The 144,179-nt window shown below is 39.4% G+C and overlaps 3 protein-coding genes and 1 long non-coding RNA gene across 10 annotated transcripts; 2 read left to right on the top strand and 2 right to left on the bottom strand.

Annotated features, from left to right (window-relative positions):
• The first annotated feature begins 26,653 nt into the window (after nt 1–26,653).
• Nucleotides 26,654–36,417, top strand: LOC117420847 (short coiled-coil protein B-like). Of its 4 annotated transcripts, none has more exons than XM_059033573.1 (5): nt 26,654–26,946; nt 27,964–28,035; nt 28,961–29,041; nt 30,549–30,687; nt 35,813–36,417. In XM_059033573.1, exons 2-5 carry the CDS (start codon nt 28,017–28,019, stop codon nt 35,847–35,849), a joined length of 276 nt encoding a protein of 91 aa, XP_058889556.1. In that variant the 5' UTR covers nt 26,654–26,946; nt 27,964–28,016; the 3' UTR covers nt 35,850–36,417. The 4 variants fall into 4 exon arrangements, with proteins under 4 accessions (XP_058889556.1, XP_058889536.1, XP_058889542.1 ...); XM_059033553.1 differs by lacking the exon at nt 26,654–26,946 and adding an exon at nt 27,249–27,495; XM_059033559.1 differs by lacking the exon at nt 26,654–26,946 and adding an exon at nt 27,263–27,495 and having other exon boundaries at nt 34,861–36,417.
• Nucleotides 36,418–37,661: 1,244 nt separating this feature from the next.
• Nucleotides 37,662–78,337, bottom strand: LOC117421171 (calnexin-like). 4 transcript variants are annotated; one of them, XM_059033546.1, is made up of 15 exons: nt 78,200–78,337; nt 62,576–62,764; nt 57,582–57,655; nt 56,517–56,575; nt 55,753–55,894; nt 54,724–54,805; nt 54,204–54,396; nt 52,584–52,773; nt 51,067–51,180; nt 49,789–49,945; nt 49,482–49,697; nt 47,869–47,985; nt 47,141–47,303; nt 46,384–46,532; nt 37,662–38,643 (listed from the first exon to the last, which is right to left on the bottom strand). In XM_059033546.1, the coding sequence occupies exons 2-15, from the start codon at nt 62,753–62,755 to the stop codon at nt 38,569–38,571; spliced, it is 1,911 nt and encodes a 636-aa protein (XP_058889529.1). In that variant the 5' UTR covers nt 62,756–62,764; nt 78,200–78,337; the 3' UTR covers nt 37,662–38,568. The 4 variants fall into 4 exon arrangements, with proteins under 4 accessions (XP_058889529.1, XP_058889520.1, XP_058889509.1 ...); XM_059033537.1 differs by having other exon boundaries at nt 46,384–46,535; nt 62,576–62,762; nt 78,200–78,330; XM_059033526.1 differs by lacking the exon at nt 78,200–78,337 and adding an exon at nt 77,125–77,331 and having other exon boundaries at nt 46,384–46,535.
• Nucleotides 78,338–78,348: 11 nt separating this feature from the next.
• Nucleotides 78,349–80,332, top strand: LOC131739464 (uncharacterized). Its single transcript, XR_009330555.1, has 3 exons — nt 78,349–78,468; nt 79,204–79,305; nt 79,922–80,332. It is a non-coding gene; the product is annotated as an uncharacterized LOC131739464 (long non-coding RNA).
• A 1,444-nt stretch (nt 80,333–81,776) lies between these two features.
• LOC117420857 (alpha-1,3-mannosyl-glycoprotein 4-beta-N-acetylglucosaminyltransferase B-like) lies at nt 81,777–141,207 on the bottom strand. Its single transcript, XM_059033522.1, has 15 exons — nt 140,913–141,207; nt 118,351–118,512; nt 109,763–109,900; nt 107,223–107,356; nt 105,782–105,828; nt 104,469–104,582; nt 103,147–103,222; nt 96,469–96,583; nt 95,828–95,958; nt 94,466–94,573; nt 88,511–88,704; nt 88,205–88,283; nt 87,320–87,395; nt 85,879–85,988; nt 81,777–83,037 (listed from the first exon to the last, which is right to left on the bottom strand). The coding sequence occupies exons 1-15, from the start codon at nt 141,007–141,009 to the stop codon at nt 83,020–83,022; spliced, it is 1,599 nt and encodes a 532-aa protein (XP_058889505.1). The 5' UTR covers nt 141,010–141,207; the 3' UTR covers nt 81,777–83,019.
• Between the last annotated feature and the right edge of the window lie 2,972 nt (nt 141,208–144,179).

Here is a 144,179-nt window from a genome sequence, read left to right as displayed (position 1 = left end):
AAAGGTGGAGCCTCCATGTACTTAATGGAAGAGTTTACTCTATTCTACTACAGCACAAATGCCTCCCTCTGCTGTAAAACAAACTGTTCTTCGACCACTAACTGTAAACAAAATATACAACAACTGGTATTATAAACCTATTCATAAAACTTTAAGGAATTTTTATAAGGAATGTTTTTTTAATAAACAGTTTTTTGAAGAGTTTATAATCTCTTCATTTAAAAAAAGTGCTTTGAAAAAATAGAATAAACAAATAACCCCTCTCTAAAACTGTTTTGTGAATAGGCCCCATAGATGCACTTTATATAATACCCTGATTTGGCTTAATCTCTTTGAAGAATCACCTCCTACAACACACCCTTAAATATGCATCACAAAGAATGTGATGGTAAATACAGCCATGGTGTGAAAATATTAAAATGTGGTGTTTTGGAAACCATGAAGATTGAGAAGAGTTTAGGGATTTATAAAAAATAATATGTCAATGTTTTGTTGCTGGAACACAGAGTTCTTTACTCCAGACATAGAGCAAACCTCACTGTGCAGGGCAGCGGTAAATGGCCAGTCGGAGTGTGCTTGAATGTTTTTATTGCTTTGCTTAACACATTGCAAATGTTTACAACAGGAAAGTGGGAGGCCAACCGCAACTGGGAGCAACAAGACTGAAAAGGCCTTCTGTAGCTATTTAAAAAGAAGCTTGCCACATTGTTCTGTTTTTTTTTCAGTGGTATTTTCCTTGTAAAAAAAAAGCAAACTAGCAAAGGAGGGAACCAGAACAGCCTCGGATACACCACGAGTCACTTCAAGCTCAAGACTGCCTTGAGCCATCGGGTTAAGCTGCGGGTTTCTCTGTGACGTGCTCGGGTGAATAAAGCTCAATATCCTCGACCAGCCTGTACAGGATCAGGTGATGCAGCTGCAGCCAAAGCAATCCATCTGTGCAATGTTGTACTAAATGCCTCTTCTTCCCTCATTGGTTGAAAAAATAGGAGCTCCATCCTTCTGTCGTAAAGTCTCTTTCCTCTGTCTCCTTTGCAGCTACATCTCCCTTTTTGGGGTCGATAGGTCCCATCGTCCAGTCTGTTAGAGGTCTCAGTAAATGCACTAACACTTCAGAATGATGACACCTTGCTTATTTAACGTTTCCCTGCAACGACATTGCTCCATTATATGTGGTTCTATCTAATAAGATAACTATGTCAGTATGATAACAAAGTTGATAACCATTACATTTATCAATAGAACTACAGCATACGAAATGGCAATGAAATGTGTATCACAATTTGATAAGTAGTACTCCCGATATAGGCAGAAATGTGAGTGTGACATACAGATGGATGGCTGTATGGACAGACAGAGACCCCCTATTTCCCCAGAATCTGATACACTCAATCACTTTTGCAAAATAATGTTTAATACCAAGTTTCATGGCAATTGGATAAGTGGATCTCCAACTATATGGGAAAAATCTAAAGGGTGACATACGTCTGTAGGACCACCTCCACGACATCCCCAGTGGGGGATAATGATGGAGAGTGGAGAGTAAAACACGCTTTCAAAGCCTTCTTTCATGTCATTAACCCCATGATATGCTACAAGGAAAGTTTGGTAATAGCTGTTTGATGGAGGTGAGGGCCCATTAACGCAAAAGAAACTCTGTTAGACAATATTACCATTTTAAAGTGCTTGAAGAATTATCCCAGACCTGAGCAGACTCGTTGACCACTGAACAGAAACAATGGTTGCTTTTATTTCTGGCAGCCAAGTTTAAAACCGTCCGATAAACACACATACATTATTTTCTCTGATTGCGATACCTAACTGTAAACCATTTAGGCTAAAGACTTACAGAGGACCGTGCACACATTTAACCAGGTTCACGCTCACACACATTGTATGGAGAGAACCTCACGGTCCGTTTGATCTCTTTGCATCACTAATGAGCCTCGATTTTCTTTTATCTACAGTATTTAATTTGTACATTTTCGTCTGAGCTGTTTAGACATACAAATACAAATATGTTGATCTACATTCAAACAAGTATTTCTAAATATAATTTCCCATGACTGGGCATTAAAAACCTACCTGACTTCTACTGCCTGATAAAATGTAATCAGTCATTTTTAGTATGCTTTCATTGGTCAAGGATTGTCATGTTACTATTGACTGTTTTCAGCTGGAGCAAATCTTTGTAATAATGGAATACACCTCAGTGTATTTTGTTATATGTGACAAATGAAATAATTCCAAGTCAAATAACTTGTAATTTGAGAGAGGACTAATTGGTTTGGTAAAGTTTCTAATAAATCATAACTATTAAACACTAAATAGTGCTGAATTAAGTGCTGAATTAATTAAAAAACAAAATAAACTAAAATTTAATGACAAACGTTTTGACTAGAATTTATTTTTCTTTTCTTTTAGTAGTTCTTAAAGTTTCTAATAATGTTGAGCCAAGTGCTTAATACGGCACAATGATTTGCTGAAGAATATCAATATTTAGCGAGGAGTATTGTTCTATTCTTTTTCAATGCATGCTGCTAATTACAGGTTGGAGTGAATGCTTTGAAGATGTGCCACAGTGTGTCATCCCTGTGGATTGTACAGCTTGCATTCTATTGTGTGTGTCGTTTTCATAAATTAGCTGGTCAATTGATAGCGTATAACCACAGCTTTTGCTTTTACATTTTGCATGTTTACTTAGCATCTATTTCTTCCAATATCACCCACGGACCCACAGCAATTCTGTATAATTACTGGTATTATCTCTCTTAGCTATGGAAATAATAAACATGTTTTTTTCACCCACGTTCAATTGATTGGCGTTGCAGAAAAATATACAGGATGTAGGCAAGCTTTTCTACATCCTCCACAAAGATGACAAATCTGAGAAGTTGAATCTCATTTTTGTCCCCTTTTCACCATTAACCCTTTCCCCTACAAAAGTCGCCTAGGTCCTAGACCCATTGTATTACTGTCAAAGTTACAATATTTTCAGAAAGGAGGAACACACCTAATAAAGTTACCAAAACATCAAAGTAAACAACTGCGACTTTGCATTTGGGTTTCAGTAGGTTTTTTTCTTATTCATATAAGAACTGTAGTTTTGTTTTTTCCTGTCATAAAAACTGTTCTAATGTTGTTTTGGGGTAAACAGCTTTGGGAATCTAACCCAATCTCATCTATGTTCTAACTGTGGACTAAGCCTGGACTATTATGAGCCCATCCACATACACACGCAATCACACATACACACACACACACACACACACACACACACACACACACACACACTGACACACACACACACACACACACGCACACACACACACACATTTTCTTATTTTCATCGGCTCTTAGCAAGCCTTATAAACACTATTTAAATAAAACTGTTATAGAATGGGGTAGCCAACACCATAATTTCTATGGAACAAATTGCACAAGTGGAGTAAGTTAAAGAGCAACTAGGTGGAGCTAAGAAATATCACAGTTTTCATAACAAATGTATTTTTCTTTCTGTTTAGAATCATTTCATATATCATTTTCTGTTCCATTCACTGCATCGTGGTAACTTTTTAAAGGTCAGAAGTTTAAAACACTCATGGCCTCAATAAAGCTCTCAAACAGAATGTACCCATAAACAGTCCGGGGGAGAGGACTGGGGAGGTTACTGATTATACTCTGGTGTACCAGCTTGTCACCAGGATGGCTTGGTGGTGACGTCAGATTAGGAAGATGTGCGTATTGCAAAATAAATGGTTTTAAACAAAACACTGATATAAAACAAAAGGCACGATGGCCAAAACAAATAGTCTGACTGCGAGGTTCCTGCCTCTTTTATGCAGCTGTGCCTGAGCTCAATTGCTTGTTAATCATTCTGTCAGGCTCAGGCACATTCTACACGTGAAGTGATTTGGCAGGGGAGGAAATTAACCCTTCCCTGCCGACCTAAAACAACAGTGCAAAATAAACCTATATTTAAATAATAACAATAATACAACACAAATACAAAAATAAACAAAATATGCACATGGGCAGGATGTACCCTGCCACACAGCTACAGACATGTTTCGGGTAGCTTTATTGAGGCTTTTAAGAAGTCAACAGGTGAATCTAACAATAATGAAAAAGCATGAGTTAAGATGAATATTATACCCATTCCAAGTTGCTCTCTAACCAGTAGATTTCCACCATGGAAACCTGAGTTGAAGCCTGATGTAACAGGACGGAGGCTGGGTGCGAACCAGCGACCTCGCACACCACAAGCGCTAACTGCATTGGACACAGATCTCCAGCAGCACTGTGTTAATGCGGCTAACGAAAACTCTCTCCTGAGTTAACACACAAGCAACAGCAGTAATCTATAATGAAGAGAAGTGGAGTAAACATAGTGAGTGATCAGTGCTTTGCTTCTTGTCTCGAATAGACTTCTTCACAATCGTCCTTAAGAAGTCCTATTAAGCTTGATCAAGTCATTTATTAAAGGCTGATTGATTTTGTGCCATACATAGCCGGAGCAGATACAAGCACTGCAACTGAAGAGAGAGAGAGAGAGAGAGAGAGAGAGAGAGAGAGAGAGAGAGAGAGAGAGAGAGAGAGAGAGAGAGAGAAGCTATTTGATAATTGTGTAACAGAATGAACTATCCAAGGCACGCAATCACTGGCACAACAACAACAATAATAATAATAATAATAATAATAATAATAATCTACCTAGCCAAATTAAATTCACTCCATCTTTTAAGCAATAAAAATAAACAATTTGACAGTACCAGTGGATGGAGGAGGCCTGAAGCCGCACAATGCAGGTTAACAAAACAATCGCATCACAAAGAGCACTGTGTGTCTCCGAAGCTGAAAGGCTTGCCAGCAGAGTGGAATGCACTGAAGCATTTTGGAGCAGGCAGGTAGCCCGTTGATGACTCTTGCTTCAGAAATTGAGCTTTAACCCTTGCAGTGCTGATATTTTCAGCATTAATGTCACTGACTGACAATGGGTCAAATTATATCAAATTATTACTTTATTTCCTTGTTCTATTGCAACACTCTGTCTACCATTTTGCTAACAGTGGCATGTTCAGGACATGTCCTCCTCAGTTTAGAGGTTTGATTGAATAGCACCATAAAACAAAGAAATAACATGTCACAAAGTGCAGCTGTAGTTTTTCATTGAATTCATCCCTAATTATGGTCATTTTGCTAATGCGGAAACTTTGTCACTGCGGGTATCTGCACTTATTAACTGTAGGGAATATGATGTCATATTCCTGGAGTTTCTTTTGTTCTAGAAGTTGTAGAATGATGACAACCAAGATAATGCCGAGTAACCTTCACAGATTAGGTGCATTTATCTGAAAGCTAGTTGAAGAACCTTAGAGCAGTTTAGAAGGATTCCACAAAGGAGCATGTGACAGGGTGCTCCCCGCCCATGCAGATTTTATGTTTTGTGTTCATATCAATTATTTTGTTGCATTATTTAAAATGTACAGTTTTATGTATTTAAAACACGCTGTTTTATTGGCCCTGTCCACACTACATAACCGATCTCGAGAACCGCTCTAATTAATCCAGCTCAAAGCGTCCACACTGAAGTACCGTTTCATGTTTAGTCAGGCTTAATGCGTCCACACACCATTAGAATAGTTCAGTTACAATTCCCAGCAGTGCAATGAACCGTGGAAATGAATACGATAGTATCCCACCATGCACTGTATTTTATTTTAAAATATTGTGTTATGCCCCATATTAACAGAGGTGCATATTGCTAAAAAGAAATATAACAAGTATTGTGGAAAAAGTAAATCCGAACACACACACACACACACACACACACACACACAAACACACACACAAGTAGGGCTTGAAGTTTTCAGGTTTTATTTTTAATCAGGTGAAGTCCCTTTAAACAAACTGAGCTGATTCTGTTTTATAATTAAACCCGGAAAAAGCTGTTAATTACAAAACAATCTTTGTTTTTACCTTCATATCTTGCCTGAGCCTAATTCTGGTCCTCTTAATTTTACTTCAAACAGAGCTGACAAATTAAGTAATTTGTTCATCCCCGATCCTACTTTTAACTCGCATTTCATTTTTGCAGTCGCCTAATTTAACGTTGTGTTTTTGTTATTTTCCCTACTAGTTTAACAGAGAGGTCCTGACAGATTTTTTGAAGCATAAAAATGAATACCTAGTGCGGAGTGTACACTGATAGCAAGTCCTTCAGGCGCCAAACATACCACAAAGCATTTTGGGATATTGGAGGATACACCAAAAAATGTAGTTTGGTATTACAGTGTCCACACTTCTGATAAACCGCACTACCTGATGCGATCTAATTAGAACCGGACTCGAGACTGTGAACCGGACGCAAACCGTATTTAGCACTTTTAAGCCGGCTTAAATGCAACTAATACGGTTTAAAGGCATAGTGTGGACAGGGCCATTGTTAGTATTATTTACAGCCTGGATGGGGTTAAAATGCCCCATCCAGATAAAATCGTGAGAATGCATGGTCAACAGTGACAAACTGGCTGTTGACCACGCATGTGAGAAACTCGAATGTGGTCGGGGATAAACTAGGTAACTGATATCCAATTAATCTCTTGGCTGAACGGGGTTGAGTGGAGAAACGGGAGAGAGAAGGAGGTACAGAGAAAAACAAAACTAATAACAATGGCTACTTGTGCTGGAAGGACCAGCACGAGCATGTAGTTTTATCCATTTAGTTTTATGCATTTTCAGCATGTAGTGTCATAAAACTAATTCTGCAGGCTTCTGGCATATAAAACATCCTGAGTGGATTACAGATAGAGACTATAAAGAGGGCTCTTGTGTACTACAGGATTCACACAGGCTGTTTCTGAAACACAGTCTGGCTGCAATTAACATGTATTCTTTGATACGTGGTTAAGAAATGAAGTGGTCCATCACTATTGTGAGGAGAAGGAAGAATTAATTTTATGGAGAAATAAGAGCGACCCAGTCCAGTGGAACGGTGTATTCAGAACACAGCTTCAGAACACCATCCTTGCTAATCCTCTCACATCCCTCTGAAAATGTAAGAATGTTAGAGTTGAAGGCTTTTAAAAAAACAAAGCAGGGGATATCTTATGCTTCTACTCTTCTTAATGTTTACAGCAGTATCCTGTTAGTAAATGTTCTGTACTTAAAGAGCAATTTCTTGGGGTATGAAACATCGCTGTCACTGTATTGCACTTGATGATTTCTCCTCTTTTTTTAGATTCACTTTATAAACCATTTTCTGTTTCATCACATTGCTTGGTGACTTAAAAAGAACCCTGAAGTTTAGAGTACCTCTTTGACCTCACTAGAGCTCTGGAACATTCTTTCTAAGTGCAGCTGGTACTCCAACTAGACACACACTTACTTTTCACAAACCAAGAAGTTCCATCAAAGAAGAAGACATATTCTCTGTGTTTTACTGTTACTGACTTAACCTGTGTTTAATGTTGGAATTGCCTTTCAGGCCAGATTCAATTCAACTGGCAGACTGTCCACTTACTTACCAGACCTCCAAGGAACACCAGGCGATGCTGAAAACGAGGGATTTTAGTGACTCAGTAGGGAACCCTCTCTACTTCAAATACATATGCTACAATATCATAACACTGCAGTGTTCACTCTGGTGTTCTGGTTAAAATACAGCACAAGGCAATCACGAGCTACATCTCTATGTACTGTCTAGTATCACTGACATTAATCAAACAAGGAATATTACATATCATCAGACCAACTGTATCTTTAAATATTAGGATTAAGCAGCTTTAAATGTAATTGCCTACTGTTCCCCTACCAAATAAGTGATTCTTATTTCAATTACACAAATGTGTTCTTGTTTGTTGTTTTTTGAGAGGTCTGTGTTAAGGTGCTTTGACTCTGAGTTCAGGAGCTGCTCCTACGTTCTAGTTGCCCGCCACAGATATTTGTAATGTAGGCTAGATCAGTTAAAGAGCTGTTCTATAAGTAAGCAGCATCATCATCTAGTACATAGCTGTGTGCTGCATGCACAAAAAGAAAAGCATCTAACGTGACAGGTGCCTAGAACTGAGGAGCAAATTCTGAACAATACTTACCAACAACAGCAGCAGTGTGGAGTAGTGGTTAGGGCTCTGGACTCTTGACCGGAGGGTCGTGGGTTCAATCCCTGGTAGGGGACACTGCTGCTGTACCCTTGAGCAAGGTACTTTACCTAGATTGCGCCAGTAAAAACCCAACTGTATAAATGGGTAATTGTATGTAAAAATAATGTGATATCTTGTAACAATTGTAAGTCGCCCTGGATAAGGGCGTCTGCTAAGAAATAAATAATAATAATAATAAGAACATATAGTCATATACAGGGTAAGGGGACAGTATCGAAATAAGAATATTACATCTGAAGCCATTACTTCATTGTGATGGCAATTTCAGGATTCACTTCAGCTACAGAATCATTAAACTTATCATTCTTACAATTTTCCGGTCAAGGCGCTCCAGATCAGATTAGAGTTAGCTTGTTATTTCCCTTCAGTGTGACAGCCATGCTGTCTGTACAGGTACAATAGATCAGGAGGCAGCTGTTTGAAATGGATATATAATTTAATGCAAGTCACCTGACACTTGCTGAAACACAAGGGGAAAAGCCAGACCACCATTTTCTGTAGAAGGCAAAGCAATATTGGATTACATTTATTTACAGAAAAAAATGGAAGGAGTCCTGGAGGAGGAAGACAGCACTTTCACTAACATCCCTTTGGCTGATGACACAGGTAATAACCACTGCTAGTTATAGTCAACAAGTCAAAGTCCATTTGTAAAATGGGAGTTGTAAGTGATTCAACAGGAGGGTAGTTCATAGGTCATTTACTTTACATAAGCACACACCTTAGTACAATGGCTTTGGTGTATACACTGAATCCTGTTGATGAAGTCACAGAAACCACTTGTTTTTTAGTTGCAGTGTATTAAATCAACTGTTTGATGCATTCTTTAAGGAAGGTAAGTTTCGATAAGGAACTTTTTTTTTTCTCTTTTTTGCAGTAGATGATAATGATGAATTAAATTCATTCAAGCACATAAATTATGTTAAATGTGTACTTTATCAGACACCTACCTTCAGAATGTTTAATTACAATTTCATCAGTTACTATACATTATTTCATGATTACCTATAAAAAGAAAATTAATGAAATCTAGATTTCCTGGTACTGTAAAATGCTCCAAAAGAAATCCAAGTTGTGGCTTATACCTGGAGAATATAAATTGATCAAATCTAATGCTATTCAGCTGGATTAAGTCTGTTTTAAGGAATGTTTTGCTAAAGACTGCTTTTTAAAAAAAACTATTTTGATTATTTTAAATCAAGTCTGCAGACGTGAAACGGTTTTTAGAGGGTTAGAAGGTATTTTCTTTTTTAAAGCACTGTTTGATGTAAGCTTAAAGCTTGAATGGGCCCACACGTAATTAATTAACCATGTGGTATGGACTCAACAGCTGCCACTGTGGACATTATTGTCGTGTCGGGTCGTGTTCTGCATGTGTGCATATACCACAAGTGACTTTATGTAAGTCCTGGATTTACCTTAGCAAAAATACAGGTCTATTAGGAAAGGTGTTTGGGCTTTTAGCAAAACAACTTAGAGCCTTGCAAGATATACTTACCTGTATAGGAAAATGACAATCCGACTGGATGTAGACTAAGCAGTAGTTCTGGGGTATTTTCCATGAATACATGACACAGCGATCCTTGGTTTCCTGGTTAACTTACAAATAACCAGATCAATAAATAAATACATTTTCAAAATTCCAGAAACAGACAGCATAAAATGTCTGCTTAAAACCTTTTATTTCTATCTATTTGTAAATGGAAATTACATCATTTAGAGATACTCTAACTATGTATGGTGTACTTTGTCTCCCCCTGTCTTCAAATTAAGGAACAGGGATGGATGGAAAATGGAATGGAAAATGATTAGGAAAATATCAATTGTTTGGTACATATAAAGCTTTGTCATGCGTTATTTAAGCAAGGGGTCGAGTGACTTGTTTATGGTTATCCTCATGGGTGAAATAAATACAGCACTGCATATACAGGACATTCTTGGAGGACTCTGTTTATGTAACAAGTACACTATAGAGAAGAAAAAGGGCACTTTTCAAGTACTTTCTTTTCAAGCATTTTCTTATGTTAAACATTCTTGTTATGTTATAAATGAGAATAAACTGATAAATCGCCTTTCTAAAATGGTTGATAAGCGTATAATTAACTGTAAACTTGATTTGATCAACATTTGCTTTAAAAAAAACAGTCCTTAACAAAAACGTTGTTCAAGAGAGTCTTTAAAGTTTCCCTTCTAAAATGAACCACTGTATGTTTGCAGATTCACCATGTTTTTCCCATGGTTATACTATGCATTTACTGTATGTTTACAGATTCATCATGTTTTTCCCATGGTTATACTATGCATTTACTGTATGTTTGCAGATTCACCATGTTTTTCCCATGGTTATACTATGCATTTACTGTATGTTTGCAGATTCACCATGTCTTTCCCATGGTTATACTATGCATTTACTGTATGTTTACAGATTCACCATGTTTTTCCCATGGTTATACTATGCATTTACTGTATGTTTACAGATTCACCATGTTTTTCCCATGTTTATACTATGCATTTTCTGTATGTTTACAGATTCACCATGTCTTTCCCATGGTTATACTATGCATTTTCTGTATGTTTACAGATTCACCATGTTTTTCCCATGGTTATACTATGCATTTACTGTATGTTTGCAGATTCACCATGTCTTTCCCATGGTTATACTATGCATTTACTGTATGTTTACAGATTCACCATGTTTTCCCCATGGTTATACTATGCATTTACTGTATGTTTACAGATTCACCATGTTTTTCCCATGGTTATACTATGCATTTACTGTATGTTTACAGATTCACCATGTTTTTCCCATGTTTATACTATGCATTTTCTGTATGTTTACAGATTCACCATGTCTTTCCCATGGTTATACTATGCATTTTCTGTATGTTTACAGATTCACCATGTTTTTCCCATGGTTATACTATGCATTTACTGTATGTTTGCAGATTCACCATGTCTTTCCCATGGTTATACTATGCATTTACCTTAGCTTACCCTGGTTTACTAGGTGTATTAAGATGCTTTAGCACACCTCGATGGTCTTTACAATGTTTGCCTACTGTATGTTTTGCCATGCTTTCTCTGTGTTTTATTACACCTGGCGTTTATAAAAGTTGTTAGGACCCAGTATGTTTAAATTAAACTTCAATTAAACAGATTATTTCGGGGAATTCAGCTCATATCAAACTCTATATTCACACTTTTGTTATACGTTGTATGAAAGGTGCTATTATAAATCGACATTGTGCTGTATCTGATTAGTGTAATATAGGGTTCGGATGTGCTGAAGAAATAACTCTAATATCAACAACTCAGTTGGATGCTCACACGATGTCAACAACGCAGTGCTTACAAAGGTACCACGAAATGTTCCTGTCACTGTGTCAGGACAACTGAGGAAGTCAGCACCTCCGGTCACTTTTTTTTTAAAGTAACAAAAACGCTTATTCACTACAAAACATGAACTACTTTAGATGTGTAAATGCTGCAGTAGAGGATACTGACCGTAGGTTTAGGGTTTCGGTGTTGGGAGAGGATTATTCATTGTTTTATTAACAATAATATGATAACCAATCAGAGTGCAGTATCCTGACAGGAACATTTGGTGGTATCTTTGTAAGGACAGCGTCAACAACTGCTCAACAACTGCAACACACTTCCTGGTTTCTCAATAAAGCTTATGAATACAAAACCTTTAAATAACCTTTAAATAACAATTAGAAGGCACTCATACACTATTCAAGCAATACTGCACAGCAAGCTTAATGCTGCCAGGAGAGTTTAACCAACTTACTTACTAGCCTTTTAACAGTAAGTATTTTCATTTATTATTATTATTATTATTATTATTATTATTATTATTATTATTATTATTATTATTATTAATAATAATTGTAATACTGATGATTTATTAATGTTGTGATTTTACATTATTACATTTGTAAATATAAATGTTAACCTAATTTTGAAATACTTATTGATCCTAAACAATAACAAAAATAATCTTATATTAGCATAACATGGAACAGTGAGATTTGCCCAATCATTCTGTCATTACATTTGAATGAGAGCCAGTAAAAAATAAAAAAATAAATCACTCTGTAGCATTTAATACAAAATAGTTATTCAACGCTATAACTGTTAACACTTGGAATATAAAGTTTAATAATCACAAAACTGTTGTTTAGGTCCTAATAAGTCAAACCTTGAAAAACAGCAATACTATTTTTATAATAACTTTGTGGATTCCATTAAAAATGGAGCATCCAGTATACCTGCCAGGTTTCACTGCCCTACAGAACTTACACCCACCCCAACCATTGCAGTATAGCCGATAATTTTTCAAATGTACTGTAAGCGAGTAAAACAAAATATGAAAAAAGACATGTAAATAGCTCTGTAAATTGTACAACACATAAAAGCCAGTAATTATTGCTAATTATTTGTCGTAAACATCAGTCTGCACTAAGTGAAATGTCATTGAATACCTGCTGTCAAAGGGACGTTTTTTGTTTCTCTTGAGAGCTTTGGGCTGTTGTTTCAGCAGTCTGCACTCCACGTTTGTAGCATCTGGGTTTTTCAAAGTAGCAGAATGGCACTGTCATATCTGATCACGGCTTTTTCCACAGTAGTTAATCTACTGCAACCGACCAGTGCTGAAGCATGTGTTTACCAGGGGAATATTCATATGAGAAGCGAACATCTGTCCAGCTCAGCCCTGCTCATGGCTAGTGTACAACAGGTTTGCATTCGGCACCTGCGCTATTCTGTTTCATTAATACTGGTCTGTGTGCCTCTGAAGTTGAAACTGATATGAATCAGTTTCATCAGTCTTGTTTGAGATTGGAATCAGTTGATTGCTACCTGACAAAACTAAATTGACCCAATGAGTGGGCAAGGAACTGCTGAGGTTGTTTGAGGATGGAACCCCAGGCTGTGTCATAAAGACCAACTAACATCAAATGTCATTTTCATAGTTTTTTTTTATTGTAATAACCCCTTTTTATGTTCTTTGGAATCATTCAGAGTGGTTCTTATTTATTTATTTACTTATTTTTGCCAAGTCTGTGTTAACCCATTTATGCATGACTGTTTTGTCTTTGATTCGTTTTTGTATAAAACTTCCATTACATGAGTTAAGAAACAAACAAATAAAACAAAAAGATTTGGTTTGGTTCCCTACATAAAAACCTTTCGATGGAACCCTGTTTCTAATAAATAGCAGTATATTTAAATATATTTTATATCTATATTTAATTTTTTTGAGGACAAGGATTCTGAATGTGGGGTCACTTTTTGTTAAAACTTCTGACAGTCACATGACCAGAAAATGGACCAAAAGTAACAGACTTAATTGTATACAATTACTTAATTAAAATTAATGTAGCTAACACAATCATTCCACAAATCGTATTTACTTTGCGTCTCCATATATGCAGTTCTGGAAAAAAAGTTCCATACATGTATTTTCATTGAAAAAACCCCATCATATATTAGCTGAATGAAAGTTCTAATTTGCCATCTTTCGCTTGGGTTAAGTCTATTACTGGCTGAAGGCATATCAACAGGGGACACAGCTGGTTGGTTATTGACATGATAGAAGCTGTTGAGGGGGTGGGGGCAATTTCACCCCCCATATGAAATGACCAAGAAAGTGCAGCACAATCTGAAAGTATGGTGTGCAAAATGTAACCTATTATTAGTACAGTACCAGATTTTAAAAGAGAAAACACATGTTGAATATCAAAATCATATCTGAGCTACATAACGAGTGGACGTACACAACAGGTTATGAATTTGTTGTTGAGGGGTTTCCAGAAAAATGTAATATGCTTTCAAATATTGTTTCCCAGTATGTATTTTATGTTGCATGTTATAAAACTGTGAGACCTATATAATAAAATAGCAGTGCACTAAAGATGTATGAAATCAATGTGTTTGCTGTGTGAACTATGATCGACTTTGTGAAGCAGCTGCCAGTAAACCCGGCCCCCCTGCCCTGCTTTTCTTCATTAGCCCCATGTGCCTGTCGAGGGTGGCACACCGGCAGCCTGGCTGAACTATTATTGCTCTCAACATCAGCCTGCCAGACTAGCAGTAATTGCAGTTTCAGGACAGATTAGCAATTAACTGACTTCAAGCTGAGAGAGCATGTTAGATCTGCTCTCAGCTTCATTTAGTCCTTGTGGAAAGAGAGGAGCTGTAAAGGCAACTCTATAAACAGATGAGGGGTTCTGTTTCAATTTAAATGACGCCTACATTTTTCTATTGGATATTTTGCCAATACTACTGGGATCATGCCAAGACATTTCTTTACTTTAGCTATTTTATTAAGGATTATTCATTACAATATTTGCAATGCCTGTAAATACCAGTAGTTTGACAGCTAATTTGTGGAAGGGCTGCTTGGGGGGGGGGTGTCAGAAAAAAACATTCAAAGAAAAAATATGAATCAATTATGTACAGGTTTTCAGAAGCATCTTGGCCTTAAATGTTCATGTTCATTCTAATGGCTTTCTCAAGTGATGAGAATAAGAGGAGGTTTGGTGGTATGGTGGTTAAAGAAAAGGGCTACCAGGAGGTCCCCGGTTCTAATCCCCGCTCATTCACTGACTAACTGTCTGTGAACCAGAGCAAGTCACCTAACCTCCTTGTGCTCTGTCTTTTGGATGAGATGTCCTATTGTAAATGGCTCTGCAGCAGCAGTTGTTGATGCACAGTTCACCCCCTACTCTCTGTAAGTTGCTTTGGGTAAAAGTGTCTGCTAAATGACTAATAACACTATGTAACACAATTTTTGTTCCTGCGTAGTAAGTGTTATTTCCTAATTGCTTATGTCTCAAAAGTACACAAAATGGCTATTATTCCCCACAAACTTTGCTTTTGTGACCAGGGCAGTGATATTTTGAAATTTACCTATTTCTAATGAGAAAACGGGCGAATTTGTGTCTTTTCGTTCACATAAAGTCAGAAAAAAACAACATATGAATCCAAATTAACATGTATTTATACTAAAGTAATACAAAAATGACTACAAAAGATTTAGAAGTGAGTAGTCTTTTTGGTTGGGGTAGTATGGGTTTCTCTCCTCAGCTCCACCTCTGAAATTATCATCTGGATCCACAACGTCTTCCTCGCTCTCTGACTTGCTGCTCTCTTCTAAAGACGGCTGCTCTCTCTCCGGAGGAGTGGGTACGGGGAGCTCATGGCAGCGTGGCACCGGGGCGATGGATGAAGGAAGGTCCGGATACGTGATAGCAGGTGCATTCTTGCCAGTCCGACGTTTGGAAGGGTCCACCATGCAGAAGTAGCAGTTGCTTGAGTGGTCAGTGGGTTCCCGCCAAATTCCTGGGATAGCGAACTGCATGGCTCTCTTTTCCCCTCTGTACCATCCTACAAAAATACATTTATTTCACCCATGACTAATGTGTAAGAGATTCTCGCAACATTTTTCATATATGATATATTTTTTCAATAACATTGAAAATTGTAAAACATTTTAAAATTAAAAACTTTTACAATTTTAAAAATTTTAACAAATTTTATAACATAAAATTCCAAGCAACAATTGTCCATCTTACCTTCCAGAGTTTTTTTGCAGTGCTCGCAGGTGAAATGAGGTGCCCAGGGTTTGTCGAAATATGCCTTGTAGGCCTCACACATCTTAGCAGATGCTTCCACTGAGTACTTTTTCGCTCTTGTCTTGATAAATTGGCCGCAGACATAGCAAAATACGTCTCCCGGATGCTTGCAGCCTCTTGATGCCATCTCAGAAAAATGCAGATATGTATCCACTTAGGCAGCTGGAACTAAACTGAAATGGTGGGCTTAAGGCCCCTGTATTTATACTACTATTTATATTACTGGAAAGTTCTAGAAGTTACTCCAAGTTTACTCAGCACTGAATCTATCTGGAATGTTCTGGAAAATAGGTAAATTTCAAAGTATCACTGTCCTGGTCACAAAAGCAAAGTTTGTGGGGAATAATAGCCATTTTCTATACTTTTGAGGCATAAGCAATTAGGAAATAACACTTACTACCCAGGAACAAAAAAAAAAAAAAAAAAAATTGTTACATGGTGTAATTATTAATAATAATAATAATAATAATAATAATAATAATAATAATAATAATAATAATAATAATAATAATAATAATGTAGCATTAGGCTTCTGCTAACGGAGCTGGAGAAATCTCTCTACCCCAGATCATCTTTTAACCACAACTTTTTCTCTGGTTATTCCCAATGGTCTGTATTATAATACCATTGCAGAGTCTTATTGCTGGTTTATGTTTTATATCCATGTTTTTTTTTTTTAAGTTCACCATAAATGCAAAGGAGGCAAAGGAAAAACAGCATTTCTTCAATTTTTTTCAATTCCATTTAGGAAGAAAAACAATTAGTGCAAATAGTACATTGGTGCTGGCTGTCCAGAATGATGAGGAAGCAAGCTGTTAAACTGCGGACTGAGTGACAGTACAGAGCGTTTATAGGAGCACTTTCTCTGTTACCTCTAGTGGTATCAGAGCTGAGGTTTGTGGAACTCCCCACACTGGTAACAAGTTGAATTCAAAATAGGTGTGAAATAGTTGTGGCCTACCATACATAATACTGAACATTAAAAATGTTAAGATGCAAACTTACTAACAACTTTTAGCATATTAGGTGTAGTATAAATTGTTGTTTACCAATATTTAATTGATGCACATGGCAACCAGTGCTAATAGAATGTGAACAGTTCTACGGTAAAAACTATTTTATAAGAACTAAGGACATAAGAAATTCTAGAACGAGAAAAGGCTATTCAGCCCACCTATGCTCGCTCGCTTTTAGCACTCAGGAGAGGATAAACAACAACAACAAAAAAACTCTAACCAAGTTAGTAGGGGAAATGAACCCTCTGGGAATCTGTGGCTAAGCGGACCGCCCTTCCTCCAGGCAGCTAGCTAAAGGTCTTATTATGGTCACAGAGTGGGTTATACAGTATTGTTCATGACAGCATCCAGTGTATTCTTGAAGGATCCGATAGTCTCTGTTTCAACAGCTGTGTCTGGCAGCCTGTTCCAGTGGTTCACCACCCTTTCTGTGAAAAAGCTCCTTCTCCCCTCGGTTCTGAACATGCCCTTCTTCAGCTTCCACCCGTGGCCCCTGGTTCTGTTCTCTGTGATCTGTGAAAAATAATTCTCAGCAATTACTTTGTTAAACTCTTTGACCATTTTAAATACATCTATTAAGTCACCTCTGGCTCTCCATCTTTCTAAGCTATACAGATTCAGCTCTTTCTGTCTTTTTTCATATGACATTCCCTACAATCCTGGAATTAATCGTGTTGCTCTCCTCTGTACTCTCTCCAATGCCTCAATTTCTTTCTTATGATATGGGGACCAGAACTGGACACAGTATTCTAGGTGTGGTCGTACCAGTGTATTGTATAATTTAAATATAACTTCTCTAGATTTTAATTCAACTGTCTTGGCTATATAACCTTGCTTCCTCTTCACTCTGGACAGCTGACTCTCTCTCCTCTGTCCTAATTCTCCTCGACCTCTCTGCTGCCTTTGACACTGTCGATCACTCTATTCTACTATCCTCTCTCGCTGACCTGGGAATCTCTGGCACTACTCTGGCCTGGTTCTCCTCCTACCTCTGGTTCTCCTCCTACCTCTCCAACCTGGCGTGGAGCAACCTCCACACCTCGCCCTCTTTCAACAGGAGTCCCCCAAGGGTCAGTCTTGGGTCCTCTCCTGTTCTCTCTCTACACCCACTCCATGGGCCCCCTCATCAAATCCTATGGTTTCTCATACCATTTCTATGCTGATGATGCTCAGATTTTCCTCTACTTCCCCCACTCTGACTCCACCATCCCCTCCCTTATCTCTACCTGTCTGTCTTCTATCTCATCCTGGATGCACTTGCATCACCTCAAACTCAGCCTCTCTAAATCTGACTTCCTTTTCTTTCCCTCCTCCTCCTCCCCCTCCTCTGATCTCTCTATCTCCATTCCTCTGGAATCTACCACACTCTCTCCCTCCTCCTCAGCTAAGAACCTCAGAGTCACCCTGGACCCCTGCCTGTGATATTCCCAGCACATCTCCAATCTGGCACGCACTTGCCAATTTTTCTTGAGCAACATACGAAGAATCTGACTTTTCCTCACCAACTACGCCACCCAGCTCCTTGTCCAAGCCCTGGTACTCTCCCGCCTAGACTACTGCAACTCCCTCCTGGCTGGCCTCCCTGCGTCCGCCACCCGTCCGCTCCAGCTCATCCAGAACTCCGCTGCTCGCCTGGTGTTCTCTCTGCTTCACTTCTCCCACGCAACTCCACTTCTCCGCTCACTCCACTGACTCCCAATCACCGCTCGCATCCAGTTCAAGACTCTTGTACTAGCCTACAGATGCCTTGACCAGACTTCACCCAGACCCTCATCTCTCCCTACACACCCACTCGACCTCTCCGCTCCTCCTGCACTAGAAGACTGGCTGTACCTCCTCTACGCTCCTCTGCCTCCAGAGCCCGCTCCTTCTCCACCCTTGCCCTGCAGTAGTGGAATGACCTTCCTACAGATGTCAGGACTGCCCGGTCCCTGACCACCTTCTGGCGCCTCCTCAAGACTCACCTCTTCAGACAGCACCTGTAGAACTCCTCTTTTCCCTCTGGACACTTTATCACTCTTCCTTAATGCGCTTTACTTGCACTTATCTGCTCCCTATTTTACTGCATTTAATCCTGTACTTTACAGAGTACTGTACTGTAATCTGCCACATGTGTTATTCAATCTGCAGTATTTTGCATTTAATCGTATCCTGATGTAACTATCACTGACACTGTTATCTGCTCTGATATTGAATCGTATTTTGTCATATACTTGTACTTACTAGAACTGAAGTCATTGTATTTTATTTTGCTCTCAATTGTATTAATACTTGTACTGTGATTCTTGAAATGTATTTTTGGTTTACGACTGTAGTGTGCAAGACTTTGCATTTATTCACATTAAATTTGATCGGCCATGTGTCAGCCCAAGCTTGAATCTGGTCTAAATCTGTTTGTGGTATTAAAGTTGCTGATTGGGAAATGGCTACCCCTCCCAGTTTTGTGTCGTATGCAAATTTGCATAGTTTACTAATTATGTCTTGGTCCAAGTCATTTATATAGATTAAGAATAGCAATGGTCCCTGTGGCGGAGTGTCCCGCCCCTATATGTATTTGTATTATTATTTGTATTATTGTTTGCGCCGCGTATTTGTTATTGTTTTTATATTTTAAAAACCTTGTGAGGATGCGTGGCTGATTAGCTACTGATTATTTAACTAGCTGACAGTCACGCATCATTACTAAACTCATGCAGACTGTGGCCGAGGGGTAATAAGATAATTAACAGCTAGTTAACCCCTCGGCCAGAATATAAGAACCAGCAGCTGTCCGTGCTCGGAGGAGGGTGTCAGAGGCGAGACAGGTTTTGAGCGAGAGAGAGTAAACAAATGCTAAGTATCGTGCTGGGGTAAAACCAGCACGCTTATTTGTTTATTTATATTTGTTTGGTTAACGTGCCCTTTTGTTTTGTAGTGTTTTGTTATGTGTTTAAATCTTTTGTTTTTGTTTTATTATTTAATAAAAGCAGCTGAATGCCGTAGCGTTTCAGCTCTCACCCGTACTTCCATTGTTTCTGGTACTTCCTGGTCCGTGACGTCACCACACACGCCACTCAACAACAGCGCTCGGTCACAGTCCCACACCTGATCCCTCTAGTACCCCACTTGTTATGTTACTCCAGTTTGATGCCTGGCCTCTAATTCTAACTCTCTGCTTTCTATCTTGTAACCAGTTATGAATCCATGCTGCTACTTCAACATTTATTCCTACAGATTTAATCTCTGGATATATCCTTTTGTGCAGTACTTTGTCAAATGCTTTTTGAAAATCTAAGTAGATTATGTCTAGGGCTTCTGACTTTCGGTTTTAACCAATAAAACCCGATAAAGCACCCCCGATACAAAAAAAATGAAATCGGTGGATAGCCAATAAACACTGGAAAACACTGGAAAAACTGTGGAATCAATTCACATTGATTCACATTGAACTGTGGAATCAATTCACATTGATTCACATTGAACTGTGGAATCAATTCACATTGATTTGTTCTGAATACTTTAAACCCGCCCCAACTCCTGAGTGACAGCACATTCCTACATTTCTATTGGAGACTCCGCTTATGAGATTTAAAACAAGATTACAATCAGGAATGGAGGCTTGTTAGCGGGATTTAAAGCTGTATTACAGTATTTAAAACAGAATTGTGGTGAAATGTACAAAAATGCCTCCACAGAAAAACCCCAGAAGAATGTGCCCATGGCCATAGGGATTTCGTTGTGGAAGACAGCAAAGGAAAGAAGGTACAACTTAAGTATGCAAGACTGTCGAGTTACTACTCTACATATTTTGACAGAAAAAAAAAACGCTCAAGCATTTTGGAAAGTAACTGAAAACACTATTTTTAATACAGTATATCAGAAACGAAAGCCCCGAACAAAACTGATTTACATAAAACTCGAAGATAGCTAAAAAATAAGCACAGAAAAATAAAATTAATAATAACCGAAAAACAGAAGCCCTAATTATGTCATACGTACTATCCTTGTCCACTCTAGTAGTCACCTCCTGAAAAAGATCTAGTAAATTAGTTAAACAACATCTACCCTTCCTAAAGCATGTTGGCTGTCTCCTATAATGTTATCACTATATAAATGTTCCTCCATTTTGGTCCTTATTATAGTTTCCATGATGTTACATATGATTGATGTTAAACTTATATAGCTCTGTAATTCCCAGGGTCAAATTGATGTCCCTTTTTAAAAAAATATATATATATAGGTAAAACATTGCCAATTTTCCAGTCCAGTGGGGTGGCTCCTTTATTTATAGATTTGTTGAATATGTAACATATTGGTTTAAAAATCTGTTCTATAGTTTCCTTGAGGACTCCTGGACAGACTCCATCGGGCCCTGAGGATTTGTTTATTTTAAGTGCTGCTAACTCCTTAGTACTTCATTCTCTTTTATAACAAACTCTGGTAATGATGTTTGTGTACATTCTAAACTTTGGTATATTGTATAAATCCTCCTTTGTAAATACTTGTACAAAGTATTGATTAAGTACATCTGTGATTTGGTTGTCTTTAGTCAATATATTACCACTGCTTTTAGCATTAACATATTGAAAAACCCTTTTGGACTAAGTTTACTATCTGCCGCTACTTGTCTCTCTAATTCCCTTTTCACTCTCCTGGTCTGCTTTTTAAGGTCTCTACAGGCCTCTCTGTACTCTATTTGTTAGGCTGCTCCCTTTGATTTAATAGAAAGATATACTTTTATTTTTAATACCCAGCTTAATTGATCGATTTACCTATAGTGGTTTCTTTTTCTTAAGTTTACCTTTTCACATTTTTTAGATATATTTATCCTACAATTGTAACATAATATTCCTAAATTTAATCCAATTGTTTTCAACTTCATTATCTACTAGTATTCTATCCCAGCCTATGTTTAGAAGCTCCTGTTGCATTCCTTTGTAATCTGCTCTCCTGAAATTGTAAACCATTGTCTTTGATTTATGTACTGCCCTCTATTTATTTGCCACAAACTTTATCATATTATGGTCACTTATTCCTAGTGGTTCTATTACTTGTAAATTGTGTATCCTTGCTTCATTGTTTGTTAATACCAAATCTAGACATGAATTGTATCTAGTCGGAGCATTCACCATTTGTGATAAGACGCAATCTTGCACTAACTCTATCATTCCCATGTCTTAACTGTTGTCTGAGGTCATGTGGGCCCAGTTTATGTTTGGGAAGTTAAAGTCTCATAATTAGGGTGTCCCCTTCCTTACTTATTTTTTTGTTGCTTGTAAGTGTGCCATTGGGGAGAGTACAGAGGAACGCAACATGATTGATTCCATATTGATTCATTGTCGCTTTAAGTACTTTACAGTATACCACATTCTAAGTCGTTTCTAATGTATATTGCGACCCCTCCCCCTTTTTTTATCCTATCTAACCTGTTTGCTTCCATGTTAAACTCGTCTCCATCGTTTGGAGTTGCCATTTGTCTGGGCAGACACATGGCAAATGACATTTAATAGAGAAAAGTGTAAAGCACTGCACGCAGGCAATACAAATGTGCATTATACAGTGCCTTGCATAAGTATTCACCCCCTTGCACTTTTCACATTTTGAATTAAAATGGAACCTGGAATTAACCTGGAATTAAAATGGATTTAATTAGGATTTTTTTGTCACTGATCTACACAAAATAGTCCATAATGTCGAAGTGGGGAAAAAAATCTACATATTTTTCAAAATTATTTACAAATAAAAAACTGAAAAGTCTTGATTGCATAAGTATTCACCCCCTTTGCTGTGACACCCCTAAATAAGCTCTGATGCAACCAATTGCCTTCAGAAGTCACATAATTAGTTGAATGGAGTCCACCTGTGTGCAATTAAAGTGTCACATGATCTCAGATCAAATACACCTGTTTCTGGAAGGCCCCAGAGTTTGTTAGAGAGCATATCTAAACAAACATCAAAACAAGTCCGGGATAAAGTTCTGGAGAAGCACCAATCAGGGTTGGGTTATAAAAAAATATCCCAAACTTTGAACATCTCCCAACAGTTGCTGCCGACATTCCCTGTCTGGTGTGGATTTGCCCATACATTTGAGACTGCACATCTGCATCCACTGAATTGGTTGGAAGTGTAAGGCCTTTTGTTTAATGTGTGACTCTGAAGTTATAGCGATCGATCGTATTTTCTTTAAGTCACATTACAAGAGGTGCAAAACAAATTACCTCCATCTGCATGTACAATTTATATGGGAAATATCTTGACACGATCCTCAGACAAAATATACAGTGCCTATAGAAAGTCTACACACCCTTGAACTTTTTTCACATTTTGTTGTGTCAGTGCCTGAGGGTTTCATGCATTTAATGAGGATTTTTTCCATTTATCTACACACCACACTCCACACTGTTAAGGGGAAAAAAGTTTTTATTGAGAAAAAAATTATATATTAAAAATACAAAACTGAAAGATCATAATTGGATAAGTCCCCACACCCCTGAGTTAATACTTGGTGGAAACACCTTTGGCAGCAATTACAGCTGTGAGTCTGTTGGGATAGGACTTTGCACACCTAGATTTGGCAATATTTGACCATTCTTCTTTACAAAACTGTTCAAGCGCTGTCAAGTTCCTTGGGGAGCGTTGATGGACAGCAACCTTCAAGTCATGCCACAAATTTTTGATTGGATTTAGTTCAGGGCTCTGACTGGGCCACTCAAGGACATTTACCTTTTTGTTCCTTAGCCACGCCAGTGTAACTTTGGCTGTGTGCTTTGGGTCGTTGTCATGCTGAAAAGTGAACTTCCGTCCCAGTTTCAGCTTTCTTGCAGAGGGCAGCAGGTTTTCCTCAAGGACTTCTCTGTACTTTTCTCCATTCATTTTCCCTTCTATCTTGACAAGTGCCCCAGTCCCTGCCGATGAGAAACATCCCCATAACATGATGCTGCCACCACCATGCTTCACAGTAGGGATGGTGTTCTTTGGGTGATGCGCTGTGTTGGATTTCCGCCAAAGATAACGCTGTGCATTTAGGCCAAAAAGTTCCATTTAAGTTTCGTCAGACCACAAAACTTTTTGCCACATGGCTACAGAATGTTTTTTTGCTTACTTCAAACGGGATTCAAGGTGGGCTTTCTTGAGTAATGGCTTCTTTCTTGCCACCCTACCATGCAGGCCTGATTTGTGGAGTGCTTGGGATATTGTTGTCACATGCACACTTTTACCAGTCTTGGCCATAAAAGCCTGTAGCTCTTGCAAAGCTGACATTGGCCTCTTGGTAGCCTCTCTGATCAGTCTCTTTCTTGCTCGGTCATCCAGTTTGGAGGGACGGCCTGATCTAGGCAGGGTCTTGGTGGGGCCATACACCTTCCACTTCTTAATAATCATATTGACTGTGCTCCAAGGGATATTCAAGGCCTTTGATATTTTTTTATACCCATCCCCTGATCTGTGCCTTTCAACAACTTTGTCCCGAAGTTCTTTTGAAAGCGCCTTGGTGCTCATGGTTGAGTCTTTGCTTTGAAATGCACTACCCAGCATCACTACACTTTAACACAGGTGGAGGCCACTTAACTTGGTGTGTGATTTTGAAGGTGATTTGTTACACCTGAGCTAATTTAGGATTGCTATTACAAGGGGGGTGGACACTTATTCAACCAAGCTATTTCAGTTTTTATTTTTAATTAATTTTCTACAAATTTCTAGAATATTTTTTTCAATCGGAAGTTGTGGGGTAGGATGTGTAGATAAATGAAAAAAAAAAACTATTTTAATGCATTTTAATTCCAGGCTATAAGGTAACAAAAAGTGAAAGGGGGTGTAGACTTTCTATAGGCAATGTACTTTGATTGTTTTGCTTTGTCGTCCATTTTTTGTATTTTACGTCTAATGCTGAAAACTAGATTTTAGCAACCTAAATAAAAACAATGCAGCACTGACTTGTGACTTGCCAGGACAGACGCAGTGATAGGCTGATTAAAACATCACTGTCAACTGAACAATAAACAAGAAAGTTAACCACTTTGGAGTATTTAAAAAAAATTATATTTCTCTAAGTTTTTGTTTTTGCCTAAGTGCAATGCACACAGGAAGGTGAAGGAATAAAAAAAGCCTATCTACAGAAGGAAGATATGTAGTTTTTGTCCCTTGCGTTGTGCAGTAGTTCACAAGGTTTCTTTCCTCCCCTCACCAACTGAAAGTGTCCTGATTTTTCACTCTTGCTATCTGGTCACGCTAACCAGGGGTGAACTTGCCCGCCCCAGTTTCTCAGCGTCCTCTAATGCAGCAAGCCTAGCAGGTTGCTTCAACACACTCGGCGCTGACACCCGGTCGGTCCCAAGAGGAGCGTACTTCCTGCATGAAGTCAGGAAACTGTGGGAAGGGTTGCACCGCGGGAGCCGCTGCCTGTGTCCGGAATACGGACTGGTGGGGCTCTGTCAGTGTTGTCCAGGGGATCTGCAAGAAGCTTGCAGCGCGCCACTTCAGTGCTGAGCACCGTGCGGCACCATGCGTCCGTGCACTAGTGCTGTAGTGCTGGACACTGAACACCGTGTGCACCGTGCATACCGTGAGCACTACGCACACCGTGTCCGTGCACTGGCGCTGTAGTGCTGGACACCATGTGCCGTGTGCAATGAGCACCGTGCGCATCAAGATACCGAGGTACCGAAGCACCGGGGGCAGCTATGCAACGGTGCCTACCTTAACCGCGTGGTCACACACCTGGTCAGCGCGTATCGTACACCAGGGAGACACAAGGGCCGAAGCCATGGCGGGTGAGTTGAATGCAGACAGCAAAAACACGGTAGAAACAGATGGGGGAGAACACACTGTTGTTTGTTTACAAGACCCGACTCACTGAGGTGGGCGGGCCTACGTAGCCGACGAGGTCTACTCTACAGCGGGATGAAGTAACAGAGCTCGGTGGAGGAATACATGGCTGGATGGCTGTTGTAACAACCGCGCTGCAGCTAATCCACAGCACAACCTTTAAAAACAGGGCCGTGCTGTCTAATACAGAGACGGGGGACTCGCAGCTGCAGCCAAACAACAAGTCCCACTTCAGCTGCCAGACGGCTTTTGGGTGAATCACTCGACAGCAGGGATGCAGCAAGGCCTAGCCCTGTGGAGGAAGTGTATTCTCCCAAGAAAGAAATCGACAATCAATCATGGGGTGACTGCACAGGCAGTCGCTTACACATGACAGACAGTAAAAGACAGAGCAGCCTACAATCCCTATAAATGGGCAGGGATATCCCATATATGTTGGTGGTTGTCTTCGAATTGAAAGGGAACTCCCATAGGCTATAATGTAAGAACACCCATTATTTTCACCCAGCCGCTGGTTGGCTAAGCGGAAGTGACACGGCACCGACCATGCGAACGGGGCGACAAATGTTAAAAAAAAACAAAAAACAAAAAAACGCTAACATTTTATGTGTTTTTTTTTCTTCCGGATTTAATGTAAATCGCATATTTTTCCCTAGGTTTAACCAATATTGCAGATTTAGCTAAATACATAAACGTTACAAAGATACTGTTAAACGTTTTGAAATGTGTATTTTTTTTTTGGCATTGTATGAAGAGGAGGCGGGGATGCGGAGGGATTGGCTCTCGCAGTGTAAGGGCAGCTCTGCAGCATGCAATGCCAAATTAAACGCGTTAATGGGCGGGTCTTATTTGCATGTTAGCTTCAGATATATATATATATATATATATATATATATATATATATATATATATATATATATATATATATATATATATATAATTTGTGAAAACCTGTATTTATTTTTTCAAATGTAATTGTTGAACGATAAAGTTTGTCCACTGAATGTATGCTAAGAAAAGGGAGCGGCATATAAAAAGTGTGTGCACCACTGGTCTCGAGTACCAGATCGATTACTGTAGTTTTTTTATATGCTCAGCTGTACAGTACTATGTCGTCATTGTCCTGGCTCCGCAGTATCATGTTGCTCTCTATCCCATTCAGTAATTTTGCGTTGCTCGTTGGCTCTCTCTGCTGTACAGTTCTGCAGTTGCGCCGCAGCACGTCTAACTGTGTTTGTTGATCGTTCAAAAGGAGACCCGCAGTGTTAGCCTTGGGGAAACTTGCATTTCAAAACGGGAGTTTTAACCCATCGTCAGTTCTAAAGGGTAAGTGATTTAATTTGCAAGTATGGGAAATATCGTAAAAATGGTTGAGTGAGATCACGGGGATTTGATTGTGTCACCTAGATCTTTGACTACCGTCATAATAAGCTGTACAGAGTCAATACAACCACGTCGGATAGGCCTCAGTCGCTTTTGTAGTTTAAACCCTCAATTAAATAACATTTTAATTTTAGTCAGGTCGTTTCGGGAATGCCTGCTATAATTTGTAGACACTATACAATTAGGAAATGTGTTTGAACAGTGTACATATTAAAAATACAGCATGAATCTAATGATAAATACCAGTTTCAGTTCAGTGCTAAATTAGCATCTCACATTTAGAGGTTACGTCTGGGTGACGCCAGTGTCTTTTCCAATTTTTAAAACAGTAAATCAAAAATGCAACTCAAATATATCTTGGCGATATGCATACGACTAGTGACCATTTCTTGACCTGCAACTCTTCCATTGTTGTGTGGTCAGTTCTGTGAAATTCCGATGATTGTATGCAGGGCTGGGTCAACTCAAATCTCCGGGCAACATCCGTCTGTGGTTTGTTAATTCTATGTACAATATTTGAAAATGGCGAACCTTATCACTGCAATTTAATTTTGATATAAAACGTAAATTGACTTTTTCTTGGTTTGTCAGTTGGATTAATTTTCTTCTCCGTTATAGAATTATCTATAGCGAGCCATACATTTATTGTCCATACAGTACTATACTTATCTTTATCTTTGAAGTCGCATCTTAGAAAGGTAATAATATTTTGTACAATAATTTTGAAGATAAAGATTATTTAGTTATATTGGTTATTCCCAACTGAAAGACACCTGCTAATAGTATTATTAGAATGTACATCAGTACTAGCTTTCCAGGTTATCTTCTTTTATTTTCAGTTCTTTCAGTGAAATGAGTAAAACATTTATTTTTTTTTTGTCTTTGAAAGCAGTTTGTGACCCTTATGTTTTGCGTCTTTACAAAACATTTTGTTAATTAAGTCTTCCTTTTTATTTCCAGTGGACAGTGGATCTGCAGCCCTGCATTCGAAACAGGAAAAAGAGTATTTCACCATGAACTCAGACATGGATGGTAAGTACTGTACAAAAAGTTTAAAGACTTAACCAAAATGCATTTTCTCCATTTTGTATTTCTTTTGTAGTAGTCACTGTCAACCTGCAAATTCAATAATTTATCCACTTGAAGAGATTTAAAGAACAGTATGAGCAGTGCTTGGATAACATTTCAAGATGTTAAGAAATCACTAATGTGTTGTCTTCCTCCACAAATAGCTAAGTGTGCTAAGTGCTGCTGTGGCTTCCATTAGTTCTTGGTTGTCTTCCATCTTTTACATTCCCTGTGTAGCATTACAATTTTTTTTTTTTTTTTTTTTAAATATACTTATGCCAGTCCTTCATCTAAGCAATCATGCTACTTTAACTATCCATACCCATATATTTTTTAGTTTGGCTTTAATTCAAAAAAGCATTTGTACAATATTGTCATAAGTATAGCCTATCTGATTAGTCAGGGTAAAACATTGTCTACTAATAACATTTCCTACATTGTTTGTTACTGCAGTACTTGTGTACCATTTGAAGTTTTTTTCGTTCATAAAACAAAAGTAGTGCAAACGTTTTAGTATAGCAATCTTGATAAATCCGGCCCAAAGTCTTTCAAAAGGTAAGAAATATTAATGTTTACAGTTAGGCAAAATGCAGTTACTGTACACAGTCTTACAAGTTTGTTTTTGTTTATTTGGAAAATAGTAGTCATGAGTCCATTTACTTTTAACCTCTTAAGGACCAGTACACACTCAACTGGCACTTGGCATTTCTAAAATCAGGCTGTTGGAAGTTCAGAAAAGCTTTTACTCAGTTGTGTACCCTGAAAGTTGGCCCTAAGTGCTTGTCCTTAAAGTTGAATCTGAAGGTCTCAGGTTGACAAGCTTTCCGTTCTTGATGGCTCCTATCTAATGTATGAATGTTTGTGTGTGTGTGTGTGTGTGTGTATGTAGGTGACACTGAAAACCAGGTGGAGCTGGAGGAGAAGACACGGCTCATTAACCAGGTCCTGGAGCTCCAGCACACCCTGGAAGGTCAGACGTCAACACTACTAAATAACACCGACATCATTTCTTTTAAAGCTGTGATTATGATCCCATACTTTTTCTATGTGCTTAATGTCTGGGCTCTATAGATGCCAGGCAGGTTGTGAAATCTGTACTTAGAATTCCATGCATTGTGATAGCTAGTGGAGCCCATTCATACATTTGTAACACTTTTTAGTGTTTTTATATATACAGTCGCCACCGATTAGAACGGGCACGTTTGTGTTAACGTGATTCACCCGCAGTAAGTGATGGGCGGTATAAACACCCACACATGTCCCCCAGTCACCAGTACAGTAATCAAAACAAACAAGCGTGTATGCGGTTAAAAATCTTTATTAAGACACTCATTACACTAATAAAAAATATATATTAAAACCTATGAATGTAATAAAAAGGGCAGCAGTGTGGAGTAGTGGTTAGGGCTGTGGACTTGACCGGAGGGTCGTGGGTTCAATCCCAGGTGGGGGGAAACTGCTGCTGTACCGTTGAACAAGGTACTTTACCTAGATTGCTCCAGTAAAAACCCAACTCTATAAATGGGTAATTGTATGTAAAAATAATGTGATATCTTGTAACAATTGTAAGTCGCCGTGGATAAGGGCATCTGCTAAGAAATAAATAAAAAAAAGTAATGCAAGTACAGAAATGTACAGTACAGGTAGGCTACCTTACTGCACGCTTACGTCATCCGTGTCTGTTTCAAGCAGAGCGTCCTGTTGATGAGGTGACGCACTGTAAAATCCTTCCTCTGACATCCCCTCTGGTGTTGTCAGAGTTTCAGTTTCCATTGTATGTTTGTCAGCACTCTCCTCCTCAGCTACAGAAACCCCAACTTTTTTGAAGCAACGTTGCATTGTTTGCTGCTGACTGACAGCATTCCAAGCATGTTATAAGCAAGCGCACAGCTGATTGGTGGATTATTAAGAGCGATTACTACAGTAATAAACAGTGTGTTTGTTATTTAAATCTATGTGAATGGCAAATAATGAGATCCAAAAGGCTGAGTTTGCCCCGAAATATAAGGCGTGCTAAACACGTTATAAACGATGCCTTTGTTATTGAAATCAGTGAGAATGTCTAACGCTATTTGTCTGATATAAACAGCTGAACGAAATAACCCTGTACAGAGTAAGTGGTGGCAGCTTGTCCAATTGTGATTTAAACTTTGTCTTCCTGATCGTCCTTGTTCCCTTGTGCCTGTGTGTCACTTGTCACTTTGTTACATAATCTAGAGCAGGTGTTCCCTGTTTTGTTGTTATTCCATTTTTTTTTGTATTAATTTTTTTTACCTGAGGCCTTTTGTTCCCCATTAGACACGAGGGCACACTATAGCACTAAAAGTAAAAATGACAAGCTTTTTTTTTTTTTAAACATGAAATCCCAGGAGAAAGGTGTATGCTTCAGTTAATGTGTGCATGATATTGGCTTAAAGGTGTACTGTTATAGTTTGCTTTGTTATATGTGCAGATTTAACATTTGTTTTGCTTTTTAGATCTGTCAGCACGTGTGGATGCGGTGAAGGAAGAAAACCTGAAGCTCAAGTCTGAAAACCAGGTTCTCGGACAGTACATCGAAAACCTCATGTCTGCGTCTAGTGTCTTCCAGACAACTGACACAAAAAGCAAACGAAAGTAAGGGACCGATCCCCTCCTTTTCCCTTAACATCATTGACATTGTTTACATTTTTTTCCTGTCATTAAATGCACATTAAGCTTTATTCAGAGGACCTTTTTTTTTATTATTATAATTTTTTTAGATTGTTTCAGTATTTTAGTGTTTTTTTTTTTAATGCCCTTGTTTAGCACGCACCCTTTAATTACAGGTAAGGAAACCTCAAAGATACACAAGTAGCCCTTTTGCACATTGTGAACACGTTTCTCCCCCAATTTGTGTACATGTTTTTTAGGATAACTTTTTATCTGGAAGTGGCACAGTTTTTACACTTGAATGTTTTTGGGGCAGTTAATGGGATTTCCAAACCGTTAAAATGTACTTCTAACCAGTCCCCTGTAACTATAGAAATGTTTTTTTTAATATGATGACTGTTTAGACGGATTTAAAAAAAAGAAAAAAGACATTTTAAAAAATCAGGCTTGGAGTTTACTGTTCTTCATGAGCTCTTTAATTTGGTATATTAAATTGTGTGTGAAAAAAATGTAACGTAATGAATGTGCTACCAGTGCCACCTATTTGTATTTAAAATCCTGAATGAATTTTGGCTGTTTTGGAAGAATGCGTTCGTAAAGCATTCCAGACCCATTATCAACATTAAGAAGTATTAAAACCAGATTTATATTTTAAGGCCAGTCATTTTCCACTTTAGCTGAAAGCAAATGGGGGTTCCCACTAATTAAGGAATGAAGAATACATTTTGACCTTTGAAGGTTCGGAACACATTACCGAAGGAAGGTTCGAACCTTCGATAGTACTAATTTGCATAATTTACTGGTCACCATAGCTACTAGTTTATATTTGATTGAAAATCCTATTTTACAGGTAAGCCATATACATGGAATAAAACATTCGCATATAGTTTAAAAATGTGTTATATAGAAGAGTAAAAATGTTTTTATAATTTAAGTAAAGATACATGTTTATGTACACGTAATTGATGCTGCTTCTGATATATACAGTACGCTTGCATTGCAGCAGCACCAACTACAGCGGACTGAGGCAAAACAAAGCTTTACCGTCACATTTTACTGCTACTAAAAATAAAAATAATAATAATAGGAACTTACGCTTGTCAAGTGACCCTGGAGGTCGATGATACATCAACAGTCTCATGCGCAGTTTACGTTGAACTTTTTTTTTTTTTTTTTTTTTTGGTCGTCTGGGCATTTAACAGAAAATCCCAAACAGCAGAAGGGTTTCGAGACATTTTCTTTCAATACAGCTTCCGCTCTACAACGCTTTGCTGTCGAGATGGTGAAGAATGAAGAAATTAAAAGTTTGCCTCTGGATAACATGAGCTGGAGGGGTGAGGGGCAGATGGTGCTTAGTTTTTGAAATTAAAATGATCATTGTTGGCGTATATTTTGTATGTTTCAAACATATTCTACCATAGCACTTATCTTACACTGTCTTGTACACTAGATATTCAGTACATATTTTACTGAAGCACTACACCGCTATAGGTACCCCCAGTACTTTGGCATACTACACCCTGCTCCATACATGGCAGCGGTGCCATATAGAGTTGCCACATATAACGATTTGGTAGTGGATTTTAATACGACAACTTTTGTTTAAGTAATATGCAATGTACAAATCAAAAGATCAAATTTTGCATGTGAGTGACATTTAATGTGTGATTTATAGTATTCACACATTGTCAAACGGTTTCTATTAACAGAGAGGGGAACACCCCCCCCCCCAAAAAAATAACCAAACATACAGTGCATGAATGCTGCCTGACGAACCTTCGAACAGAGCCCTACCTTTTTTTTTTTTTTTTTAAATCAGTGGGAAATGAAAGGGGAGAGCTTGTAACCCTAATCTGTCATTGTAAACCAGGGGGACTGTCAGAAATTTTTGCTTTCTGATAAAGTTCAGTGCTACTTAAAAAAAACAAAAAAAAAAACAAAAAAAAAAAAAACTGAATGGAGTGTGGCTTTTCATGGAAAGGAAAATGACAAATACTGAAATGGAAAATCACTGGCTTTATTATTTCTTAATTAAAACAGCATCTTGACAAACAGTACAAAGTATGGGCTGCTATTTATTTGATCTATCCACTTCCACAACAATAGAATTTTGTTAGTATGTTGTCAGGTGCTGGGAAAAGCTGGGTCGTTTTACTGCAGCTGGAAACTTTCAGAACGCTAATAGTGAAATGTTTCCGCAGCTTTAGAAGTATTTAAAAGGGTAATATATATTAGTTGCAAAGTTTGTTTTTTATTTAATAAATGTGCTATGAACATGTAACTTATACCTACACATCCCAAGACATTGTTGCCTTGTGTGTAGATTGTATACATTTTATGTGTTGCCTTTTGGAGTATTGATTAATAAAAACTTTTTTTTTTTTGCTTTTTGCGTGAGTCGGCATGCTGGTGTTCTTTATCGTAAAACATACAGAATTGACTTCTACAGAATAGATACTGCCAAGTTTAAAAAGATGTCTGATCACGCAATTTAATATCAAAGCAAGTCAAAAATAAATGAAGGTTATCATTAAGAATAAACATGTAGCTTACTATAATGAGGATTCTTCTAACAATAATGAAGAAAAGAAAAAAAAGATGATTTTGTATTTATTATAAATGTGTGTGTGTATGTATATATATGTGTCAGCTAAATCTGAAGCTAACATGCAAATAAGACCCGCCCATTAACGCGTTTAATTTGGCATTGCATGCTGCAGAGCTGCTCTTACACTCCGAGAGCCAATCCCTCCGCATCCCCGCCTCCTCTTCATACAATGCCAAAAAAAAAAAAAAATACACAATGTCTTTGTTAACATTTATGTATTAACTAAATCTGCACTATTGGTTAAACCTAGGAAAAAATATGCGATTTACATTAAATCCGGAAGAAAAAAAACATAAAATGTTAGCGCTTTTTTTTTTTTTAAATTAAAAACTGAAACAGAAAAGTAGAACAGTTTGCATAGACAACTAAATAAATTCACATAACAAAATGAAAATAGTTTAAGAATTTATTTATTTTTGTATTTAAAGTGGGGAAAGGTCAGTTTCAGCCTTTAACCAGAGGGTCTGTTTTGAGTGTTATATAGTAGCAACAGAGATCTTCATGATTGCAGTTGTATTAAATGTATTATAAATCTCTGAAACACTCCATTAGTAATACAGTCAACCTTAGATTGCTATTATTTAAACAAACTGTTTCTCGTGTGGGTGACATTAACTCTTTCAACACTGCAGACCTGTATAAAGGATAGAAAAGACTACTCCACTCAAAACTCACTGCAAGTAGTAAAGATAATTTCAGTCAAAAGACTACAGTAGTAAACAAATCTAATATGCTGATATGTAATTTATTTCAAACGTACAGTATGAGACACTGAAATAGTTATTTTTAGTTATCCAAAGGCGGTCTTTCTCTGAAGGTGATCTGTGTTGCCTAGTGTGGCAAGTGACTCTTAATGAGTAAATGTGGACAGAGTAGGACCTCTGGGTTAAAGGAGTGATAAACAATTAGCACAAGAACACTACTATTTACCCCCTTTCATTGGGATGAAAGGGTTATCTCCTTGTTTGGGATATACATGTTTTTTTCAAGTTCAAGGTTACAGATCAAAACATAAACTGTTTGCTGATACCATTAACTTTCTGTGCTGTAGCTCACGTGGCCTGATTGCAGCTGGGTAATTAGACATTGTGACAAAGGAAGTAACATCTGCATTTCCCAAGTATAAAAAACAAGCAAAGAACGGAAAGATCATCAACAGGGGACCATCGATTGGTTACCACTTCTTTAACTACTGGGGTGTTGCTATGAGAAAATAAAATGCTTGTCTTGTGGGTAGGCCTGTGCCTTATGTTTTTAATGGTATCCCAAAGATAAAACCCTTTGAGACAAATAAGTAGATCATGTTTACTGGGTTCCCAATGCATTCTTGCCCCATTCTCAGATCTGTCTGCTTGCTAGGTTCCATTGATCTGTGGTGAATGCTTTTGCCACAGCAGCAGGTGAAATAACTATAAGCACCCTGTGATCTCGTTCATTGGCAAAAACTGTGTTTCTCCCTTTTTAATAATGACTTACCTGCAAGCAGACTGGCTACATAGACATTTCTGTTTGAAGCATGTTACTAAGCTGTACATCTTTTACAATTTCAGGACCACTAAGGGCATCAAGAAAGAAAAATAAGAAGCAGCGGTTGTTTAACTTGTTTAAGGACTGACATCCTGCTCATTATGTATAGTGTATATATATATACATTCAATATATACAGCCACTATCCTGTATTGTAGTTTAGTAACATTTTAAAGTAGTCATGGTAGAAGCAATTAGCATTTACAAATAAGATGCAATATCCTTTTAGAAGAAATTGGAATGTTTTTTTTTTGTTTTTTTGCTTGATTGGAAATAAATCTGGATCTATATTTGTAGTAATCAGATTGACAGAATTGTTGAAAAGTGTGTACAGTATGTACATCACAAAGTTTCAATCCACTTGATAAGGTTGGAAAGTGTTGTTAAAACAGGTACAGTATATATTTAAAAGGAATACTGCATACTTAAGGGAATGTACTTATTAGTGTTGTATTTATTTATTTATTTGTTTTTACTTAAAGTATTATTTATTTTGTTAATTATATTATCTTAAAATGCATATTGAAACACATGTTAACTGGACAGTTGAAAATATTGGCTGTTTATAAAGCTTTAGCTACTGAGTTCAACAATACAGACCTGTATACAAGTCTAGTAAATGTAATCCACTCATTAATGCAGACTTCTGTATTAGTCAGCAGACCAGTATACACATCTAATATACTGAGCATCAAAAGAAACGTAACACTTATGTTTGAGCATCAAAAGAAACATATCACATATATTTGAGCATTAAAAAAATCTTATCACTTATATTTGGATAAAATTCACTAGATGTGATTGAAAAATGACAAACTGTTTTAGAGCAGGTGCAGTGACTTGTTCTGATTAACAACTGACATCACGAAAATGCTGCAAAATGATCTGTCGATCTTGGTCAGGTGTTGTGACTCTTGGTCTCCCAGTTCATGGCTTGTCATTGACAGTATGTGTCTGGTTATATCGTCTCGCCAGGTTTGAAATTGCTGGCTTTGAGCACCCAAGACGGTGAGCCACAGTACACTGCCCTAGTCCAGCCTCCAACATGCTGATTGCACGAAGGCGCTGCTCTCTTGACAGACGTGGCATTTTGCTTTTTTTTCTGTGATTTTCTTTATTGCTTTTATTCAAGCTTGCAATTCAACAACTGAAATCACTCCATATCCAGTGTCTAATCAACTGTCTCACTAATTAGGTGATTAAGTGTACATGTTTCAACATTTTGTCAATGTCCATCATTTATATACCTTATTTTTTTTTCAAAAATAAATGTGTTATAATATTGAAGTTTCTTTTGATGCTCGGTATATATTAATATGTATCGTTATGCCTTTTTTTTTAAACTTATTTTTCAGTGCATGACACAGAAACTATTTAATTAGCTAATTAGTGTTGAAAGACACCTGTTGTATTGATGAGTAAATCAAGTTTCATTGCCAGTCTACATTTTACTCAAAACTTGGTGAACACTGATAGGTATGCAAGTTTACTTAACTTTGTTTAGTGCACGTTTCACCTTTTCTCAAATGTAATGTTTAGTTTCTTTCTTGCCGTTTGAACATTAAAAACATCTCTGTGGATCCAAACACTCCAGTTTTCTTTTCTAAACTTTGCAGTAAACTGCAGTTTTTTCATCAGAAGTGATTTCCTGGTGCACTAAAAAAGGTCCCCTAAGAAACGCTTTTTCTTCTCAGAGCAGAGCACGTTCTGTCCAGACCGGAGTGACGCATGGAGCTCTGCAAGAACCCATCTAGTTTGATAAGCACTGGTATATCACTATTGTAGAATAATTTGTTAAACTTTTATTTTAAATAATCATTTCTTCAATATATATTGTGTAACTTTAAGGTCATTATTATGTACTTTATTAGCTAGACGTGGATTTTATTCTTATTTTATTAGTTTGTAGTGTTTTTTGTTCCTGACATACAAGCTAAAGAGTTTCAGGTTATTTGTAAACTACATTTAAACTACACGATTTATCATAATGGTTTATTGTGTGGTTTACTTTTAAAATAAATGACTATGTGTGGCTTACAAATTGCCCTTCCTGTTGGGCATATCTTTATGTATAATAACTGTTCTGAATGTAACAGGCAGATATCACATTTTTAATATTGTATGGTACATTACTGCAAAACCATAGGTACAATAGTAAAAAAAAAATTGAAGAATAAAATGAATGCTTCTTGCACGGATTTCTGGTTGTTTTGAATCCCTAGCAGCAATTGCTAGAGATAACGTTGAAGTTAGGTTACTAGTTTATCTTATTTTTTTAAGTCTATGGTGAGGGTTAATACATCCAAGTTAATTTGTGTTGGCCCTGCTCAGTCCTCCAAGCTTCTGAGGCTCAAATGCATTTAATTTGCAAGAGCAGGGTGATGTACTATTGTTTTAATGTTCAGACTGTATCCAAAGAGCAGTGCAACGTGGAGTTAGGGTTAGAGTTTGTTAAACTATCATACCTATAAATATTCCTTTTAAGCAGATGCGAGACAGGGCAACATGAATTTGTAAGTTTCGGGAATATAGAAATGCACATTCATTTGTATAGTCCATAGGTTAAGCTTGTGTGAATAGTGACCTATTACTGCTAAAATATAGCATTTACAAACAAGTTGGAAGATATACGTTATTCCCATTATAAAATGTGTCTTACTTATTTAATTAATGAAATGGCCATTGCAAATCAGAGAATCTCAGTTTCTATAATCAGTTTTTAAAGTAACTGCTTCATTTAGAACTGTGCTTCATGCAAATACAATAGAGTTCATGGATACAATACAGTATGGTACCCCACAAATAAAGTCAGTACACAATCAAGTTGACACTTTGTATTAAGTATTTATTTCCAAGAGCAATATACAATTTGCAAACATTTGTAAACAGAGATATTGCCCCAACCTGGCGATAAACATTAAAACTATAACACCTGGAAAAAACATATGCCATTTTGTAATTGCAGTATGTGGCTGATAAGTTTTCCGGGTCGCCATTGTCTGTAAACTTTTCCCAAATTAATTCAAATATACAGAAATAATTGATTGCTCCTGCATCTGTTTGAACTTTGGATCACACAAAGCAAAACAGCTGTAACTACTATGCAAAAAATGTGTGAAAAAAAAAAGCATCATTCCTCTTGGAAAAATAAAAACAAACAAACAAAAGGAAACCCTTAGTGGAATCAAGACAGTACATTACAGACTTTCAGTGCATTTTTGCTCTTGTATAGAACAGACATAAATTAAAACCTAAAAATACTGGACCACTAATATATTCACTTTCTTTACATTTAGTTTGCTAACTTTCAATAAACTCACTGGCTTAATAGCTGCAAATAATGTCATTTTTTCCTATGTACATTTCTGTATAAAACTGCACTATTTTAAATTGTACACATCACATGTTAATATTGTTATCATGTAGCTGTAAAATACACCTCATTGGATGTCAGGAGACATTTGTTTTTATTGGTATTATTGTAATAAACATTCCAGTGTTATCTTCAGAGAAATGTGTCTTTAAAGGGAAGACTGAAGGAGTGTGTTTAGAGGCTTGGGTCTGCAGTCAGGGGTGGGGGGCGGTGGTGTGAACATGAGTGGTTTAGGAGAGAATCTAGTTAGTCACCATTGCCTCCAGCTTGACAGCCTGCATGTTGGGCATGCCAGTGTGTGCATGCACTGCTTGTTAAAAGAAACTGAATGACAAACACTAGCTGTGGAAGATGAGGTTTATTCCTTCCTTACTCGTCTTTTACGGACTGGTTGTTTTGGTCCATCTCCTGTACCTTCATCAGCATCTTTCATCTGAGAATACAAAAATAAAAGAAAACTGTATTTGTAATGCGTAATAAGGGGGGTGTGTGTGTTAAACCTCTGCCCAACTATTTTATGTGATGACAAATTTTAGTCCTAGCATGTGAGAATTCTTTTTTCTTCTGCATCACAGAGCTGCAAACTGGTAAAACTTTGTTTACTCCTTTCTACTCCACACCATGTTTCTCTTCAGAAAACTCTCTGAAAAACATCTGACAGTTATGGGCGACTTCAAAACCGAGCATTAATAATGGGTTTCATGTCTGTGTACCCCAGGCTCACAATGCGGAAAACAAAACCAAATTGAGCTCTACAAACCTTGTAAGTGCATGACCCACAGTTTTAATTCATCATTACCTGTCCCATAGAAAGTAAAAAAGGAAATACCGGGCCACGTTTGTTTCATGAAAAGGTATTTTTGTTTTATGCTGAATAGGGGGAAAAAAAAAAACAAAAACTGATGTTATCTATGTGGGAAAATCACTAGAACATGATTATATCTATCCATATCTATCGACTTGTTTTGCCTGGCGGAGCGAGTGCTGTGTGGCGTGGGTAGTGTGCATGAGCACTGCTGGCAAGTTTGTCGGTCTTTTCCTCTTTTTTGTCTTTATACTGTTTTGCATTTATTGTTTAAAGTGTACTGTTGAACAGTTCTACTGTGCTGAGCTGACGCTCTGTCAGCGACAGCAGGCAGGATGGCCAGCACAGGAGGGAGGCCGCCTCCAAACTTCTTTTGAAAGGTTAACCCGCCAACACAGAGTTTCCGCCAAGGGTTTTATCCCTTTGGAGAAAGGGATGTGTGCTCACTATTGGGGAGGTAGTCGGCTGTGACAACATAAAATCAGCTTCTCGCATGAGCGGGTCGATTGTAGTTTTTTTAGGTACAGTTGAGCTGGTATCTATGGTTGTAGAAAAGGGGATTGTTGTGAATAACACTTTTCTCCCAGTAATTCCTTTAGCTGTCCCCACTAGGAAAATCACCCTCTCTAATGTTCCCCCTTTCTTGAAAAATTAGGTGATAGAGAGGGAGCTGGCTAGATTATTATTATTATTATTTATTTCTTAGCAAACGCCCTTATCCAGGGCGACTTACAATTGTTACAAGATATCATATTATACAGATATCACATTATTTTTTTACATACAATTACCCATTTATACAGTTGGGTTTTTACTGGAGCAATCTAGGTAAAGTACCTTGCTCAAGGGTACAGCAGCAGTGTCCCCCACCTGGGATTGAACCCACGACCCTCCAGTCAAGAGTCCAGAGCCCTAACCACTACTCCACACTGCAGCCAGTCATGCCTGTATTTGCCTCTCTGTGTAATCTTGACAACATGAAGAGTTTAGGGTGCTGTACATGAGGGTAAAACTTGTAGGGAATATAATGAAAAAATATGGAAAAATGGTAACAGTAAATGGCAATAAATGGAAAAAATACAGCTCATGTCCGGGCTGAAGAGAATCCCTTTAGGCTGCAAGTCACCACATCTGAAACATGTCATTTCATTCAGAAGGCAGTTTATGATTTTAAAAAACATCGATGAAGATCTTAACATTACGCTTAAGTTTAAGGTGGATGGCAGTGCTTATGCCATTTATGCAACCTCCGACTCAAAGTGTTTCAGATGTGGGACTGAAGGTCACATTGTGAAAAACTGTCCCGAGAAAGAGAGTAGGGAGCGGGATGGGAGTAAGGGAGATGAGACTGCTGATAAGCAGAAGCCAGGATCGGCCAGTGCTGGGCTCGCTGGCAGATCAGTACCTGCGGGCAGCAGGGAGGGAGATCAGGCTAGTGACGGTGGGGCAGCTGAGCTCCAGGAGGCAGGCAGTGACACTGTGTTGGGGGGCGGAAAGCCAAACCAAAATAGCGAAGATACAGCAAAAGCAAAACAAATAATTCTGAGAGTGGTGCAGGCGTGGGGGAAGCAAAGATTGGTATAAACAATAAAACTACTGACAATGAGAGTGCAGACAGTCTCGGAACGGAGGGAGAGGGAGCAAATAGAAAGAGACGATGGCTGTATGGGGAGATGTGCAGATACAGGTAGAAGGGTCACGGAGGACAGTGCGGTTTTTAGATTGCCGGGGGAAAAAAAGGGCTAATAAAACAGAGGACAATGCTGTCACTAAAATACGCAGCGTTTCTTCTGACGGCAGTAGTGTCAATATGGAGCCTGAGAGCTCTGTGGAGCCATGCAGTGCGCAGGCTGTCAATTTTCACACGCGCAGTTAATTTTATACGCGCTGTTTAAAAGTATTTTTTTTCACAGTCAAACGGGTTTAAATGGCCCTGCATATCAACAAAGCACTCACTAGGCATCTCCAGCCCCGCCGCACCCTTTTGTTTGCTGTAGCGTTCACCTATGTAAGAAATAAATAATAATAATAATAATAATAATAATAATAATAATAATAATAATAATAGTCGTACATACCGATCGATCATCTCCGGATCACTCGTTTTATCACCAAACTCCTCAATAATGCGATCCAAGTCATTATTTTATTACTATAACATCTGAAAAAAGCTCTGCAAATGTCCATGATAGTCTGTGTGCTGACGCACTCAGCCAGCTTATTTACTATGACCGCCCCGTTATCTGATACCTGATACCATGTATGACTATTCATGAGATGCGCCTTTTTTTTTTTTTTTTTTTTTTCGACTTGTCTCGGCTCCTGTCGCTCCCACTCGGCAATTGAATGGTTTTCTCGGCTTTTTCCGGAGAAAAAACGATTAAACACCAGTTTATTGCGTTGCTATAATGATGTCGGACCCAGTCCGACAAAGGACCTGTGAGGAATAATTGCAATGTCGGACCCAGTCCGACAATGGACCGCAAAGGGTTAAAGATTTCCTGGAGCAAACGAAAGGGCGAAGATTTCCCCCCCCCCCCCCCCCCGATATTGACTTGTTTCTGAGCTGAGGTTTAAAACAAAACGTTTCTGCTCAGGAAACGTTTAATACTCAGGAACTAGTGCGCCTGAAATACATATCGAGCAATAACTGTGGCAATGTTAAACACAGTCAGTCCTGATGGCCAGTACACTCCTAATTCTCTTTCACTTTACTGTCTGCTTGTTTTTCTTTTCTGAATATCAGTGTGTTTCCTTTTCAAACTCTGCAATTACTAGCTTTAATATCGGGTGCCTTAATATTAATGGCTGTAGAAATGCTATTAAAAGAGCCACATTGTTTGAATTTATCTCGCATAAAAGTCTGAATGTTTCTGCAGGAGACTCACATAGATGGGGGAAATCAGGTTGATTGGGAAAAGGATTGGAAAGGAGATGTTTTTTTCAGTAATGGAACCAATGTGAGTGCTGGGGTTGGCATTTTGTTTTCTGAGGGGTTTAAACCGAGTTCTGTAATTGTCTGTGACATCATACAAGGACGCCTACTCAGAGTCCAGACGGTTATTGAAGGTAGAGTGTCTGTTTTTATTAATGTCTATGTACCTACTGACGGCAGGGAGAGAATAAGCTTCCTCCAGAGGCTTGAAGACATTTTGGCAGAATGTAAAACGGAAAAAGGTGTTAGTTTTAGATGGGGATTTTAATTGCACAGCTAACAGCAGATTAGATCGGAATCACATTGAGCCACATCCCCAGTCTGCCAGAGAACTGGTTAGGATTGAAAACTATATTGAACTAGTTGATGTGTGGAGAAACCTTAATGCAAAGGATAGGCAATATACTTGTGTTTCGATGGCCAGACTGGATTGGTTTTATACTGTTAAACAATTTAAATATTTTTAAATCTTGTTTTAATCAGCCCCACACGCCTGTCAGATCACAGTTTAGTTTCTGTTAGTGTGTTGCTCCCCTCTCTGAGACTACAAAGTGCATACTGGCATTTTAATACTGCTTTAATTAATAATTAGCATTTTAGGAAAGTTTTTATTTTTTTTTGGGAGATGGAGATGTAAAAAAAGAGACTTCTCCTCATTGCGGCAATGGTGGGATGTAGGGAAGGCGCAGACTCAATCTTTTTGTCAGCAATATACTAGAAACATCACAAAGAGCTTAAATAAAACCATGACAGAGTTGAAGGTGGACATCCTACAGCTCCACAGAGCTCTGGAGTCCAGCCCAAACGAAAGGCTGATTGAGGGCCTAAAATGTAATAGCGGATCTGCTGGACGTAAAGGTGCAGGGGGTGCTGGTGAGATCACATTTCCAGACCTTGGTGGAGATGGATGCACCCACTCACTATTTCTTTGGGCTGGAGAGAAATTGTGCACAGAGCGAAGTTATTCATTGCCTGAGGACAGCGGCTGGTCAGGAGCTCAGGGGCCATGCAGAGATCTGGGAGCTGGCTGTGGGTTTTTATAAAGACCTGATTACACAAAGGCGGTGGAGGAAACGGGGGAATCACAGCGTTTCTTGCAGGGCCTCCCTCAGCTGCCTGAAAAGGAAGCCAAGGGGCTGGAAAGCCCTCTGAGACTGACTGAACTCTCTGATGACCTCCAGGGTCTGAACAACGAAAAGACACCTAGACTTGATGGCCTCCCAGTGGAGTTTTATAAAAAGTTCTGGTCTCTGCTGGGAGAAGACCTGTTGGGGTTTTCAGGGAGTGTGCAGGAGAAAGTTCTGCCTCAGAGCTGCAGAAGAGCTGTTATCACTCTCCTCCCTAAAAAAGGAGATTTGTGCAATATTAAAAACTGGAGACCTGTATCGTTGCTCTGTGCGGACTATAAAATCCTTTCCAGAGCCCTCGCAAACTGCCTCAGGACGTGATAGGGCGGGTGGTGCATGGAGACCAAACGTATTGTGTTCCAGACAGATCAATTTTTGATAATATATTTTTAGTGCGAGACATACTGGCAGCCTCCAAGCTTTTTGGTTTCAATGCAGGTGTAGTGTCGTTAGATCAGGAAAAGGCCTTCAACCAGGTAGATCACCTCTACCTGTGGAGGGCACTAAAAGCTTTTGGGTTTGGGACCGCATTCTTAGAAGGTTCAGCTGCTCTATGGTGACGTTTCCGGTCTGTTGAAAATCAATGGTGGCTTAAGTGCCCCTTTCGCCGTTCAGAGAGGTATTAAGCAGGGGTGTTCCATGTCTGGTATGCTCTAAGCTATAGCCACAGAGCCTCTTATAAATGAGCTGAGGAGGGTATTGACTGGACTGTCCATTCCTCAGTGTCCTGGTAAACCAGTGAAGATAACAGCCTATGCAGATGACATTGCTGTATTTATTACTAACCAAACTGATACTGACAGTGTAGGCACTGTTTGAGAAGCTGTCATCTGCTAAAGTAAACTGGGCTAAAAGTAGTGCGGTGCTCCTGGGTGACTGGAAGGGTTGTCGTCCTCCTGTTTTACCTGTTGAACTGCAGTGGAGCAGGGGTGGGCTCCTTTATCTGGGTGATGATAGCACAGTGCAGAGGAATTGGGAGGGGGTGGTGGAGAAAGTGAAAGGTGGAGAAAGTGAAAGGCAGGTTGCAGCGGTGGAAATGGCTACTTCTGCAGATGTCTTATAGAGGTAGAGTACTCATTGTTAATAACTTGGTGGCCTCTAGCCTGTGGCACAGATTTGTCTGCTTGGAGCCCCCAGTCATTAGTGAAACAGGTTCAGGCTGTGATGCTGGATTTTTTCTGGGATGGAGTGCACTGGATCAGACAGTGTACTGTACCTGCTGCTGGCGAGGGGGGCAGGGACTCATAGACCTTTCTAGCATGACGGAGGCTTTTAGGTTACAGGCCCTGCAGAGGCTGCTGTACTGCGCTGAGCACCTCCCGTGGAGGCAGCTTGCCTGTGCCTTCCTGCAGCAGGCAGGGAGGCTGGGTCTGGACAGGGGTCTTTTTTTGATGGAAATGAGTAAACTGGACTGCCCGACTGCCAGACTACATAAGAGCCTGCTGAGGGCATGGCAGTGGGTGCGTATTGAGCAGAGGGACACTGGAAACATTAGCCTTGATTTGGCTTCTAGAAGAGCCGTTAGTATACAATACTTTCTTGACATGTGATATTGTTTAGTTTGGCAATACTAAGGCAGGTGTTGTAAAGCTTAAAGCCCTTTTAGATTTTAACACTTACAGCTGGGTGACTCCTCAGTGGTTAGCGTCTGCTCTAGGGATGCGGTCTGTCCGCACTGCTGATCGTTTCCTTACCCAGGTGCATGCTGCTCTGCCCAGTGAAGGGCTGGAGCTCTTGAGACAGCTTTTCAGGGCCCTGCACACTGATTCCCCCTTTCCATCACTGTCAGTGTCCCCAGCGATCAGTCAGGCTTCTGATGAGCAGGGTCATTTACTGACTGTAGAGGGTCTGAGAGACCTCCCTCTGTGCAGAGTAGAGGGGAAACAGTTGTATAGGGTGTGTGTAAAGGGCCGTTACTAGCAGCAGCTCAGGGCACTACCAGACACATACTGGAGAGAGGCGCTGGGGGCGGCGGAACAGATAGTGTCAGCTTGGAAAACCCTGTAAAAGCCACCACTGCCAAAAAGATCGGGGGATCTGCAGTGGAGGATCTTACACACCATCACTGCCGTTAACTCCTTTGTGAGCATCATAAACCCGGAGCTGAAAGACTCCTGTCCCTTTTGCTCACAGAGGGAGACTGTTTACAATTGTTTTGTGTTCTGCACCAGATTAAAACCTTTGTTTGCTGCTCTGAAGGAATTGCTTGTTGGATTGGGTTTTGTGTTCTCTGAGGTGTTTTTTATTTTTGGTTTTAAGTATTGCAAAAAGAGAAAGTACTCAATCCAGCTGGTGAATTGTATTATTGGACAGGCCAAACTAGCAATTTTAAAAGAGCAGATAAAACAAAATCAATGACGTTTTAAATTCTGATCCTTTTGTCATTATTAGAATGCTTGTTTTAACACGGGTTAGAATGGATTTTAATTTCTATAAAGCAATGCGTAATATAGAAATGTTTGAAGAAACCTGGTGTGTAAACAATGTATTGTGTGCTGTTAAGGATGGTGAACTGGAGGAGTACTACAGTGTCGACAGTATTTTATGTAATTTTTTGTTCACTTTGGGTGGATCTGAATTATGATTTCACGACAATATCTGTTTTTTAAATCCTGATTTTGTGTATTCTATTTAATTGTTAAATAAAGTTTTTCAAAAAGTATATAATACATGGGTGAAGGCTACAGTGATAATACCACAGTAGTGACGTCAAAAAGTGGTAATTCCTCTAGAGAAAAATATACTTGAACTTTGACCCATTTGACTCCGAGACCATCACATTCAATTCAAACACAAAATGTCTTGTTTTCAATCACTCAACACTCACAGTACAGAAACGTTCATTAATGAACAACAAAATGAGAATACGTTAAAAAAAGATGTAAAGCTGGTACATTCGTATCTCAGCACTGAAAAACACTATTTAAAAAATAAAAGTAAAACCCAAACTGTACTGCTGAACCTCGTCTTCTTTAATATTAGCATCACAGGGGTATCCATGTATTATAAAAAATAATAGATGGGCCTCTTCAGTGGGTTACAGGAAAATAAATTCCATCTCAGGTTTCTGTGACAGTTTATACATTACTCGACCTTCGGTCTCGTAATTTATGACGTCGCAGAAACCCTGGATGAAATTATTTTCCTGTAACTCACTGAAGCCCCTCTATTATTCTTATATCTATATATATATATATATATTATACATCTATCTCATCTCCCCTGCAACTCTCAGCACTCCATTCTGAAAGTAAACAGGAGCTGTGCATGGTGGCCTATACGGTATATAAGAGAAACAACACTGACCTCGTCTTCCGACACAGACTCAGTTTTGTTGCCGCCTTCGTCCTCCTCTTCCTCATGGCTGCCTCCTCCCGCAGCCCCGTTTTCCTCATCACTCTTCTTCTCCTCCTCCTCTTCTTCCTCCTCCTCCTCCTCCTCCTCATCTTCTTCTTCTTCTTCAACGATCACAACGGGACGTTTATATCAATTAATTTCTTTCAGGATTGAATACTGACAATATCTAATCCAGTACCAATGCACAGGATAGAATACTGACAATATCTAATCCAGTACCAACGCACAGCATTCATTTTGCCAGATTAAAAAAAGCAATGTGCCAAACTACCTTTACATATGAAAGGGTATTGCAGGCACTATCCTGTTTCAAATTTGCAGACTTGCATTTACAATAAATGATCTGTTACAGAGTACTCTTGGAATTAATGTTATTCTTGATTAGAAGTTGGGGTCATGATGAGCGACTTTTCAAACCTTAGAGAAGAAGCAGCATCTGTACTGCATAATGGCAACACATTCCCATAGCAGGTAATGTTTCCCTCATACGTAACACACCAATGACTTTCTGGCTGGAATGCCAGCTGCTCACATAAAACCAAGTAAAATCTAATACTAGTCTTCTTGTCCAGCCGGGAAATAGGGCGTGGCTATTTTTTCTCTTTCTTCCTAAAGGATTGTTGCATTTTGTTCTTAGATTAAAATTGCAATAACAATAACAACAACAACAATACTAATACTCAGTGTTTTAAATGTGGAGACTCACCTTTAGCTGAAGCTGACTGTTCCTCATTAACTTTTCTCTCCAGTCTTGATTTCCCTTCCTGCTCCTGCTCTTCTTCGCCCTCCTCCTCTTCCTCCTCTGCCTCCTTCACATCTTTCTGCCAGGCATCCGTCTTCTTGTGGGTGGCGGCGAATTCATCTGTCTTCTGCAGACATGCAATTGAAGATGTTGAGAAAGACTGTCAAAATGTTTGTCATTACATTTTTTAGTATTTCTAAATTAAGCATTACTGAGTTTTAATTATTATGGAAGAAGACACATCCCAAAATGTATTATACTTCCCATTCCCAGCTAAACTTACCTGAACACTTGCTATTTTCTTTTGTAAATCATTTAGTATTATTATTTAAGGTTTGTAGATTGTTTTAAGTTTGAGAATAAATCAATTAATACATACATACACACATCAATAAATAAATAGAGACACACACACGGATTGCATTTACTCCTGTATTTCACAATCATGCTTGTAGGACAGTGTAGGAAGCTGACATTGCCACAGTCTGTGCTATCCATGCTCATGAGTACAAACAATTGCCACATGAATAATGAAGGAGGAAGGACTTTTAAAAAATCTGACTGGAAGGTGTGAGAGCGTCTGAGTGCCTTTCAGAAACACTGCAAATATTTAAAATAACAATCAAAAATAAAACATTAAAAAAATAAAATAATAATAATAAAAAAATGGTAGATGAGATTTGTATTCTTACCTTGGGGAAACAGAAAAGCACAACCAGCCCCAGAGGTAACCCGACAGTCAGGATGTAAACGATCCACAGCCAAGGACGTTCCTCTGCAGCTGTTGTCAGCTGACTCAGCACACTTGGCTGCAAAACAGCAACGCATCCAATACAATGAACATGTAATGCAGTGAAAATATAATAGACCCTGATATTGATGTCATGTCATACAGCCATATGCAGGGCGGGCCTCAGTCTGTGTGGGGCCCTAGGCGGTGACCAGCCCCCCCCCCCCCCCCCCAAAGAAATCCCAATTTAAAAAAACACCCCCACACATTATGTCAATAGAACGGTAGGCTACGTTTCACCTTCAGTAATCAAGTAGGCAAGCCACACTGCATGTGTGCTGTCACTTAAGTGAAATAAAAAGTGTTTGCAAATGTTATCCTTTTTATATAAATCTAAAAATTATATTTGACCGATCTACTTTTCAAATCCACGTGTAACATTTCACATTTGGATACTGCACATTCAGCTGCAGTTCTGAGTGCTCTTTAATTGTTGCTGTGTAAATTACACTAAAACAATATGCCCAACAAAACATCATGACGTTTTTTTCTGAATATTCCAGTCAAGAAGCTGCTTTATTTTATACCACGCTGCATTTACGATTGTACTTCCAAACAATTGCCTATCAGACAGCTAATCCTTAGATGTTGCATTTTTAAAAATACATTTCAGAAACACTTTATAATGCATGGCATAAATTAATCTTAAATAGATTTGCAATTGCATATTACATTAATGTTAAATTAATATTTAATAAATATGAAATAGCTGGTTTCTTGCTAAATGTTAACCAAATGTTATTGCATATCACGTCCATTTATATTTTACATTTTGTTACCCTTGAAAATATTTAATAATTTCCCATTGTTTACATGGCCTTATTGAAAATACAGTTAATCTGACTTAAATGTTAATGGAAAGTAATAAGTAATTTAACATAAATTTAATATGCAATTGCATATCTATTTAATATTAATTTATGCCACACAATATAAAGCGTTAACTAAATTTCTTATGATCGAGTACACTCATATGAGGACGTCCGCTTTGTCAGTCACAAAGTGCACATGTGGTAATGTTACACTGGTAAGCAGAAATCAATATTTTGGAGATGATTATTGTGAAGAGTCTGACTCTGATTAATTTGCTTCCTGAAGCAGATTTGTATTTGGCGGTTTGTCTAGATACGGCAGCAGAGCTCCTTGTTGCCGCTTGACTTGAATTTCTTTATATTTTTTATTTTCCTTTTACAATGGCCCGACTCGTACTTGCGAGGGGCCGACATAATACTCACGAGACTGTTTCGACTCTGAAGACGTCATACAATTTGACGCGCACGAGGGCCCCTTAGGTGTGGGACCCTAGGCTGCTGCCTTGCCCTAAGGCCGACCCTGGCCATATGACATTTGTTTGTATCAGATGGATGTCACAACTCATATTTAACTATACAAAAAATATAAAATAGAGTTGTGCAAGATGCAAGCAGATTTTCACCCCACTCACTGATAGATATCAGCTTGTATTGCACAGCTCCCTAACAAATACAGTATTGTTTATATACAGCTAGTCAATACCTCATTGGCGCTGGCCACCAGCTTTTTCAGGCCCCAGCTGTCAGCTGCCCAGCGGTCAGCCACTTCCTTCTCAGAGCAGATGATGAAGTTGTCAAAGTAGATGTCAGAAGTCATGGACCAGAGCTCTAAGCCCACTGCACTAAAGGGAGTCATGCGGAATGGATGCAGGTCTTCAAAATAATCTGGGTTCGGGATTTTCCTTGGGCTCCAAATTCCCTACCAAAGAACAAAAAATACAGTTTTGTTTTCTGCATATACATATATGCAAACACACACCTGAAGCTACTTAATGCTTTTTGGAACAAACCTGGTAGTTGGGGTTGTCGATCATGGAAGGCTTCCACTTGCCCTTGTAGTTGGGGTTGTTGATCATAGGCAGCTTCCACGTTCCACAGCCCGGGGCCGTCTCACAGGCTGGGTTGGGGACCTGAGGGGCTTCCCATTCCCCATCCATCTCCTCATCCCTGCAACAACACAAGGTACTCATTCAGCAGCAGTAAGTGTCAAAAAGGCAAAACCAGTCAGACAGTTAACCTACTATTAGGTTCACAAGAACTCCGACAAGAACTTGAAGTTTACCTACTTCACCTACTTCTGTTCCTTCAAATTATTTCAACAACTATTCTGGGGAAACATTTTCAAACGCATGATCATTCCCCCTCATGGAGTCTGAAAATGGAAGCATTAACCCTTAGCGGTCCATTTATTCAGCGCGTCTCAGGCGCGTCACGGCCAATTTATTTTCAGATGCGCAGTTTATTTTAGACGCGCTGTTTAAAAGTATTTTTTTTTTCACAGTAAAACAGTAAAATGTCTGTAATGTTCTTTGAGCGCTGGATGCGGAAGCAGCTATCTTGTTTGTTTATGTCCGTGTTATCTATGTGGTGTCGAGGCTATCAGTATTCATGAGATACGCCCCATTTTTTTTTTTCAGCTTCTCTCGGCTCCTATCGGTCTAACTCAGCCATTGAATGGTTTTCTCGGCTTTTTCCGTTGAAAAAATGACAAGAGACCTGACACTGGACCGGAAAGGGAAAATTGCGATGTCGGCCCAGGTCCGACATAGGACCGCAAAGGGTTAATCTAAGTGGTGTCAAGTGCGATTGATGTCGTTATGACAATACATTATACAGACATGATTTGTATACATAATGATTTACGCAGCTGGCAAAACCACTTTGGTAACAAGATCAAATGAGTCACTTAAAAGAATCTGTCCTCAATGGCCAAAGAAAAAATATTTCCGGAAACATGTTTTTCAAAAGTAAAAGCCAAGTCAACTGCAGGAAACATGGAAACAACAATGCAGGACAGATTTACGATACAGGGCTTTGAAATAACCCCCTCCTGTCAATATTCAAAATTCTGACACTAGGGAGCAGATACTGTACCCTCCAAACAATGAGCCACAGCACTTCAATGCACAAGGGAGGCCCGACAATCCCAGCCCTTGGTCACCTCAGCAATTCTATCGCTAGTAGAAGCCAAAGCTGCAACAATAACTTTGGACTTCAATCCCTTTTTTGTCCTGGTAGAACGCTGAAATGTAATTGTATGTTATATATATATATATATATATATATACCAGTCTTCAGGTTTCTCTGAATTAGGGTCCGATATGTACTCTGGTTCATCATCGAGCCAGCCTTCAGGTTTCACTGCATCAGGATCTTCTATCTTTGCTGGAGCATCTTCATCCCTGAAAAAATGACACATGTGATTCCCCAAGGCTAAATAAATGCAAAGCCTCAACCGACCAACATTCCCTGCCCTCTTCCATATCCACAAACACTTCAAGAAAGTGATACGAAATCTGCAGCACACAGAAAGGAATGTCACAACAATCACATTCAGTCATCCACAACTTCAAAAGTTTTAATCATAATTACCAAGGTAAATAACTTAAGAAACCATTCAAGTAGACAATTGTTCCGGCTAACACTGATGAAGGCATTAGCAAAACATATAACTGCATTCACTTAGGTTTCTGATCAAGTTTTAGTTTATACAACAAATATACTTTACTGCTTAACTATAAGTACATTAAAATTAGAAGGAATACAGGAGAGGACATGTAATTCGATACAGAACTGGTTAAAAAACAAAAGGACAGAGTAACTGTGAGGAGTACTTAATGGGGTACCACAAGGGCCTGTACATGGACCCTTACTGTTCCTCATTTATATAAATGACTTGGACCAAGATACTTATTGCAAGATTGTTAAATTTGCAGATGATACCAAACTTGGGGTAGTAGTGAACTCTGAATCCTCAGCCCAAGTCAAATGGATTTGGACCTTCTCTGTAACTGGGCAATTTGTGGCAAGAACATTTTAAATGTTAAGAAATGTAAAGTATTGCATATTGGATCTAAAAATCCAAAAAAAAAAAAAAAAATGAACAGGATGGAACTAGGGGACGAGGACTCTGAAAAGGATTTTGGGGTTAAAAGAGGCAACTAAAAAGCAAATAGAATGTTAGGATATGTTGCAAAAAGCATTGAATACATCTATAAAGGTTATGCTATGATTATACAATGCCCTAGTCAGACCCCACCTTGAATAGTGTGTGCAGTTTTGGTCACCCCACTACAAACAAAATACATCATTGCACTGGAGAAGGTACAGAGAAGGGCAACTAGGCTGATTCCAGAACTTAATGACATGAGCTATGAGGACAGGTTAAAAGCATTACATCTCTTCAGCCTAAAAAAAAGAAGGAAAAATGAGGGAACTTGAAGTCTTTAAAATCATAAATGGTATAGATAAAGATAACCCTAGACACTACTTCAAATTTAGCATAGAGAGAAGAACAAGAGGGCATAAGTGGAAGCTGAGTAAAAGTAAGTTTAGAACAGAAGACAGAAAAACTTTTTCACACAGAGTTATAAATACATGGAATAGCCTACCAGGAGAAATAGTAGGATCTGAAACACTGGGAAGATTTAAAAAACAACTAGATTTTTTGCTTTTAAATTATTCCTCTCCCCCCCCCACCCCCCCCAGTAGGGGAAAATGGACAAGCCTTGATGGGCCGAATGGCCCTTTTCCGTTCTCAAACTTTTCTGATGTTCTTAACCATGGTTAATTGTTTTTCACTCACCAGTCGTCAGGTTTGGTTTCCTCTGGGTTGGGGATCTTTGGGTGCTCGTCCCAGTCCTCGGGTTTGCTGTCATTAGGATCATCGATCTCTTTGGCTGGGTTTATAGGTGGGACAAAATCCTCCAAGAGGTTTCCTTTACTCACACTGGTCTGATCAATGAAGATCTCAAAGCTGTTATCTGGACTCAGTACTGAAAGACATACACCGATATATTTTAAAATGCTGTAAGCTCTCTTTCAGTATCACATTGAAATCTGAGACCTCTGTTCAGCACTCTCATTGGTAGTGTTTGCCTACCAACAGCTAATCATATTAAAATTTCAATCACTGTAACAACAAAAGGAATGAGCATACATAGATGGTAGGGGAAGTCATTGAAATAGTTCTGTAATCAATTGCACTGGAAAGTTGACAACAGCAAAACCATGCTTTGCTAATGTTTTCAAATGCATTAGTACACAGCTTAGTTCAGGCTTCTTATTTACTTTTTTTTCATAATCCAGTGCCCAATTATTTTACCCCTGATTGTCCAATTATGTTCCCTCACCACGCATCACCGCAGGAATTCACCACAAAGCTCAGGACTGAAGATTCTTCCGATCCCAATTCCTTTTTTACACCCAGGAACTTGAGAGTGGATATCAGCGAGCTACCAGCCTCTGGAGGACAAAGGCCAGCCCAGCAGGTATCTACTTGAGCTTACCAGGCACCTGGCCAGTAAGGTTATAGCTTGATGAGGAGAAACAGTCCCTGACGGATTTGTCTCCCTAAATCGCAAGAGTGCCAGAGCCAATGTGATGCTCCCTCCGATCCCCAGCGAAGACCGGCGTCTTCGTACAGCCAGGATGCAAACCTGCGCTCCCCTGACCATATGACTCACCTTGTACACGGCCGTGATTTTACCAGGTGAGACACTCAGGGACCCCCCAGGTTTCTTACTACTTTTTAACATTTATCATGTTCTGCCCTCCTTGGCTGCTTTGAGCTCAAACCTCTGTATTCTCTATATAAGTGTGACAGTGATTCTTGGGTTCAAGGGAAGTCGGACAGCCAGAAAGGGGGCGGAACTCTGGTGCATTAACTCATTGACCCGGAAGGGAAAAAATGTTGCAGTCGCGGATTGGAGGGGCGGCTGTACTCGTTTACCAAGGGGTCATGTGTGACGGCATAAAAGGGGATGGAGAGACGCAATCTGTTTCTTCGCTTTGGTTTACGAATAGAACCCGGAAGGACCTGTGAGAGAACCTGTGAGAGAACCTGTGAGAGAACCTGTGATAACGTATCGTGAGTATGTTGTTTATTATTTGGGACCGCAACCCTGTTATTATTTACCCCGTGCACTACACATTGTTGATTATTACTGGGTCACTAGACCTGGTTTAAAAAAATAAACCGTTTTCCAACTGGATTATAAACCTCTCCGTCTGTTGATTACGCACTGCAGCACTCCTGCACCTGTACACAATAAACCACTTTGCCACAATAAGGTTTACTGTTTTTACTTCAACACTAAAATGTATGCCGTCTAAGTTTGAAAATGTAAAAAAGGCAGCTGCTATTAAGGGTTTTATAGTACTGAACTGTGTTTAAAACAATAACAATGTATTATTTTGAGAGTACCAAGTGTATAAAGATGGGTCTTTTTGTCAGAGAAGATTTTTTTCAGATCAACATCAGGGCGCTTGGCCTGCTTCTCCTCGTAGTCTCCATTTTTGGGGTTCTTGTGCCTGAAGATGAAGTGAAGCTTGTAATCTTCACCACACTTGTCTGGACCAAACATAATTGTGTATGGAGTTCGGTCATAGAAGTTTTCCTGAAGGAGGAGAATAATAATAATAATAATAATAATAATAATAATAATAATTACACAACATAGGTGAACTTTTTTCTATCCTGCTACTCAGTCCAATTAATTTGTTAAACAAGACATTTAGTCTGTTACAGCCTTTACAGTTTAAAAAATATATATTTAAAAGCCCAATTACTATAGTGAACTTTAAATTAGTTTTTTAAAAGGTTTGATACCAGGATTTTCTCTGCCATATTATTAAAATAATTAGATCTTAATCAAATTAACACAATTAAAATAAGGCCTTTTTTTTACTTATAAATGAAAAGCGATAAATAATCTCCTGCATACCAAATCCAAATCATCTGTTGCAGAAAGAAGTTTCATATAAGCACCACCACAATCGATTCCGTCCTGGAAATTGACTTCATACCTGAAATAAACACACAGAAGTATGCAGACGATTTGTTCCCTGGGTGCTACTCAACAGAATGGTATTAACAGCGGACTTCTGAAGTTACAGATCTGCATGTATATGTTGCTATTGACAAGATACAGAACTGCATGTATATGTTTCTATTGACAGGATACAGAACTGCATGTATATGTTGCTATTGACAAGATACAGAACTGCATGTATATGTTGCTATTGACAAGATACAGAACTGCATGTATATGTTTCTATTGACAGGATACAGAACTGCATGTATATGTTTCTATTGACAGGATACAGAACTGCATGTATATGTTGCTATTGACAAGATACAGAACTGCATGTATATGTTGCTATTGACAAGATACAGAACTGCATGTATATGTTGCTATTGACAAGATACAGAACTGCATGTATATGTTTCTATTGACAGGATACAGAACTGCATGTATATGTTTCTATTGACAAGATACAGAACTGCATGTATATGTTGCTATTGAGAGGATGCCCTCATCCATGGGACGCTGTATATGAGCATGTATAAAAAGTGTATTAGGTATGCTACGGTAAAGGATTGCTTACAAGCATCATGTTTTTTTTTTTTGTATAATTCCCATTTATAAATACCTAATATTTTCCTGGAAGTGTAATTAATCCAAAATTCAAAAGGAGACTGAAACAACTTTTCAACCTGGTCCCAGTAGCAAAGGGAAGATGATAAAGAGATTTAAGCACAACATTACACCCATAAAACCCACTACAGTCTGGTTTCAGACCCCAGAGACCACTAATCTTGGACTACATTTTCTAAGGTAGCTTCTAATTCTTTCTGTTCAAATTCTCCTGTAAAATATTCAGTTTGGGGTCTGTGAAACCAGCAGTAAATGATTATGCCTAGATATAGTAGCTACATCTCTCGTAAAACACGAAAGTAAGTAGGTACGTACTGCACTACTAAGGGTTGCTCTTCAAAGACGAATGGCTCCTGTAGCATGGCTGCTATGGCATGGTGCTTGGCTCTGGATTTCAGCACCAGTCCCTTGTCTCCAGGTACGGTGTTCTCCTTCAAAGGCTCCACTTCCCACTTCCCTAATGGGACATGAACAGGACAGTATTGCAAATAAGGTCACTTCACCTGCATTATATGAGCAATACATTCATTAAGGAGTAAGTCCCTTGCTAGTTTATTGTGTTTGCTATTTTTCGGAGTGTTCATCCATTACTATAAAACACTCGAGTGCTAAATAATTAAAAGAAACAAATTAAACAACGTATCATTCTGAGTGGTTCTGGGATGGTTTGTTGCAACATTGAGTCGGATCGACTTTCTTCTAAATCTGCCTGTATCTGGCTTTGAGCTTGTCTGGACAATCCCAAGTGCCAGGACTGCTTTTCTCATTCCATTCAAATAATGTGCCAGTGTGACCTGTCAGCACCATCTACTCTCTGTCTATATATGTGTAGGAGTAGATGGAGCTAGCAGAGGGGATAGGTCACATAAATTCAACTTTTATACAACATGTAACATACCTAGCTCATTTGCAGTTCAATAGAAACATAATTTATGAACCAGAATGACTCTCTCTCCAGATCAAAGTTTAGGAATACAAAACATGCTAAATGGGCCCTATTCAAAGCTTGAACTTATAAGAAATTACAGTATTTTTTTGTATTATTAATAAACAACTTTTATTAGGAAACAAATGCTCACCATCATATTTTGCAATTTCATCATCAGTGTCATCCTTCATTGTTTTAGATATCTTCCATCTAACCAGGTAGAAGAAAACACAAGAAAGTAAAACTACTTACAAATGAAGAATCATAAAATGGGGCAACTTTTTCTCTGTATGATCCCCAGTGCTGAATACAAGTAAAATACTTCATGTACTTGGGTACTGCTTGTACTCTCTCATTTTCACAGTATACCTTTTAAAACGGAAATATCAGTGAACAGATACTATTAAATTGTTTAACCAGTAGTAAAGAAGAAGTCTTAAGGCTATGGGGGTCATGTATCAAGCATTTGCGATAGCGTTAAGTCCACTGCGGCGAGTTTACACCGGCCTTAAAATTGCCCCGTATGTATCATGACATTTTTGGCAAGTTAAGGCCATGTTAGCACCACCAAAATGAACTCTGCCGTTCAATGCCACTCATTAGCCATGAATTTTAAGGCGTGTCAAGCCTTAATTATATGCATGGGCAAACTGTAGCTGGAGCTCATTTGTAAATGAAGCCTGCGATATTAAAATGAGATTTATGAAGCTGCAGAACAGCTGCGCCGGCCCTAAAAGGGTCCACAAATAAGTCTGAGGATAGGAAAGAGCATTATGGCAGCAGTCATAACATATTTTTTACGACCCAGGAACAGAGGCAGAGTAGGCCTCCCGTAGAAGAGATTTTCAGACTAGTCAGATAAATAGCACCTCCCCTCCAAATGAGTTACCTAAATCGAACAAACAAGGAACATGTAAATGTGGCAGCTTACGCTGTGCCTCATTAATTTTGGGCCAGTTAATACATTTAGGATGGGGTAAAATTTGTGCTGTGGCAGAGCTCTACTTTACACTCCACCAATTTAGCGCTGCGTCGTCGATCTTGATACATGACCCCCTATATGTTTAAAATTATGGAGACACACATTGTCCAAAAAAGCAAAGTCCAAAGAGCCACCTCACCAATACATCCAGTTTAATAGACTCGTATGAACAAAACTGCACAAGACAAGCAGCAAAATGCTGCTAGCTTTACAGTATTTTACACAGTGTCTTACCCGTCTAGGGATCCGTCATCAAATGTTTCTGCAAAGTTCACCTTGCCAGTAGGCACAGGAGTCTTGTATGTCACCTATAAATTCCACAAGAGACAGGTAACTCTGGTGCCCATTAGGACTTAAGCAGACTTGCAACAGTGATGCAACTAGAACAATATGTAGGCTGAAGAGCAAATAAATTGCATCCTTCAACATTTGTGACCTGCTCCCACAAAATCAGTCGCATGTCGCCAACATTCCTTTTGCTACAGAGGCGAAAACAGAAAGAATGGCATCTAAACTATAACTTGATAACAGCTACAGTGCCTTGCATAAGTATTCACCCCCCTTGGACTTTTCCACATTTTGTAGTGTTACAACCTGGAATTAAAATGGAATTAATTGGGATTTTTTCTATTTGATTTTCACAACATACTTAACACTTTGAAGGTGCAAAATATTTTTTATTGTGTGACAAAAGTTAATTAAACCAAAAAAAAGACATTTGTTGGTTGCATAAGTATTCAATACTTGGTAGAAGCACCTTTGGCAGCAATTACAGCTGTGAGTCTTTTTGGGTAAGTCGCTACCAGCTTTGCACATCTGGATCATGCAATTTTTGCCCATTCTTCTTGGCAAAATTGCTCAAGTTCTGTCAAGTTGGATGGGGACCGTTGGTGAACAGCAATTTTCAAGTCTTGCCACAGATTCTCAATCGGATTGAGGTCTGGGCTTTGACTGGGCCATTCTAAGACATTCAGGTTCTTGTTTTTAAACCACTCCAGTGTAGCTTTGGCTGTGTGTTTAGGGTCATTGTCCTGCTGGAAGGTGAACCTCCGCCCCAGTCCCAGGTCTCTTGCAGACTGAAACAGGTTTTCCTCTAGAATTTCCCTGTATTTGGCTCCATCCATCTTGCCCTCAATCCTGACCAGTTTCCCAGTCCCTGCCGATGAAAAGCATCCCCATAACATGATGCTGCCACCACTATGCTTCACCGTGGGGATGGTGTTCTCAGGGTGATGAGCAGTGTTGGCTTTGCGCCACACATAGCGTTTTGCGCTAAGGCCAAAAAGTTCAATTTTGGTCTCATCAGACCAGAGAACCTTTTTCCACATGTTTGCTGTGTCTCCCACATGCCTTTTGGCAAAATCCAAACGAGATTTGATATGGGTTTTTTTTCAGCAATGGCTTTCTTCTCGACCACTCTTCCATAAAGCACAGCATTGTGGAGCGTCCGGGTTATTGTTGTCCCATGGACGGTTTCTCCCATCTCAGCTGTGGATCTCTCCAGCTCCTTCAGAGTTACCATTGGCCTCTTGGTTGCTTCTCTGACTAATGCCCTCCTTACCTGGGCACTGAGTTTTGGTGGATGGCCTTCTCTAGGCAGAGTCGCGGTTGTGCCATATTCTTTCCATTTTTTAATAATGGATTTAACGGTGCTCCGGGGGATGTTCAAAGTTTGTGATATTTTTTTATAACCCAACCCTGATTGGTGCTTCTCTAGAACTTTACCCCGGACTTGTTTTGATAGCTCCTTGGTCTTCATGATGCGGTTTGTTTAGATATGCTCTCTAACAAACTCTGGGGCCTTCCAGAAACAGGTGTAGTTAATCTGAGATCATGTGACACTTTAATTGCACACAGGTGGACTCCATTCAACTAATTATGTGACTTCTGAAGGCAATTGGTTGCACCAGAGCTTATTTAGGGGTGTCACAGCAAAGGGGATGCAATCAAGACTTTTCAGTTTTTTATTTGTAAATAATTTTGAAAAATATGTAGATTTCTTTCCCCACTTCGACATTATGGACTATTTTGTGTAGATCAGTGACAACAAATCCTAATTAAATCCATTTTAATTCCAGGTTGTAACACTACAACATGTGGAAAAGTCCAAGGGGGTGAATACTTATGCAAGGCACTGTATTTATGTGAAACAGCTTTAAAATATTTATTTTTAAGTGTTTTAAAAACATACGCATTTCGGTCGAGTGCTTTTTGTGTGAGAGCTCTTTTAATTACGCTGTGTACTACCTCAAGTTATGCGTCCCCTGAAAGCTGAAAGTCTGCTCTTTCAACACAACACCATCTGCAGGTCAGATTTCACATTAGCCGCCGACCAGATGAAGTTTTTAATAGCTCGCTGCGAAGGCAACTTGAAGCGTGTTGCTATCATGTGACCGAATGGCGGCCTCTGATTGGTTAAGCACACCCTTCTGACGTTCGCACTTTCATCCTTCTGACAGACTCAGTGAGGCTTGAAGTTGAAAAACATTGAGGAATTCTATTCGCGGTAGTTTTTATAGTTTCTATTTTGATAGTTTTTTTGTATTATTATTAATAATTATTTACAAAGATTAGGCTACGTTAAATGATAATATTCTTGCAATCGCAGTCACTAGTTGTTATACTTTCAATGTATTGGTATTATACCATTAGCTAGCTACATAGCTATAATTATTAGCTGACACCCTTACCCAGGGAGACTTACGCAGTTGTTATTTAATGTGAAGTATTCATTTATAGTTAAAATAATCACGTTACTTCACATTAAATGAGAATGTCAAATCGGGAGAGTGAAGTTGTGCTTAAATCTTGGAAAGTTCAATTTATCTGAAGCTGCAGGAAGTGGAGAGTGGCATTCTCTGAATCTGAGGATTATTTTTGTGTCCAAGATTCATCTGGGGTTAGACGAGTCTGATTCAACAGAGGAAGAAAACGTAATGAAGGGAGTGAAACCGAGGGAGAGGTTGTAAACACAGATGAAGTGAGGGAAGAGCTACGGTCAGTCTTAATTTAGAAAAAAAATAATTTAGAAAAGTAGTCTTCTGGAATACATTATGTAGGCTTACTATATTATTCATTTCGATTTTCTTTTTTTATTGTTTTATTTAAAAAAAAAAAAAAAGAAGTTTTAGTTAACTGTTTAACAACCAAAAAGTAAAAAATAATCTAATCTAGCCCTGCATGTGTTTATTGCCTGATTATTTATCCACCTGACATGGCTTGCTCACTAAAATATTGGATAACTTATATTCTGAAACACAATTGCTTTGTCAATAAGACCCATGTGAGATACTTAATGAACAAGCCACATCACACTTGCACCAACAGCCAAATAGCTGCCCTGACAAAATCCCATAGAATCCAATGGATTCTCAACTTTTTAAGGGCCTGTAGGTTGCAAGGTAATAAAATAAAAATACATAAGTGTCTCACTCTCCAAATTAAAGTATTAGACTAGACCAATCTCTTAAAGCCTGCCAAATTTTAAGTGTCTAGCATAAACCTGAATATGCGTTGCTAAAGGCATAGCAAACGTACATAGTTGAAAATTGTTGCTTCACTTTAATCATGAGTTTCTGAACTTTGTCATTTTTAAAGATATGGTGGCATTTGAAAGAGCTGAATCTGTACTATTTGTGGAATATATAACTCATTTTTTGTCATGGGGTCATATGTGGGAGCAGGTCACATTTGTAATCCATTGCATACAGAGAAAACCAAGCAATACCACTTTCTGACATCAAAACCGTGCATCACGACTTATTTATTATTTAAATGGGCCAACGCACCGCACCCTCTGTCTCTGTTGCGGCGCTGCCTGTGTACTCTGTGAGTTGAGTTGTTTAAAAAAGCAGCTAGCTGTTTTGTGAGAGTTTTATTCTGTGGAATAATTTTGGAGTTGTATTTACAGAAAATTACCTGAAAAAATGATTGTTAACCCCCCGATTAAATTTTTTTTTTAAATGTATTCCTTTATTTAGTTATCATCGCAAATCCGTTACTCCATCACTCGCTCAACACAAGGAAACAGCATGGTGGTTGAGGTGAAACCTTTAGTTTTATAACTTATTATTTCTAATTTATCATTAAGTCCTTAATAATACTGCGTACTCAGAGTGATTTTTAGTTTTTTTACTCGTGTTGCTATAACATGGCTCTCTTTACTATAGCTAGTAACAGAAAATGGTGAAAATTGTAGATTCAACAATGAGTGGACCAATAAATATTTATTTATTTTACCAACTTTACTGAATGCAAAATCAATGTGTTTATTGTGCAACAAACATGTGTCAGTAGTTAAGGAATACAATATGAAACGGAATTTTGAAACCAAACAAGGAGCTTTTGGAAATACGTATCCAGAGGGCACAGCAGTTATAAGATCAAAAGTAGAAGCGCTGTTCTGTTCTTAACAGTTATACTATTAATATGTCACATACATTTTAAAATATTTGTAATGATACTCTGTTAAATTCTCACACTGTTCTATTATTAAAGTACTATTCATATGGTAAAATGTGTAAGTCTTGTTCAATATATGAACATTAAGTTATATAATATTTATTATTTCTTAAAAATGTGCAGAGTAAAATACTCTGGCCCGCCTACTCCTAACTTTTTCCCCTTAAATAAAAAAAAAAAAACTAGTTGAAGAGCCCTGCTCTAACTAAGGCAACTCTATCTGTCCAGGGTATACGAGAAACACATGCAAGCAGCTTTACAGCAAGTACAGCATAAACCAGTCTGCATTGTTGCAGATGAAATTACAGATAGGAGAGATAAGTGTCCTGAACATTGTATTTAATTTGTAATTTTATGAAAATTGTATACTTTTCTAATAATGCCCCTCATTTTCGACTACTGTAATGCCAGCAATAAGCTGTTTTTTCAAAACACCTTTATTTGTTGACAGACTTACAGTACACTGTTACTAGTGGACTGCTTTAAGACTACGGTATCTCAGGGACTTAAATAAAAAAATTTAAATGAATTAAATAGATTTTTAATGTAAAAATGTTATTTATGTTGAAATTACATTGTTAATTCTTAATAAATTGGTAAAAATGACAAAAATGGAATTGGTCATTATGAAAAATGGAAAAAAACTGAATTGATCATTTTGAAAAACTGAATTTGCCCATTCCCAGAACGGAAAATCAGGAGCCCTACAACTAGCAGCTACAGAGAAGACCACACCTCTGCGACAAAACAAAGAGTGGATAACCCACCTGGAAGGATTGGCTGCTGCCTTCTTGGTCACTGGTGTCTGTGGGTTTCTCCTCAAAGTTCTTGACCTGGGCCTCATAGTCAATGCCGTCGTCCTCCTCCTCCTCCTCCTCCTCGTGTGAGCGGACAGCCGCAGCCAGGCACAGCAGCCCCAGACACATCCACAACCACCGCAGCTTCATTCTCACTCTCTGATCAGAAACACACAGGGTCAGTGCAGGGCAAGACAGTCCACCTTCTTATGATAAAGTACTACAGCAGAGCACTGAGCCGGATTTACTACATAGCATTTAACGTTTATATCACTATCTTTTATGAATACTTAATATAAAACAAACAAACAAACAAATATACCAATGTTGTTTGTTTTTTTCTTTATTATTATTCTTGTCGACGTTGGGGTCTATTTTAATAATCTCAAACTGTGTCAAATTTCAATGCTGCTACCCAAAAAACAATGAAATAGTTTTTCACAGACCTGTACTTTTATTGTATGTACTGTAGTAATTTTAATTAGTGAGTCAATAAATCAGCCTTGGGGGCGGGGAACTAAAATGATTAGTTAAAGAGCAGAGATAATATTATTATTGTTGTTTAGCAGACGCCCTTATCCAAGGAGATTTACAATTGTTACAAGATATCACATTATTTTTTACATACAAAGACATTATTTTTTACACATTATTTTTACATACAATTACCCATTTATACAGTTTTTTTTTTTTTTTACTGGAGCAATCTAGGTAAAGTACCTTGCTCAAGGGTACAGCAGCAGAGTCCCCCACCTGGGATTGAACCCACGACCCTCCGGTCAAGAGTCCAGAGCCCTAACCACTACTCCACACTGCTGTATCCGCCCCAGTTTAGATACAATTATCTAAAAATACAGAGCTTAAAACAGCCTATAAAACAAGTTGCATGCAATGTAATTTTGTTTGAATATATCTTAGTTCTGAGAAAAATAACTGAATTAATCAAAAAATTTAATGGACCTTTGGAATTCAAAACACAGTAATAAACACTGTATTTTTATTTATTAAACCACCAGCACAACCAAGTGAAATTAGAAGATATTCCCTGAAAACAGGTGCCACACAACAGAATGCTCTAGCCAGTGTAGGATCCAGCCCTGTGTGTAGAATCAATGCAGCCAGCTAAAGAGCATCCCCTAGACCAGGGTTTTTTCAACTGGGGGTATTTCTAAGGGTCATAGGGGGTATGCAGGACAACTCAGAAATGCACAAATAAAAATGAAAGTAAAAGAAAATAATGATGTTAAATTGATTTTTTATATATTATCTCTAAACCACTGTGCATACATATTTCATTTTTGTTTAGCAGCTCAAAGCGAACAGCAGATGAAGAAGAAAAAAAAAAAAAAACACCCACAGGATTGATCACGTCTGCACTTTCAATTTGGGGCCGGCTGCATAAAAGTGGTTTAGACTAAAAGTGGATTAGTCTAAACTGCTGGACCGGTCTTAGTTTTGTCACTTATAGTCTAATGAAAGTTAGCCAGTTGCATAAAAAGTTAGACTGACTTATTGTTAGCCTAAAATATTAGCCTCCGCCCCAGGTGAACTCTTGAGTCTAGGTCTTTGTTGCCATGATACAGCAACTGAGTAACAAGGAATACTAAATGATGAAGGCTCTGGGAGATACATCAGACAGCTGATTGTGGATAATTATTTCTATCAATTATTCCACAGACAATAATATTATTTGAAATGTATTTAAAAAATCTGTTTAATATGTAAAATATGTACAGTACATATACTTAAACAGTTTACACACAGAAATATTAAAATATTAGAAATACTATTTACAAATTTAATTAATATACACTGCATTAAAAAATGTGAAGTTTTAATTTATTATCAGATGACAAATAAAAGTATTGTTCTAATTAGTTTAATTACAGGTTTTTTTGTGAGACTCTTATTCCATAAACAGTTTATTTTCTAATTAATTCTAGTTTTTCTATCTCCAAATTAAGTTTCTTCTCTTCCAGGTTAAAATGTCTATACTGTTGGTTAAACATCATGGCCATGGCGACATTATTATTATTATTTATTTCTTAGCAGACGCCCTTATCCAGGGCGACTTACAACTGTTACAAGATATCACATTATACATTATTTCACATTATACAGATATCACATTATTTTACATACAATTACCCATTTATACAGTTGGGTTTTTACTGGAGCAATCTAGGTAAAGTACCTTGCTCAAGGGTACAACAGCAGTGTCCCCCACTGGGGATTGAACCCACAACCCTCTGGTCAAGAGTCCAGAGCCCTAATCACTACTCCACACTGCTGCTCACTTCTTTCTCACTATTTCCGTGCTTCTGTCAAAAAACTGCTCCTGTCCCTGTTTAGTTACTACTGCAACTTGCTGTAATAAAATAATAGTCATGGTCACAGGGAGAACATGCAAACTCCACAGAGACAGTACCCTAGGCCGGATTCGAACCTAGGCCCCTGGCGCTGTGAGGCAACAGCGCTAACCTTCAATATGATAATGCAGAACCTAATTCTAGAAAAGTCTAGAAAATGCTAAATTGTAGGTGAACATTCTTAGAGTATAAAAAGGGTTAGGCACAGGATGATTGCTGTCATTACCAATAAGTCAATATGGCAATATAGAGCTATCTGAAGACCTTAGGCAGACAATTTTTATTGTCATAAAGCTGGAGAAGGATACAAGAAGATTTCCAAGCATTTGAGTATCCAAATTTCAACTATTGTTTCTATTATCAAGAAGTACTGTCACAAAGCTCCCTCGGTCTGGCAGAAAGAAGGTTCTTTCACCAAGAACAAGTAGAAGAATTGTGAGGAAAGTTAATAATCCAAGATTGACTGCCAAAGATAGGGCTACTGGTCTTCCACGATTGCAGAATCACGGACAGAATCGTGGAATTAGGCATTGGGAAAGGAACTGGCATTTTGGGAATGGAATTCTGCTTTGCAACTGCTCCTTAAAAAATAAAAATACACATCACTAACGTTAAGTGATGTGACTTCAGTCACACGGCTTCATCTGAAAGTCAGCATGGTGGTTGCACCCAAGAAAATAATATGCAGAGGATGGTGGGATATTATTTTGCAAGTTTTGCAGTCATTCCATCTACGTGTTAATACAATTAAAGGCCACATTGCTTGTCATAAACATGTACATAACAAGCAAACAAAAAAATAAAATAAACAGCTAAAATTGCAAAGCAGGTTACGCTGCAATGTCTTGCACAGGAATCTTCAATGCATTGGAGGCATTTGAAAGATGGATATGAGTTCTGGTCAAAGGTTTTGTGGAGTGGTGAAACAAAAATTTAGCTATTTGGTCACGTTCATAGTCATTACGTTTGGAGAAAGTCTGGTGAGGCATACAAAAAGAACACCATACCTACTGTCAAGCATGGAGGTGGTAATATCCTTCTACGGGGCTGTTTTTCCTCTAATGGCACAGGAAATTTAGTTCCAATACATGGTAAAATGGATTCCATAGCATACCAAAAGATATTGGCTAATCATCTGAAACCCTCCACTATAAAACTTGGTTTAAGGCGCAACTGGAGGATCCAACACAACAACGATCCAAAGCACACATCATAATCTAGTTCAGAATGGTTAAAGAAGAATAAAATCAAGGTTCTGGAATGGCCTAGTCAAAGTTCTGATCTAAATCCTATTGAGAATCTTTGGTATGAGTTGAAGGCGGCGTGCACAAGAGAAGTCCTCGGAATTTTAAAGAACTGGAACAATTTTGCATTGAAGAATGGTCAGAAATCACTAAAGAATTATGCCAAAGGCTCATTGACAAATATAATAATCGTTTAAAAAAGGTTATTATTGCTAAAGGTACCTCAACTAGCTATTACTTAAATTTTCCTTGTCAGGGTATGAATGTTTTTGAATTAGCATTTTTTGAGTTTTGCAAAAAAATTGCTGGAATAAATAATTGTAGACCTCTATTTCTTGCAGGGTTCATACACTTTTTCAACATCAAAAGTTATCCACATAGGCGGGCAGCCGCAGAGCATTATATCTTTTTGATCCAGAGCAGAAGTTGCACCTGGTTTTCTAAAAGTATTTGTCAGAATCTGGAGGTGCATATCTAGACAATGCAGGTATGCAAAAGAGAAGTAAGATACAATCTAAGAAATGCCCAATATTTGAGACCTATGTTGCATTATTTACAAAGAGAATATAAAAAGTTGTATACTGCAAGTATACTTGTGCCAAAATAGGATAGTATAATGATACCAACAGTATACTAAAACAAGACAATTTTGGCACAAGTATACTTGCAGGATACTACTTTTTTGTAAGGCATGATATTGGATTCTGATCCAAACTTCTTTATACCCTCTGTTAAATGTTGAACACTATGGGAGGTGAAAAATAACAAAAATGAAATAACAAATGTGCACGCATTATATATTAAAATGTGCAAGTTTCGTATATTAAACACACAAGTCAAATACTAAATACAGTACGCCCTCGCTATAACAACCCCGTTTGGGTCCAAAGCCTTGTTCGCTATAGTAAAAGGACAACCCAAAACGAAAAAGCTGCTGGAGTAAGTTAAAGAAGGGCAGGAGTGTGGAGTAGTGGTTAGGGCTCTGGACTCTTGACCGGAGGGTCGTGGGTTCAATCCCAGGTGGGGGACACTGATGTTGTACCCTTGAGCAAGGTACTTTACCTAGATTGCTCAAGTAAAAACCCAACTGTATAAATGGGTAATTGTATGTAAAAAAAATAATGTGATATCTTGTAATAATTGTAAGTCGCCCTGGATCAGGGCGTCTGCTAAGAAATAAATAATAATAAAATAAAAAATAATAATAATAATAATAATAATAATAATAATAATTTATTTCTTAGCAGACGCCTTTATCCAGGGTGACTTACAGTCGTAAACAAAAATATATTTCAAGAATCACAGTACAAGTATTAATACAACTAAAGAGCAAGATAAAATACAATTACTTCGGTTCTAGCAAGTACAAGTATATGACAAAATACGATTCAATAATGGAGCAGATAACAGTGTCAGTGATAGTTACATCAGGATATAATTAAATACAAAATACTACAGATTAAATAACACTTGTGACAGATTACAGTACTCCAAAGTACAGGATTAAATGCAGTATAATCAGATAAGAGCAAGTAAAGCGCATTAGCTAAATTATTCATAATATTAGTACTGTTTTTATCCTTTGATTTTCTTTATTTCAGTATGTGTCACTACTACCACTTAATAATAATAATAATAATAATAATAATAATAATAATAATAGCAATGAGATCGTGTGAATAAAAGTAGAATTACAAGTACAGTACCTATTTGTGGCATGCTGCATCCAGTATTCTGGCTATATCCTATTTGTTAAAGAACACAGTACAACACCCCCCTCCCCTCCCCCCAAAAAAACGCATTAACAAAGTTTCAGTTTTGTTTCCTTATTAACAAAAACAAAACATCAATGTTGCTTTGCCGTGGCAGTTGCATAGAGCTGTACGAGCCAACATCAGCAGCAGTTTGATTTTTTTTTTTTAAATCAGTATTTAATTGTATAATGAAGGCTGACGGTTTGGACCCGAGACTGTTAGCAGAGTACAGTAGCTTGTAATTCCAGTTTGTAACTTTGTTTAAAAATCATAGCCTTCAATATAAATTGATATTTTGGCTGTCGTAGTGTCGATTTTGCCCTTCGTTTCACTGGAGCAGACAGGGTCATGTGACATATACCAGTGTGCTGACTGGATAGGATTGCTTGAGTTGTCAATATGTTGTTAGGGGTGATACGGGACAATCCTCGCGCAATTTGGTCGCAAGCAATATAGTTGCTACTACTAGCAAATTGCCTAGACAGTTGTTGCTAGAGCTGCTGACCCGCTTACATGGTTGTGCACTACAGGAATTTACCATTTTTAAAATCATGCTGATATACAGTAGCCTATATTATACTGTATGATCTCTGTTTCTTACAATAGCGATCTTGGTTGGTATTGAACTACAGGTATTTACCACAGTTTAGCAAAGATGTTAACTCTTTAGTTTTTATCTAATTCATGTATTGTTTCTTCCCAGACTTGTAAATGAAATGCATGCACTATGATAACCAGTATCCTGTTCGTTTTCTGTCCTAATTATACAAAGTTCTGTATGTAAAAATAAATGAAAGAACAAATATAAAATAATAATCCTGTATAAGCAACATTTTTCAAGTACATCCTGTGATTTATGTGCACCATGGCCTAGTTAGTAATGTCACAGGATGGAGCTTAATTGATATAAATTATACTTATAACTTTAATTTTAAATGATTTATTGTTCATTAATATATCCGATCTACTTATTTCCTGGCTCGATCTACATATTTCCTAGCCTAGGCTCGTTTACATTAGAAACAATGGAACCTCCCCTTTAAATTCTAGAGCTTGACCAACTTTTTTCCTGGGACACCGGTACGAGGATTGTGCGAGTATGCTTATCAACAAACTATAGGTTGCTGAAAGAGTAGCACTTACCACCGATTGCTGGACAGCACTTAACACTGAAAGCTACATTACAATAACGTGCCATTACATTGATGAAAATTGGGAGCTTCAGTCTGTTGTTCTTGAGAGAAAACTTGCCTGAAAGACTGTGGCAGGGTGATTGCCCTGCACATGTGGGAGTGTTGGTATAATTTGTATGTGGAAATGGGTTTATTGTGTGTCTTTTTGGAGTTGATTTGTGTGATTAAATTACTGTTTACAGACGGGTGCTTGTTTGAGACTTTGCTGCCTGCTGGGTTTGGTTGAAAGGAGGGGCAGTGGATGATTGGCTGTGCCGCTTTGAGCGACTGCAACGCCATGTACAGAGGGGAGCTGAGTATATTCGAGAGGATAGAGTCCGCTCTGCAGGAACGACAACTACGCAACCCTGAAACTGCAGGCGGTCCTTGTGAAGGCAATGCCCAGCCAAGGCCGTATGAAGCAGCAGGAGTCGTTGTATGAATACTGGCTCATAAGTAGGTTAGTTTAGGGGATAGTGATCCCAAGTAATGTATAGCGAGGGTTACGTAGTGTAGCCGGTTCCTGGAGCAGGACGCCTCGTTATAAGGCTAGCGCTCGCCCTCTGTGGCACCTTTTATTTGTAGTTTTTGTACTATATTTTATTTTGCCTTTTGTACAGCTTGTTGTATGTGTCCTCTGTGCGTCACCATCGCTGGTATGTCACATTACCCCTTTATTTACTTCCTTTTTGTATTAATAAATCCTGTGCGCCTGTGCTGGCATTTCAACTCCACCTCCCATGTCTCTCTGTATTGCTTAAGCAGTGGTTACCCCTACGCGTGACATGAGCACCCTGTCACAAAGACACACCTCGGAAAATCTTTCTCAAAGGCTTAATACTGCAGCAGAAAAATTGGGTCTTGAACACCGTGTGGTATCTGCGTTCATGATAATGCAAGCAACATCGTTCTTGCCAACACATGTCGTGGAAGTTTGTTAATTGTTTTGTGCATACACTACAGTTAACAATAAATGATGGCTTTTGTTAGCAGTGTTGATCGAGTGATTGCTACAGCAAGCAGGCTTGTCTCACACTTTCACCACAGCACTGTTGCTGCCTAAGCATTCGAGAAAAAGCTTAAGCTAAAGCAACACCGCCTGATCCAGTCTTGCAAAACTCGGTGGAATTCAGTTCACGATGTGTTTGAACGACTCACAGAACAACGATGGGCAATAACAGCAGTGCTGTCAGATCGCATTCAAACCCTTGAGCTATGTGGTGACCAGTGGCAACTGATAGAAGACATCGTACCTGTTCTCTCCGTTTTAAAATGTGCCACGACAGTTTTATCTTCAGAACAGTCTGTTTAAGTTTCAGTATCATTAAGAAGGATTTCAAAAACTTATGACACTGCTATCAACAACAAACCTGCACTTGTAGCATTGATGTTGGATCCACAGCGCAAACACGTGCGTTTTCTTTCTCACAATGTACAAACGGTTGCAAAAGCAAAACTTTTGCAATTAGTTATCGAGGGCGAGGCGGAGGGACCATCAAGTACAAGGACTGAAACAGCTGAGCCAGCAGCTAAGTTACAGTGCAGAGAGACGGAGAGTGTGCAGTGTGCTATGGCAATGCTCCTAGGAGATGACTACTTCCAAGATGCATCAGAGACTGTTGTAGAAAGTGAAGTAGAAAATTATTTTAAGGAGCCTTGCACTTCATTACAGTGCATTCCGTTAGAATGGTGGAAGTCGAATATGGAGCGCTTTCCCCGGCTGGCAAAACTGGCAAAGGCGTATTTATGTAATCCAGTATCATCTGTGCCCTCAGAGCGAGTGTTTTCTGCTGCTGGCCTTGCAGTCGATCGTTTGCGCAAAAGACTCACCCCGGAGCATGTAAACAGGATAATTTTCTTAAACAAAAACAACTAAGTTGGATACCGAAACAATACAAGATTTTTTTTTTTCTTTTTGACAAACTATAACAATGGAATTTTAAACTAATATCAAAAGTAAATAACTTTTTAGTTTTGAAATAAGCATTTGGCAACTATTGAAAAACTGTTTTAAATCGTCTTTATATTGATTTCTTTTGTGGTGTTTTTTTTTTTTTTTTTTTTTTTACTGCATTACCAGGAAGACGTAATTAAACTACCATTTTCAAATTAGCATTTCTGAATGAAAGTGAACTTTTTTGAAAAACTTTTAAAAAACTGTTTTGAATGGTCCTGGGTTGTGTTCTTCAAAATGATCTGAAGTTTTTGTTCCACTGAAGTGTATTCTTCGTATCTTCAGTTTTGGATTGGTTTCTTGGTAAGTACAACTTAAGCAACGTATTATTGAATTGTGTATGGAATGGGTATGCTGTATGTGCCAGCGTCACTTAGTCTTATAGTTTAAACATTTAAACTATTAAAAGCAAAAGAGTATAAACATGTACAGACGTGCTCAAATTTGTTGGTACCCTTACAGCTCATTGAAATAATGCTTCATTCCTCCTGAAAAGTGATGAACTTAAAAACTATTTTATCATGTATACTTGCATGCCTTTGGTATGTCATAGAATAAAGCAAAGAAGCTGTGAAAAGAGATGAATTATTGCTTATTCTACAAAGATATTCTAAAATGGCCTGGACACATTTGTTGGTACCCCTTAGAAAAGATAATAAATAATTGGATTATAGTGATATTTCAAACTAATTAGTTTCTTTAATTAGTATCACACATGTCTCCAATCTTGTAATCAGTCATTCAGCCTATTTAAATGGAGAAAAGTAGTCACTGTGCTGTTTGGTATCATTGTGTGCACCACACTGAACATGGACCAGAGAAAGCAAAGGAGAGAGTTGTCTGAGGAGATCAGAAAGAAAATAATAGACAAGCATGGTAAAGGTAAAGGCTACAAGACCATCTCCAAGCAGCTTGATGTTCCTGTGACAACAGTTGCAAATATTATTAAGAAGTTTAAGGTCCATGGAACTGTAGCCAACCTCCCTGGGCGCGGCCGCAAGAGGAAAATTGACCCCAGATTGAACAGAAGGATAGTGCGAATGGTAGAAAAACAACCAAGGATAACTGCCAAAGAGATACAAGCTGAACTCCAAGGTGAAGGTACGTCAGTTTCTGATCGCACCATCCGTCGCTTTTTGAGCGAAAGTGGGCTCCAGGAAGAAGACCCAGGAGGACTCCACTTTTGACAGAAAAACATAAAAAAGCCAGACTGGAATTTGCTAAAATGCATATTGACAAGCCACAATCCTTTTGGGAGAACGTCCTTTGGACAGATGAGTCAAAACTGGAGCTTTTTGGCAAGTCACATCAGCTCTATGTTCACAGACGAAAAAATGAAGCTTTCAAAGAAAAGAACACCATACCTACAGTGAAACATGGAGGAGGCTCGGTTATGTTTTGGGGCTGCTTTGCTGCGCCTGGCACAGGGTGCCTTGAATCTGTGCAGGGCACAATGAAATCTCAAGACTATCAAGGCATTCTGGAGCGAAACGTACTGCCCAGTGTCAGAAAGCTCTGTCTCAGTCGCAGGTCATGGGTCCTCCAACAGGATAATGACCCAAAACACACAGCTAAAAGCACCCAAGAATGGATAAGAACAAAACATTGGACTATTCTGAAGTGGCCTTCTATGAGTCCTGATCTGAATCCTATCGAACATCTATGGAAAGAGCTGAAACTTGCAGTCTGGAGAAGGCACCCATCAAACCTGAGACAGCTGGAGCAGTTTGCTCAGGAAGAGTGGGCCAAACTACCTGTTAACAGGTGCAGAAGTCTCATTGAGAGCTACAGAAAACGTTTGATTGCAGTGATTGCCTCTAAAGGTTGTGCAACAAAATATTAGGTTAGCGGTCCCATCATTTTTGTCCATGCCATTTTCATTTGTTTTATTATTTACAATATTATGTTGAATAAAAAATCAAAAGCAAAGTCTGATTTCTATTAAATATGGAATAAACAATGGCGGATGCCAATTACTTTTGTCAGTTTCAAGTTATTTCAGAGAAAATTGTGCATTCTTCGTTTTTTGTGGAGGGGTACCAACAAATTTGAGCACGTCTGTACCTAATTAAACTATATGTACATCCCTATTGCTTATTTCATTGCTGTACAATTAAAAAAAATGTAGGTTTTAAAAAAAAAAAAAATAGGAAAAATATATGAAAATTATTTACTAAATTCTGATGCAACAGCCAGCCAGTGGAGATTAAGTAAAGTAAGATGTGCTGTGTAAACGACGCATACACAGTTAACAGTTTCTGAAATACAGAGACAGGTTAAAACAAATGTGAACACAGATCTGTTCATTTTTATTTCACAGTACCACTACTCTAAAGTTGACCGAGAGAATAATAGAAGTCTACTGTGCAACAGATGTGAAAATACTGACCGGGCCAATTCAACAACTTCAGCGACTTCCAGCTCTCTAAAAAGGCTGAAAATGTTTCATGAACTGCAAACTTGATTTCAAAAATTAGCTTTAAAAAAAGTGGCTTTTAGCAAAAGCAGTGAATTATTATTAATTATTTTAGCCACAGGAAACAAAAAAGCTTATTTGCCAAATATGTGTATCTGCTTTTGTTCAATTGTATACAATGGTTAGAGTCCTCATTCATAAAAATAATGACCACACTGATCATGTCTGTCTGCCTACCTGTCACACTCTACATGGTGAACATGACAACTGCCTTGATTGTGCACCAATGTCACCAATCTTTGCATAGCATTTTGTAGGCATTTTTTATCATGTGATGACAGGAGGACCTGACACATTATTAAGTGTCTATATAAAGACCACTGGAAATAATGTATTACCTTCCTGTTTATTATTAAAATGGTTCATTTTTTGATTGACATGAAAAACACGGGATCTGTGCATGAGCAATCAGCAGTTCCTTTAAAAAAAACAAAAAATTACCGCCAGCACAAGATCAGTACAAATGATTCACTCAGAAAAAGGAAAGCGAAACTATTGAGGAAAATGGAAAAACCATGAATGAACATGTTGTTTTCACTTTGTTTAGCTTCTTCATTTGTCTGCAGGCATTATGGCACAATCAAAGCTTTCATTCTAAACCGGTTGTAAGAGTTAACTGCTACTATTTTATACAGTTTATAAGCCTCTTTGGAAAACGTCTTCACTGGATTGGGATGTAGTGGGTTAAATCCCTGGCTAAGGATCACCCAGAATGCAAATCAGTTATCTGGGGCAGACTGTCTGATGATAGGCAAATCCTGCTTGGTGAGCAAAACTGTAATGGGAATGAGAATTTTCAACTCTATCCAAGAACACCTGCCAAGGATGGGCTCCACAAGCCCACTGAATATCAGCAAGCAAAACTATTCTGGGTCAATGTGTTAAAGCTGCAACAATATTTGATTATTGCAATATTATTAGGGTGGTACTGAAACATTATCACAGATACCTGATTATTGTATTATTGGCTATAAATGTGTTTCTGACAGTAATTGAAAGCTACAAAAACTTCACCAGATTTATCCACAAAGAGATTCTGAGGGGTGTTTAATAAGTTCCACATTATTTAATTAGGCATGAGCAAGCTACATTAATGCATTATTATTATTATTTGTTGTAGTAGTATTAATGTAGTCTAAAAGTAGAGAGCAGTGTTAAAAAATCCAGCATGCTAAAAGCAGACAGAGAATAAAAACTGCCAACTAGGGAGAAAGTCATATTTAATGACAGTGGTAACCGTAACTGAAAATACCATTATTATCCAAAAATACATCATGCTCCATATTGCTTGATTATTATTATTATTATTATTATTTATTTCTTAGCAGACACCCTTATCCAGGGGACTTACAATTGTTACAAGATATCACATTATTTTTACATACAATTACATTATTTTTAACACATTATTTTTACATACAATTTGATGATACTACTGTGAAAATATAGTATAGTAAATAATTATGTGAAATATATCAGTGTCCAGAAATTGAAGGTCAGCTGTCAGGACCATTGTGCATTGTGAATAAGATCACTGACATCGAGTGTCTGAACCCCAGCTCCAACTCTGTTGTGCATGTAAACATACTGATTGGCAGGAAATACAGCAAAGCTTGGCTGTAACCAAATGTCTAGAGATCTCAGTTACAGAATTTCAGTCTATTCCTGGCTGCTGCCTCTTCATTTATAAAAGGCAAGACAGTGTAGCCTGGTTGGCTGCCAGAGGCTCAGTGCCAACATCTAAAGATATGGGGTGACCTTGGGCTTGAATGCTAATTCAGCCACAACTCACTGTGTGTCCTTGGGTAAGTCACCTGACCAACATGACTTGGCATTTTGCTAATGCCCTGATTGGTGCCATGGAGAGGACACCCACCCTGAAATTGCATTCTTCACCTGCAATCGTTATGCGGGTATGACACAAAATCCATGACAGAGAAACACTCACTGGTAGGCTATATAATAGTGCTAATGCTATTTGACTGGAGATTTAAAAAACAAACAAACAAAAAAAAAACACAGATTAAAAATTAACAGCAATAAGTAATCACATATTAATTATGATTACAGAAGTACTAAAAAGAAACTTGAGGAAAAGTGAAAATTACACACAAATATCAAGTCAACAAATAAAGGTGGCGATACAAACATCTCCTGGGTTCCTTCCAACTAAGTTGAGCCTTGACACTGAAGCTCTTCGTCCAGATACTGTATTTCACACGTTATTTTTTGCATCATATTTTGAGAAAGTAAAATAAATTAGTTAATGTACAAAAGTTTTTTTTTTTTTTTTTACTAGTTTAGTAACACTAATTGTCAGCCTTTGTAAACCTTTTTATGTCCTATTGTAAGTGACTCTGCATATAATGCACAGTTCACAGCCTACCTCTGTAAAGCGCTTTGTGATGGTGGTCCACTATGAAAGGCGCTATATAAAAATAAAGATATTATTATTATTATATTATTTTGAAGAGTACTGATGGAAAAAGTTGAATTCGATTTTAATTTTTTTTTGTATTAATTTTGGCAAGATATCTATCATATATATATATATATATATATATATATTATATATATATATATAGTCATAAGGACTACACAAAGTATTTACTGCAGTGCTGAATTTCCACCATCTTTTGTTGAAACAAAAAACAAACTGCTAACAAAACTAGCAAGAAACAACTAAAGGTATATATCTTAAACTAACCATGACTTATTTATTTGAAGATTTTTTTGTTCTCATTTCTGAAAACACAAAAATTGTGTTAATTAAGCACCGTGGTAAATCCTTTGTGAATATGTCCTACAGAACTACCAACATCATGGGAATTTAAGAATAAGAGGCAGTGACAGCTTTAATTAAATCTCCAGACATTTCTCAATAGTTACAGAAGACTGTCTAGATAGCAAATGCACAAAATATCCAATTGAACTGAGAAGTGTGTGCATCAGTTACTGCACAGCCATCTCCTGGCAACTGGGCATAAGCATAGGCCTTGTAAACTCACCAGCTATGGTACACTACAATTAGTCAGCACAAAAGGCACAGGCATGACGTGTTTCCTAAACTGGATCTTGAACAAAGCTTTGATCCATTCCAGACATCGTTACACGCTGCTATAACGTTACACCAGGGACCGCAACTGAGTTCTAGCAGGCCATCTCCAATGCAAAGAACATTCTAGTAATTAGAGTATCTACTGTAGACCTTCCATGCAATTATTGCTATAACCTCATAAAAACGCTCAAAACTACAGGTATAAAGCCTCACCCAATGTCCACGAACATAATTTAAGCAGTTACATTGCGTACTGTAACATGCGTGCATTTGTGAAATGGTTTGACAACACAATATACGATGCAACATTTATAACAGTTTGTTACTACACCTTCCATTCAGCCATTAAACACGAACAATTTGCAGGTAAGAAAAAAAAAATGTTGCAAAGCCAGCTAATATTATAAGCCCCTAATTCCGTGTTGTTGAAAAATGAATTAAAATGCCTGGCGTTTTGTAACAAGGGAAACGAAAAAAAACTAGTTTTCAAACCTGAGCACTTCAAGTGTATCTCCAAATCCACAACTAAATGAAAACAATTTCTTTTTTTACGCTGACCGTTTTTTTTTTCTTTCTTGTGAATGTCCACGATTCTGGGAGAGTACTGAAGAGGTAGAGGACTCTGATCGGGGCTCACGGCTGGTCTAATAATAAAAGTCTCACACGTCAAGCTAGCCTCCAAATGCACGACTGAGCATGCTCGCGGCGGCCCTGTGCACTGCAAGCAATGGCTCGCTTTGCCTCCTCCCTCTCTGAGAGGTTGTCAAAGTGACAGGTACAGAAACAAACAAAGCACGGGTGGCACTTTACACCGAATCTCTGGCTTTTTTTTAAAATTTGTATTCCTGCCTTTCTATAACATTATTCAAGTCTTACATTAAAAAATAAAAGGCAAACTGGAAGACACCCGCGTCTTTACTGTAGTACAGCTCGGCGCGTTTCTGGCATGCGCGTTGGCCACAGTGATCGAGGATGAGTGTGCCGCAGCGAACAAAAGCGTGAACCACACTTTGACAAGTCCGCTTATAATAAGCGGACGTGGGCTTGTTTTATTGAGAGTCGCTACCCCCACTCCCCTCCCTCTGAAACGGGCTGGGAGCCAGTGCCGCTTTTTTTTTTTCTCGTGAGACTTGGCCACATTGCGTCTAACACTAGACTACCTCTGATGTGCTAACTGTCACCATTAACAAATATGGTACACAGTTCAAAATCTACATTTGTACACAACTACACAAGGAACCCCCTTTATGTACCCACTAATATATAAAGACAAAGTTTATTAACACCATGGTCTGCAAATGCATTTTAATAAACATATTCCTCGCCAACTCTTGTTTCTCGCAGTACCAGCTACGATGCTGCCTGGTTTTACTACGCATGACAAGGGGGTATTATGTTAATGCTTTTAAAACAAAAATAATATAATGTTCTGTTCATTTAACTTTAATATGTATTTCTTGAAAAATGCGCGTATCTATTTTCACTCCTGGCGTGTTAGATTATATAAAAAAAAAAAAAAAAAAACTGTTTCTTTAAAATAATTCAAGTTTCAAGGGGTGGTACTTACCTCACACACACACACACACACGAAAAAAATATTCGTTATATAGCCAAGAAGCCAACAACACCCTGTCTTCTCCCCACTCAGATCTTAGAGCCAGCCTCTCTCGTTTTCTGTTCGGGTGAAAAGGCGGCAAGGAGGAGATGGGTATAGCAGCGGACTGCAGGCTCATCCAGCAACGTCACGCATCAAACCCCTGCGTGCGCAGCTTCTAATCACGTCATCGTTGCAGCTCGATCACGTGATGAGGGTAATCTCTTGCTTGCATATTGACGGTAAGTAGTTTACCTGTTTGCATATAATAGTTGTGATTGATACCTTACAGTTTACAAACAAATTTAGGAAATGTTGAAGAGTTTGTGAGATGATTTTCCCTGGCTTTGTTTCTAGTAAGCCTTACTTTTTAAAGTTCTTTCTTAAATCATAATGTATGCTACTTTGTCACTTTTGTGACCTTTCTATTCAGCTGTTGCAATGCATATCCTGTGGATTTCTGTAGGACTTTAAATATTATTTCAATTTGATCTGTTTTCATGTCAGAGCGCATAACGTCAAACTGTAAGAAACTGGTTGCTTTTCAGGACATTTGTAGCAATACAAAATTAGCTTGCTCATAACCAAAGGTTTGCAGATCAAATATCTGTAAAAAACAGTTATTGAGACAACTGTTTCTAGCAATGGCTTATTAAAAACATAGCCAAACGCTTTAGGTGAAAATAAGTTATTTTCTTCACTTTTGATGATTAATTTAAAGATGTTATCATAGTGTTCTGTGACTTTTTCAATGTTCCACCATGTTTTGACAACTTTAAAATCATAAGGAATGAATCTTAGTTTTGTTTTGGACTCTGCACCAGTATGGACCTGTTTTATTTAAATACAGTAATTTGCTGTTAAACATTGCACATGCTATACCAAATGCTGTTTGTGAAAGATAATTGCCAGGTAATATAACTTAATGTATTAAAACCATGAAAATGAACTGCTTTTTGACATCTCTTTAATTAAAGGTAATAGAAAGAACCCATACGTCAGTTCATCCAAGCTTTTACCATTGGGCCCCCTGGATCGGTAGACATACAAGAGACTCGCAGATGAATTGCTGAAAAAAGGTATACTATTTCTCCCATTCATACTCTCAAAAACTCAGTTATCCCATATGTACAATTCTAACAGATAGTAGTCCAGCAGAAACCTTTCAACACGTCATATCTTCCTGACTGATATGTTAAGTAGACTTTGTTGTTAAAGCAGTCTGAAGTTTTGACAATTGTAAATAGTTGTTTCCAGTTTGCTTCAAATGCTTTATCACACTTTATTTATAGTTGTATATTCACTCGGTCTAATTAGAATGGTAATTGTTTGTTTTACATTGACAGTTAAAATGCAATACCCTCTTCAATATTGGATGGAGACTGTCAGAATCCTATGCAAGGAATGTGGTGTTGACTATAAAGGCTCCTTGATGGACCTTGTTCTTCGTTTGAGACAAGAGATGAAAAACAGACAAGCCTATGATATGATTTCATATCTGTGCTAATGCAATTATAGATATAGCTGAGCTAATCCTAAAAATGTATGTGCCTTATGGTGTGGTCGATAAATTAACATTCAGGGGATTGTAAAAGCTGCTAAGTAACTCTGCTGCTTATTAGTGTTTATTGAAGTACCTTGCAATAATTAGAACTATATTAAAGTACTCATTAAGCATTCTTCTATTTTGAACAGGTGTTAAACTAGAATATGTTTACTCAAGAATACATTCAGGAGCACCGGTCTGAGTTTGTTAACTGAGTGCGGACACTGTGGGACCAGCTACAAGGACTTGGCACCAGGATATGCAGCAGTGTGGAGTAGTGGTTAGGGCTCTGGACTCTTGACCGGAGGGTTGTGGGTTCAATCCCAGGTGGGGGACACTGCTGCTGTACCCTTGAGCAAGGTACTTTACCTAGATTGCTCCAGTAAAAACCCAACTGTATAAATGAGTAATTGTATGTAAAAATAATGTGATATCTTGTAACAATTGTAAGTCGCCCTGGATAAGGGCGTCTGCTAAGAAATAAATAATAATATGTGATATATTTTTTTAAAAATATGTATATACTGTGATTTAAATAAAGTTTTCCACTTTTAATTCAATTATTTCCTTTTTTGTTTGTAGCATTTTTTAGACTGCTACAGATTTGTGCTCAACAGGCAGACTTTCTAATCCTTATCAACAAACTCATCAATAGTGTTAAATAATCAAGTAGCTTGCTGTGACAAATTCCTCAAAGCAATAAATGGCAAGATATGCTTGTGGGGAGCCCGTGGTCTGGTACATTGATAGAAAAGTCCTCTTGATCCTATTCTTCAGAGGATCATTGTAAGATAAATGTAGTGTATAATGATTTGATGAGCTTTTTCTACACCGATCTATACCTGGGGTCTACCACTTTCTTTACAGAACTAATTTAACATTGTTCTAAGCCTTCAGGAGTTGAACATATAAAGCTATCTGTAAGGATTGCAGCTGTGGCGCTTGGAGATCAGTGTTGTGCACGTATCCATCCATCTCTGTGTACACCATCTACATAGAAATGTTTATTATTCCTATTCTCCATTTGATAAATAATATTACTGTCAATGATAAAAAATAAACCTGGAAGAATCATGTATGCAGGCAGTTCAATCTAGAAAGACCAACAGTACAGGTCTTGTTCTGTCTGTGTACTTGTAGCTTTAATGATTGCATGTTAAAGCCTAAAAGGCAAGTAGCTTCTTGGTACTATTGTAATAACTTAAAAATAGTATTTACCCTTAACTTTGGAGTACCATTGGCATCCCCCCCTCCACAGAAAAGAATGAAAGAAAAAATGGTTTATATAACATTATGGATGTTGTTTTGAAATTAGCCTACAAATATATATATATATGGGATGAATGAGAATGATATAGTTAAAGGTGTGTGTGTGTGTGTACAATATTCATTGAAATTATCCGTGGAGTTATTTGCTACCATAGAGCTCGGCTTTATTATGACGTAATTAGAAGCTGCACACGCAGTGGTATGATGCCTGAGGTATGCTGAGTGAGCCTGCAGTCCGCAGCGATACCCTGTTGAACGAGGGAGGTGCTGGGTGCACAGATCCCGAGGGGAGGAGACATTGCTGTCATCATGATGACAGGGCAGGAAGTCACAGGGTCGTTGCTGCATCTGTATGTTATTGCAATACAGGGCATACAAAGATTGTACTGACTGTTGTAAAGGTGAAGTTAAGAGGAGAAATACAGCACTAAATCCTGCTTTGACATGGGTTCTCTGGTTAACATCTGTTGCCTTCTATTTCTATATTATAGTTGAAAACATGGCTGTTGTTTACTTTGGAAACAATGCATTCATAATAAAATACCCCCCCCCCCCCAAAAAAAAAAAAAATCTCTCAATTTTGTATTTCAAAAGTTGGCAGATGTGAGAAAGTATAACATTTGCCAAACGTTAGTCAGCAGTCAATGAGGACGTTGAGAAAGTCGATGGAATCTAATGTTATCATTTTTTGTTGTGTTTCTATATTGTAAACCATGCAACCAGGAAACATTTGATTTCTTGATAGATGTATTTATTTTTTTACACACAAAAAATGCGATATATTTTTTTCAAATGTAGCGATAAAAAAAACCAAAACATTATTGTGAATTGTATTTTTGCCCCACAACCACACAAATAAATAAAAATAAGATTGATTTTTGTTTTTAACATTCTGACCCACAATTTACAAATGTTATACTCTTAATAACAATATTGTATACCCCCTAAAAACATATATCACATAGTATGTATCCTTATTGCACATTCTTGTTAGTATTCTGAATTTGAAAACTACTGTGAGCGTCTGGTTTGTACAGATCAACATTAATTACACATTATTTCAATGTAACACACCTGTTTGTTTGTTTTTTTCATTTCAGTAATACTTCCTAATATCTTCATAAGATAAGAAAAAAATTATCTGTATCTTTTTCTTGATTTTTAATATTACATCAGGCTTTGCTTGGAAGTTTCTGACAGGCACATAGCTTTGCCAGGTGCATTACATACTAGAAAAATGCCAGAGGATCTCCTCAGCCCTCTGCTTTCTGACTATAGGTGGGGCTGGTAGAGTTGAAAGGTCTTATTGTTACATGATTTGAACAGAATGAGGATGGCTGTTTAGTGCCAGAGCTTAAAAATCCCCTCAGAATGGTAGTAGACAGAATATAAACACAAATAAAATACATTAAAATGACATCTGAATAATAAGCAAGACAAAATCAGGAAAAGGCAAACTAGTGAGAAGTACGAACTCAAAAGATGATGTAGAAAAGTTGCTGTGTTAAGAATGAGTATAATAAGTTAGAACAGAACAAATATATTGGTATTGTGTAAAAGCAAACGTGTAAAACATTTGGAGATGTATACTGTTTGTGCAATAATTCTTATAGATATCCCACCCCAGCTTCAATTATACAGCATACTTACTGTACTATGGTATATTTTACACAGTGCCCAGAGTTTTCAGTGTAGTTTATACCATTTCTGGATAACAATGCTACATTTCTTGGTTTTCTTCTTTCACAAACTGGATTATACATTGATAGCTTTATTTCCACCTTCAAGGTTTTCATTTGTAATACACTCTTGAGCTTCAGCCACTCGAGTGGTGCTAAACAGTCTCAAAATGCTTCTCTAGTGCTTCACCACTAGATGGCAGCGTTGCTTATAACAGCTATTTATCTTCATTGAATGGTTTTATGCCAAAGGCTGTTCAGAAGCTGTAGTTTTCTTACACTACGTCCTGTTCTCACAATTATGTCTTGATGAATATCTACCGAGAAGGGAAAAAAATATACATTTCCACTTTATTAAAACAATCAGCTTTACATCAATATCAGAAAATAATCCTGTTTAAATGAGCGAAGGAGGACGATGAAGGCAAGAGGTCCAGTCGCGAGAGGGGTATGGCTGCAGAACGCAGACTCACACAGCATAGCTCTCACAGGCAGTCACACAGGGTAGTGCGGCGTGCGCAACTCATAATAGATGTCATTATATGCTACAGTCCGATCACATGATAAGGGTGATGAATTTAGGTACTAAAACTAAGTTTATTTCATAACAATAACCTAACCCTAAACCTAATGTTCGTGGGGTATCAGGCGTGGATCACAGGGTAATAATCACTATGTTCAGTGTTCTCCCCCTCCCACGCCCTGTTTATGGTCACGTGGTAGGGGTGTGGCGGGTGAATGAAGCAATGTGTAAATTACGAGTTGCGCCCGCAGCACTGCCCTATGTGAGCTCCCTGCGAGAGCTACGCTGTGCAAGCCTTCGTTCTGCAGCTGTATACTCTTGCCAATCGCCAGCTCAGCCACTGACTCACTGTGGATCCCTGGGCAATTCATGTAACTGTGAGTAGTTGCCGATCAGAGGAAGCATCCAGGCAACAGTTTCCATGGACGTGGATCATGATGATGAAGAATTCTAACAGATCCTGTTCAGTTTACCTACTAGTAGCCCTGTGTGTAAGCAACTAGAATATCGGCCTACCAAACTCTTTTTCAGTTGCATGTTTTATAACTATAAAACACCCAATGGCAAGACTTTAGACCAGTAAAATTATCTGATGAACATTTTATTGTGTTTTTTCAATTCTAAACTAGTAATACTGTAATAGCACGTTATATATATTAACCGTGGTTCCCTGAAGTAGAAATGTTATCCATTACCGATTGGGATATACCTCTGTGTAGCCTGATTGACCTGAGTATGTTTGTTAAAGCTGCTTGACATATATATATATATATATATATATGTTATCATGTTAAAAACGATTTAAGGATACTTAAATATGTTATTAAAGTTGACTTCATTTTGTAAGGACTTTATTGCACATGAATGGATACAACTATAAATTGGCAATATACTGTTCAGTTTCACAAACTGTAACAGCAATGAAAACAATGAGTTTTATATTGCATATGTGGTTATTTTGATGGCTAAATTCCACCGTTGTTAAAATACATTTTTAACCCAAAAACTACTTACTTTTCTTTGTTTTTATATTAGTAGACCTGTTTTACCTAACTAGCCAAATGAGGGACCTATTGGGTAACATTGCAGAATTAGGAACCAAATTGTCACAAACAAAATAATGACCCGAGTAGGAACCAACAGGGTTCACACTCAACCTGTTCATAGAGGTGCCTCTTTAGAACTGGTAGCTCCTCTCCAGTGGGACACGTGGGGCTGACCGGCGTGTCAAGTAAGGATGGGAGGTCATTTTTACACTGCATTGATTGACACCAGTGCCTCCATTTCAGTTTTCATGATGCCATGTCATCTATCTCAACAGGTATTTGTGACAAGGATGACGTCACTGGCCAGGCTGTTATAACCAGGAAGTGACAGAGGCAGAGAAAGCAAGGTTTAATTGTTCAGACAATAAACCTTTAGTACACGCAAAATTACTACAATACACAGAGGTTAGTAATGGAATAACATTTCATACCTGAAAGGGAACTTACACGCAATACCTCCGTTCACTGATAGAGGGGACTCAGAGCACATTTTGAAAATAAGATAAGTACCAAGATAAGGTCTTGACAATGACATTTGAGTTCCAGGGCTTTAACAGAGCTTGCATATGCTATTTTACTTACCTTACTGCAGCAAGTTGTAGCATGAGCATGTCTGATTAGCTCAAATGTGTTTAAGAGCTCCAACCCCTAATGTTTATAAAACATCACATATGATCTGAACACCGTCAGTTCTGCCTCTACCCAGAGACCTTAACAACGGTCTATATTCATAGTAACGGTTCATATACTTAAATTCTTCCACACCAACGGTACATATTCTCACTCTGACCTAGACTGACATCTCCAAGCACCCAACCACCACATTTACGTAATAAAAAAGTGAGTAGTTGGTCTGGGGAACATTTCTTTGTCACTTGTCTGGGCCATTTCAGAGATATTTCTGTATGGGCTCCAGCCCTGCATTGGAAACCAAAGAATGTCCTTACCACGTTTACAAGTAAAGAGTTACTTAAGCCCCATTTCACACTGGCGCTCCTACCCGGGTTCTGGCTACCCGGGTCACAATCCCGCGTAGCGTGAAACCATGTATCCACAATGTAGGGTTGACAGCGATCTACCTCAGGATGTGCTTGCTTTGACCCGGGTCGAGCGAGACAAAAAGCATGATGGCTGTTCGTAAGCAGACACAGTAACAAACAGCCACGCCTGTGTGAAGGTTTCAGTTCCACAAGGAACATTTCTGTTTATTCTCTTTAGCCATATTTCTATTGATTGAGACACACCATGAGCCAGAGAGGAAGAAACATTTGCCTAATCAACATGTGGGCCGACAATTCAATCCAAGAGAAGCTTGGATGGAAGCACCTGTAACAAGCTGCTTCCACGGCATTGTGTACGCGCGTTGTGTACTTGCTTCTGTCACATAAGTTGACCCTGCTTCTTCAAAAAGCAGTGGCAAATTGCATGGCCGACTCACATAGGTTTGCGACCCAGGTAGAGCATGCCAGTGTGAAAGGGATTTAGATACATATTACTTAAGAAACTACAACATATTTGTGATTACTGCTTAAAGTGGTACAGTCGCAGTAGTAGTATTTTGTTTTATAATAATTGTAACCAGGTGTTACCTCACTCAGAAGCACCCAGACAGGGGAATTGGAGTGGATGAACAAGCGAATGGCTGTGATTTTATGTACAGGGGGGACCTCACCTTCAGCCACTCCATTCACGAAGGCACCTGTTGGCGAAACAAACACCTGGTAAAAGACAGGTTTACACACAGGAGATATACAGTCGTTTCAACGTTCTGATGAAAAGCATCAAAACAAGCTGAGAAAAAACGGGCCAGTGCCAACTGTGACAGAAATAGAATGATTCTTGGTGGTAAATCTCCCTCCCGACCTGTGAGGGCGCTAAGTAACAGGAATAGAGTACCATGGACTGGTTGGCCTGACAATTCATTCCTAGGGTTAAAAGGAAGTCGGTCATCTAGAAAGTGGGCGGAGCTTTGGTGCAATAACTCATGGACCCAGAAGGGAAACGATGTGGCAGCTGCGGACTGGAGGAGCAGCTGCAATCGTTTACCAAGGGGTCATGCGTGACGGTACAAATAGGGGATGGAGCGACGTAATCTGTTCCTTCAGTTATGGTTAAGGAACGACCCAGAAGGACCAGTATTGTGAAAAGTATTGAGAGTGTTTTGTTTGTTTTGTCTAAAAATACTATTTGTTATTGTTTAAATGGCTAACACGATCCAGCACCAACCCGGACAACATCACTGCACTTTGTTTCATGAAGGACAGTATATTCACTACGAGCACTCGAGCACACCCTGTGGACTTGTGTTTGTGTTTGTGTCTGTGTTACGTGTGGGTGAAGAACGGGACTGTTTATTATTTGGGATTCAACTGTGGACTTAAACAGAGCAATACACGCCGCTGTATTGCCTGTTAACATTGTTTATTATTTACTGTTGTTATGCCATCAGGCAGTTGGATTACAAACTATTAAACAACATTGCACCTGGATTATAATCGTCTGTCTGTTAATTGATCACCTGCACCTGCACACTGTTAACCACTTTGCCACACAACAAACAAATTAATGTTCTCTTTGCCTGAAATGAAACTCAGAAAGTAATGTCAATCATCTCCGGTATGATCTCTTTATGTTTCTGTTTTTGTTTGTGTTTATTAATCATTTGGTCTGTTCTCTAAAACATTTGTACAGTGTGCAAAAAAGGTGAATGTGACATACAGGCTGACAGACAGACATGTCCCGATACTCTCTAGAATGTGTACTAAAAATATCCTTACAATATACATGCCACATCACTATTTTGCTGGTGCCAGGGGGTATGCAACAGTAAGGGCCAAATTGGTACTGATGAACTTCAGTGTGCTAAAATTTAGACTGCACGCAGCAATGGTACAGGCCAGTTTTTGCCTACTAATGTCCTATCATTCCTTACTCATAACTGCAGATTAAGCAAAGGAGACACATTTGCTCAAGTTACATAACCTACAGTTTAGAAACAGGGGGAAGCAGAAAAGACAAAAACAGGCATACCTATTCTTATGTAGCCATCTTTGGTTTGTTCATATGTGGACAATAATCCTTCCTTCATCTTCTCCAGCACTAATTTCTGTGATTGATTAAAAAATAGTCATGGCTACAGATATCAGTAAATCCAGGGCACACACATACACAGAGGGTTCTCATAATCACAAACATATGTGATTATGAGAAGCCATGAAAACAGGAAAACTAAAGTTAGTTTACTAAAACTAAAAGCATTTTGACTGTACTGACTGCTTCATACAAGACTGCGGATTGTCACTGTAGTCCTTTCAAACCAGTTAAATGTAATATTGCACCTCAAAAGAACCATACTGTGAAGCTCAAAGAGCTCAAGCAGTCACCTGTTGCACAGCCATGGTTTATTGGATAATACTAGGGCTGTAATGATACACTACCACCACCATACAATACATATCACGATTTTCAGGTATTGATACAATATGTACAGTATCACGATACATGTGATGGTCCTGTAGAGCTACTTGTAAGATCAAATGGTCATTTAATGATAGACCATGTTGTTAAAAGACAAAATATCAATGGGACAGGGAAGCGCATGTATTCATACCAACTGTAAAACACTCATTCTTCATTCAAGAACCATTTGATTTGGTGAACTACAATTAGCAACTGTATGTTCTGCTATTGGCCTTGTATCATGATAAAACCGATACATACTCCTATTGCCATACGATATACCTTGTAAAGAAAGGTATCATGATTCATCGATACACAATGACCTATTACTACACCCTTAGATAATATGCACTCTGGAAGGTCTATAGGAGGCTAAGAACCTATTATAAAGGTCACCATGTGGAGTCTGACACGATCAGTGCGTTAGAGGATCCACACACTTAAAACACCACTCACATTCGCTGGCTGCACTTCCACACTTGTATTGAAAAATTTGTCTCCTGGGTGTTCTATATTTCCACTTCGAAAGAGGTATCTGTCAGGAGAAGAAGGGATGGGTTTGACAACAAATGAGTAGGATTTTGATCTCTTGATTGTATCCAAGAATTATAGAGAAAAACAAGAAACAGACTGTCAAAACCACCAGGGTGCAGTATCACATGTGAATAGCATGAATTGTTTTGTCACAGAGACCTCAATGCTTGACTTTATGTACTGCACACAGAGGATTGGAACCCATGGCCATGCAGTCTGTCGGCTCACCTTTTTACTGTTACAGGCTGGTGGAAGGAGATGGTGATGTGGTCCCCGGAAACAGGTGTGAGAGCCCAGAAGAAGCCCTGCCCATAGTAGGCCTTCTCAATTGAGAAGTGCTGATAGGCTGTCAGACTCATGGTGATGTCAGCAGATGGGTTTTGGTTGGTCCTGTGCAGTATCTGTTTACCAAAATCATTATCCTGGGATTGTAAAAGAGGAAAGAATGTTTAAGGGTGTGCTGAACTTACACTGTACAGATCGCACAAGTCTCTGGCAAATGGTTTAATCCTAACACTATTACAGCTGGTATTCTATGACGTATGATCAGCAGGTAAACAGTGAGTAGTAAAACTGTACTGTACACTGAGATGTATGCTTTTAGGATGTCTATTGAAGATAGAAATGTTTTGCATGGGTGAGATATTTTAATGCAGGCATATATTTAAAATACCATTTTATTGTTTTATTGTCTGCACAGCCAGCCATGACAAATGGGCTGGGGTGTATAGCCTCTGATGGAGATCTAACCTACTTTTTGACCTTTGCTAAAATTAAAGTTGTTTTTTGTTTGAAAGATATTTAGTCAGATTAATAAAGCTTCGGTTTAAATAATGTCACCCAAAGACACAAATACAGGTGCTGAAAGCTGAATGCCTCAGATGCAGTCCAGGCATACTCATAGTGGTGGAGTGATGCATTAACAGCAGACTGAGGCTTTTGAATTCTTCAAGAACACAGAGGTAGAGAATGAGCATGGTTAGCTGAATGTCCTACACAGTGATATGTGATTTTCTGGTTGTAGCTGAATTCTAGGATATAGATATTCAGACTAGCCTGGCATCCCACCCAGACTCCAGTAACCTGAGTCAGTTCTTTATTAACATTTTATCCTGGTTATTTTAGTCATGTTATGTAGTAGCACAGGTGAATTAAGAACTAAAGACTGCCTTTTTTGAAACATATCAGTTATTAAATTCTTGACCTTGTCTGTTTTGATGAATAAATAAACTTTACTATTTATTACACCTCTTTTGCTGTTTTTAAAAATCGTTAATTCTCGTGTTACAAAAAACTCCCAAAAACTTGATACTGTAAATGTTTACAAAAACCTTCTTAAATAAATCATGATATATCAGCGGATATACCTTTTTCAACAGTAACCTAGAAATGAGTTTTATTAACCCAACCGTTAATAAAAGAAACCACCTAGTCTGTACTAATGCACAGCGGGCAACCAGTACTAAGCGTTAGAGCTGTTACATTTTAACACAAGAAATGGACCTGTTTCATGAAGGGTGTACAGTCTAAACAGACAGTTACTTTAATTTAATTTGTCACCAGAGGCTAATAACTAATATTTGTTTGACCAAAAGCATTTGACAAAAGAGTTATGTTTTCAGCCTTCACAACACATGTACTACATGTACCCTTTTGGCTTTTTAAATGCTGTTAGTTTACTGTCATTGGAAGTTAGTACTCAAGTGCTAAACTGAAGGGGTAGATGTACTAAAGTGTTGCGGCTGTCTCAATAGTCACAAACCAGTTGCAAACAAGTCGGAAGTCTAGGGTGAAATGTACTAAACAAGCGCCATGCTGTTAGTGACTTCTTAGGGCATGCTTAGCAGCCGCAGTTTTTCTTTGCGGTTCAGCCTTAGATGAATATGTAATTAGGGGCGCTCCTGCATAAATTCACAAAAATGGGGTCTAGATAGTGCAAATGAAGGTTCTCAAATATTATCAATTTGTTAAGAATTTTTGAAAGCACATTTTAAACAGTCGCAATTGTTGCTAGCATTTCCCAGTCCGCTTTTTCTCATGCGTTGCCAGTTGTGCTCAAGGCATTTTTGAGGCGAACACCCAAATACCTATTTTTCCCAAAAAGCAGTGTGTACTTACAAGCCTTGAAAACAAATTTCTATGACACTTCTGGTTTCCTCTCCAGCTCATTTGGAGCATCTGTATAGGACTGTAACAGGGCGAGGAGCCCTGTAAGTGATTATTTGTTTATTTTTAGAACGGGGTACCGCTACGGCCCTGTGCGATTTATTATTTTGTATTTGCTTTGTTGTATTATTATTATTATTATTATTATTATTATTATTATTATTATTATTTGTACACATGACGACGTAGCCGTGTTGTTTTGTTATTGTTTTATTAAATGTGACGGTGAAGAGCAATATATGTTATATGTTGTTTTGCAGCGTGGATGGGAAGCGTATATGGGATGGATATATTGTAAGACAGCAGGGAGGGGGTTAAATCCTCCCTGCAGAAAACATGTGCGTAGGCACATTTGTTTAGTTTAATTGTTTTATTGTTAATTGTTTAATTTTCATTTGTTAATTGTTCTGGCAGTTGGCCTTGTTATTGTAAATTGAGGCCAGCTACCAGGTAAAAAAGAAAGCAGCCAGTCTGCTCAGGGCTGCTGTGTGACGAACCCGCTTGCGAGTGCGTGCAGGCGAACATGGAAAAGTAGTGTGGAAAAACCTGTGTGTTCTGTTTGTTTATTGTGTTTGGCAGGCAAACAGCTTAGCCGTCCTGCAAGTGTGTTAGGGACCTGCCTGTCTAGTTTGTGCTCCAAAAAGGAGCTAGTTGTTTATTTTCTGTTTTATTTTTGTTGTGTTTATTAAAAATAGTGCTTCCGCGCTTTAAAAAATCAATTTCTGTGTCCTGGGTCTGGTTTTAAAAACGGGCAACGAACGACCGTCAGTGCCGGCCGGTTTACAATATATATATATATATATATACACACACACACATTAACAGCCACAAAGTTTTGTGAGGCTTTTAATTTATTATCAGCTGCTCAGGCTGTATCATTAAATGAGTTAGTTGACACCTATACACTTACATGACTAAAATATTTGATACTATAGCTCCAGTTAAAACACAGAGGGTGTTTTCCAAAAGAAGCACTCCATGGTGTAATGATTTTACTCGGAAAATGAAATGTGATGGTCGTAAATTGGAACGCAGATGGAAGAATTCTGAACTGCATGTTCATTATCTCGCGTGAAAAAGCCACCAAGTTAAATATAAGAAGGCTTTGTCCCAGGCTAGATCTTTATACTATTCTAACCTGATTGAAAAAAATAAAAAATAATCCTAGATTTCTTTTTGCATCTATAGATAAATTAGTAAATCCACCTTCTATTAGTTCTACCTCTAATATTGGTTCCATTTTTAGTTGCACTGAGTTTTTAAAATTCTTTCAAAATAAAATTCTTGACATTAGAGATCAGATCTTACAAACTATTTCTATTATGGACCTTTCCTCCTACTTTGAATTAACCAGACCTGATAAAGTTATGATGGAGGCGTTCTCGTTAATTACTTTGCAAGAGCTGACAGCGTTAGTTAGGCATATGAGACCAACCACTTGTGCCCTTGATCCTATTTCTACTAAACTAATAAAATATGTATTTAGTGTTGCTAAAAATTTTAACAATTATAAATGAATTCCTTTCATCTGGTATAGTTCCCTCTGCACTCAAAGTTGCAGTGGTTAAACCCCTGCTTAAAAAAGTAATTTGGATCCTACAGTTATTAACAACTATAGGCCAATTTCCAATCTTCCGTTTTTAGACAAGGTCTTGGAGAAAGTTGTTGCCAATCAATTACTCAGATTTTTAGCTTGTAATGCTTTATTTGAGAAATTTCAGTCTGGATTTCGATCTGCACATAGCACTGAGACGGCTCTTGTTAGGGTAGTAAATGATCTTTTGATTAGCTCCGACTCTGGCTTTCCTTCAGTTTTAATTCTTCTTGATCTTAACGCTGTCTTTGACACCATGGACCATTCCATTCTATTAAAGCGGCTTGGGAGTTTAGTGGGTTTGGCACGCGGTGCCTATTCTTGGTTTAGGTCTTATCTTTCCGATAGGTTTCAGTACGTTTCTGTCGGGGAGATGAAGTCTGATTTTTCAGAGGTTGTCTGTGGTGTTCCTCAGGGTTCTATTTTAGGTCCCCTGTTGTTTTCATTATATATGTAGCCATTAGGTGATATTATCCCATATTAGGAACATTGCTAAAGCATCGTTACATGATTTGAGAAATATAGCTAAACTTAGATATATTATTTCTATATGTGGTGCTGAGAGGCTAATGCATGCCTTTGTTTCATCGAGAATTGACTATTTTAATGCTCTTTTTTTCTGAGATTCCAAAGTATTTGGTGTCTCGCTTGCAGCTTATTCAGAATGCTGCTGCAAGAATCCTAACTAAAACCAAGAGAGGAACATTACTCCTGTCTTGGCCTCCTTACACTGGCTTCCTGTGCAGTTTCGAATTGATTTTAAGATTTTATTTTTAACTTATAAAGCCCTTAATGGATTAGCACCCAGTTATTTACAAGCGCTGTAGGTCCCATAGATTCCTAAGTGGAATCTTAGATCTCAGGATGCAGGGCTCTTGGTTATTCCAAGGGTAAATACTAATAGTATTTATATAGGGAGACTGTGTGGTCCAGTAGTTAAAGAAAAGAGCTTGTAACCAGGAGGTCCCCGGTTCAAATCCCACCTCAGCCACTGACTCATTGTGTGACCCTGAGCAAGTCACTTAATCTCCTTGTGCTCTGTCTTTTGGGTGAGACGTAATTGTAAGTGACTTTGCAGCTGATGCATAGTTCACACACCCTAGTCTCTGTAAGTCGCCTTGGATAAACGCGTCTGCTAAATAAACAAATAATAATAATAATAATAGTATGGGAGGAAGGGCTTTTCTTATAAGGCTCCTACATTATGGAACACTCTGCCTTTTTTGTCAGAAAAGCTAGGAGTCTTGCTGTTTTTAAGTCAAAATTGAATTTTGGGATACCAGAGAAAAGTGCATTGCAATAGTCAATTCTTGATGAAACAAAGGCATACATTAGCCTCTCAGCATTTGGTACGGAAATAATAAGTCTAAGCTTAGTTATATTTCTCAAATAATAAAAAGATACTTTCGTAATTTTCCTAATGTGATTCTCAAATGATAGATCAGGATCAAAGATGACCCCCACTTTTCTCACATTTCTACTTTTAGTTCCAATGAGAGACTGCTAAGGTCTAGCTTATGTAAATTGATATTCTTTAGTTGATGCTGTGAACCTACAAAAGCATGACAGACAAGCGCTTCAGTCAGCTAGTTAAAAAGCCTTGAACTGAGGATCGCCGTCCAGTATAGTGTTTAACTGTTTGGCTTTATCGCTCAGAATTGGACCAGATATTGGCATCCTTTCGTTTCTCCTTTGTACAAACCTGGTAAAAACGGTTTTGTCCAGTCCATCATCTTGAGCACCTTATTTTTCTCTGTTTGCAAGTTTGTTGATCCCACAAACAATTTTAGATTTGGTTCTGCCTTCTTAATATCTATCACGGTACTTTTGCCTATCCCCAAATCAGCTGCTATCTTTTCCTAGTTTCTCCCTTTTCAAGTCTTGAGAGGATTTCTAATTTTTGTTGGATTGTTAAAACCACATGCTTTCTTTTCGTTGCCATCACGGATGCTGCACGTGCTGCCAACAGCGTTGCCCCTGTACTGTGTGGCCGGTTAATTGGTCAGGGTGGTTATGTGACTGTCGGGTGTGAGACGTTCCACTGTATATCTCATTCGGTAATGGTTACATTTCATACTTGTAAGGGAAATCCCTCTCTACAGCAGTTAGTGCATAGTGTAATACTTCTTAATACTTATTTAAGGTTTAACTTAAGTGTTATATTACAGTACATGACTGAGTGATACATGCAGAGGGAAAAAAAAGCTTTCAGTATTTTCAGCTTCTTTGTTTATGGTGAATTGGTTGTATTTTATCAGTTATTTTTGAAGGCTTATTTTGTATTAAAAAATGTCAAAAGTATTTTTTCATTGTCACTCAAATTGTCTCAAAAAACTGAACCACAGGTGTGTTCCACCTGGCTGCGCATATGAGTACCTGCACTTTTTTGTTGAGAATTATTCTAATTATTCGGCTTTACTCACTTTCAGGTTCTGAATTTTTCCAGGCAGCGAGGAGTGTGTGCCGACATGTTGAAACTGAGACGGTTTGTAGCGAATTCTCAAGCTGCTCTTCTGCCTGTCGCAGTGTTTCTGGAAAAGAATATTCTAGTGTAAGAATTCTTCTTTTTTACTGACACAATCACAATCTCTTTACATTAATTTGTATGCTTTTTAAATCACAGATTTCCATACTGTGTGATTTTCAGAAAACACTGGTAAAATGAATTACTGTGTGCAATGAGCAACTGAAATCTATTTATCTAAAATAAATAATTGTGTTCTTCAACAACCATGATTATAGAAGCACCATTCAATAATAAATGCAACATTGTTCCTTACACACCGGTAATGATACATGTGATGAAAAATGATCCTATTAACTAGCTTTCTTGTTTCAGTTCAGCACATTCCTTATTACAGTTTTAATGGTGCACACTGTCCATAACATCTATTTCTGGACATAGGTTAGATTTATATTTTTTTGAAAATACAATTGTGCAAAATTAGATTAGGAACTGCTAATTGCCTATATAACTTTGGAATCAAAGCTATAAGTTGTTTCTTATCTTGTTTTTAACATTAGCCTACAGCTGTACTGTGACAGAGAGCGAATTAATCCTAGTCAACACTCTCCCTCCCGACCTGTGAGGGCACGGTATAACAGGAACAGTGTGCCCCGGACTGGATGGTTTGACAGTTCATTCCAGGGTCAGTTGGAAGTCAGCCATCCACAAAGGGGGCGGAGTCACAATACCAGAAGTCATCGCCTGTGGTAGGCGATGTGTCAGCCATGGATTGGAGGATACGTGAATCCACTCGCTACCGAAGGGGGCGTAACTGAGGGTATATCAGGGGATTGTTATGGTTATGAAACGACCGGGAGGAATAAAAAGAAACTGTGAGTGTTTAGTGTTGTCTTGTCTGTGTATTTGTCATTGTAGATGGCTAAATATCCAGGAGCTGTCGCTGTTAAGCCAGAATCAAACCCGGACTGCAATGCACCACTTTTATCACTGTTTCATTTTATTCACAACACCACTTGCACCCGGAGCGCTCACTGTTGGACTGGTGACCGTGTAGGTGCTTTAAAGTGTGTGTTATTATTATTTTGGAACCGAACACTGTGGTTTTGATGGGCTTTACACATCACTGTGTATAGCCAGTATTATTATTTAAGCAATTAGTAAAGCTTTGTTTTCACCATTGAACTGTTGTGGGACTGTTGTTTCTAAGCACTGCATCACCTCTACACCTGTCACTACAAAACACTTTGCCACATGTACACATAATGACATTCACTGGAATATTGACACATTTACAATTCACGTGAAAAGGTACACTTACAGCATCTTTTTCTGGATGGCAGACCTTTACCCACAGCATATGGTCCAGCAACCAGTCTATAGGCTTGTCTTTGTAGAACATCAAAATAAACTCCACAAGCACAGGAAGGTCTGAAGCCTTGAACATTTTGCCTGGAAGCAAAGTAAAGTGTACCGTAAGAAAACTCATGGAAAATCAGACAATATCATGCTGTAAAGTAGGGGCATCTTTTTGGGCCTGGTATCACCATTGTGTCTTCACAACAACTACCAAACCTTTAAAATAAGTTTGCCGTAGTTGAAATAAAGTCAGATTTTTAAAGAGATGTCTGATTTTATAAAGCATAAAATAAAAAGAATGTGGGCTATGACTGTCAGTAGGAAAGGCCCATGTCACCTCTTAGCATGATTGCATTAAGATGTATATCCTCACATACTGTGGCTTATCCTGCCAACATAGTGCTGAAATTTGATACCGACACAAAACAAACCATAGGGAACACGATGATGCACTATTGAAGCCCATGTTGCATGGTTAATGGTGTTCACCGTGATGCTATACTAACTGAGGCCTCAAATGCACAGCTTTAGCGATATAATGAAAGTGGAGTTGTTAAAAGTTTAAAAGACAAAAATATGTTTCAATGTCAAAGTAATTCATACCAATAAAGCCAAGTTGTGAAAACTCTATAACCATCCACTCCATCGATGTTTGCTGTAGTGCAACATTCTTCATAGTTTGAAAATAGCCAGTCCTTGCTATAAGATCATCTTCAAGCTGCAAAACAGTGAGAGACTTTGTTAGGGTTGGTAGTTCAAATGTACTGTCAACTTCCTGTTGACAACACAAATCTGCATTCAGCCAGTTACTTTTTAAGGATACCAAAACTGACTACAGAGTAAGTACTGTAGATTCAAATTACATTTTCTTACTTGTTTTACTGTTCCATTGCCATTTTTGTGATGCTTGCAGTCGTTAAGAGTGTTTTTTCATTGCAAGGTAAACCAGATCAATGTTTCTCAAATGTGACCACCATCTACGGAAGGCATCTAGAACTGAAGAGTATCTCCTGAACTCAGGTGAGAGCAACTTAACACTGACATAAAAAACACAGTATTTGAGAAATTGCCATTTGAACCACTCAGAATAATTGCAAACTAAACTAATCTGCATGTAAAGCTACTGGCTTTTATCTAGTGACCGCTGCTGTGGCCTGATTGTTTCATTCTCCCTCAGGGATTACATCATGTGTTCAGAATAAATGTTTAACTAACAGCTATGGTTGTAGGAACTGAGCCTTATGGTGTCGCTGTAGTCTGCAGAGACAGTAAAAGATTTTGGAGAGCACAGAGGCTATAGATATCAGCGGGACTTTTAATGTATGCACACAAAATGAGGGATGAAATGCATTTTACTTTGCAACAAGCAATGTGTAAAAGAGCCTAAATAAATAATTATTAGTATGATTTTAATTGAGGCCCGTGCCTCAGGTGCCTCGAAGCTGGTTACAGCCTTGCAATATGTATAGTAACTCGACAGTACTTGCACACTTAAGTTGTACCTTCTTTCCTTTGCTGTCTTCCACAATGAAATCCTTATTGTCACGGGCACATTCTAGGGTTTTTGTGTGTCAAGGCATTTTTTTACATTTTGCCACAATTCTCTCTATCTAACTGTAATACAGCTTTAAATCCTGCAAACAAGCCTTCTAATTGTAATCTCATTTTAAATTTCGCAAGCAGAGTCTCCAGCAAAATTATAGGAATGTTGCCAGTCAGTCGCTGGGGTGGGTTTCAAGAATTCAGAACGAATCAATGATAGATACAAGTCAGTAAGAAGGGACATTGCCCAGCAGTACTGGGACAGGTAGTTTGTTTTTGTAGCAGGTATTCTAATTTAATTGAAACAAATAAAAATAATGCTGCTATCCTAGTCCTACCCTTAACATTGGCTCCTCTCACAGCTGCAATGACTTCTTACATTTCTTTAAAAATAAAATACTAGACATCAGGAATGAGATTCCACAGACACCTTCTGTTAAGGAGGACTCCAGCACAATTTTACCAACTACACCTATTAAGGCTAATATGGGGGCTTTTTCTTTGATTACCTTACAAGAACTGACAGAGCTAATTCAACATATGAGAGCTACTACATGCTCTCTTGATCCTATTCCTACAAAACTATTAAAATATGTTCTTGGTGTTATTAATACCCACATTTTAAAAATTATAAATGGTTCACTCTCCTCCAGTTTAGTTCCCTCAGCACTTAAGGTAGTTGTGGTAAAGCCTATGCTTAAGAAGCACAATTTGGACCCTAAAGTCTTCAATAACTATAGGCCAATCTCCAACCTACCATTCTTAGATAAGGTTCTAGAGAGAGTTGTTGCAATTTAATTACAAAAATGTCTAACTCTTAATGGTAAATTCGAGAAGTTTCAGTCTGGTTTTCGTGCTGCACATAGCACTGAGATGGCCCTTGTCAGAGTTGAATGATCTGCTGATAAACTCTGACTCGGGCTTTCCATCAGTATTAATTCTTCTTGATCTAAGTGCTGCCTTTGATACTGTAGACCATTCCATCCTATCGAATTGCCTTGAAAGCACAGTAGGACTGTCTGGCCTTGTCCTATCCTGGTTCAAATCTTATCTGTCTGACAGGTTTCAGTTTGTCTCTATTGCGGAGGTCAAATCACCATGATCTGAAGTTGTCTGGGGTTCCACAGGGCTCCATTCTAGGTCCTTGTGGCAGGGAGGAAGCCCTGCACATGGGAAATATGTAGTTTATTGTATACTGTATTTTTGGGTTAATTGTTGTAAATAGATTGATTTAACCTTTTAACTGCTGTGGCGCTCCGCCGGGGACGATTACCTGTCTGCGTGGAGCAGCAGCAGAAAGCAATGAGCTGTTCCAGCAGGCAGGTGGGCGTGTCTCAGCGGAGCGTCAGTATAAAAACATAGAGATCACTATGATCAGGGCTGCTGCAAGACCTGCCGTTTTCACTGCACCTTTGATTTATAGTTTGTTGTATTGTGTTTTATTTTTAGTGTTTTTTCAGTCTTGTACCGTCCTCTGTGCACTACCATTGGTGGTAGCATCAAATGACATTATTGTTTTTTTTTTGTTTGTTTTATGTGTTAATAAATAGTGAGCGCCGTGCTGGCGTGTTTCACTGCACTTATGTGTTTCCGTGCCTCCATTCCGACTCTCACCTGCCTGTCTGCCTGCTTCAGTGCAGGAACAACACGTAAGAATGCCATAGTCCCTTATTGTTTTCATTATATATGCTACCGTTGGGTGACATTATCCACAGACACGGAGAGGACTTCCATTGCTATGCTGATGATACCCAGCTATATTTGTCCCTAAAGCCAGGATTTTCTTCTGCCTGGGTGTTATTAGCTACTTGCCTTACAGACATCTAGCATTGGATGTCACAGAATTTTCTAATGTTAAATTCAGATAAAACAGAGTGTCAATTGTTGTTTAAACTAATTTACACCTTTATGTAAAGTGAGCCTCAGTGTTGACAGGATTGTTTGTTGATATACTGTTTCATGTTGTCTATGCTCATATGGTTTTTATATCCCTTTCACGTTCTAGACTTAATATTAATAAACTTTTTTTGGGTTAAGCATACGCCACAGGTCCCTTTTAAATCCTCTTACACTGTAACTTATTACTTGCTGTTTCCAAAAATGTTGAATGTTTGCTTATGGACTCAGTATACGCTTATGGACTAAGTGTCTAGTAGTAATACTAAGAAAGTTTGTTACAGATCTGGTGCACAGTGGGATCACAGAATCAACTAAAAGGAAGTGCAGGATTACATTAGCTTGACCCTTGCAGTCTCTCATCAAAACTTTAACTAGAAATGAAGAGTTTGGGGGTCATCTTTGATCCTGATCTATCATTTGAGACTCACATTAAGGAAGTTACTTCAGTATCTTCTTACCATTTGAGAAATATAGCCAAACTTAGACCAATTATTTCCATATATGATGCCCAGAGACTAATGCATGCCTTTGTTTCATCTAGAATTGATTATTGTAATGCACTTTTTTCTGGTGTCCCAAAACGTGTGGTAACCCGCTTGCAGCTTGTTCAGAATATCGCCGCTAAAATTCTGACTAAAACCAGGAAAAGTGAACATATTACCCCTGTTTTGGCCTCTTTAGCTGGCTCCCTGTGCAGTATAGAATTTATTTTAAGATTTTGCTGTTAACTTACAAAGCCCTGAATGGATTAGCACCTAGTTATTTGCAGGAGTTACTGACCCCGTACCTTCCAAACCGCACTCTGAGATCACAGGATGCGGGGCTGCTGGTTATTCCTAGGGTCAACAAAGGCAACACAGGAGGTAGGACTTTTCTTATAGAGCTCCTAAATTATGGAATGCTCTGCCTTCGTTTGTCAGGGAAGCTGGGACTGTTACAGTTTTCAAGTCAAGACTAAAAACGCACTTTTATAAAATGGCTTTCTTATCTTAGTGGGTTTTAATGTAACTTTAAAATTGCTGCTTTTGTATTATGTGTATACTGTTTAAATCTGTATTTAAATGGACTGAGTGTGGCAGTTGTATGTGTGACATGCTATACAAATGTACTGTGGTTTGTTCTTTTTTTCTGCTATGTACTGTACAGTGCTTTGCGATACTTTTGTATAAAAAGCGCTATACAAATGCAATAAATAAATAAATAAAATACTTAATCATTCACTTGAATCCCAGCACGTTATCTAATTTGTGCAATCCCAGTGCACATTGTACCTGCACGTGTAGTGATTATGCAATCCCTGTGCCTAAATACAACTATACATTTTAAATAATTTGCGCTACATATCCCCCATTATACTCCGTGCACCAATCCATACACACCACATACAACATAAAACATAAAAATATGCACAGGGGCGCGAACCCCGCCACATGGCTATACACCAATTTCATTTTTTTTTTTTTTTTGTATCAGGGGTGTTTTACTGGTTTTTATCGGTTAAAACCGAAAATCAGAAGCCCTATGTATAAGCTATCTTTCCCTATCTCTTGCTAAGAATTTTCTATGTGCGCTTATATTACAATATGTGGGGTATTCAGCACTTTCTGAGTGCACGTATATATAACAATTATCACACTTTCTCACAGACATGGTTTCTGCTTCCGTGCTCTTTTACCCAGCTGTATGGACCCACACCTATCTCCTTCGAGGCTCTGCGGTTGTGTGAGCACCAATCGCCTTGCACTCCAGGCTTAAATACAGGAACCGTCCCCTTCATGGCAGCTGGATACGCTTGAAATGAATTGCATCAGCGCGTCCAGCATACCACACCTGAACTTTAATTAACAGGCTCCTTGTCACAGGCACATATCTTTTTGTAACTTAAATTCCCTACACACAAAGTTATCGCTTGATTTAAACGTGGACTTTTGACATGCGTGCATATGAAAAACCAGAAGAATGTGAAGAATCAGGTTAATCTTGATCAAATGCTTCTAAACTGATTAAACAGATCTGTACAGTACAGTGCATCGCATAGAAACTGACATGGTTCAGATAACAGAAGAAAAATAAGCTTCTGCGCTGGTAATAATCACACAGGTGTTAAATGATTCCACAATGGGAACTAATTTTGTTAGCCGACTGGATTTCTAACAGCTACACCACAGAGAAACCTCCTCTGTGTTCATTTAAGTCTTCGGCATGAATTCTGAATGAGGATGTTAAAAACTGCTGTCATATGTTGTGTGTCTCTGTCCTGCTCCCCTGTGTTTTCCACAGAAAGCCCTTCCCAGTGGATGTGGTAACCAAGCCTCTCTCTGAGGAGGCTTTCAATCACTTAATTAGCACAGAAATGAAGAGGAGCCGTAATGGACGTGAGCAATAAAGCCACCCCCCATCCCCCCTTTCTATTGTGGGTGGATTGGATTGCCTGCATTATGCCTCCCTCCTGGAAGACTGCTGGAAGCCTCTTCTCTGTGTCTCAGTGGACTGTATAGTGCCCAGCCACTGACAAGCATACAGACATCATGGAGTGTTTTCAATCATTAAAGAAAACAAGAGGCTCCCCCTCACATACAGTTATGAGGAAGGCAATTGAGCTGCAAGGTTAAAACAAAACCCTTAATCCACAAAAAATGTAGATAATCTTAAAAAAAGCTTGTGTGCCAGAAACACATATTTACATTACAAAGATGAAAAGCTAAAACGAAAGATTGTTTAGTTTTAGCATTCCAATATACAGATATTTCAATCATTTCATAGTTATTTTGCTTTGGCATTTCTCTCTATTTTTTTCTAATTTAGAGTCCCCAAATATTTTACCCCTGTTTTTACAATGCCCACTTATGTTTCTTCGCCACAACTCCCCACAACAGCCGATTGAGAACTGAAGTCAGGGGGCATCTTCCAGCTCTAAAGCTAATCACCTCTTTACCAGTATGAGCTCAAAGGCCAGCCTCCAGGGGCCGGTTTTTCAAAACTTTGGTAATCAGATTTCCGCGTTTGATCTGGATTATATTGTGCAATTGTGTTTTTCAAAACATCGAAATGCGATTGGGATTACTGTGATCCGTATTTCGTTTTGGTGATCCGATCTCACTTTTAATCATGATTAAATGTTCAGTTGGGTTTTTCAGAATTTAAAGAGGAGGTCAGGATTACTCTGATCCAGAATACCAGGATTATTGTGATCCTACTGAGGAGGTGGATTTAGCTTTTAACATCGATATTTTGTTTGAATTGTCATAGCAAACACACGTTATATGTCCAAATAGAGTGTTAGAATATAATATTTACATATTTATTTAAGTATCCATGCAAGCAAAAAGGAAAACACGTATTTAGTGTTTAAATGGCCATCTTGTGAATCCCTGAACTGAACACTGATAAATATACCTTGTCACAAAGCTTTAACACATGACTTATTTAAAGGATGTTGTTGCCAAGTGACAGCACTGATCAAACAGGTTTACAAGATGTTTACATTTCTGTAAGATGCCATCAGGGAAGTGCTACTTGAGACTGTTCCTTGTGAAAAATTCTGACATAGTGAGCCTTTAACCAAAGGTATGCTACTATTCTTGTTCTTGTCATAAGTTCACAATTATTAAAAGGTATTAAGATGTATAAGGAATATGTTTAAAAAACCTACGGGAGAACAAGACATCACTGTTCATATAGGCAAAATGTTTCACTGAGAAAGAACCAATTGAGACTTTTCACTTCCTGGGAAAATATATAGGCAATTGAATCCTGCTATTCATGGACAAAATGAAGAACTCCACCCCTGAGTGGGCAGCTTGTTGCATTCTTTTAGCCTGGTCTTGCACATATCCATACCTGAACGTAAAACCTTCCTTTGTCCTGGGCATACAGCATCAGGAAGCTGTAATCCAAGTTCTGTTTGGTTCTCCACCTAGATGAATACAACACTGGCTCATTAGACGCACCATAACTCTGTACTACAAACTATAGTTTGTTAAACAAAACTTGAGCCAAGAGACGCAGATCTTTGGGTCAGCCCATTCAAACTTATATGTGACGATCAAGTGGCAGTTAAAAACATTACACACGTCTGTCTTTCTTGTTACCGCTCTTGAGAACTCCATTTGACATTTGTAATTAGCTTTTAACCGTTAAATCTTATTTAAAATAAAGTTCTACTGTTCCTCTGACTTCTTTTTTAAATAGACTCTCCTCACGCTTTTTGAGCACCTTCCTATGTGGGTCAATTTATTTTGAATAGCCTGTAAAGTTATAAATTATCAAATTTGATGAAAAGAGTAGGGATGACAAAACAACTGCCATTGCACAGCAATTTGAGCCATTCCAGATTGTACTATGATCTTAATTAGGCACACCTGAGGAGGTCACACTGCTAAATGGGACTCTCTCCATTTCTGCGGTGTTATTAGCTTATTAGAATAATTAAGTAGGGAAGTTTCAAGAAGATCCACGTGCTTCTTTTTCCTAGAATCCTACTGGAAAATGATGCTGTAGTGCGTAGAGAGATCACCTATTAATATGTGCATAATGCAAGTCATATATTGTTGTACAATTATAACTGATCTTCAAAAGCCCCTGTGAGATTTCCTCTTTAAAGTCTAAAAAAGTCTCAATATATTATTAATCCATATATATTGTCAGATTGTATTTAAAAAGAAGCAAATATAACAGAGGAAGTTACAATAATTAATTAGCGTATTATATAAACATGATTGTCTGTTATGGGTAATTAGTCATGTAATACATATATTATGGAAGGGGGTTATGTATATATACATTTTTAATTAATACACTATTTTTGGAATTTGGGTCAAACACACATATATAGGGCAGCAGTGTGGAGTAGTGGTTAGGGCTCTGGACTTTTAACCGGAGGGTCGTGGGTTCAATCCCAGGTGGGGGACACTGCTGCTGTACCCTTGAACAAGGTACTTTACCTAGATTGCTCCAGTAAAAACCCAACTGTATAAATGGGTAATTGTATGTAAAAATAATGTGATATCTTGTAACAATTGTAAGTCGCCCTGGATAAGGGTGTCTCCTAATAAATAAATGATAATAATAATAATAATAATAATAATAATAATAATAATAATAATAATAATAATAATAATAATAATAATAATATGCCTTGGCAATCTCTGGTCAATACTCACTTCACTCTTTGTTGTGTGTCCCCAAATGTTTCCTTCAAGTCTGTGAAACTGGGGTAGAAGCCTGGGGAAGGAGAGACTACTTCTAGGAGTCCGGACTGCACTTCACTTGGGAAGCTGTGTGAATAACAATGATTTCCAGTACTGGCAGTTCCTTTGCAACTGATATAATACAAATCTTTGTTGTATTCCCATTGTGTACACATTGTGTCATCTTAACCAAGTGAACCCTGCTATTACCATTGAGCCGTTCAGGAACAAAACCAACACAGTATTTGCACATGCTATGTAACATAGTGATGCTACTCCATAAAAAAAATTTAAAAAAAACTCCATACTGTATGAACTCATCTTTCTCATATTTTTATACATTTTCTTGAAAACATTACAAATGCTAGAGGGTGAAAATGTTGCTGTGGAAATAGAATCACAATATGTGAGTCTGTTCCAGAGTGATTTTGTTATTTTCAAGGGTATCAGCACGTTGGAATTTTGGAGGTTAATTAGTCATACTGGCCAATGAGAAATGTCTCTTTTCCCAGGCATTCTGTATACCTGGGAATGTACTTTTCATTAAAACACCAATAGTGTTCACAGGTACTGACCTATCAATCAAATAACTAACTAAGTGAGTTACAGCCAAGTGGCATCCAGCCTAATGGGTATTTATTCGTAATTTATGTCACATTTCAACCGGACAAAAAGGAATGCAATATACAATACAGTAGATTGGTGTCCTGGTGAAATATTCAGCAAAGCCAAGCACTGTACTTGTCTTTAAATAATTTGTTCCTTGTAAAGGTAATTAATAAGATCTGCTCTGAAATTTCATGCTTTTTAGGTCTGTACATACCAAAACTCTCTGAATTCACAAAATGTATTTATTTTTACATTTCCATGGAATTTATGTAACAGACTGCATGGTTTTTATGAAGATGAAATACAATATGATATCTTCACATAGGCGATGGACCCCTGAAACCAATTAAATTGTACATGACAGGTTCTACTTTATTACACATTTCTAAATAAAAAAACGAATTAGGCGCTAAAAACATCAGTGCCATTTTTAAGAAATTCCATGTGAAAATGTTTACAATGATTATTTGCGATTGCAGTCATACTACAAGCACAGAAAGCCCTGTATCCCCACCCTTTCACCTGGAAAGCTGCTGTCCATTCATTCTACTGTCTCATTGTTACCCCTGTGCTCCACATTGTCACATGTTCCCGTGTGGCCTACAGGGGGCACTGTTTTATCCTGCTGATTGGAGCACTATAAACACATATTACATGAATCAGAAAACGTTACATACCCCTTTTTTATATCAGCTGCTAAGCTATTAACATACTGCACATCTGCCTGAAAGAAGAAACACAATGGTGAAGATGAAATCTGTTAATAACTGATGCATGCTTTAGACATGTCTGTCTGAAGGCTCAAGTTATGAATATTAAAGATGAGCTCCCAAATCTATCATATTTCAATGCATGACTGTTTGTCTTTTTTAAATGTTCCTATGCTGTAGTTTCTAATATATGATATATGAAATAATAATAATTTCAACCTTTACTGCTCTATTGACATTTCTGTAATGACAATAATAAATAAAGAAGGAATTAAAAAATATGTATATATTGTTCAGAGTGGTGAAAATGAGTTCTTTGATCCAAAGAAGAAAAAAAACAGTCATCGCTTAGAAATCACAAACGTAACCCCAGCAGATCTATTTAATCTTTAAACATTAAGCTATTTCATACATCAGATAAAAAATAAATAATAATAATTAAAAAAGGAAAGATAAACATTACTGAGCAAGGAGCTTTGAATATTTCATTTCTAATGGTTTCTCCGGTATGGAGCAGGCCTCTCATGTTGCTCTACATGTAACACAATTAAACATTTCCTCTGAATAACTGGGGCATTCCTTTACATTACATGCTGGCTTACTGGAACATGTTCTTCCTTTAAAAAGTAATTTGTGTATGTTTTTGCTTTAATTTGTTTTTGCCCTTACAGTAGTTTTGTGTTCAATATGTACTTTGCTCTGAGACATCTTCACACAAAAGCACTTTAAAAATTCACATTTGTTGTATTTTTTAGGAAAATCGGCACAAAATGGAAAAAATCTGAAAATTCTGAAGCATACTGTAGTTTTGGGCTTCAAAACAACTAGAAACCTTTTTTTTTTTTTTTTTTTATTAAATATAGTCATATATTACTAAGTTAGTACTGTATTATTTATCCTTTAGTTTTGTAATGTTTTTTTTATTTTTATAAGATAACATAGGTTAATTCAAAATGTATTAACTTAAGTAAAAGTTTAAGAAATGAAACACTAGGCAGTATTCATACAGTAGTGTTTCAATGCTGGTTCTGATGCTGCTTAAGGTTTGGGACACTTTTGGGTGTTATAATGGTAGATTTTTAATTCCTAGCAACCAGTACTGCACCTTTAAATTGAACAAACCCCTGTCGAATGTCCTTGCTGAGGGTCGATCTATTCAGCAATTAAATAAGATCCAGTAAGTGTCTGCTGGCAGTTATCTATCAACCTATTCACCAGGCTTTCAGACATTAACAGGTATCTGAATGCTGACACCATCCAAGACACCCATATCGGATCCCCTATAAGAGGCGATCTGTGCAAAGCCTCCCCACCTGGCCTTCTCATACTTGATTAAGGTATTTCTGTGTGCACAGCTTTCTATTGTGCCCGGCCATTTGTGCCGAGTAGCATTTCAGTGGTAACTGACCTCGGCAACGAAGATTATGATTAAACAATCGCTCCTCTCCTCCTGGGACAGCTCGTATACAAGGGAGTTCAACGTATCCATCAGGTAGTTCTGCTTCACCCTCTTCACAGTGGGAATACCCAGCACCAGGGAGACTGCAAAAACAATGCTAGACTTGATAAATGCATGTTTTCCTAGTTTCCATGCAAGTAGGAGTTCACAACTAAGGGGTGTTAGTTACCTTGTGCATATCTATTAACATTCACTCTTTTTACAAGAATGTATTTTCATTTGGTACTCCAGGCTAAATAAATCTGTTTGCAAGCCATGCTTCTTGGAAGTGTCCCCACCCATTCACTGGCTTCTTTCCTGTCAATAACCAAAAAGCTGCTTCCCCTATTCACTGTCATGCTTTCAGCCAGTAACACACTTTGACCCAGAAGACACTGCTGGGGTGAAATGAACAAGGAAGTAAAGCAGTAGCTGACTTCCTGTAAGGCCAGGCAAGCACACTGGGAAGGTTATTTAACCCAGTGCAGTACCAGACATCTGTTTTAAACTGTATGGAGCTAATGTAAGTGTAAAATGTGTAAGATGTATGGAATTATTTTGTTAGCTACAATTCATTTAAATAAAATGTGTGTTCACTAAAAACAGTCTAGTACTATGTCATGCATACAAAACATATTTATTCCCTAACAACATTCTTCAGATAGATAAATTACTTAATCCTTTCCTCTCTCTCTAATCTAGGAATCTCAGGCAATGCCATTGTTTTCAGCTTTCCTGGCATGACTCTCTCTCTAGGACCCCTTCTGTTCTCACTCTATACCCGCTCACTAGGTACTTTTATCTCCTCCTGCATTTCAGATTATCTCTCAGCAATCTCATCTTGGACACATTCACATCACCTCAAACCTAACCTTTCAAAATCTGACCTCCTTTACTTTCCTTCTACGTTTCCTCTGACCTCTTTATCTCGCTCCAATCTTTCTCCTTCTCCTTCTGCTAGAAACCTAGGTGTTATTATGAACCAAATAAGTTTTGTAAACAGTGCCCTCATTTTTGGGGGCCTTAACCTTTTAAATGTACTGTCTCTTTGCTGGAGTTCAATGCTCTATGAGCTGGTACCAACAGACTGGAGAATTGCAAACGTAATACTGATCCACAAAAATGGAGACAAAACCGAACCAGATAACTACAAACCAATAAGCCTGACTTCTATTATATGTAAATTTATGGAAACTATAATAAGATCCAAAATGGAAAATTACTTATATGGTAACAGTATCCTGGCAGACAGTCACCATGCTTTTAGGAAAGGGAGATTGTGTCTAACTAACCTGCTTGATTTTTTGAGGATGCAACATCGACAATAATTGCAAAGCATATGACATGGTTTATTTGGATTTCCAGAAAGCTTTTGACAAAGTGCCGCATAAAAGATTAATTCTCAAACTGAACGCAGTAGGGATTCAAGGAAATGCATGCATTAACATGTAGAAAACAGAAAGTACTGATTGGAGGAGAAACCTCAAAATGGAGCGAGGTAACCAGTGGAGTACCACAGGGATCAGTATTAGGTCCTCTGCTATGCCTAATCTACATTTATGATTTAGATTCTGGTATAGTAAGCAAACTCGTTAAATTTGCAGACGACACAAAAAAAGGAGGAGTGGCAAACACTGTTGCAGCAGCAAAGGTCATTCAAAATGATCTAGACAGCATTCAGAACTGGGCAGACACATGGCAAATGACATTTAATAGAGAAAAGTGTAAGGTACTGCACACAGGCAATAAAAATGTGCATTATAAATATCATATGGGAGATACTGAAATTGAAGAAGGAATCTATGAAAAAGACCTAGGAGTTTATGTTGACTCAGAAATGCTCGGATATATAGTGAAAAGTGTTGAATTGAAATCAAGGGAAGTAATGTTGAAACTTTACAATGCATTAGTAAGACCTTATCTAGAACATTGTGTTCAGTTCTGGTCACCTCGCTACAAAAAGGATATTGCTGCAAAGAAGATCGACCAGAATTATCCCGGGTTTTAAAGGCATGTCGTATGCAGACAGGCTTAAAGAACTGAATCTATTCAGTCTTGAACAAAGAAGACTGCGCGGCGATCTGATTCAAGCATTCAAAATCCTAAAAGGTATTGACAATGTCAACGTTTTTGACCTGAAAAAAGAAACAAGGACCAGGGGTCACAAATGGAGATTAGATAAAGGGGCATTCAGAACAGAAAATAGGAGGCACTTTTTTACACAGAGAATTGTGAGGGTATGGAACCAACTTATCAGTAATTTGGTTGAAGCTGACATCCTGGGATCCTTCAAGAAGCTGCTTGATGAGATTCTGGGATCAATAAGCTACTAACAACCAAACGAGCAATATGGGCCGCATGGCCTCCTCTTGTTTGTAAACTTTCTTATGTTCTTATGTTTTATTTCAAACCAGTGAGGCATGCTTGGGAAGACTCACACAAGTAGTAAAAAATGGCAGTTTATACTTCATCAAATGCGGCACCAGGAATCATTATTTCCATTCTCTTACCATTAGTTCTCCCTTGGCCAATGGCTACATTTGGACGCAAGCTGTCCTCACTTTGAGTCAGATGAGGCAGGTAGTAGTAAATATTCGATAAATGATATTTATGGTTTTCAGTGACGTTGACATTTTTCTTGGTCTCTTCTGTAACAAAGAAAAAAAAAACAAATGTAAACAAGAATAATAAAGGAGGTGTTATTTTTGCAATGTATATGTAATGTAATGGAATTAAAAGTTAATTTAAAAGGTGGAGAGCTGCGTCATTCATCTTGAAAAACACCACATTTGGGCATTTTTAATAAGCCAAATAACTGCACCCACAGTGTTTTACATTTCCTAACTGCACGTTTGGCTTACAATGAAGCAGAAGGAAATAATGAAATTGCATGTAAAAATAATGTGATATCTTGTAACAATTGTATTTCGCCCTGGATAAGGGCGTCTGCTAAGAAATAAATAATAATAATAATAATAATAATAATAATAATAATAATAATAATAATAATAATAATAAGTTAATAGGTGTTACAGACTGGTTTGTTCTGTAAGTCAGAAAGCAGCCCATTGCTTACTGTAAAGGGTTACTACTGTACCTCAGAAAACAGTGCATTCTGTAAATACTGCTCAATAATTTTTTACTTCAAATTTATATTTGACATTAATGCAAAGGGGAATGCAACCATTAAAGTTACACTACAAGTACAACAAATACAAATATCATATAACATTACATGTTTGTAGTCAGACTACACTGGTTTAGTTTGCAATAAAACAGGAATCTTACTTCTGTGTCTTTATTCACAAATATTAGTCTATGATTCTTAAATATAAGTAAGGATATCAAATTATAATCAATAATCTGAATTATTTAAATACATATCTAAATTGATAATAAAATCAAGTTTAAAAAAATGTTCTGTGCAGTACATTCAATTAAAAAAAAATAAAAAAATACTTCAAATATATTTGAACCAGGAACAAGATTCCCATTCAGACATGTAGAGTTCCTGAGACTGACCCTGAAGGGTCCAAGCAGTCAAGCAGTCAACAAGATTAATGATTAGGATATTTAATGTTGAAGCACACACTGTAGGAAACCTCACACCAGACTTCTGAAATTGCAGTAAGAATGGGAGAAGACCAAATGCAGCTAATGGGATTGAAACCAGACAAAGGTTGGATTAGGACATTCCTAGACTCTTAATGCTCTTAACATGGACAGCAAGCAGTGGTTTATTCTGCTATCCAATTTCTGCAAACTTTCTGGCCCGGGCCAGTTGACCACTTGGCAATGCTGATGTCCTTCGCTGGAGTTCTGCATGAACTCACATTTCCAGATGAGCTTGGAGATCATTTTAAACATCTCATGGGGGTGCTGAGATAATGCAGGGCTCAATACAATCCTTTTAAACCAGTCTACGGTAAGCAGGGACAGAGGCAGATTAGATAAGTTCCTGCTTCTAGTAATTTTAACTAACTACATTTGGTGACATTGTAAGGTGGTGTTTGAATTGGCTGAGTTAGTGTGTGAGTAGTACCAGGTGAGTGGCTAAATTGATTAGCACTTGATTTTGCTATTTGATTGGTTTCCACACAGTTTAGTTGGTTCTTTTGCCAAGCAGGTGTAACATTTAATCAAGCAACTTATTACAGCGCCAGCACGAAGCGCCAGCAAACAGAAGAGCCTCAACAAAAGAGCCGGGAGTCTAGCTGTGGGAGTCCAGCGAGGGGAGGCCTGCGCTGAGACGCTGTTCAACTAGATCCAAACCTAACGGGCCTCTAGAAGAAGCTATCTACTAGTCTGGTCTGTACCCTCCACCCTACTGCTCCTACTGTGCCTTTTGTCTTGCTTGTCCTGCTATGACTGTCTCTCACATCCCTGTTCTGTCCTCCCGTCCTCGTCCTCTGCCCTCCCTCCGCTGCTGCTCCTCCAACCCCTCTAACCTCATTTCTCTGCCTCTCCCCCCCTCCCGCACACTCTCTGGTGCACTCTGGAACTGTCACTCTTCTGCTAACAAAGCTGATTTCATCTCTGCCTTTGCCTCCCACCTCTCGCTCGATTTCCTTGCTCTCACTGAAACCTGGCTGTCCCCTGATAACACTGTTACTCCTGCTGCCCTGTCCTCTCTCTACGTCCTGTCTCATACCCCGCGTCTCACTGGACGGGGAGGTGGGACGGGTCTTCTCCTCTCTCCCTCCTTACTCTTTTCTGTCCCCTCCGATCTCACCTCACTCTCTGTCAATACCTTTGAATTTCATGCAGTCCAACTAACCTCTCCCTGTCAACTCCTGCTCATTGTTCTGTACCGCCCCCCTGGGCCTCTCACTCACTTTCTGGATGAACTCGACTATCTACTCTCCTCCCTCCCCTCTCTGTCTACCCCGACTGTCCTGTTGGGTGACTTCAACATCCATCTCTCCAACCCCAGCCACTCTGCTGGATTCCTCCCTCTCCTTCACTCCTTCGACTTCTGTCTCTCTCCGTCCCCTCCTACCCACAAAGCTGGCCGTCAACTGGACCTCACCTTCTCCAGGGCCTGCTGCCCCTCCACCCTCTCTGTCACCCCCCTGGACCTCTCTGATCACTATTTCATCTCTTTTTCTCTGTCTCTCCCCCCTCTCCCTGCTCCTCCTACCCCCACTATCACCTCTCGCCGTAACCTCCGCTCTCTCTCCCCCTCTGTCCTTGCCTCCACTGCTCTCTCTCACCTCCCTCCTATCGACTCCTTTTCACAACTCTCCGTAGACTCTGCTACCTCCACTCTCTTCTCCTCACTCACCTCCTCCCTCGACTCCCTCTGTCCCCTCACCTCCCGACCTGCTCGCCCCTCCCCTCCCCATCCCTGGCTCTCCTCTGCTCTCCGCTCGGCAAGAATCACACTGCGATCTGCTGAAAAGAAATGGAAGAGAACCAAACTCCCTGCTGCCCTAGACCTTTACCGCACTCTCCTCTCCTCCTTCTCCTCTACTCTCTCCTCTGCTAAATGTGCTTATTTCCAATCTGTAATCCAAGCCTCCACTAACAACCCACGTAAACTATTCTCTACCTTCTCCTCCCTCCTAAACCCTCCCAAACCCTCCCCCCCTCCTCCTCCCTCCTCTATCTCCCCTGATGACTTTGCCTCCTTCTTCTCTTCTAAAATCTCAGATATCCGCAAACTCTTTAACACCTCTCCCTCCCCCGCACCCCCTCCTGCTCCAACCCCTACACCCACTACATCCCCTACTAACTCGCCCTCCTTCTCCACCTTCTTGCCCCACTCAGACTCTGACCTCTCCTCTCTGCTCCAGGGTCACAAACCCACCACGTGTGCCTTGGACCCCCTCCCCACTCACCTCTTTCAAGCTGCTGCTCCTGCTCTACTCCCCTTCATCTCCTCCCTCCTCAACACCTCTCTACTTTCTGGTATCTTTCCCTCTGCCTTCAAAAAAGCCTCTATCACTCCCCTCCTCAAAAAACCTACCCTCGACCCCACCTCCCTCCAGAGCTACCGTCCTGTCTCCCTCCTACCCTTCCTCTCCAAAACCCTCGAGCGGACTGTACACCGCCAGCTCTCTGCTTTCCTGTCCAACCACTCTCTGCTTGACCCTCTCCAATCTGGCTTCCGCTCTGCCCACTCCACTGAAACCGCCCTCCTGTCTGTCACCAACTCACTTAAGTGTGCCCGAGCTGCCTCTTTCTCCTCTGTCCTAATTCTCCTCGACCTCTCTGCTGCCTTTGACACTGTTGATCACTCTATTCTACTATCATCTCTTGTTGACCTGGGGATCTCTGGCACTGCTCTGGCCTGGTTCTCCTCCTACCTCTCCAACCACACTTACCAGGTAACCTGGCGTGGAGCAACCTCCACACCTCACCCTCTCTTAACTGGAGTCCCCCAAGGGTCAGTCTTGGGTCCTCTCCTGTTCTCTCTCTACACCCGCTCCCTGGGCCCCCTCATCGCATCCTATGGTTTCTCATACCATTTCTATGCTGATGATGCTCAGATTTTCCTCTCCTTCCCCACCTCTGACTCCACCATCTCCTCCCGTATCGCTACCTGTCTGTCTGCTATTTCCTCCTGGATGCACTCGCATCACCTCAAACTCAACCTCTCTAAATCTGACCTCCTTTTCTTTCCCTCCTCCTCCCCCTCCTCTGATCTCTCTATCTCTGTTCCTCTGGAATCTACCACACTCTCTCCCTCTTCCTCAGCTAAGAACCTTGGAGTCACCCTGGACCCCTGCCTCTCTTATTCCCAGCACATCTCCACTCTGGCACGCACTTGCCGATTCTTCCTGAGCAACATCCGAAGAATCCGACCCTTCCTCACCAACTATGCTACCCAGCTCCTGGTCCAGGCCCTGGTACTCTCCCGCCTAGACTACTGCAACTCCCTCCTGGCTGGCCTCCCTGCGTCCGCCACCCGTCCGCTCCAGCTCATCCAGAACTCTGCTGCCCGCCTGGTGTTCTCTCTGCCTCGCTTCGCCCACGCTACTCCACTACTCCGCTCGCTCCACTGGCTCTCGATCACCGCTCGCATCCAGTTCAAGACTCTTGTACTAGCCTACAGATGCCTTGACCAGACTGCACCCAGCTACCTCCAGACCCTCATCTCTCCCTACACCCCCACTCGACCTCTCCGCTCCGCCTGCACTAGAAGACTAGCTCTACCTCCGCTACGCTCCCCTGCCTCCAGAGCCCGCTCCTTCTCCACCCTTGCTCCGCAGTGGTGGAATGACCTTCCTACAGATGTCAGGACTGCCCAGTCCCTGACCACATTCCGGCGCCTCCTTAAGACTCACCTCTTCAAACAGCACCTGTAGAACTCCTCTGTTTGTATCCTGGGACACTATCACCCTTCATGTAAATGTGCTTTATTTTGCTCTTATCTGCCCCCTATTTTACTGCATTTAATCCTGTACTTCAGAATACTGTAATCTGCCAAGTGTTTAACCTGTAGTACTTTGTATTTAATCATATTCTGATGTAACTATCACTATTTAATCATATCCTGATGTAACTATCACTATTATCTGCTGTATTATTGAATTGTGGGTTGTCACACTTGTACTTTGCTTGAACAAAAGTTATTGTATTTCTTGCTCTTATTGTATTACTTGTATTGTAACACTTGAAATGTATTTGCTTACGATTGTAAGTCGCCCTGGATAAGGGCGTCTGCTAAGAAATAAATAATAATAATAATAATAATAAACATACACTGTCCTGGCCACTTTATTAGGACCTGTCTACGTGATTGGATTTTGATCATGTCCACCAAACAATGCCGCCCTTGTATCCTGAAGCCGATGGCTACAAAATGATAACACACCCACTGTGCCAGAATGCTGATGACGAGAAGAACATAAGGAAGTGCAATAATATATTAGTATAAAGGCCATTGCACACAGAATCCGATCATGCATCCGATTTTAACGCACATCTAAGAAGAAAAAAAACGGTCGCGTGCATTCCCTATTGCACCTTGCACACTGAGTCTGGAATTGCCGTACGACAATTCCAGACTTCAGGTAGACAGAGTTCACTAAATACAACAACGTTCCTAATAATACTCTACCACAAGCTACTAGTAACATAATACCTGGAGCACTGGAGCCAAGCTGTGTTCTTTTCTTTAATAAAACAGAATTTAAACAGGTCATTGCAGTAAGAACCACTAGAAATGATTGAAAACACAATAAACAAGTGGGTAGCACTCACTAGGTAATGGTACCTTGATTATTACATCAGGATATAGAATGTGTGTTTTAACAGTCTGAGATGTCCAAACTGAGGATACAGTACTTCAATTAGGTTTTGTTTAGTCTTTAATTTTTTTTTTTTTTGGCTAATTGTGTTACCCGATTCATTGTCTCCAGTTTTATTGTATGTTCTCGTGCAAAGAACTCACCACCTGCTTTTAACAAACAAAACCGGACAGCTGGGGAAAACTATTATTTGGATTGAGCTCATTCCTCATTCCCTACAGCTATGGGTGTGTACAAACACTCAAGTTGTACTAAGTTAACACAGATACAAAAATATATAAGAAAAAAATAGGGTTTGAGTGGATGAAAGGCAAATATTTGTTAAGGAAAAGAAATACATAATGTAATACCTGTAACAAGACAGCAAATAAGTACACAGGCACCAGATTCTACAGGGGAAAAGAACAGCTGAGAAACTGTGGTGGGAGTTTCAGTCTTACAGGGTATGCTTAAGCTGATGTGGAAGTCTTCATTCCTGGCAGTTCCTTGAGTTTAAACTACCTCTGAACACACACATAACTTCTTGCCTTTCAGGTCTCGTCTGGTGAAGAATGCTCCAGTGAACTTGTGGCTTCAGGTGTATTTGGACTCACCTACAGCACTTCTGTGCAGAATCTAGTCACTCCTTTCTCACAATGTCCGGGAATATTCGCCCTTGAAACAAATGTACATAAAGTATTGCTCCTGGAATATATTGTTTGTATTTCCTAAACCTAGCCTAATCATAGGAATTGTTAATATATGTCTGAGTTTCCATTTCTGTAAACTTAAGGCCAGTGGGGGCATTAACTGGTGCAGAAAGACGGTAGTAAAACTGTACTACATTGTTATGAACTAACACTAACGCTAACCCTATCCCTAACTAAGAACTGATTTCAACAAAATGAACATTCTAACATAACAGCAACCAAAAGCTTAAATGGATGAGTCAGACCCTATATTGGTGTATATGTGTTTACTCCTGGAGTTGTGTATTTACTCCCAGAGTAAACCCCTGCAGGAAAACCTGAATGCCAATACCCAGCTGACCACCTCAAAATATTCTGAAGTGATATTAAAGACCAACTTCCTTATTTATTATTTAATTTTAAATAAAAAAACACTTGTTTTTCCTGTAATACATGTGACCCTCTTGTTAAACTCTTAACTGCCCTTCTGTAATGTCTATACTGTGAATAAAGTTTTCTTGGGGAAATGCACAGTACAAAGATGGCTCTGGAACAAAAGCGGAATTAAAAAAGTTTCACTTAAATAAACTTTATTCACAGTTGTGGCAGGATGACAGAGGTTTGAGGCTCAGAGACAGTGGAAGGGGCAAAATAATGATCTTTATTCAACAAAAAATAATCAAATAAACAGGCCCAAGGGCCAACAAAAAGGTTCAAACAAAATACAGAAATGCAGGCTGGGCATTAGCCTTCACTACAGTTTCTTTCTCCAAAACTAAACAGCACAGCACAGCACAGCACAGCACAGCACAGCACACCAACCAACCAACCAACCAACCAACCAACCAACCAACCAACCAACAAACTCACCCAAAACTCCTCTCTCTAACAAAGGGTTTCAGCTGTCTTTTATAGTCTGTGGCTGGAGCCCAATTAACTAATAATTAACAATTAAACACTTAAGGCTCCAGCCACATTCTCACATGCATTTTACAGGGAGGAATTTAACCCCCTCCCTGCCAATCCAAAACAAACCAAGAATCACAAAAACATAATGAAAACAGTAAAAATAACAACAACAACAAAACACAATTTATAGGGGCGAGCTGGCACCCCATCACAACAGTATATAAATTACACAAGCCCAATGAAGGTAAAATGTGGCAGACCCGCCTCCAACTGGAATGAAAAGGTTGACATGTTTTTTCTTAAGGGACTGTAACAGGGCGAGCAGCCCTGTACATTGTTTTGTTTATTTTTAGAACGGAGTCCCCTCCGCCCCTGTGCAGATTATTGTTTTTTGTTTATTATGATTTATTGTATTTATGTCGGCGAGCGCCGTATGTTTTATTGTTTGTATTTTGACGGCGTAGCCGGTTTGTTTTGTTTAGCGTGGATGGGTAGCCCCATCCACAACATAATTAAAACTCGTGCAGAAGGTGGCCATCTCCCGAATTAATTAGGTGATTTAATTTGTTGCTAATTGGGAGATGGTCACCTGTTATAAAAAGCCTGCAGCTCTCTAGCTCGGGGTGGGTGTTGTAGGAGCGGAGAGAGCGAGAGCGAGAGCGATCGTGTGAAAACGAAACTAAATTATAACATACAGGAACAGTGCAAGCGACTGCCCAGCCTGACCTGTATGGTTTATTTATTATTTATTGTTGATTTTGTGTTCGAGATTTGTTTTTGTTTACTCTTTTATTTTGCTCGGTGAGCACAGTGTTTTGTGTCTGAATATTTTATTTATTTTTGTTTGTTAATAAAAACTGCGGCGCAAGCCTTCCTGAGCTGCAGTACTCCCCGGTGTCAGTATTTTTGTTCCTGCTCCTGCCTGACGTCAGACCACCGGTCATCCCTGTCACAGGGACTTTAACTTTAAGTTCATTTTTTATATACAATACCTTTGTTTAAATCATTAAAAGAAGGTCACTTTGTGAGAACTAACAGTAGTTTAGTCTTTAAATGTAAGCAAAATCCCAGGTTTGGTTATTTAATTGGTTGCAGTATTTAGACTCACCAGTGGTTAAATTAATTGAATAGACCCTTGGTATAATGCCTTAAGAACATTTTATTTACAGCATGGCCTTTGTCTATGGCTGTCAACTGGACACAACAGGCTATTTTCCTCCTAGACAGCAGGGCCATTTCTGTTAAAACAATAAGAAATTAGTTTACCGGTCTGGTTGCGGGTGGCACTCCGCTTCTCAGCAATGATGCGTTTGATGCTTTGCAGAATAATGGTGAGCTCTTGCGATGCTCTCTGGTTCACTGCTTCTGCTGTCTGCAGCCTCCTCTGTAGCTCTAGAAACTGAGACCGCACCTCCTCCTCTCCAGTATCTGAAAAACACACATATACACACATACTTTAATTAGGTCTGTTGTTTCCAGTTTCTGGTTTAACATATTGAAGCCTCCGGTTTTTAATAATTGAAAATACGAAAAGGAGCAATCAGTAGCCCTAATTGGCTTAGCTTTGCTATAAAGACATTCATTTATCTTCCATTATCCACAAGCCAATATTCCAGGTTATTATCGTTTTGTTTTTTTTAAATTTAGGCTTCCATCCACTCAGGAGTCAGTTTATTTATTTGTACGCTTGATTTAACGTTTAAATACACTATTGATAAAGTTAATTTTGTTTCCCTGCACAGTACTCATTTTACTTCAAGATGAATCATCTTTCTCGCAATGCAACAGTTATGGCCAAAAGTTTAGCATCACCTAGAATTTTAGGATTGAGACATAATAAAAAAAATAATAACATGGGTCCCCAAAGTGGCTTATCTGGTAGAAGCGCAGCCGCGTGGTGCGCAGGGTGAGTCACACAGGCAGGTTCGCGTGAGGACTCCAAAGGGAGTGTCGCATTGCCTCTGGCACTGCCGTGGGTCAGGGAGCCAAAACCAACAGGGACTGTTTCTCCTCATCGCACTACAGCATACCCTGCTGGCCAGACACCCAGTGAGCTCAAAGACAGACACCTGCAGGGCTGGCCTTTGTCCTAAAGAGGTCGGTAGCTCCCTAAAACCTGCTCTAGAGTTCCTGGGTGAAAAAGGAAGCTGGCTTGGTCATGGGCTCTAAGGATACCCACGGAACCATTGGGTCTCCTGAGCCATGTGGGAAAAAGTGATTGGGCATTCTAAACTGGGAGAAAAAAAATAATAATGGGACACACTAAATTAAATATATATATATATATATATATATATATATATATATATATATATATATATATATATATATATATATATATATTGTATTTAACATTGTATAATCAAACTACAAAATTATATAGTAAAAGTCCATCGGAGGCCATAATAGTACAGTAGTACAGTATTTCATGTTTTGAAATGTCACATTTTTCAGTACGTTTTTTGTTAAGTATAGGGAAAACTACAAAGCGGTATGTACAGTAATTCAATATGTTAATGTAACGTAACATTATTCAGCAGGTTTCATTCGACTTTATGAAGTAAAATTAATTCATTATATAGGGTGATGCAGAACTTTTGGCCACAGCTGTAAGTCATACTCAAACGTGAGAAGCTAAAGGCAAGTAACACGCATATAGTTTTATTAATGAAACTAATCCCTGGTTTAACATCATTATAATCTTGTTTTTACTACTCAGAAAGATCATAACTGGATCTTATCTAAGACACTATTGAATTAAAATATATAGCACTATTACTCAACAGTTATGAGAGATGCTTATATAAAACTAAAACCAGAAAAGCATCAAGAAAGAAAGGGGGCTCCCGAGTGGCGTGTCCGGTAAAGGCGCTCCGCGTGGAGTGTAGGATGCTGCCTATAGCCTGGAGGTCGCCGGTTTGAGTCCAGGATATTCCACTGCCAACCGTGGATGGGAACTCCCGGGGGGTGGCACAAAATTGGCCGAGCGCCACCCAGGGGGTGAGGGCTTAGGTTGGCCAGGGTGTCCTTGGCTCACCGCGCACCAGTGACCCCTGTAGATTGGCCGGGCGCCTGCAGGCTTGCCTATAAGCTGCCCAGAGCTGCGTTGTCCTCCGACGCTGTAGCTCTAGGTTGGCTGCATGGCGGGCCTGCAGAGTGAAAAGAAGCGGTCGGCTGACGGCACACGTTTCGGAGGACAGCGTGTGTTTGTCTTCGCCACTTCCGAGTCAGCGCAGGAGTGGTAGCGGTAAGCTGAGCCTAAAAACTGGACATTTCAAATTGGAAGCAAAATGGGGTAAAATCAATTGCTGATTACTAAATTAAAAATAAATAAATAAAAAAAAGAAAGACCTTCATGTTTTAATATAGACGACAGCACCATAAGTAAGATAAAATTCATGCTGGTTTTCTATTTTCTTTACACTGAAAATGTCAACTTGCTTTTGACATTTATGGTTAAATTACAAAACCAGTAAAAATGTCTGTAGACTCTTGTTACTTTGAACCGGATGGTACTGGACCCTACTCTGATTAGTAAGATAGGGTACTGTGGTTTGGATAAAAGGTCAGTTTCGTCAACTAGGCTTTCTTGTAGCAGAAGAAAAGAGAAAGGCGTATTTTGTTTTCATTGACATACTCTACTCTCATGTAATGGAAATCATGAATCTATAATTAAATAACCAGATGGTGGTGGTACAATTGGCCCAATGACAATTCCCTTTGTGTCAAATATTAATGCTTTTATTATTGATGTCAAACAAAAGTGTGTTCCAAGTCTACCTTGCAATAATTGACATGACGTTGTCCCTAACTTGCTTTTCATCAGATATATGAAACATACTTGTTGCAGCATGCATTCTCTCTATTTCACACACCTGCTTTTCAGATTGCTGAGAAGAGGGGTGTGGTTGCTGCTGGAACACAGTCCATGTCTACCTCCAGGGATTTACACCTGTGGTAGAAGATGTTTTATCCAAACTTTCCACCTATATTAACTGTGCTTGGCAATAACTCCCCTTCATCTGAACGCCTGCTTTAGGGCCTGTAATGGTTAAATAATCATGTGTATGTGTCATTGATTCCAATTATTGTACCTGTAGTTGTAATTCTACATGGTTTGTACTTGTGAATACTGTCAGAACCAAATGGCAATTTAACAATGTAAAATTAGGTCACGACACCCACTTTGATACTGTGAAGACCTGTTTTCCACATTATATGGCTGTACACAAACATAAACCATGCTGTTAGTTAATCCTGTATACCACAGTACTCGTACAGTACAATACCATAAGAATCAAAGCTTTACTTTTATTACTTTTGTAATGTCCTGCTGTACCATTCATTCTACCTATGATCTGAACTGCTCTTATCAAATGCTGTTCAGTGGTACTTATATATTGTCCAGTAGCAATACCATGGTCCTCAACGGTACTAAATCCTTGTACCATCTGGAACCATGGGAACCATTCTGTTCCATCCTGGACCATGAAAATGCCATTTATTACCATAGCATTATTTGCATTAGCCTCTTCAAGAATTTGCATATGCAAAGTATGACATGGGGTTGTAGGTCCTAATAAATTGGGGGGGGGGGGGGGGGGGTTGGACATGCCTGTTGACACGATATTGCATCTTGGTGGATCTGCCCAGCAAATCAATAATGCCAACCCTCTTACAGAGAGATAAGATGTGAGTTATTCATTGTTGGTCTGTGTGGCAAAGTGCCCCGCCCCTGTGTGCATTTGTGTGTTCTATGTTGTATGTATGCGTGCGTATGTTAATGTTGGTGTATAGATTGGTACACGGGATATAAACAGGTCTGTGTTTCACGTGTGTTTAAATTGTATATTTGTATTTAGGCACGGGATTGCACATCACGCACGTGCATTTAAAATATAATATGTGAGCACGGGGTTGCACAGAATTAATTCACGTGCTGGGATTCAAGTGAATAATTAATTGGTAATTGAATCCCAGCACAACAGTATATATAGAGACACGTAGCATGCAGTCGGGGTTGGGTGTTCGGAAGAGGAGAACGGGTGAGAGAGAGAGGAATAAGTAGTAGTGAAAGATCGTAAAGATAAGTGTTTGTTCTCACCGTGTTTGTTTGTGTCCGTGCACCGTTTGTTTAGTGTTAGTCCGTTTTGTCTGTCTCTTTATTTTGGCTATAGTGCCGTGTCCTGTTTTGTATTCCATTGTTCAAACCTTTTATTTGTTAATAAACGCTGAGTGTAGCCATTGCACTCAGCTCATCATCACCACCGTCTGTGTTTGAATTCCTTTCTGGTCTGACGCAACCCACTCTGGCCGTCTTTGTGACACGTGGTGTCATCGTGGGATAGCCGCGCCTCCAAGCGTCAGACCAGGAGGGGTCTGGATTTAAAAAAAAAAAAGGATTACAAATATTGTTTTTGGGAAAAAAAAAAAAAAAAAAAAAAGTCAATGGCAGAAGACGCCATCAAACTGCAGGGCTGGTTCCTGGAGAATGCTGGGCTGGAGGCCCAGTCTCTGCCCATAGTCGTCCGGGCCCTGTGGATGATGGACAGTGAGAGATGGGAGGCCTATCAGCAGGAACACACCCCAAACACCTTGGAGGAAGGTGTGGAGTTTGTCCTCAGCTACCTGGAGGCAACCATAAACGGAACAGCAGCCCAGGTAGCAGGACCACCAGCAGAGGGTGAGTACCTGCTGTCCCCATCTCCACCAGCAGAGGGTGAGTACCTGCTGTCCCCATCTCCACCAGCAGAGGGTGAATGCCTGCTGGTTTTGCCTTCACAGCCCAAGCGGGAGGCAGAGACGGATAAAGAGGTGAAGGACAGGGAGGAGGAGTGCCGCCTAAGGGCCAGGCATCCACGGCGATGTAACAAGCCATCGCCGGGGTGCCTCCTCTGCGACCAGGATCACCTGTTCGCCCACTGTCCCTTCCGCAGTTATGGGGAGGAGCCTGAGCGTCCACAGCCCAAGCGGGAGGAGCCTGAGCGTCCTACGCCTGAGTGGAAGGAGCCCGAACATCCTACGCCTGAGTGGGAGGAGCCCGAACATCCTACGCCTGAGTGGGAGGAGCCCGAACGTCCTACGCCTGAGTGGGAGGAGCCCGAACGTCCTACGCCTGAGTGGGGGGAGCCCGAACGTCCACAGCCCAAGAGGGGGGAGTCGGTGCGTCCACAGCCCAAAAGGGAGGAGTCGGTGCGTCCACAGCCCAAAAGGGAGGAGTCGGTGCGTCCACAGCCCAAAGGGAGGCAAGTCGGGGCTTCCACAGCCCTGGGACCCAAGCCACCAGCAGAGGGAAAATGCCTGCTGGTTCAGCCCCAAGAGCCGGAAGGGGAGGGGTTACAGGCTCAACCCCCTGAAAATTTTTGGGGGGGAGAAGGGCAGGATGCTGGTGTCCCCCAGCAGCCTCTAGCTATGCTGCTGAAGGCAGCACGGCGCGCACATGCCCAGCCGCCACAGCAGAGGGAGCCAGCACCGCCACAGCCTCCCTCTGAGTGGCCAGCATCAGCCCCATCGCCTCTGCCTCCACCACCACCAGGAGCAGAGGAGCTGGAGCTGCCTCTGCCTCCACCACCACCAGGAGCAGAGGAGCTGGAGCTGCCTCTGCCTCCACCACCACCAGGAGCAGAGGAGCTGGAGCTGCCTCTGCCTCCACCACCGCCAGGAGCAGAGGAGCTGGAGCTGCCTCTGCCTCCACCACCGCCAGGAGCAGAGGAGCTGGAGCTGCCTCTGCCTCCACCACCGCCAGGAGCAGAGGAGCTGGAGCTGCCTCTGCCTCCACCACCGCCCGGAGCAGAGGAGCAGGAGCTGCCTCTGCTGCCCGTACCTCCGCAGGGAGTACGGTGGCCGGAGCCCCCGGCCACGAAGAAGGGGGAGGAGGTCTGGAGACCACTTTCCCCAGCAACAGTTTCGCTGCAGGAGTTCTTGTGGCCGGAGCCCCACAGGAGGGAGCTGCCGGCTACGAAGAAGGGGGAGGTCGGGGGACCACCCGCCCCCGCAGCTTTTTCGCTGCAGGACGGGACCAGCATGCTGTCAGCCGTGCCACTACCGGCAGGGGAGCTGACAGCATTGCCAGCCATGGGCCTACTGAAGCCTCCCTTCCCAGCCCGAGACTTTGTCCTGGACTGCTGGATTTTTAAGGGGGGAGGTGGCCGTTGAGGCCATGTGTGCTGCGCACAAGGGGGGGGTATATGTGGCAAAGTGCCCCGCCCCTGTGTGCATTTGTGTGTTCTATGTTGTATGTATGCGTGCGTATGTTAATGTTGGTGTATAGATTGGTACACGGGATATAAACAGGTCTGTGTTTCACGTGTGTTTAAATTGTATATTTGTATTTAGGCACGGGATTGCACATCACGCACGTGCATTTAAAATATAATATGTGAGCACGGGGTTGCACAGAATTAATTCACGTGCTGGGATTCAAGTGAATAATTAATTGGTAATTGAATCCCAGCACAACAGTATATATAGAGACACGTAGCATGCAGTCGGGGTTGGGTGTTCGGAAGAGGAGAACGGGTGAGAGAGAGAGGAATAAGTAGTAGTGAAAGATCGTAAAGATAAGTGTTTGTTCTCACCGTGTTTGTTTGTGTCCGTGCACCGTTTGTTTAGTGTTAGTCCGTTTTGTCTGTCTCTTTATTTTGGCTATAGTGCCGTGTCCTGTTTTGTATTCCATTGTTCAAACCTTTTATTTGTTAATAAACGCTGAGTGTAGCCATTGCACTCAGCTCATCATCACCACCGTCTGTGTTTGAATTCCTTTCTGGTCTGACGCAACCCACTCTGGCCGTCTTTGTGACAGTCTGTTATTTACTACACCACCTTTGTTTAACACGGCTGGACGGCTTCTGTAATTTAAAAAAAATTGCTGTTTTCTGATCATCACAATTCTCAGTTGCTACGCTTTGATTACATTTTTTGCTGCGTTAAAATGGCACTCTCTCTCCCTGATAATCACAGTTATTACAAAGCTAATGACTTCCCTTCTGTTGTGTTTTGTTGTTTTATCCTGTGTGTTGTTGAAACTGACCCAGTATAGGAAAAACAAAACTTGAGGGCCCAGTGTTTTTCCACTGGAGGATCCAGTCAACTTTTATATATATATATTGTGGGAGAGTGATAAACAGGGAGTATATCAGTCTCCGTATTAAAAGGGCTATTTTCTCATGATTTATGCCAGTGTTGGTGTCAAAGGACTGTAATGGGGTGCAATTACAGTGGAGATACTTATCAGTGTTAATTATATCATAAGGTCTAACTAACAAACCACTAAGAACAGGTGTTTTATTTAATCATTGATAGTTGTTTATTAGCTGAATATTTAAACCTTGAGGGAACAGAGGTCAACGGAGGAGTTTGTTTAATAAAACTTTGTTTTGATTTAATTTCAAACCGTGTTGTTCTTTTGTTCTTTCCACACTGCCAGCCACGCTACCGCAATCCAGTGGCAGCGGTGGGATGATAAAAATCTACCAAAGGAAAATAAAATAAAAAGTAAAAGAGAAATCGACCATCATGGAAGACTTATTGAAAGCGCTGGTACAGACCACCCAGCAGGAGACAACCCTCCATACTGAGATCCATCCAGATCTTCTCCAGGTCAAAAAAAGGAGGATAATGCACCCCTTCAGAAAAAAATAAAAATGTTGCTGCAGATTTCAGCATTACTGCAAACACTTTCTCAACCATTCTGAAAAAAAAATAGAATACAATAATACAGGCTTATGAAGAGCAAACTGGATGCAAGTCATCAGTGTTTCAGATTTGCTCAATACCTTGCTTTAGTGGTTTACAAAAAAATCCTGTGATCAGAATGGGACATGCAGATTGCAAGTGCAGTTCATTTTATACTTTTACTAAAGTTCACTTCATACTGTATTTTCAATAAAATGCACTACACTTTAAAATGTATTAGTGTTACTGTAACTTCCTTGGAAATCTCTTACTGGTAGCTGCTGTTCTACTGTACAGTATTTCTGCCACTGCTACATTTGCATCGACAGACCTTGAATATGATTCATCAGGGTTCGAGTTTCAGTTCAGCCTCTCCTGCTACGTCTGCAATTTGAGTTTGCATTTTGGAAATTTGAGTCTTAAGCAACACTTTGCTGTATTTGGAGCTCACCTGCAGACTAGACTCACTTGTTCATGCACAAGTTGAGCAGAAGTCTTTGCAGGGAGTATTAAAGTGTGCAACAGACCACAAGGTGTGGAACACTGTAATGCCTTCATTTTAGGGATACATCTATTGGCTAAGCTGATGTGTCTTATATCTGGCATTGTGTTCTCTGCTTGCACTTTCAGAGTGATGTCTATAATGTGTTTGCAGCATTTTGCAAAGTACTAATCACTGTGGGGTAATGTGTATACATAGACTACTCTCGTTCATGCAAATACCATAGAGAACCTCTTTTGATACAAATGCAAATATTTGAATTTGAGCCAGCTATATGTACACTGTGAATGAACTCGCACCACTCACGTTCGCTGCCCCTTTAAAAACACAGACCCAACACAGGAATGGAGTTTTTGAAGCGAGTTGCGCTATTTTTTTAATAAAGAAAACTAAACAAAACACAAAATAAACACCTAGCTCTCACGAGCACTAACTAGACACCCCGGAACCTAAACTATAATGCAGGACGGCTAAGCCGTTTACCTGCTACACAACTCTAAACAAAAATAAACACAGTTTCCACAAACAACTCTTCACGGGTTTCACAGTACCTCTCTTCCTTGGTGCGCTTGCACACCCTCGCAAGCGGGCTCTATACAGCCGCTTTGAGCAAACTAACTGCTTCTGTTTTATCCCCTGCACCTGGCTCTAATTTAATAATAATCACCAGGTGCAGGGGATGATTAAGCAATAAAACAATTAAAAAATTAAATTAAACGATAAAGCAAAACAATCAAACAATAAAACAAACTAGCAAAAATGTGCCTGCGCACAGTCTTACGCAGGGAGGATTTTAACCCCCTTCCCTGCTATGTTACAACACATAAGCTTACATCAGCTTCTTTTGCTGAATAAAATTCTAGAACAACAGAATTTAAAGACTGCCAACCAAATCTATGCATCACCTTGTTTTTATGTTGTATTACTCACCCAAATGATGTATATCAGGATAAATAATCTTTCTTATTATTATTATTTATTTCTTAGCAGACGCCCTTATCCAGGGCGACTTACAATTGTTACAAGATATCACATTATACATTATTTCACATTATACAGATATCACATTATTTTTTTACATACAATTACCCATTTATACAGTTGGGTTTTTACTGGAGCAATCTAGGTAAAGTACCTTGCTCAAGGGTACAACAGCAGTGTCCCCCACTGGGGATTGAACCCACAACCCTCTGGTCAAGAGTCCAGAGCCCTAACCACTACTCCACACTGCTGCCCATAAAAGACACTAGCCAAAAAGTTTGTCTGCTTGGCTTAAGGGTGAACTTGAAAGCTATACCTATGGGCTAAGACATAGTTGGATTTTATTTAAACATTTTACATCACTGGGATTGTATCAAATCTGTCTTAATTAACAACTTCATTTTGGAATCAAATTTAGATATTTTAACTTCAGTCGAGAGATGGCTGAAACAGGACGAGAATGCACCGCTGGTAGAGGCCTGTTCGACAGGTTCTCAGTCTATCAGAGGGCGCATCTTAAAGGGCGAGGCGTGGGATTGCTACCATTTTTGGTAGAGTTTGCTCTTACTCATGAGGGCATAGAACATCCGTCATTTGAAATGTTATCATTTGTGGTATGTGGCAAAATTCCTATTCAGGTTGCAGTTATTTAACAGCCTCCTAGACCCATCTCTCTTTTATTTTAGTTTGGTGAGTTTTTATTAACACTAGCTGTCAAGCATGATAATATTGTGTTGTTAGGTGATTTTAATATACATGTTGATGTACACAGAGATCCCCTTGGAAGAGATGCTATGATATTACTTGAGTCCCTTGGTTTTTCTCAACATGTTACTGGCCCGACTCATATTCATAGTCATACTCTAGATTTAGTTATTTATCGTGGTCTAAATATTCAGAACTTGTCCATCATTGATCTCACGGTTTCAGACCACTCTGCTATTATTTTTGAAATATTATTATCTGACTCTGTGAAACTCCCGGCACATTGTATTAAAACTCGATCTCTTAATTCATCAGCTATTAAGTACCTGGAAGCATTGTCCACTACAGATTTTACCCAGTCAGGATCAGTTGGAGAGTTGGTGGATAATTTTTATATCATTAACCTAAAGTGCTGGTATTTTAGCTCTGTTCGATCAGAATTGCTGAAACTTCAGTTCTGCAGCACAGCGCTTTCTTATGGAGTGTTTGGTTTTTTTTGTATTTGTCTAACGGTATCTCAGTTTTGTTTTGTTTCCCGAAATTTTTTTTATTACATTTTTACGGTGGCCAAATGAGTCAAGCTGCACTTGTAATGCTTCAACACAATCTTCCTTTTTTGCGGAAACCCATTTTAAGAAAGCTGTACGATATACTGTAGTCGTTCGAGGCCAAATTGGAAGTCAGACATAAACATTTAAATATACCCTCCCGTATTTTTAAATTAATGAGGTTATTTGGAATGAGAATTTCTCTGGCTAAAATAAAACTACATGGAAACAAACACAACCTGAAAGTACTATGAAAATAGAGTGAGAAAAAGGTGAGACTTATTTTTCTTTAGGGCAATATTTACAAACGTAGTTTCTATCAGTTATCACAGAAACAAGTGTGTGACTCGGATGATTGATGTTAGAAATACTTTGAGAACTGAGTCCTTAACTCTATTCAGATGCTTTTCTTGTTGGAGCCTTTGTCGCCTATGCACAAGTTAACATATTCCATAATCCTACGCTAGCACAAGGACAGGCTTGTAGTTAGTGCTTTCCACTACCCATTACCAATGCTGCCTGGAATGCACAATGCCTCTAGGGTTTGTGAACTGGGCTCTTTCACTGGGGATGTCACAAGATTTTAGCTTGAAGCAGGTGAGACAGGTTTGGGTTTCAGAACTTCCTTTATTGTCTGGAATCTGAAAAACCAGGCCCTGTGGTGACAGATAAATGTAGATCACATTGAAAAATGTAGATAATAATAAAATGAGGTACCCATGCCGACAATTAAAGGGTCCACATAAAAGAGAGTCGGTTGGTAAATCTCGGAGAGGATTAACCGGGAGGAGTGGTTGGACATGAGGAGAACAGAGAAAAAAAAACAAGGAAAGAATTGCAAAATAATGTTCTGGGGTTTCTTACTGGGAAACGGATTAGCCGTCCAGTCGTAGTTAAAAGAACTAAGAAACGTTTAGTTAGCCCTCCTGAAAGGAGTTAGGGTTTTGTTTTGTTTATTTGTGTTTTAAAAAAATAAACTTGCAGCTACTGCCCTGTTAAAAACATACCTGTGCTTGTTGACTACTGTTAATTGTATGCAAGAATACGGTGAAAAGATCCCAAAGGTGACAACGAATACCCCACTTTATCACAATACAGTCAGCACTCACATATCCGACCCTATAAAATGTTGTATGTGTCCTCTGTGCGTTACCATGGCTGGTAACGTCACATGACCACCTTTTACTTTCGTTTCTGTTTTGTGAATAAATCCTGCGCGCCTGTGCCGCCGTTTCAACTCCACATCCAATGTCTCTCTGTGCTGCTTAAACAGCAGTTACCCACACACGTGACATAAGATTCTGTCACAGGCACATATCTGATTATTTAATCTGATTTGTCATGTATATAGGTGAGTATGTTGTAACTTGCCCTCTACCACCCAAACAACCCACTGCCATGCGCACACACACACACACACACACACACACTTCATACTAACAGAAAAAATAATATAGCGCATGAGTTGGGGGAATAACACAGCAGTAAAAGTCCGTTTTTTCAGGGAACACGAAGATACAAAGTATCTTCCATTTAGATGTACTGTACTGATTCTGAAAATATCATTTGCCTAGAGACGACTGGACATGTAAACTGTAATACAGTACATACTTTTAAATTCGGCAGTATGTAAAATGTCCCATTAACGACACAACAGCAAAATTAAATCAAAATGTTATCCATGCACAGAACAACACCAGTTTCCAGAATTAAAACAGTATCGAAAGTCAGTCTTCAAAATTGTAGTATATAGTACTCGACAAGGCCATAATGTCACAGTTCACTTGCAAATGAAAATGCACAAATGCAACTAAAGATCACAGATTTTTAAAAAAATGCATCACAGTATCTAAAACTGTTTAATGATTAACTTTTACATTACCGTGCCTTGTCTCGTTCGCTTTGTTTTTGGAGGAAGCGCTGTGTAACTGCAGTGCACAATAAAGACAGACTGATTTGTTGTGCCAGAAAAAAAACAACAACCATGGACTGTGACAGTTAAATAAGTTAATTGTAACATTGAAGAGATGGGCTTTGTGTCAGAAAACTGGTGACGGAGTCGTAAATCGCGTGTGACGGGTAAGTGCATTAATTTGTTACATATATACAGTATATGTAGGACTTCTGTTTTTTGGGTTTTATTAATTGTATTTTTCGGTGCTTATTTTTAGCTATTTTTGAGTTTTATGTAAATCCTTTTTTTTTCGGGGCTTTCGTTTTTGATATACTGTATGAAATTAGTGTTCTCGGTTACTTTCCAAAATGCTTGAGCGTTTTTTTTTTTTTTTGGTGTGTGTGTGTCAAAATATGTATAGTAACTCGACAGTACTTGCACACTTAAGTTGTACCTTCTTTCCTTTGCTGTCTTCCACAATGAAATCTTTATGGTCACGTACACATTCTTCTGGGGTTTTTGTGTGTAGGCATAGAATAGATAACAGAAGCAACTGCTACCGCTGTACCACACGGCATTTGTTAGTTGGTCTATTTTGGCCCCCGAGCCCTTTTGTTTTGTGTATTGTAAGTGTTTTGTTTATTATTTTGTTATTATTAAAAGCCGAGCGCAAAGGCTGCCTTTTCCTTTGTTTACTTTCTGTACACCACTCGCCCACGACCACAGGCAAGGAAAAAAAAGAAAAAAAATGGGAAGAAAACAAAGAAAGGGCCGGCCACAGCAACCACAATGGCGGCACCTGCAGCAAGAGGGGGCGGAGCCCTGAGATGTCTGGCCCGTGTGCACGTGGTGTGGCCAGGAGGAGCACTGCTGGTGGGGATTTCCGGAAATTCCCCCAGACGGGTGCGCCCGCTGTGAGGGGTATGGGCATGCCTGGCTGAGGTGCCTCTACGTGGGAGCGACTGGAGCAGAGGCAGAGGTGTGGTGCACTTACTGCTGCCAAGTCGGGCATGAAGAGGAGAGATGCCTGGAACCCTATGCAGAGGAGGGGGAGGAGCCATTGCTGCCGTCCCGAGAGCTAGAGGGGGAGGAGCCATCGCTGTCATCCCGAGAGCTAGAGGGAGATGAGCCATCGCTGTCGTCCCGAGAGCTAGAGGGGGAGGAGCCATCGCTGTCGTCCCGAAAGCTACAAGGGGAGGAGCAATCGCTGCCGTCCCGAGATCTAGAGGGGGAGGAGCCATCGCTGTCGTCTCCCGAGAGCTAGAGGGGGAGGAGCCATCGCTGTCGTCCCGAGAGCTAGAGGGGGAGGAGCAATCGCTGCCGTCCCGAGATCTAGAGGGGGAGGAGCCATCGCTGCCATCCCGAGAGCTAGAAGGGGTGGAGCCATTGCTGTTGTCCCGAGAGCTAGAGGGGGAGGAGCCATCGCTGTCGTCCCGAGAGCTAGAGGGGGAGGAGCCATCGCTGTCATCCCGAGCTAGAGGGGGAGGAGCCATCGCTGCCATCCTGAGAGATAGAGGGGGAGGAGCCATTACTGCCGTCTCCAGGGCTAGAAGGGGAAGAGCCATTGCTGCCATCCCAAGAGCCAGAAGGGGAGGAGCCATTACTGCCGTCTCCAGGGCCAGAAAGGGAGGAGTTACAGGCTCAACCCCCTGAATTTTTCTGGGGGGGAGAAGGGCAGGATGCTGGTGTCCCCCAGCAGCCTCTATTTATGCTGCTGAAGGGAGCACGGCGCAAACCAGCTCAGCCACCACAGCAGAGGGAGCCAGCACTGCCACAGCCTCCCTCTGAGTGGTCAGCATCAGCCCCACCAGCGCTGCCGGAGGAGCCGGCAGCCTGTCCACTGCTGCCGAAGGAGTCGGCAGCCTTTCCGCCACCTCCACCGCCAGGAGCAGAGCAGCAGGAGCTGCCTCTGTCTCCGACACCTCCACCGCCAGGAGCAGAGCAGCAGGAGCTGCCTCTGTCTCCGACACCTCCACCGCCAGGAGCAGAGCAGCAGGAGCTGCCTCTGTCTCCGACACCTCCACCGCCAGGAGAAGAGCAGCAGGAGCTGCCTCTCTCTCCGACACCTCCACCGCCAGGAGCAGAGCAGCAGGAGCTGCCTCTGTCTCCGACACCTCCACCGCCAGGAGCAGAGCAGCAGGAGCTGCCTCTCTCTCCGACACCTCCAGCGCCAGGAGCAGAGCAGCAGGATCTGCCTCTGTCTCTGACACCTCCACCGCCAGGAGAAGAGCAGCAGGAGCTGCCTCTCTCTCCGACACCTCCAGCGCCAGGAGCAGAGCAGCAGGATCTGCCTCTGTCTCTGACACCTCCACCGCCAGGAGAAGAGCAGCAGGAGCTGCCTCTGTCTCCGACACCTCCACCGCCAGGAGAAGAGCAGCAGGAGCTGCCTCTGTCTCCAACACCTCCAGCGCCAGGAGCAGAGCAGCAGGAGCTGCCTCTGTCTCCGACATCGCTACTAAAGGATGAGGTGGAGCTCCAGTTGCCGCCTTCATGGCCGGGGGCTCCCCTCCCACCATTGCCTCCTGAGGGTCTGCTGTTGCCATCGTCTGGGGTCACGGCCGTCTCTGCATCGCCAGGGGTCATCGGTGTGATACCACCCGGGGCCCTCCGTTCCTGTCCCAGCAACATGGGATGGACTTTTGGGACTTTAAGGGGGTAGGTGGCCTTTAAGGCCATGTGTGCTGCGCACAAAGGGGGGTGATATGTGACGGGGTACACCCCACCCCTGTATTATTATTTGTATTTATGACGGCGAAAAAAGCTGTGTTTTTATTGTTTGATTTTTTTAAACCTTTGAGAATGTTACTGGAGCCTCAACAAGGTAATTGTTTTATTAATAATTAAGGCTCCAGCCACAGCTTAAGAGAACCCGCTCCAGGCTGATCGGGGGATATTTTGGAGTCACTGAGACGGGAGTACTGTGTTGAGCTGGCGAATAGATAACAGAAGCAACTGCTACCGCTGTACCACACGGTATTTTGGCCCCCGAGCCCTTTTGTTTTGTGTATTGTAAGTGTTTTGTTTATTATTTTGTTATTATTAAAAGCCTGACTGTATATATATATATATATATATGCTTCTTGAAGTCTTTTTTGATTACTTTACTGAAGCTTGGTGTGCATGGAAACTTTTTACGACCATTAGGGAGGGTTTATTACTGCCTGGGTTGATGAGAATGAGATTGAAACAGAGTACCAGGCACTTTATTAACACATACCTTCCTTTGCATTCGAAATACAGACCCATTCCACATAGAACACAATTGTCTAAAGTCTACTATATAGTACAATATACTACTATATTGTTTTTCTAGAACAAAATCTGACATACATAAATGGTGATGAACTTGTACCACTATCATCTACCTCACATCGGTACCCATAGTACTGATATAGAATATATAGATAATGTGTATATAGGTGGAGCAAAGACACTAATTCTGCTTTAAACTGGGGATGTTCTTCAGTTTACCCTTCAAACAATTAAAGATCAGACTTTTTTGGGTGTTGGAAAAGCCTGTTTTTTAACATAGTATTTACAATGGCATATTTTATATATGTAGGCTGTACTTCAACAAGATATCGTGGTAATCGGGTATGTCAGATTTGTGTGTCTATCCAAAAGTAAAAAAATGATTGTACATGAATTGGTAAATCGTGTTCTCTGCAGAAAACATTGGGTCTGTGTAGTTAATGGAACTTCAAATGCATAATCCTGTCGCTATTTTGACGCAGTGGCTCTGAATATCAAAGCTTTTCACACCGTTAGGGGAGGACTTTTGTGGCGGTGTTTTAACTTTCCGACTGTTTTTCATGTTCTGAGCAAAAATCTAAAATGGCCAAGAAGGATAACAGTGGCAAAACACGAATTCCGACAGTATGAAGGTATGAAGGTTATGCAAATTAAGTTGGTACCTAATTACCAACTTCTCCCACGCAACTCCACTACTCCGCTCACTCCACTGGCTCCCGATCACCGCTCGCATCCAGTTCAAGACTCTTGTACTAGCCTACAGATGCCTTGACCAGACTGCACCCAGCTACCTCCAGACCCTCATCTCTCCCTACACCCCCACTCAACCTCTCTGCTCCGCCTGCACTAGAAGACTGGCTCTACCTCCTCTATGCTCCCCTGCCTCCAGAGCCCGCTCCTTCTCCACCTTCGCTCCGCAGTGGTGGAATGACCTTCCTACAGATGTCAGGACCGCCCAGTCCCTGACCACATTCCGGCGCCTCCTTAAGACTCACCTCTTCAGACAGCACCTGTAGAACTCCTCTGTTTTTCCCCTGGGACACTCACCCTTCCCTAAATGTGCTTTATTTGCTCTCATCTGCCCCCTATTTTACTGCATTTAATCCTGTACTTCAGAGTACTGTAATTTGCCAAGTGTTTAATCTGTAGTATTTTGTAGTTAATCATATCCTGATGTAACTGTCACTGTTATCTGCTGTATTATTGAATTGTACTGTCACACTTGTACTTGCTTGAACAAAAGTCATTGTATTTATCTTGCTCTTATTGTATTATTACTTGTACTGTAACACTTGAAATGTATTTGCTTACAATTGTAAGTCGCCCTGGATAAGGGCGTCTGCTAAGAAATAAATAATAATAATTAACATACCCCCTGTGCAGAAATCAAAAGTGTTGAGGTGGTTGGATTGAGTATTTTTTTATTTTTCTCTTTGTCCTGATGTACTTGCTTTATTATTATGTTCTATTAAATGTATCTTCTTTCTTTGGAAATTATGTTGTGTTTCTGAAAGGAGAATCTGGTCCTCCTCCTCCCCTACCTCTACCTTGTAGCACGCCTTGTCTAGCTCCAATGGACAAAGCCGTGGGCCAAATTATATTACGTTTCATTATGGGCATGGTCATTGTCAAATGCAATAAAGAATTGTTCCTTTTAAATCTTTTCTGGGTGTCTCCTTTTTTAACCTAACCTCCGACCCCAGGAACTACCACAATCCCCCATTTACCCACAAACACACCGGCAGACACACACACACTCACGCACCTGACTGTGATCCCCAAACGATCTCCCCCATCCCGCATACACACCTTTAAAATCCAACCCAGTGTGGGCGGTGTCACAATACACAAAATGACAAACAAACGAACAGACTGTTTACAGTCCCTTCAGGGGCTGCAAAATATCGGGGAAAGCGCTTAATCATCGACCTTTCCGCCCCAAGAGGCAGTTCCACTCCAGTCTCAACATCCTAATTCCCCACGATCAATTCTCCCTTCATTACATTACAGCTTCCGACTCTATTATATCCATCTAATCAGCCTCCCCCTCCCCCCCCCGCGATTCCTGTTTTCTTCAGTAGGCGTCCAACTCTCATGATAAGCCATTGGCTACGTTCCCTCTAAGACTTTAATTTAGTTAGCCACTGTGGCTAAAGCAACTCTTAACATTTTTTGGCCTCACTGGAAAAACTTAAACCACTTATCAATAGTCTACTATGAACACGCTATAAACATACTGTTTCAGCAAGGCAAAAAGACGTGTATTTTATTTGAAAACATGTAGATATTTAAATGCTAGACCCTACCATTTACAATACACATACATACTATATGTAAATTGCACTATAAGTCTGATTCCCATTTAATAAATGCCAAACTGAGTCCCACGTGAAAAAACGTCATTGCAGATTTCCTAAATTCTGAATAGGTTTGCAGAGAGATTCATGTACTGCATAATCCTTTACATTATTTTGACAGTGACGCGGTTTTCTTTCCACTACAGAACGGTAAAGCTAAATTGTGCCAGTAGACAGTGCTAGTATGTTAATATGAATGCCTCCCAGACCAACCGCACCTCTAGTTACACAAGCTTGTCCCAAAGTGATTAATAATATTAATAGGATTCTACAGCCACTGCTGTGTTTTTTTTACCATATTCTTTCACCTGGGACTACTGACAATAATATTGCACCGATTCTGACATTAAAACTCAATAAATCATAGTGAGACGAATCCTTCTTTTTAAAATAATAAATGTGTTTATTCTTTTATTAAATTGTTCCTCTTTCAAATCCACCGTTACTATTTCCAAAGTATATTTCAGCATATTTTGAAGACACAGCAAACAACGAAAAAAAAAAAAAACTTAGCTGTTATCTTTTGAAGCTGCGTGTTTCTGGCTTGCCGTCTGTGAAAAGGTATGTTTGAAACCATGACTGCTTCACTTCCCTGTGACTAGTATCACAGTCATATTTTGGTTTTTTGTACAGAGGTGACTGGTATTCCTTGGGCTTCATCTTTCGGAACATGATTCTGGTAATTTGTCTGTACAATTTTTTTTTTATAACATTTTTTTCCGTTTGGATGTTTTTTAATTTTTTTTTTTTTATAAGCAACGCTGACTGCTGACTGTTTCTAATTAGAGCCTCTGTCCTCCCACCAAACACAACATGCATATGTTACGTGATCAAGCTAAAGGGTTTTCATTGGGCAAAATGAAATCAAACAAAATCAGTCTGTATTGATTCATCTACCCGCACACATTTTTCAAAGCCTTCGTCACCGTGGCGAACTTGGGGAAAAATAGCTGAACCACAAGTGAAAACGTTTTGCTTGTGGCGACGTGGCGAGCGGCTAGCAGGAACGTAGATCGGCCCGACTAGAATTTCTCGGAATCACCCAGGACACTGTCAAATCCGAAGCCAGCCTCCCACTTGACAATCCTGGAACGCATTTGTCAGCTCATTAACAGCTTCCAAGTATCAAAATCAATCTCTAAATGCAACCTGTTCTCTCCCTTCGGCCACTTCAGTTTTGCAATTTGCATTATTTACAAGGCAGAACATTCACATCGTGCCTTCTCGCTTTCGCCTCAACTGCAAAAACCTGGATTCTCATGTAAAAATATCTTTCAAAAGCAAGAACCCTCCTCCAGAGCTTCCAACACTCCATCTTTCCTCCAGTACTCAGATTGTGGCAGCCATTTCCGCAGTCAAGGCTAACGCTAATTCCCATCTAATATGTGCGCTACAAGAATTAATACATGGTGAGAGACGTGGGACGAGCCTGGAAATCTGTCTTGATTATGAGTTAAGGAGTTCCACTATTAGGAGAATGACTGGAGTTGTGAAACCCAAATCTCTGAATGTGAGTTCACCTTTTCCATTCCAAGCAGACATGATAGCAGCAAACCGCTGATCGATCCTGTATTAACTAACACATAGGATGGTCGGCATCTCATCTCTCTAGACATCAGAATGTGGTACACCTTGCTGCAACACTGGAACAATCAACGAATGAAGCTCCAGCAGCTCATCTTTAATTGTTTAGGATATCAGTTTCCCACAATTTCATCATCCAAGTTCGCCATCTTCCAAGCATCTACAATAATGCAGTCATCCCAGCAGTACATCTGACACTCCGAGGAATCACCAAGAACCCCCCTGCATCTTCCAGACTTCCTATAATTGCTCCAAAAGCATCATTACCAGACAATGGTTCTCTTCCCATCTCTCCACTCTCGTCACCAGAGCAGGTCTTTCTCCCCTATTCTACACCACACACTCCTTCAGGATTGGTGCAGCCTCTTCAGCAGCCAGAGCCCACATCAGCCATCACCTGATCAAGACCATGGGACAATGGTCCTCTTCAGCAGTCAACTTCTACATCCGATCACTGCCATCCGATATCACTGCAGCTCACCAGTCTATAGCTAGCATGCACGGAGTGGGGGCACCCTCTCCGCCAGGACCACCACAGGTTTTCCCCTAATAGAAGGGTTTTTTTCCTCTCCGTCGAGCGGATGGCCGACACATAGCTTGTTCCACTAACCATCTATTTTAGTTAGTTAGTTATTTCGTTTGTCATTGTTTGTCTTTGTCATTGTTTGTCTCGTCTTGCTTTTATGTTATACATTGCCACGTGGTCTTTGTTTGTCTTCACAGGTGTGGGTTCAGCAGGGAGCCGTGGTCCATCTTTTGGGGGAATAGTGAGTCTCACTTCCCCGACCTGGAGTTCCAGTAACTCTGCAGGTTCTTTGTGTGATCAGAGGGGACCACAGGCCACACTATTCTTTCGCAGCTCATGCGCTATGCCTCACGAAAGAAGGCTCTGTCTTACTTCCTCCTTTACCCTCCTGGGACGTGGCCCTCTTACTCTCAGTGCGCGAGTCCCATAACTAACAATTATTTGTGTTCTTTCAGATTCTCTTTTCTTCCTTACGTCAAGGCTTCGTATGAGCCGTTCCATCCTCTGAGGGTCGAACCTGGTCGCTACCTGGGACCCAGTCGTGAGGCCGAGTCTATAATGACTCTCCGAGAAATCAGAGTACTCTGTCTTTTCAGGGGTCTGGAGGCCATTAGGGCTAGTCTCGACTCCATAGGGAAGGATCTCTTGGTTGGAGGCCGAGCCTCCAATCCTAAGTTGCAAAAAAACACTCCCTTCCTCTCACAGCCCTGGCTCCCGCCCCGTGAACATGTATTTAATATTTTTTAGTAATTATTGATTTTTGTAACACTTTAAATTCAATGCAAGGTAATTTTTTGAAGCTTTTACAGTGGAAATACAGGCAACATTACATGAAATATATTTCATATTAAAATGACAAAACATTATTTATTATTATTTAATTATAAATGATACAAACGATCATTCCACAGTAGGAATCTGTAAATTGAATGTACAGACGTGCTCAAATTTGTTGGTACCCCTCCACAAAAAACGAAGAATGCACAATTTTCTCTAAAATAACTTGAAACTGACTTTGCTTTTGATTTTTTATTCAATATAATATTGTAAATAATAAAACAAATGAAAATGGCATGGACAAAAATGATGGGACCGCTAACCTAATATTTTGTTGCACAATCTTTAGAGGCAATCACTGCAATCAAACGTTTTCTGTAGCTCTCAATGAGACTTCTGCACCTGTTAACAGGTAGTTTGGCCCACTCTTCCTGAGCAAACTGCTCCAGCTGTCTCAGGTTTGATGGGTGCCTTCTTCAGACTGCAAGTTTCAGCTCTTTCCATAGATGTTCGATAGGATTCAGATCAGGACTCATAGAAGGCCACTTCAGAATAGTCCAATGTTTTGTTCTTATCCATTCTTGGGTGCTTTTAGCTGTGTGTTTTGGGTCATTATCCTGTTGGAGGACCCATGACCTGCGACTGAGACAGAGCTTTCTGACACTGGGCAGTACGTTTCGCTCCAGAATGCCTTGATAGTCTTGAGATTTCATTGTGCCCTGCACAGATTCAAGGCACCCTGTGCCAGGTGCAGCAAAGCAGCCCCAAAACATAACCGAGCCCCCTCCATGTTTCACTGTAGGTATGGTGTTCTTTTCTTTGAAAGCTTCATTTTTTCGTCTGTGAACATAGAGCTGATGTGACTTGCCAAAAAGCTCCAGTTTTGACTCATCTGTCCAAAAGACATTCTCCCAGAAGGATTGTGGCTTGTCAATATGCATTTTAGCAAATTCCAGTCTGGCTTTTTTATGTTTTTCTGTCAAAAGTGGAGTCCTCCTGGGTCTTCTTCCATGGAGCCCACTTTCGCTCAAAAAGCGACAGATGGTGCGTGTTCAGTGTGGTGCACACAATGATACCAAACAGCACAGTGACTACTTTTCTCCATTTAAATAGGCTGAATGACTGATTACAAGATTGGAGACATGTGTGATACTAATTAAAGAAACTAAATAGTTTGAAATATCACTATAATCCAATTATTTATTATCTTTTCTAAGGGGTACCAACAAATGTGTCCAGGCCATTTTAGAATATCTTTGTAGAATAAGCAATAATTCATCTCTTTTCACAGCTTCTTTGCTTTATTCTATGACATAGCAAAGGCATGCAAGTATACATGATAAAATAGCTTTTAATTTCATCACTTTTCAGGAGGAATGAAGCATTATTTCAATGAGCTGTAAGGGTACCAACAAATTTGAGCACGTCTGTATATAACTGTTACTTCATTATGAATAATCAGTTATTTTAGATTTATTTTCACTCAGATCAATATATTTCACAGTAAAAGTAAAGAGAAAAACATTTATAGATTTTTAGAATTAAGAGTGTTAAGATGTAACATTACAGTTATCTTAGGTTATTTTAATGTTATCATTTTTTAAGGAAATAAGATGCAATTTTAAGGAGTATAACCACAGAAAAAAGCATTTTTATAAAGTATTTTTTTTTATTATTTTTTATTTTTTAAAATACATTCACAGTTGAAAGCGGCATTATTTTAATGAAAATAGCCGTTTATTTTACAAGCAAGATTGTAAATAAATTTACGCTTTTGATTGTTATTTTACTGTCATTCAGAAATTTACTGTATTATTATTTTTTTTTTCTTACAGTGTATTTTTACAGTACGGTACAGATTATCACATAATTGAAGTTCCCGTGCCTAAATACTGTTGCAAAGTGATATGTCCGTCCCCCGTAGTTACCTACAGCTGATGTTTACCCAGGAAATAAAAACATTAAAAATAAAACATTATTCAGATGGGGTACGATATATGAGTACATTTCATAACAAGCTGTTTCTTACCTGTCACTTTGTCTGTTGTTGTATACCAGGAAAAAGAAAGGAAAGTCCCCAAAAATATGATTGTCATAAATGTTAGTGTAGTATTATTGAGCCTCATTTCATCTCAGACTGTTGGTTTTCCTTATCCCCTTTTGTGGTGCATTATTCGTATTTAAAAAAAAACCTCTCTGATCTGACAAATCATTTTTTCACGTGGTTTCTCTTAATGTCTTGATCTCAAAAACTCCGTGTCTAGAGCTCTCCGGTTCAAAGGACCAAACGAAATGTTTCCTTCCCTTATCTGTGAAACCGAAACGTGATGCAGTACTTTATCAGGTGTGAGCCAGAGCCCTTCTATAAACAGCAGGGAAAGTAGTTTGGTATGGGATTATGCTTTACATTTTTGTTTTACTGTACAAGGTACAGTGTTCGTAACCGTTATCTTGATTGGTAACACAGCAACACAGTGATAATATTGTCATATTTTTACATTTTAATGATAACATATGCGTATGATCCATTATCCACTAGTAATAGTAACTAGGGCCACTGTGCACGATGTATAGTTTGCTCCAGATTGCCATTGCTGGTAAAGCTATGGTTCCTTTTTTATTATTATTTATTCTACTTACATCCCATTTTCATGACCAAGTTGGGTCCATGGAAGGTAATTAACACATATTGCAATGAGTGCAATATTAAAAACATATTCTATTCACTCCAAACACTGAATGTATCCAGAAAATACACTAGGTGGCAGTGTTTCCAAGCTCACTATTTTATGGTCTTTTGTCATTAACAAAATGTAGGAAACTATTGTTTATGGCCTTGGTATAGTATAAATCATACTACTAGATATATAGAAATGTATTTACAAAAACAAGTGTTCTTAATTAGCAAACTCCAGTGCTGAATACCAAACATGATATACCGGTCTGGCTGGGTTTGTGATCAGCTCATAAGATTGTCCAAGACCAGAGCTTACTGGGGTCTGTGAAACCTTCAATGTATCCATCAAAACAGGCATCAAAACAGTCCTCCGTTAAAAAAAGATAAACCTTTTTAAATAAACCAAACCTGAAAACTGTTACGTAGGGCAGTGTAACAGGACTCTTGCTACCCGTGATGTAAGAAGTACTTGCAATGAATGATTGATTGAATGATCTGCATGACACACCCCGCAACCGCGCAGGTTTATTTACATTCACTGGTACATCCAGTCTGGCACATCCAATCTGGCACAACTGCGCGCACACACTAACTCCACTTACAAAATGACGCCATCGCCAAGGTCCCACACTGATCCCACACAGAGCAAGTTAATGATCATTAGGGGGAGAAAACGGTAACAGTTAGCTGTCTTCAATATCTTTATTTTCTGATAAAACAATTGATAGACCATTAATTGTTGAAAATCACGTAAATGGCTCATCTTTTTCAGTGGTCTTGATTTAAACGTACAGTACTTTAAAAGATTGCTATCCTCTGATCTATAGGTCGCCCTCTGCTTCTTTGGAAACCATTCAATTACACCGTGTAACAAATTTTTTTTTTTTTTGTTCCTGGGTAGTAAGTGTTATTTCCTAATTGCTTATGCCTCAAAAGTATAGAAAATGGCTATTATTCCCCACAAACGTTGCTCTGGTGAAGAACTACGGCACAATGGGCTGTAGGATGTCCCTCAAAGTCCATATCCTTGATGCTCATCTTGATAAATTCAAGGAGAACATGGGAGCGTACTCGGAGGAGCAAGGTGAGCGCTTCCACCAGGATATACTGGACTTTGAACGCCGCTACCAAGGACAGTATAACGAGAACATGATGGGAGACTACATTTGGGGTCTGATTCGTGAAAGCGATTTACAGTATAATCGTAAATCTCAAGAAACTACTCACTTCTAAATCTTTTGTAGTCATTTTTGTATTACTTTAGTATAAATACATGTTAATTTGGATTCATATGTTGTTTTTTTCTGACTTTATGTGAACGAAAAGACACAAATTTGCCCGTTTTCTCATTGGAAATAGGTAAATTTCAAAATATCACTGTCCTGGTCACAAAAGCAAAGTTTGTGGGGAATAATAGCCATTTTCTATACTTTTGAGGCATAAGCAATTAGGAAATAACACTTACTACCCAGGAACAAATATTGTGTTACATAGTGAAATCTGTGTTTGTGCCCATTGCAACAATACCTTTAACTGATAGCTTCACACAACCTAGATCTGCCAAAACTTATCAAATAGAAGGAAGCATTACGTGTCCCACTCCTCATTTCATTCACATGCTGACACATCTCTGCGGGTTAGCATGTATAGATATATACACAATTAAAGATAGGAAGCTGAAGTTGGCTTCTTATTCACGTAGTTTATCTGCTCAGATTTCTTATTTGCATCCCACCTTCTTGTTCAGTTTTTTAAGTTCATATGCCATATGTTCATATTCATTGTGAAAAGTGATGAGCACTTCCTGAGAACCACATTCCTTGAAGTTTCCAGCAAAATGTTATTATGTGGGGGAGAAGGCAATTCTGACAATTCTCAAAGAAACCTCTTCCTGTGAGTATTAGCAGGACCATCTCCCAGTGTGACGTGAAGACAGGCTTACAAGCAAAGAGGAAGCTAATGTTCATACAGCTAATGTAAACAATACAGTGTATGACAAATAGAGTGCATGGAAAGAATGTACAAGTGATGTAAACAAACATCAAGGAATGATATCTGTGTAAACGAGAGGGGTGGGGGTTGTGCAGTATTAATCCAAATTTGCACTAGGTGGCAGTACGTTCAAAATGACAACACGTATTGTAAAATATAAAACCTGGAATGCCAGAAAATATATCAGATATATGCAAATGATTTGAATCCAGCGATGTATCCACTTTCAAGAAAGAATGAACGACTGTCCAAGTGGATTCAGTTCCCGTTTTCATGAATCGCCCTGCATTTCACATTATGGATATTTCTAAACAAGCTGAAATAAAAAAAGAAAGCCTATTGATACTTGAGAAACTGTTAACAACAGTGAATGTATTTCAGCATTCTACAGGAGGCTTTTCTTTTCAATTATTTTATCCCACAGCTCTGTCAGCTCCTCATGTCACACACACAGTCTACAGCTCTGAACAGCAACACAGAATACAGTGACAGTGACTGTGATAGTGATAGTGACAGTCATGGGGTTTCCATGCGGGTCAATTTACACGTGAAATGGCGATGTGCACGTTCGAGAGAATTACTCTGGTAAATCAGGTTTGTGGCCGAAAAAAAACGGCCAAAGAGAGG

The sequence above is a fragment of the Acipenser ruthenus genome, chromosome 1 (assembly GCF_902713425.1).
Source record: "Acipenser ruthenus chromosome 1, fAciRut3.2 maternal haplotype, whole genome shotgun sequence".
In the NCBI taxonomy this organism is placed as follows: domain Eukaryota; kingdom Metazoa; phylum Chordata; class Actinopteri; order Acipenseriformes; family Acipenseridae; genus Acipenser; species Acipenser ruthenus.
The sequence above is the reverse complement of the archived record's forward strand: the minus strand, read 5'-3'. Positions and strand labels throughout refer to the sequence as shown.

What these genes read in the sequence shown, in the direction of transcription:
- LOC117420847 (XM_059033553.1), top strand. Translation starts at nt 27,450, where the DNA reads ATGCAGGGCTGGGTCAACTCAAATCTCCGGGCAACATCCGTCTGTG. An exon ending in CATGAACTCAGACATGGATG is followed by an intron (nt 28,036 to 28,960) that starts GTAAGTACTGTA and finishes GTGTGTATGTAG; the next exon opens with GTGACACTGAAAACCAGGTG. An exon ending in GCTCCAGCACACCCTGGAAG is followed by an intron (nt 29,042 to 30,548) that starts GTCAGACGTCAA and finishes TTTGCTTTTTAG; the next exon opens with ATCTGTCAGCACGTGTGGAT.
- LOC117421171 (XM_059033537.1), bottom strand. Translation starts at nt 62,755, where the DNA reads ATGAAGCTGCGGTGGTTGTGGATGTGTCTGGGGCTGCTGTGCCTGGCT. An exon ending in GCAGCAGCCAATCCTTCCAG is followed by an intron (nt 57,656 to 62,575) that starts GTGGGTTATCCA and finishes TGGAATTTATAG; the next exon opens with GTGACATACAAGACTCCTGT. An exon ending in TGGTGGCCAGCGCCAATGAG is followed by an intron (nt 47,986 to 49,481) that starts GTATTGACTAGC and finishes GCTGTTTTGCAG; the next exon opens with CCAAGTGTGCTGAGTCAGCT.
- LOC117420857 (XM_059033522.1), bottom strand. Translation starts at nt 141,009, where the DNA reads ATGAGGCTCAATAATACTACACTAACATTTATGACAATCATATTTTTG. An exon ending in GAAAAATTCAGAACCTGAAA is followed by an intron (nt 88,705 to 94,465) that starts GTGAGTAAAGCC and finishes TTACAATCCCAG; the next exon opens with GATAATGATTTTGGTAAACA. An exon ending in TGGAAGTGCAGCCAGCGAAT is followed by an intron (nt 87,396 to 88,204) that starts GTGAGTGGTGTT and finishes AATCAATCACAG; the next exon opens with AAATTAGTGCTGGAGAAGAT.